Here is a 144,179-nt window from a genome sequence, read left to right as displayed (position 1 = left end):
TGGATGTTCATCCATACATGCTGACCATTCGTAAACCAAAGGTGGAGATCACAACCACAGATCCTCTTCCCTCAGAGCACAACTTGGATACTGTATACCTTGAAGGCACACACACTATTGTTCATGTTTCTAGTGGAATTACAGGTAAGTTTCTTCAGGTCACTTTGTTCAGATAATAATAGAACATAATGTAGCTACAACCTCAGGATGTGAAGTAAGACTTAAACCGGGTGTTCGAAGCCCATGTGCAGTTGGACAGCACCCTCCATCGATGGAGGGCCTTGGTTCAAAGAACTGAAGTGAACGGTCCTCCTCCCGTGGGGTCAAATCCAATTCAGTGTCAGATACAGATAGCCTGCATGTAGTCTACCTAAGAGTCACCTGCGATGGCCTCTGAGCCTTGCCATGCACAACCTAGAAATGCTTAAAATACAATAATTCATTTGCTAAATTGTGTATAAAGGATACATACCTGGTCAATATGTTTTCTTTTCATTTGAAAGCAGAGTTGATTTATGCAAAATATTAAATTGCATTTGATTTCCAGAGAACAAGGTTTGCTCTCCAGCATCCACCACCACTGCCTTTTCAACGGTGACCCTGCCTATCAGCACATACGTAAATGGTGGTAGCCCCAACCCACCATCCAGTGAGGATCCCCTCAGTCCCAAACCCTCTCCGCCTCCAAGAGAGCCCGTCACACAGGTGGAGAATCTTGAGTCTCAGCCACCAACACTGACCAGAGCCCCAACACACCAGCTGCTGAGTATTCATCATACTCTCTTTGAGGAAGAAGAAGATGAGGAAAACCGTAGAGACAGGCTGGCAGGACCACCTGGGGAACTTATTGCTGCAGGGGAATGTTAAAGGAAGAGAGAAATTCTGATGGATTTCCTCCCTGATTCTGTTCTAGTCGACACAGTTCTCAGCACACATGACCGCTTGGTCAATCATGTCTGTCTACTTTCATGAGGTCACACACTTCTATGCTGGCTCCTTAGAGTGTAATAGAACTGTACAGCTGAATTGACATTGAGACACGTTTGTGTATGTGGTGATGTTGAGCAGAGTATTACTGTAGGAAATGATGTCGCGTTCATATCTCAGGATGACTGTGTACAATTCATCACTCACCAATGAAACCAGCAGTGATCAAATTCAACAGGGTGCTACAGAGCAGGGATGAAACAGTTGGAATGATCGGATGAATGAATATAAAGGGTGAGTGATCTTTCTTAAAATAATTATAGGGTCTGCAAAGAGGACTGCATTTGTCTTGAAAAGAAACAGTCAAATTAATATATATCGCTTTGTCCCTTTATTACAATAGCCAAGTAGACAGGTAGTTCATGCAATACAGTCTTCAATCTGCAGAAGTAAATATGCAAAAGATCACAATATATTTGTGGCAATAATGAATGCGCTTACCACATCATTTGCCACAGTAGATTATAGGTACATCATATGGTACATGCATAGACACTGTATATGACAATGTGTTTGTGAAGTGTGAAGCTGTAAAGTACATGATGGCTTTGTCATTGACATTTCTTCACAAATAAGGATTGCGTTTGGGCACCTGTTGCAAGTATATTATATTTGCACGCCATCAATGATAGTTCGTATTGTAATGAGGAACAGCAAACTGCACAACAAGGGATAATCAGAGGAACCTTTGCAAATTTATTGATGCAAGCTGAGTGTGTAGGTGTAGTTAAACAGGAATTACTTAAAGATTAACGTAGTTCGGTCACTGGGACAATTGTTTGCTTACTTCTAGCAGGAATGATATGAAGTGGGGGTGGGTCAGTGTTTCATTTCATACTTCACTGTGTTTCTTCAATGGATACTTTTTCACTAACAATCATCAGATCACCAAGACCAAGAAGTAGAGAATAATTGAAGTTTCACTTGTAATTTGTAGTAGTATAGCAAAGTACCAGTAAGCCTACATTATTGCACTTTACACCAAGTACGAGAAAAAAAACAAACATATATTGTACACGTTTATCATAAGATCAAGAGTACATCGAGAAGACATAAAGCCAGCTTTTAACTCATTCATACTTTTGTGAAAATAAGTAATCAATTTTATCAATCTCATGATAGGAACTGAAAAGCACTTTAATTAATAAGACTTGTTGCACGAATGTACCAAGTTCAAAAGTCACTGCTGCCATGTGTGCAATTTAGCCTACATAAAGACTGTGGTACGGAATCGATAACATGGCGGGTGTTAATGATAGTGGTAATGTGGATAAGTAATAACTTTGGTGACTGTCAAATGCTAGAAAGAAAACCAATTAAAGTAAAATGACTGACTAATAACGTCGCATGGTGGTGATCCTTAAAAAGACTACGTTTCCCATAATGCATTGCACCCGATAACATAGGCAGACACTGCTACGATAGTGTGGACAAGATCCTTGATTTGTTCAGTAAGTGCATTTTGTTTGTCTAATGTGTCTTGCAGTAATAGTTATTGTATCGGAAATGACTTATGTTTTGGTAACTACTTGTCTGTTTTCTTTGAATAACTTAACACTTCAGACTTTAGCATACCATCTGGTGTTAGCCTGTCAGTTTCATCATTCTGCTACTGAAACAAAAAAAATGCTGAGTGTTTAGCTAGCGTACAACTGTTCGTTTTGCTACCACCGGGTTTTGAGCTGATAATATTGTTGGCGTGTGTGTCATTATTCCAGTAAATCGCAGGTTCCCCTTTTCGTAAGATTTTCAAAATGAGTCAAATCATTCCATCGTTGACTGTTAGCTGTGTGCACACGTCAACATTGCTGTCGTTCAACAGTTAAGCGACGTCAACAGGCAGGCTTATCTGATACTGATATCTTCATTAAGTTTTACATTTTGTTATAGATATAATTTAGCTGTCTTGTCACTGACAGCTTTGAGAGCTTCAAGTATGGACGAAGACAACAATCCTGAGGTTTGTGTTTTTTGTTAGGTGTTTCTTGCCAAGCTAACACTATTTACACTTTATGTGTTAACTGTAAAACTGATGCTAATAATGTGCTTACACCAATGAGTTTTTATTAAAACAAGAAAAAAAGACAATTAAAAAAAAAAAAGTTGTCAAACTGGAAAGACTTGTCACTACTCGAGTTCTATCTACTAGGTTTAAACTCTCTTGACTTAATTGTCACAGGACGAGTCTGTTGGACTTTCGGAGGATCCTTCAGAAGAGGGACCACCAATTCTCCCTCCAGGACTTTGTAAGATTTGACTTTTTAACCTCTCTAAGTTGTCATCAGTGATTGCTGGTTTGTATTTTTTGTTTTGTGACCAGAGACTGACCATGCTATTGTCTCTAGTACAAAATCACCATGTTGGCAATCTACCAGAATCTACACCAATGCTAAAATTTTGACAAGCTTGCACACATGTATATAGTGTTTGATAAGTACAGAAGTACTTAATTACTAATACAAAGGTAAAAGCCATTTATATGCTAATGACACTCTATGCTCAGTGGCCAATTCCAGTTTCAAGGTGAGGTACTGTCTCATAATGTGAACAACATGACATTGAGGACTGTTTTAATCCCAATTCTATCCGTACCAAGAAATGTAAAGGTTGATTGCTGGACATATGTCTTGTCACACCCTTAAAAACTCCTGGGTTAAAAACAACAACAACAACGCAATTTTGGTTAAAATTTGGACTGACCCAGGAAGTTGGGTTAAAAAAAAACATTTTTGCATTGTTTTGCAAAACAAAATAATAATAATATCATTGTTGCTGTGTTTTTTTAAAAAAAACAATGTTTGTATAAAACAACGCGGGAAGTTGCGCGGCTCTTTGACCTTCCTGGGTCGATCCAATTTTTAACCAAGATTAGGTTTTTTTTTACCCAGAGGTTTTAGATGCACTTGCATCTGCTGAGCTTGAACAAAGTAAGTAGGTTACACTTTTGTATATAGTTTCTATTAGCAAATGTTAGGTGGAGGACATTGAAGGTGTTAACTGTGGAGGTACCTCTAATTCCACTTTTTTTTTTTAGGTTACTTCAGCATCCCCGTGATCTGACTCAAAACAGTATTTATTCTTCAACCAAATCAACCTGTAACAACTCTGAAAATACATTTATGGCTAGGATGTTTCCCCTTTCGTACCTGCTTTTGTGGCTTCAATTCTTTCAGTGTAGCATGTGGCCCATGTGGGAGAGTGGAATGTCTTGTTGACTGGAAATAAATTCACTGAAAATATGACAATACATAAAAACCTACTTTCTACCATTAATAACTGTCAGTGATCTTTGTTTTCCAGCCGACAGTGAAGCAATGGAACTGCTTTGGCAATATCGAGCCCGGCGTCGCCAGTCATCACCTGAGCTACCAGAGACAGTAACCCGTCTTGCTTCCCCTGATGGCAGCCTTCTGTACTTGGTGGGAACTGCCCACTTCAGTGACAGCAGCAAAAGAGACGTGACTTCGGTGAGCCTGTTTTACTTTGAGACTTTGCGAGCCATCAATTTCTTTGTTTCGTCCTGTGTTAATTTCCTCTGTTAGTGTACATTTCAATTCTTTTCTCTTGGTTTGTCTGTATTGATTCTTCCACTGCCGCAGACAATCCGTGCTGTGCAACCAGATGTGGTTGTGGTAGAGTTGTGCCAGTACAGAGTGTCCATGCTGAAGATGGATGAGAATACATTGCTGAGGGAAGCCAAAGAGATAAACCTTGATAAAGTCCAGCAGGCCATCAAACAGGTGAGACTTCATGGTAAAGCAGCTTTTGTGAAATGCGCTGTCAAATGAAGGAGACATATCAATTGAATTTGTTTCTGTGTTTGTCAGAATGGCGTGATGTCTGGCCTGATGCAGATTCTCCTGCTCAAAGTTTCCGCTCACATCACTGAGCAGCTCGGCATGGCTCCCGGTGGCGAGTTCAGGGAAGCCTTCAAAGAGGTGTCATTTTTTTTCCACACACACTAAACTTTATTGATTTTGATCTCCCTCCTGATGCATCTCGTCCTTTTTTATTTTATTTTTTTACACAGGCTGGACATGTGCCATTTTGTAAGTTTCATCTTGGAGACAGGCCCATACCTGTGACGTTCAAAAGGGCCATTGCTGCTCTGAGCCTGTGGCAGAAGGCCCGTCTCGCTTGGGGTCTTTGCTTTCTGTCAGACCCAATCAGGTGCCTTACACACTATTTCCTTTTTTTTTTTAATGTAGAAATAATAGAGTTGAAATATTCATTATTTGTTGGTTTTGGTGTTGTTTTGAGTATTTATGTATTTCTTCATCTTGAAATAATTATTTTAGCAGACAATTCAAGGTAGATTTTTCCAAGAGTAATTGAGTTCAGTTTTGCATAGTGATACGTTATTATGTTATTATACCGGGTAACCCTTGTTGAGCTGTTATAGTAGATGTTGGTAAATCCAGTCTAAATGTGTGTGTGAATTTAATGAAACAGGTTTTTGAAAGCTTGTATAGATTATATCAAGCCATATTTGTTCCCCTACAGTTCCCCTTTTCTTTTCGTCACTGAACCCCAAAATTGTACATGATCAAGAATACTACCATTAGTATGTCACACTGAGCTTGTCATGCTGTGCTTTGTGTCACATTTCAGCAAAGAGGATGTAGAGAAATGCAAACAGAAGGACCTGCTTGAACAGACCATGTCAGAGATGATAGGAGAGTTTCCTGCACTTCACCAGACCATAGTGGCTGAGAGAGACATCTACCTCACGCACACACTGCGCCAGGCTACACGCTGTGTGGAGGCTCCTCCTAATGCCCAGAGTAGGTGTTGCATTGCGGAATTAGCATGCATGTTTGGTGGTCTCTACACAGGGGCGTGCAAAGACCGTTGGAGGATGATTGTTGCGTGCAAAACATTTTCTTTCATAGTTGGCCAGGGTGGTAAGCAAATTGAGAGCTCTTTTCCTTGAAACTACTATAAAATGTTATCTTCTCTCGGTTCTTTTACCTTCAATGCTCGCTATGCTAATATATTACCAGGAGACAGCTCAGTTACGTTGCCTGAGCACTCCTTGCCCCTTTGCATGTCCTTGTTGCCACGAAACAAAACTACAGCATTTAGAAGAGCTGGGATTTCCATTTTTGTCTGTGGTACTTTATTGCATTATTAACTTATTATTCAATTATATCATTTCATGTCATTTGAGTTCAAGAACATGTTCTCTTGTACACTCTTGCAGAAGTGCCTGCTGTTGTGGTGGGAGTTGTCGGAATGGGTCACGTGCCTGGCATTGAAAGAAACTGGGATAAGCATCTCAACATCAGTGAAATTATGAGGTATGTTTATTTTTTCATTAACTAATAGTGGGTAATGATGTCCCGTATTTTCTCTTTTTACATTTCTGCATTTTTTATATAGATAATACCAATAATATACCAATTCGATGGCACCAGGTGGACAGGCAAAAATTCTTGAGCTTTTGTTTTTACGTGACGCATGGCAGAAAATAAAAAGGAAAATAATCAGCTCTTCCTGCCAATAGAATTATAATGTGAATGACCTTATTTGTCTTCCACTTCTGCAGTGTTGCACCCCCATCTCAGTTCGGCTGGGTTTTGCACTCTGTAGTCAAAGGTGTCATGATGGCTATGCTGGGGTATGTCTGCTACCGCGCTGGAAGAAGTTTACATCGAGCCCTGATGTCTTCATCTGCTGTCCGATCTGTTGTGCACAATCTACGACCATCTCCTGCTTGACCTCACAGGTCAGCTGAAAGCCATCACTGACTAATGCAACACGTGATTCATGAAAACAGTGCATCTTTTACCAATGGCCTTAAAAGGAGGTGCGGCTAAAAGGAAGTGTTGCTCAGCCAACAAGGACCTCAGGGGGACACCACATTTCACTCACTGTGGAGCCCCAACGGACGTTGTATGGCCTTACGCCAAAGAAATCTACACAATTGTTTTGACATTTTGTGGAAAGGCTTTATTATCTAAGGTATGAAAATACTAATACTGTGTTTGGAATGCTTCGAGGCTTATTCCTTTCGAGAGTTAACATTTTATCCATAAGGAATCATCTTAAGACAAACGCACTGGCAATACTTCCATACGATTTACTCCTTTTCTTTCTACATTATTTTTCTGTTGGCAATCAGACAGCTAAGCCTCGATTTTTACGTGCTTCGATTCTATGCAACTTTGTGTCTAAAGCTGTTTGGTCATCGATCCCAATTTTTTTTTTATCCCATTTTAAATGGACCGTATTGTAGAAATTGCTGTGCAAAAAGAGGCAGTTTCTACTTTTGACGACGCAACTGCGTGTCGTTTATTCCTTTTCTCCTTCCTTGTTCCTCGGTGCAAAACTCCCGTTAGCTCTCTTAAAGGGATTACAGCAATAACATAAAGGTTGTACATTAGCACAATGAAACAAACCCACCGGCATCCAATAGATTTTCATAAAAAGACTTCTTATCATTTTAATAATAATGTAGTAATTTTCACCCAAAACAATGATGTTTTTCCCCAAATGCAAACACTTGTATCTTAGTATTTCCCTACGGCAATTTCTTGATATACTCTTATGCATGGCTTTGAATTTTTTTCCCTTTCCAAGACTTTCTAAATAACATGCTTTTGAGGTTCACGTGCTTCCCAAATTCTGGAACCCTAAAGTCTGCGTAGAATCAAGGCTTAGCTGTAAATACTACCAAAAAATGCAATGGCTACCAGTTCAGGGTGTAACCCGCCTACTGAATTGATGGATGAATGGGAATAACAGCTGAGGCTAATGCCAAAAAAATAATAATTTAATGACCATACTTGTTTTTTTTTGTTTTGTTTCTTTTACAGTGGATTGTGATTAAATTCTTACCAACTCTAATATTTACTTGGGATGTATTTGTAGACTTTAGTTGGCGTAACAAAGGTTTTCCATGTTCACAGTCCTGCCTCTGCTAAAAAGTGCCTCTCAATGCATCAGGAAGTGTATATGCATTTTAACATACTGTATTACCCTCAAATGATCAGTGCAAATTTCTAAAATTCTATGGGCATATTTTGTAAATAGTTATTTTAAACCTAGACTTTCAATATATGATGAATTGATTTCAATCAAATTAATACCATGGCACCTAGATTCAGTGAAGGCTTATGTTTCTCAGGGTGAGTAATGTATTAATAATAATATTCATCAATGTCATCTTTACTACAAACCTGCAGGACTTTCATTTGCCCAGATTCTAGCATCATTAGATTGGTCCTCAATCTCTGGTTAAGGATAATCAATGACTGATTTTTTTGTGTGCAGTAGGTAATCTGTGAATCAATTTCATCCTTATTAACCTACAGGACTTTAATTTGCCCAGATTCTAGCATCAGTCAATTGGACCTCAATCTCTGGTTAAGGTTTATTGATGACTGATTTTTCTGTGTGCAGGAAGTCATCTTTAAATCCTAAATTCATGTCACCAGCTCTTTGTACTGACTGCTTATCCCCTTCCATTTGTAATTGTCTTTAAATGTGTAAAACTTTCAGGACTGTACAATCGCTTCTCAGTAGACTGCAAACTCTGGCTGCCATATCTGTTTGGGCTGCCATTGGATAATTTGAACTTGATATCGAATAAACTAAAGGTCTTAAGATAATTTCATTGTCTCACAGATGCAAACCTGCATGTCCCCTATTTAGTTTGCCCACCGCTTGAATTATGGCCCAGTTGAAAAAAACAACCCCAAAGCGTAAAGCTACCAACATCATGCACTTGTGTAGACGTATGTTTTGGAATCATAGCCAAAATAATAATAATAATCAAATCGACGACACTGCAACGTTATGTTGATGTACATGAAGCAGTAAAATGTCAGATCTTTGTTTGACATGTCCATTCATTAAAAACACGTCAAAATTCCTCTCATCGGCTATAGTTAACCGTCATCCCCCAAAGATTGACGTTTCTCTCGCTTTTGTTCAGTTAAAAGCAAATAAAAAAATCATCAATAATAATTTTTCTCTAACAGAAAACGTCTTTTAATCCACACGATCATAACGTTAACTACTTCTGATAAAAGTACCGTAAAACATTTTGTTCCATCATTTTTACTTTGTCTTGTCGGAAGAATAACAATGTAACACCATCTGAATACAAACATCCGCTGTAACTTCCGTATTATGAAAGCAGGATGAAGTAACGTTTCGATTAACTGCGCCAGCCAAGAAGCAAGCGAATGAGCGTGACCTTAGTTTGATGGCTCTTGTGGCACATCGACTGAGATCAGGTACATTCCGTCTTTTTAACCCAGGTGTGTCCTTGTTTCGATTCCTAACCTCGGTCGGGATGGACGAAATGGGTCTGGCCATGAGTCGTTCACCACTGGAGCGACTCCCCTTTGACAATGTCGCCCTGAAGAAACTTCCACTGGACCCCTCAGAGGAGCCGGGGGTGCGACAGGTGAAGGGAGCGTGCTTCTCTAGGGTCATGCCTCAGCCACTAAGCAAGCCCCGGTTGGTGGCGGTGTCTCACGAAGCTTTGGCTCTCCTGGGGCTAAACGGGGACGAGATCATGGATGACCCACTTGCGCCAGAATATCTGAGCGGCTCTAAAGTAATGCCTGGATCTGAGCCTGCTGCTCATTGCTACTGTGGCCACCAGTTCGGCAATTTCGCTGGTCAGCTGGGTGACGGGGCAGCCTGCTACCTGGGGGAGGTAAGCGTGCCACCCAATCGAGACCCTGACCTGTTACACGAAAATCCAAGTGGCCGATGGGAGATTCAGGTGAAAGGTGCTGGACTTACCCCCTATTCCAGGTAAGTGTTTGTTGTTTTTACATTTGTACCATATATTTTAAGAATTGATTTGCAACCCTGTTTATTCAGTAAGATTTATACTACGAGGTACCCAAATATGTGCATGAGAGTTGCAGAAAGCATGGCTTATATCTATCTAACAGGAGAACCAAAAACAATAACAAAAGAAAACTCATAAATTGAAGGTTGAGCCGGACTAATCAAATTTATGTAATGGCTTGTTACCAGGATTCCTTGAAATATAAAAAACATTTAAAATAGTATTTTTCTTTTAAATAAATCGATGCCTAATTGCCCTCCAATGCTGGAATGACTCGGACCCACATATTACAACATAATCTGTGAAATATGTTTTTTCCTAGAAAGATGCACAGCAAACGACAAACACTAATAAATATTCAAGTACAATTACTCAATTACTTAAGCCTAAAATGTCAATATAAATGTGAGCCTCTTAATCCATGTTGACAGTTTATTCAGACGTATCTAACCTCACTGTTCATTGGAGTCTTGTGTTGACAATAATATGTAAGTGACACATTTGGCAACAAACAGCTCCTTGATAGAGTGTTGCTCTCTCTCAATAGGCAAGCCGATGGCCGTAAGGTGTTGCGTTCTAGCATTCGAGAGTTCCTCTGTAGCGAGGCCATGTACTTCCTGCATGTGCCCACCACAAGAGCAGGCTCTGTTGTCACATCAGACAGCAAAGTCGTAAGGGATATCTACTACAGCGGACACCCTAAACATGAGAGATGCTCAGTGGTTCTCAGGATTGCACCAACCTTTTTAAGGTGACTGATTTATGCTCTTGAATTTATCATGTTTCTGAGTTTCCTGGATGTGATTGTTGCCCTTGTCCGCTATCTGAACAGGTTTGGTTCTTTTGAGATATTTAAGAAGGCAGATGAGTTCTCAGGTCGCCAGGGCCCCAGCTATGGATACGATGAGCTCCGAGGACAGATGTTGGACTATGTCATTGAGATGTTCTACCCAGAGATCCAGCAGCAGTACTCAGATCGAGTGGCGAGGAACGTGGCTTTCTTTAGAGAGGTTTAATCACTTTCTCCCCACCTTCTACTAGTGACTTTGATGTATGAGCAACCTTAGCAAGGTTGAGACATGTGGTAATTTCGATCTCCTTAAGATGTACACTACCATTCAAAAGTTTGGGGTCACTTATTTTCAAATACAATCATTATTTTTCCAATGTGGCTAACATTAAACAATCAGGATTGCACTCTATACATTGTTAATGTGGTAAATGACTATTCTCGCTGCAAACGTCTGGTTTTTAATGCAATATTGACATGGGCGTATAAAGGCCCATTTCCAGCAACTATCCCTCCAGTGTTTCTAATGGTCCATTGCTTTTGATAATTGTGTTAGAAGGCTAATGGATGAATAGAAAACCCTTGTGCAATCATGTTAGTTTTCATGAAAAACACAAAATTGTCTGGGTGACCCCAAACTCTTGAAAGGTAGTGTAATAAATGACACAGTGACAGCATATGCTTAGTCACTGAGTTCTCTCCTCTTTAGCCGAGGAAAGCAAGACTCTTTGGTAATTTAACAATAACCAGCAGATGGTGCCAAAGTCATACTTAAACTTTAGCACAAAACCAGCAAAAGGATTACTAGGTACAATTTCTGGAGCTATATTTCTGAATATGCAAATTGATAAAATGGAAAACTACAAATGTAGTGGTTTACTCTACTTGCTTTTAAAGCATGTACATAGGTTGACATTTGAGTTTATTAAATTGTTGAATTTTTTAAAACTAATTGTAATATAAATTTTTTATTTATATGAATTAAAATATATTTTTCAATAGTCTATATTAAAAATATTTTTTTATCAATCCTGCTTCAAAGTTGAGAACTTGGCAAGCTTTATGTAGCCTCGGATGCTCTGCATGAATCTGTGGTTAGTCAAATTATATTGCAAATTAGCTGTAAAAAGTGAAAGTCAAATCAAATTGCGTATATTTCCACAGAGGAATGTTTGAATATTGTATCAAATATGCTTTTCAAAATCACATGGCCTGTCTTCGATAAAGATGCGAACAGTTTTTGTTAATGTCAGAAAAAGAGCATTTCTTCCCATGTCACCTTTCATGACTTCTTGTTTGAAGGTGATGCATCGAACAGCTCGACTGGTGGCTCAGTGGCAATGTGTAGGATTTTGTCATGGTGTCCTGAACACAGACAACATGAGCATACTGGGACTCACACTGGACTATGGTCCCTATGGCTTCATGGATAGGTGAGATTGATATGGAATATAGGAGCTTTGCATTTTCTCCTTCTTTATGTTCATGCTTCTTCATGTTTAAATCACCCCAGGTTTGATCCAGACTTCATTTGCAACGCTTCCGACAACTCTGGACGCTACTCTTACCAGGCTCAGCCAGCTATTTGCCGCTGGAACCTTGTCAAGTTTGCTGAGGCTCTCGATCCAGAGCTTCCACCTGACCGGGCAAAGGCTGTTATGGAGGAATATTTGGATTTGTATAACAGATACTACCTCGATAATATGAGGAAGAAGCTGGGTTTGTTGAATAAAGAGGAACCCGAGGACGAGATCCTCATCACAGAACTGCTGCAAACAATGCACAATACAGGTAAGACCTTAGTGGTTAATTGTGCAGCTCTTAGTTGGCTGTTTTTTTTTTTTTTTTTTTTTTTCTGAACTTAGATTTTCTCATTTTAACTTGTGGGCTGTTATTGTGCAGGGGCTGACTTCACCAATACGTTCCGCAGTCTAAGTCGGATTTCCTGTCCCTCCGAGGGAGAAAGTGACACAGAAGCAGAGCATGTTAAAGAATCCGTAAAACTGTTGGTGGAGCAGTGTGCCTCTTTGCAGGAGCTCAAAGATGCCAATAAACCCACCATGGACCCACGGTGAGATACTGCAGCCTGAACATTAACTGGATGATGTTGTGTCTGTCTTTTTTAAGACACACTTTAACTACAAACTCCTCCTCCCGTCAAGTTGGGACCTTGTGTAATATGTCCTTTTTTTTTTTCTTTCTCTCTTTTCTCAAAATATTCATTTGTTTTGAAATTTAATGCCTGTACTCTGTTGCGGAAAAAGCTGGTACAGGGCCACGTTTACCACATTTTGCAGGCCTCAAATTCAAAATAAGAGAATAGGAAAAAAAGCCTCAATTTGAAAATTAAATATTTTGTTCACTGAAGCGAATTTTGGTCGGAAAGGATTTGAATATCATTCGATTTCAATTACGTTTTATACAACATTGCAACTTAATTGTAATTTGGATTGTATTTTCAAAGAAATGTTTTACCGTTATCAGTAATGTAATACATTTCAATTTGTTATCAGATTTCCTGGAGTGATTGTGTTTACGCAGCGTAGAGCATGTGAACATGCTCCATAGATGCTGTAAAAGTGATACACACACGCACACCCATTCTCTATGATAGCCAATCTCAAGCTGGTCGGGCACACATTTACGCATGTTCATTAATTCGCAACACACTACAGAGGTCAAACCAAGGAAGTGAATGAGAGGCAGTTGAAATGAAACGAGCCCCATTTATCCAGGATCTTTTGGAAAATCATCCCAGAAGAGTACAAGCGCCTCCAAGTCATGTTCCAATTCTGTGTTCATTCTACGTACCAAGCACTGGCTATTTGTATGTTCTGCCTGCCTTCACCAGGGAGTTGACGATGCTACTTTCCATGGCACAGAGCAACCCAGCGCTGTTCCAGATGATTTCAGACAGAATGACAATAGCGAGGCAACTCAACCGACTCAGCAAATTAAAGGAACTGATGGAGACCAACGAAGAAGAAGTCAAAACCAAACAGACTGAGGAGTGGACCTGCTGGATCACACGCTATAGGTGGGATGCCAGTGGAGAAGTGGACACTGATCGGACTCGTAAAAAAGCAACAGTTGCTTGTAAAACGAACTTGAGGTGGTTAAACCGCAAGGCCCGGATGAGAGATATTTATGTCAGAGTGTCACTGATAAAGTGGGGAGGGAGTGACAGTTAAAACAGGAAATGGCCTGTTGGGTGTTCCGTTACTGTTCTTAGACGTCTCTTTCGGTATCACCACGACAGGAAGCGTCTGGCTCAGGAACTGGAGGGCAACAGTGACGTGCAGGTTGTGCAAGAGGAGAGGATAAGGGTGATGGATAGCACCAACCCACGTGTGGTGCTCCGGAACTACATTGCCCAGAATGCAATAGAGGCTGCTGAGAGTGGAGACTTCTCAGAGGTATGATCAACTGATGCTTGTGATCATGATGATGATTATTATTAATGAAGATATGAGGAGTTACTGGAACTGTGACCTGTGGTCTGACGAGACCAAGATTATAAATGAATTTTAATTCAGGTGGTGCCAGGCTTGTGTTGCAGCCAGGTGAGGAATACAAACGCAAGTTACACTGTTTTTCAGGTTCGGAGAGTCCTCAAAGTTCTGGAGAAGCCTTTCTCCTCTCAGCCGGGTCTGGAGGTTCCTGCTTGGGTGGGCCAAGGCGGTGCCACCCAACAGGGGGAGAGAGACGATGGCGAAGAGCAACAGGAAGTTGTAGCATCTTCCTCGACAGTCCGAAATCCTGTACCTTATGACAGCAAACCTCCAGCTTGGTCTCAGGCAATCTGTGTCACATGATCTTCATAATAACTTCCCTGAGCTTCATCAACCGGCCTGCCAAGATATGAGGGAAGCGGTAGTGTTTGAGTTCCTTTTTTTCCCCCCCCCCTCCACATTTTAATATTTGCACAACTCTATCACTGTGTGGTGGGCCGGTATCAGGGAAGTGCGTCTGAGATTCATTATTCCAGAGAGAACATCAGCAGTACAAGACGGCCAGGGAACAAGTTGAGATTGGTGCCACAAATGTATTACTACTACTGTGACAATTCAAATACAATTATGATGTGCTTTTGCACACATTAAAAAAGTTACAGTGGAGCCTTGGTTTTCGACCACAATCCGTTTCAGAAGGATGTTCGAGAACCGGGACGTTCGAAAACCGAGGCTCTACTGTATATTGATTTTTTTTTTTGTAATCCTCTACATTATAAAACAAAAACCCATCTTGTTCCCTGTCTGTTTGGTGCCTGGTGGCTGTTAATGACGACTCAGACGGAAAGTCTTACAAGGACCTGTCTGAGGCTGATAAACTGTGGAAGTAATGCTTAAAAATATACCAAATAGAATGCATTAAGTCTCATAATATGCTTACCACTTAATTGCTTTGGATTATTTTTCTGAGATTGTCCAAAGTTGTACAACTGCGATAGACGTAAAAGAGGAACTCAAGTGGCACATTATCTTGTGTGCTTAGATATGCATGGAATCCTAATAAAGTTCTTCACTAATCTCAAATGCCTTTAGTTCCAGGAAGCACAAATCATACAAAGACAGCAACGCTAAAAATGAATCCCCCTTTCACCCACATAAACAACTATTTGGCGTATGGCCACGTCGGCGCAATTTACGCAAGATATTTTTCCCCGCATGTTGTGGTGAAGACATGTCCTAGCAAGTCCTAAAATTTCCGCAATTGCTTGCGCAAAGCTTTAATGACAGCCAACCTGAGAATTATCTCATTTCTGGAGACCCGGGGCTACTTTTCGCGCAGTGTGATTTGGATGTACCAATTGAACGCGCCCCTTTCTCTGCTCTTAGTTACACACATTCCAGGTGTCTCACCTTTTATGGCAGACGTTCAAACTAGATCGGGAGTGGCTTTGCGCGACCTGAGGGCGCACCCTGAACAGCTCCTGACGCACGCGCACACAAACACAGGCGCAATGGTCGACGCACATGAGCTCGAACAATGGACGAATAGGTCCCGAAGAGACTGAACTACAAAAGAGAAAAAGAATCCATTTTTAATTTCCTTCAATTTCTCACACCAAGAATGTCTCGACGAGTCAGACCGGGCTACTATCGGCAGGAAATTAACAAAACCTCATGGGAGGTACCGGATCGGTACCGTGATCTGAAGCAGGTGGGGACAGGAGCATACGGGACGGTATGGTGAGTGAAATTGGACAAATCCATGTAAAAAGGCATTTAATTTTTTATTTTATTTTTGCGTGTGTGTGGATAGGTGATACCGTGGAGGAACAGATGTTAAACAGCCGAGCAACCTTATTGTGTCTTGTTTAACAAAGGAGAGCGTCATTTGGACGCGATGTTTTTTTTAATTTATTTCCGCTTTCTACTTGAATGATGAAGAAAACCATGGCGGTAAATTTGCATAGTGATTATTTAAAAAAAAAAAGTGATCTCCAAATTTAAAGGCTGCGGAAGCAATGCGTGTCTTGATGAGTGCATTAATTCTACTGTAATGATAGACAAACTCGGTGGGCGGGGCCTGCTTCAGCTGCTGCCTCATAAACAACCAATAACACTTGAATAACACAACCAAATGTTGTTAGTGTTATTGTTTGATACCAGCCCAAAATGATTTGTTAGTTTGTTCCGTACTTACATTTGCGGTTTCTTGAGAGTCACTATATCAGCAACACGTCAACAAATTACATTTTGAATGGCATGTTTGGTCAGTAACCAAATACTGTACAACTTTACTGAGATATACAATATTTCTTATATTTTTAGAAATTACTAATTTACTCATTTTTACTAACATGATTTTATATTTGAGTCTCAAGTGCATCTCATGTTGTGGCCTGTCAAGAATGTCTTCAAACCAGGCAGTGGACTGAGAGGAATGCAATGATGAATGACAGATTGTTACTTGCTTGAATAAGATTTTTCTATTAAAAATAAAAGCTAATATTGTGTAACTATTTTCCTCTCTTTCAGCTCAGCTGTGGATGTCAGAACCAGAGCCAAAGTGGCCATCAAGAAGCTGTATCGACCTTTTCAGTCCGACCTGTTTGCCAAACGAGCCTACCGGGAGTTGAGACTCCTCAAACACATGAAACATGAAAATGTAAGATCAACTATTTCTTGTTCATACTAGTACAAATATTTGAATTAGGCTGTATGGTCTGTTTGCTGCAGGTGATCGGTCTCTTGGATGTATTTACTGCGGATCTCTCTTTGGACAGATTTAATGATTTGTAAGTGCCAATTGTATACAGAACATTCCTTTTTAACCACATTACGTCTCACACTTGCATTAATTCTTGACCTGCTAGTTATCTAGTGATGCCATACATGGGGACGGACCTGGGTAAAGTGATGAAGCTGCAGAGGCTGTCTGAAGAAAAAATCCAATATTTGGTGTATCAGATCCTCAAAGGGCTCAAGGTGGAGAACTCTCATTAGACCTATTGTTATATGCCATTTACAATCTGTGGATCCCATTGTTCTGTTAATTAAATCTCACATTCGCTCTTTTATTGCAGTACATTCATTCCGCTGGTATCATCCACAGGGTACGTTTGCTTTCATTCTTCAGATTTTCACTATGTGTGTGATCTACTCAACATAACAAGGTGTCTTTTGTGAGCTCACCTCTCTCTTGTTTTTTTATACTTCTTTGTACATCGCTCATGGGAACTTTTCAGGACCTTAAACCAGGAAATCTTGCCATTAACCAAGACTGTGAGCTCAAGGTACACACACACGCACACACACACACGCGCGCACATCCCCCCTGATAACCCCAAAAACATGTAACGTAATAATAATTAAAAAAAAGTAATGATGTGTTCCAATATTACATTTTGTTTCCATAACCCTTTTACATTTAACTGGAAAAACTATAATATTACCAATAAAGACACTCAGTCTTAACTATGTTTGTATAAATTAATAAGAGTATTTACACATTGCTGTTGCTCCCTCTTCAAAGGCAATGAGCCATATTTGGTTGAATAAGTTACCAAGTTAATCCTTGATGCATGTACTGCATGTAAATATGTTTTTAGTAACCATCATCATCTATAAATTGTGAAAAAGATGGCAGTGTTGCACTGGTAAAGGGACTTAACTGAGGAGTGTTTCAGTGTTCTTGATGGCATCATTGTGAATTCACCTGTCCTGTCATGTCAGATCTTGGACTTTGGTTTAGCACGTCAGGCTGACAGTGAGATGACAGGCTATGTGGTGACTCGCTGGTACCGAGCCCCAGAAGTCATCTTGAGCTGGATGCACTACAGCCAGACTGGTAATAGATAATCTCTTGTAAAGTGCTCTCAGGTTAATGAAATGTTTTAGCTGTATGTACTCTAAATATACATGTGTGTGTGAGTTCTACTGTTGCACTCAGCTTCTCGATGCAAAGCTGCTACTACCAATTGTGATTTATCAGGAAATGTGCCAGGCTCGAATGTGTCCAGTAGCTGGTGACGTGGATCACTGAAAATTATTTAGCAAGTGAACCCAATCAGGCAGCTACTCTTTGTGTTTATACGTTGAGGTTAATTTAACACAACGGCAATTTTTTTTTCTATTTCACTGCACTTTGGAAAAGTGTGCACACTTTGTCTGTTCTGAGACCCAATTCAGTGAGATTCATAACCTAAGCTTGAGTAGGATCCTGACACATTCATATTGTTGATTTTGCTGTCAATATTATGAGTGACTGCAAATGCCAATAACAATATTAAGAATAAAGACAAAATAGTATTCTATTGGTAATGGCTGAATTTTTCAAATTATTTTATGTGTTTGCATCTCAATGTTTGTTAAAATAATTACCTTTACTGATATAATGATGACATATTTAATAAATTTTGTCAACACATTTTAAAAGTAGAAATGATTTCTGCAGGGCTAAATTTTCAGGTTTTTGTTGTTTGTATGTTTAGTATAGAATTGAGTATTACTGTGCTGTAAAATCTTTTAACACATGCACGGATGGCCTTAAAAGGCTTTATTTAACTCAGGAACAATGTTAAAGTCTGCTTTGTGACCCTGCAATATGCGAGCTGCATTTGTCTGATTTAATCCCATGTACCGTCACTTATAGCCCACGAGATGGCGCTCGCTCAACATGCCAATTTGTTGATCCATTTGAAGCAAAGCGTTCAAGTTTGTATTAATGGCCTGTCTTGTGCTTCTTCCACAGTGGATATTTGGTCAGTAGGCTGCATCATGGCAGAGATGCTTATAGGGAAACCTCTTTTTAAAGGGAATGACCGTATCCTTTAAAATGTTCCTCTTCTTTTGTCCACAAGATGTTCCAGTTTTGTCTTTTTGTAGTACGCATTTTTAATTGTTCCCTTAACCCTAGGTTTATCAGACCTTGATCAGCTGACTGAGATCATGAAGATCACAGGAACACCATCTCAGGAATTTATAGCAAAACTACAATCAGATGATGTGAGTTTAAATAAGATAACAGCAGACAAATACAAACTTGACGAATGATAAAAATCAACTTGTATTTTCTATAACACATTACAAGTAACCCAACCATGATTCATTCATGAAATCACATGGTGTCTACTTCTGTTGACAATCGAACTGAATATTCAGATTTTCCCATCTGAATGTCGATTTGGACTTTTCTTTCAATTGAAATCTAAGCGTTTTATTTTCAGGCCAAATGCTACATCAAAGGTCTTCAAAAAGTCGAAAAGAAAGACCTTCAAAAGGTTTTCTCCAAAGCCAATCCTCAAGGTATTACATGTTTACTTTTGAATCAGATTCTGTATTTTCCTCACCTTTCACTTGTTTATTTTTTCGTCCACTAAATTGATTTCCTGTCCCACCTCATTTCTTCAGCTGTGTCTGTGCTGGAGCGCATGTTATTGCTGGATCCAGAAAGCAGGGTAACCGCGGCGGACGCTCTCTTGCTGCCATATTTCAGCGAGTTTCGGGAACCAGAGGAGGAGACGGAAGCTCAGCCGTATGACCACTCACTGGACAACACAGACCTAGTCCTGGAACAGTGGAAACGTAAGGCAAAAGGGGAAATCAAACATGAATCAGTACCATTACACATTTTTATTCTGCTTGTACTGTTTTTTTCTTCCTGTTTTTCTGTAGGTCACACCTTCACAGAGATCTTAACCTTTAAGCCTGTTGTGCCAGTGTCCAAGGAAACCTCTCTATAAGACATAAAGTACCCACATTTCATTCTTTTCCCCCCTGAACAATTAAGTAATCGTTTCATAATTTTATCAGGGGTATTGCTGCTCTCCTTTTGACTTTACAGTGATCGTTTGCCTTATTCAGTTTCAAGTCGGTCCAGCATCTTAAAGTTGTGCTGCTCCTCTTGTGCCTCAATTTCACGCCTTTGTACGTAATTAACCCAAAACAATCAAATCACTGCATGTTGTGCTTTTGTTTTGAACTCAAATGCCAAGAAATAGACTTTTGGTAGAGGTACGCATGAGACTAAATCAGCACAAAGTACTTCAGCCTGCATAGTTTTGTGTCTCTGCAAAAAATTGAATTTAGTCATGATGATAGATTAGTTAAACTTGGATCACAGTCAAGAATTTGGTTGGGAGTCTCTTTTTCTTTGTGATAAGATGTATTAGGTGTTTAATGTAACCTATGCATTAGCTTGCATTCCTTATTGATGACGTGGTTTCTTGCTGTTATAATGGATTATATGTTTGTGAAAAATTTATTCAGACACATTTTTCATGTATGTGACCTGGTTCATTCTGACATCTTTAATAATGACAGCCAGTATCATCCCACTTTTCATTAATTCACCCAAATGTTGTTTACACATATTAGCAAATGCATTTGTGAAACTAGTCATGCAATTTAATTTTAGTGCCGTTCAGAGGATCATAGGCATGATATCAGCCAAATTTGCATTTTTTTTTTTTTCTTCACAAACACAGACTCTTATAGTTTAGCAATAGGAGAACAAACATACTGAAACACTGTTCGTAGCTGGCAATGCCACAGAAAGACAAAAATGCAAAACTAAGCAAAGCGTGCCAGTGTACATGAATGGCTGGGCGGTTTTGTTAATAAAAGCCATGCAACAGTTGTTTTACATCCCTTCTGTTGTTTATTAGCATGAACATGGATATTTTCTATTGCATTTTGTGATGAACCCTATTAATTAATAGAGAGCGCACAAACAACAACGACTAGATTTCCCAACTGAATAAAATTCCTCGATCCCAATCAAAACAAGCCAGTAGACAGATGGAAACATTGAACAACAAACAAGGAAGGGCCTGAGAGCGCTGTGAGAGTTGTTGAGCAAATGCCCACTGAGGAAATGACTGCATAACACTTGATGGAAGCTGTAAGCACTTTGAGAAAAGTGGAAATCTAACTTATTGCAGTCTCAGTGCTTCATCTAGTCTTTATATGCAAACACTGACCTCCTGAACACAAGAGGTAATATTGCCCATTATGCCTTAATAGTATAGTGACCACCAAATGCATTATTTTGAATATTTAATTGCTAATTTTACACTTGTTACAGTTATGAATGTTAATTTTATTTTTAAAACATTGTCTCAACAGTTAATACGTTTTTGAGAGGAAATAGTATGGACTACTTCATATCCAAATTGCCCAATTTTCATTTAGTTTGCTTGTGCACTCTGCATACATTTTGCACACTAAATCTGACTCTATTTTCTATTAAATACCCCAAAAGCAGTTGCAATTTAAGCCTTTTTTTTAGTCGTAATCATTCATCTATTCTGAACTTGATGTACCTTTGCCAAGAAAAGTTCCCATGAGCACATTTAAGCATCAGCTGACTAAATGAGTTAAAAATGTGCTATCACTGCACTGCTCGTTGATTTGTACTTACTAACTTTAAAAGTGACAACTTTGTTTTCATATTTAACGTGACTGATGACCTGAATAACAATGATTTCTACATTCTTTCCAAATGCTGCTCTGTTGTTTTGGGTTCTGCCTTTTGCTTCACTTGCATTCTCCTCTGGTTGGTGTTGAATTTAACACGCTTCTCTTTGCGTGACCTTCGGGTCCATGATTCTCAAGGGGGTGCTTCCTTCCTGGGACTGAGTTCCTTCAAGCCAGTCTTTTTGTTGCTTGTTGTGTCTTCCCAATCACACACACAGTTGACAGTTCACTCAGAAGTCAGGGAGTTCTGCTGTTCCCGCTGCAGACAGAAAAACATTCCGTGCAAGTCCTCCCTTCCAACACACAGCACCAGCAGCAAGCAGCACATGGACAAGCTCCCTCTTTCTGTCATGACCCTGCGGTTTATTTTCAGAACGTGTCAAGTCGCATTTTTTCCTCTCGGAGTTCACATGCGTATCCACATGCGGGGATATGTATGGCATTCACATTTGGATGCAGAGCTCACATGGACCGTCCATACGCGGACCTCAGCAGGGAGTAGATGTGGAATTGCAGCAATGCTCAAACAACTGATATGACCCAGGTCAGCGTAAAGATGAATCTGACTGCACGTTATGTTTCTGGGGGAGGCAGGCATGACCCTGCTAAGAGGATCAACAACATCTTTGCTGTTAGGCTTCATCCTTGGTGTTAATCAGAGGCTGAGCTTCAACACAGCTTCTTGTCTCAGTGGGAAGAGTGACTGGCAGAATAAGTGCATTGTTTTTACGCTTTGCTCATTCGTTTGAATTAGAATAAATCAAAATGACAGCGCATCAACAATGTCACTTTTCAGTCAGCAAATCATTCGGGTTGTAATGTCCTGGCTGCCTATCACATAAACAGAATCAAGGACTCCTACTCCTGTAAAGCTACATTCGATATACATGAATAACTCTCTGTCCTTGTTTATGTCAAGGCTTTACACTGATTTATGTTTTGACACCACAGAGTGTTTGTGTACAGTATGTTGGTTCCAGATGTCACTTTGCATGTGACTTCTTCTGGCTGCTCTGTATGGAAAGTGTTGAGCTAGCTGTACATAAGTGGGCATGTGAAATGGGCATTGTTGTGTGAATGCTCTGAGCATTTACACTGATGCTTTGGTGAGTTGACAATTATTGTATAAATATAAATGTTGAGGATGCCTCTTTTAACCACCTCACGGCAACACTAGTGCTCAACAGGTTTCAAGAGATACTTTTCTTAATTAGTCCTTTTAAGCAGTAACAAGAGGTGTTTAAATTGTTTAGAATACTGGAGGGTTGAAAGCAAGAAATGGACAGCAATGCACAGAGCCCAAAAGGAGAGCAGGCAAACTGGTGACATGATCTCATTCATTGCCATCCAACCATATTTGACGATGTCTTGAAACGATGCAGTGAGAAACGTTCATACAGCTGATTACGATGTGCTTTTCCCAAGACAACATTGTCCATCTGTGATGTGTTGACATGCAGAGCTTTTTATCTTTGAAGAACGACCCTCTGACACTCAGGAATGATGAAGGCCATCTGCTCCACTAATTACTGTATGGTAGTTTATATTTATCAGGTCTCAGAGTGTCCATGCGAAGCAATACATGCACCATCACGATGATAAAAACTCCCGTTTGAAGTAATATTCTGATTTTGTACTCAATTGTCAGTTTTGTTTTTGCTTTTCATCTGGATTCTTCATATGCCATTGGTATTTTCATTTCCATGGACTGTAATGATCAGATTTTTGACTTAGAATTCACAATCCTTCCACATAATGTTTACTATATGACCTATATTTGGTAACTATGCCAAACAAGAGCCACTGGGAATTTGCAGAGCCAGTCAGAAAATATTAATGATGACAATGGGGAAATGTAGAATATATCCGATGAATAAATGGAGGCCTATCTTCGCTACAGCCCTGAACTGGTTGCCAGTAAATCAGTTTCAAACTGAGATCTCTCGACTTTGAGTCAAACATGAGCGCACAAGGACCCGATTTCCAGAGTAAAACAGAGCTCCATCAGAATGTTGTGTTGAACATTGTGTGTAGATGAAATAGAAATTAGAAAGGCACAAATGTCAGTCAAGTGTTTGGTAAACAGGGATGAGCTTCTGCTCGGTTGGTCTGAATATGCTGGAAGGGTGTGACTGCACTTACGACGATAAAGTTAGTGACACTATTTGACATTTTCCAGAGTAGCCTATAGAAATGATAGTTTGAAATCAATACTGACTGAGACACGGGTAGGTGACATTGGCTGGAACAAACCATTATTGATGCAATGCTGAGTGGGGTGCTGTATTTTGGTTGGTCAAAAATGTCAAGCAAATAATATACACCTATATAATTTTATAGTATGGCTGAATATGATAGAGGGTGAAAATAAATCCATACCTTTTTTTTCCCCTTTTTTTGAGAATTGCTAAGAATAAATTTACGGGTGTTTGAGCACCCTCAAAATGGGCTAGAAACAAATACCCATGCTTTGCCAACTTTAATATTTGAAATGTTTTTGTTTGAAAATAATTTTACTGTTGAGGTCACAGCTTCTTGGATTTGGGCCTTCAATTGGGAGGATGAACCAGACGAGACAATTAAGGGCTCCTGTTGAATCATGGGTTGAACCTTGCTGCGAGGGGAAAAGTCACCGTATATCAGGAGGTGTTTCTCTTCTTGCATGGAAGCCAGACACTTTTAGGCAAGGCCAATGTTGCCGGGAACAGTTAATACCCTTATAAATGCCATCCAGAGGGAGGTGCAAACCTTTTTATTGTGCAACAGCAGGCGAGACAAGAAAACAAAACAGGCCCTGGCTTCACCTTGCAAAACATCAGGCTACAATATACCAGCCTATGTTGCCCACATTGCAAAAACAATCTACAGTACGAGCAAATGCCAGATCGCACTATACTTCCCTTTCTGTATTTCACGTGCCAATGAAGTAGCAGAGTGCTTTTCTTTGAATCGGGTAAAATGTGAATTATTTTTCGAAATAACACTCCTTGACGTCGGCGTCTGCGAAGTTGGTTATATAAGCCCCTGAAAATCTTCGTATTCCCACCAGCCCGGAGTGGTTGAGTCTTACTGCCAGAGTGAGACGAAACAGAAGCCATCCTTGCTGCATTATGGAAGCGCTTGCAAATTTGCACATGTATCAGTGGTATGGCAAAGAACAGAACATGCTGTTTTTCCAGGGGGGTGGCGATGATGGTGGTGATGAGGAATGTCAGCATCTGTGTTAGGGATTTTTTTTCTCTCCATTTAATGGCTCTTTTTTCCTGAGATGCCAGTATGTGAAGCACATTTATAACGTGTCCTACCACGTGGCCAGCAAAAAAAAGTATTTTACGGTCTAATACAGTGGAGCCTCGGTTTTCGACCACAATCCGTTCCAGAAGGCTGTTCGAGAAGTGAATCGTTTGAATTCCGAATCATGTTTTCCCATTACAAAATATGGAAAAAAAATCGAATCCGTTCCAAGCAAAACAACCCCCCCCCCAAAAAAACAAACAAACAAAAAACGCCTTTTTAAGCAATTTTCATTTGCGCATTTTTGTCCGATCGCGCAACTGCAGCGCACAACTGAAAGCGCGACCGTAGCACGTCACCGACCGCGCAACTGCACCGCGCTGGTCATATTATTGTGACAGAACGGTCGCTGAAATTTAGAAAATATAAAAAAAATAAAAATAAACTGCGATTTGTTGACAACCAGTTCAGGGTGTCCCCCGCCTACTGCCTGATGATGGCTGGGATAGGCTCCGGGATGCCCGCGACCCCCGTGGGGACAAAGCGTTACAGAAAATGGATGGATGGATTTTTAAAGTCCTGATGTACTTTCCAACATTTAAGTGGACCTCAGTGCGCAGGGAACTTAATTTTGTCCGATTGCGCAACTACAGCGCACCGCCGAACGCGCAACCGTAGCGCGCCACCGACCGCGCAACTGCGCCGCGCTGGTCGCTTTATTGTGACAGAGCGGTCGCTAAAATTTAGAAAATATTTTTTTAAGTCTTGCTGTACTTTCCAAAATTTAAGTGGAGCTCAGTTCGCAGGGAGCTTAATTTGATCGCGAACCGCAGCGCGCCGGGCGCTCACTGTCGCATTGCTTTAGGAGCGTCTTTGTGTTTTAGGATGTGGACAAGAAGTTTACCTGGAAAAGTACTGAGTCAGTGAGTGCACTTTTTTCTTTTCTAATGTTTTATAATACTGTAGTTAGCATTTTTTTATTATTATCAGCGATTGGACTGTGTCCAACCTGGTTCTACTTGAAGTGTGGAAACCCGCTGACTTAGATTTTTGTTCATGAAGTGCAAGATCATACAAGCCAGACATATGGTATATATAAATCTTATCCTCACGTGTTGACAATCAAAAGGATAAAAATTGCTGTTTTCTTTGTGGTTGTGTTAATCTCTGTTCTAATGTTACAGCTGAATTAGTCACGTGTTTCTTCACTTGTTTGGTCCTGCTCTGATTACACATAGCTGGGGATTGGATTCCCCTATAAATACCCTTTACCAAAGTCATGTTTTTCTCTAGTATGGGGGTCTGCAAGGCCCTTGCAGCAAGGGATATAATTACATGTAACAACTGTGATTACCTAATTTTCTTTTGTTGGCAAAACTTCAGTGAGACATCTAAAGAGGAAAAATAAGTTCTAATAGAGCAAAATGTCTGGCAAGAAATACTGTTGGAAATATGGCAAAGGTGATATTTTGTTCACCATGGAGAAGTGCACAAAGAGTAGATTAAATAGATGGAGGCAACGTGGTGACACTGGTCAGCACGTCCGCCTCACAATTCAGAGGGTGCGGGTTCGATTCCACCTTTGACCCTCCCAGTGTGGAGTTTGCATGTTCTCCCCGTGCCTGCGTGTTTTCTCCGGACACTCTGGTTCCCCCAACATCCCAAAAACATGACAGGGATAGGCTCCAGCACCCCTATGGGGACAAGCGGTACGGATGGATGGATGCGACGGACGGACAGATAGATAGATAGCGCAAGAATACCAATGGCCAAGTTTTGTAACCATCATTTCCTTTTTGTTTTTCCGATGTGAGCCAATATGATTTCAAGAGATGATCATCGTGCTCCACATGAAAACAATCAGATCCGAGCGTGTTTGAGGACATATTCGCTCGCGCACTCAACGGAGGAAATCCTGCTTTGCATCGCAGCGAGCAGTCCAATAGACACGCCGCTTGACTTTTGTTTGCATGGGGTGAAGGGTACAGAGGTTTCTCCTCCTTGTTCCCTCTTCAAATCCGTGAAGATGCAAAAAAAAAAAAAAAAAAAAAAAAAAGCCTCGACCCGCCCCCTTTTCATTCCCATGGATCGTGTTACTAGAGGCTCCTCGACATCTGCTGCACCGGCTAACAACAGTGCGCGCTCCCGCGTCTCGAACCCGCGCCTCCGGCACCTTCTGCCCTCTTCACAGGACCACTGAGGTCTATTTTGTGTGTGTGCGAGAGATCATGTGGCGCCCCTGTGCATGTGCCCTACACGTTTCCCGGCTTTAGCTCTCCTTGCTGACGGAAGACGCGCCTCCATCCAGTAGTCTGGTGCGCCTGACCGAACCCGAGGCCGGTGCCCTCCAACGGATCTGCTGGCTGCAGGTTTTGCCGGTTTGCGTCCTCTGTTTGCCCCGCTGGTGGACAACTAAAGACGGATGCGCGCAGCAGAGGTGTCTGATGTTTGAAAAGGCTGTCGATAGTGTTTTTTTATTTTAATTTCTGAGAGCATGGAGTCTGCGGAGAAGGAGTGTGGGGCGTTGGGTGGTTTGTTCCAGGCTATCATCAACGACATGAAGGTAAAATACACATTTAAATAGTCTGCAATCTTTTTGGTGCACAGTTGGTGATCAGAAATAATTTTACTGCCTTTGTGTCTTTACTCGCCCCCCTCCTCCACTTTCTGTACTGCAAACAGCCCTGCAGGACAAAGTGGGAGATGAAACATTTTTCCTTTATGGTTATTTGCATAATATTCCTTGTATGATAGTTTAAAAAAATCTGCATGTACTTTTGAACAGTACGATAGGCTCCACGTGATTTTATGTTTTTAAATTATTATTATTATTATAATTATTATTATGGGATTTCATTGTATATTACAGGAAAGTAACATTAGATTTTTTTAACTGAAAATTTTGATCATAATGAATATATTTTACCCATACTAAAGGTCTCATACTCTGTAGTTGAGTAAACAAACTTGCCTGGCTATTTTATGAAGTATAGCCATTCCTCCATATTTCCTCCACCACGAGTGGAAATTTAATGAGTTTACAATAGGATTCAACAACAGTAATAGCAAATATATGTAATAACCCATTATTACAATTAAAATAATGTTGTGCCCTAATAACAATGTTCTTGTGGCTGACTCTAGTCCTTCCCAGTTTGTACATTTTTACCATATTAAAATCTCAGATTAAAATTAAATTGGAGGAACGCTTTTAATGTAACAACCCTCCCCAAAAAAGCAGCTTGGAATATTATATAATATGCTTTCTAGTGTATTTGATTTGAGGATTTGATGTGGCTTTTTTTTTTTTTTTTTTGGAATACCCAAACGCTAAAGTGAAATAGCTGGGAAAGAAGCAAATGTTTTTATCCCATTATGCACGACCCAGATTCAAGCATGTGTTTGTTGTGTAGTGGGGGAGGAGGGTTCAAGTGAAGGAAGTTGAACCCGGGTGGTCCTTGGTTGTTCACGACAACAGATGGAAAGTGCGAACACGTTCATTAGGCCTGAGAGACGGCCGTCCAAAAAGTGTTTCTGTAGCTTGTCTTACTTTATGTTTACAAGAGCTTTGCAAGTACGTCAAGCATCTTATTGATCGCTCGCTGGCAGGGGGGCCGTACTGCTGTACTGGCTGACTATTTATGGACCCTCTGTCAAAGTCCAGCCAAATTAGCTCTCAGCAACTGGTAGACTCTGGTTTAGTTTCAGCCATTTCCTTTTGTGTTGAGCACATGGAGAGACAGGCAAAGTAAAAAAAAAAAAGTATTGAAAAGCAGTTGAATGAAGCTGAAGCCCTGAGTCAGCACTGTCCGCGTCCTCTGTCCTAGACAGAGATCTGACCTCATTCCTGCCGCCTGGCTGGTCAACACAAGCCTGCCAGACCAGCTTTGCCCCCGGGGGCTGCACAGACCCACAGTTTCCTGTGGTGATCTCAATTGTGTACATAAGACTGATTAATGTTACTGTCTACAGTGGTGTGTGCTCTTACAGGAAAAGCATACACAAAATATAAGTTACTGGGCAAATTGTTTTGATTTTAGCTGCATTTGCTCATTATGTAACTTCAGCAATAAGAGAAATGGAAGTGGAAGCAGATAGTGTGAGTAAAGAAAGAAAAATGATTGATCAACAAAGATTTGAAGCACCAGAAAAAGTGATTTTATGTGAGGGAATTTACTCTTACACGAAAACATTTTGTCAAAGCAAATCTGTTCTTATTTTGCTTCATTCTGAAATAATATGAATCGGAATATTCTGTCACCATCATAAAAATAAATATTTAATGATACAGTTGAGGCAATCTTTTAAGTAATGCTTTGCGAAGCTCTTCAAGTGTTTGTTGGAGGCGGGTTGACCGCTATATTTTGAAGCGTCTAAAGAATAAATTGTGTACGTTTTTTTTTCCCTTTTTCAATCTCTGATTTTTATTCTTATTGTCAACATATTGTGGCTTTTTGCCATCTTGTAGCGAGCAGCCAGGACAGGCTGCTTTTCTCTACATCTTATGTCACAACTTCCGTTCATCCATCCATTTTCTATATTGCTTGACATCATTAAAAATGCAGACAAGCTGAGATACATTTTGGAATAGTTACCAGATAAATTCACGGCATTTTTACCAACCTTGAAGGATGACATCTGTATCCTGATCAGGCGTTGGCTATGGATGAAAAAGCCCCTGGTCGTTTGCATGGATCCCCTTTTGCCCACATCTTTCAGCTGTCTTGGCATCACACCCTGCACCAGGGAGCCACACGCCCTACAAGCTAATTAGTCATCTATTAGAGAATCAAGTTCAGCGTGCATGATGGAAAAAAAGAACAATTGAACTTGTTAGCCACGAAATCATTTTGCACAACAAAAGGTGTTATTTGATCTCAAACCTCGACCTAAAAAAACTAGAGTGATTCAAATCAAAAAGCACTTCTCGATTATATGCTGACAGTACGTTCAGCGGAAACAACATTAGGCATATTGGAGTGTTCCAGTCCAACACAAGTGTTATGTAAACAAATCTGACTTCATATTTAGATGGGCTGGTGAATTTCCGTAAAGTTTCTTGTAAACCTCCATTGGAATTGAAGATGACAAATTTGGGAAAAATCCCCAAATCCTCTTTTTCATTTTTGCGCACTGGAGCCTATCAGAGTTAAAAAAAAAAAAAGGTCGTTTTATGTTTTTCTCCACAAACCAGGAGCCTGTTAACTCTTAAAACAGATGGGCAAACAAACACAAATGTGGCCCGAAACAAATGTGCTCGCTTGTAACAGTTCAGCTTTGGCGGACGTCTTGAGCAACACTTATGGCTTTCTTGTGATCTTTAAAAACAGAATATTTAATGTTTTGGCTCCCATTAGATGTTGTAGTCTGTCAGTAAAAAGTGAATCTTTGGGTCTTGGCTTCCCCCTTCCCTCAGGGGGATCCGGCCTTGAATGTGTTTCATGTTTGGCTTCTGTTCTTCTAGCTCAAGGCAATGACTGATTAACTTGGGCTAAATCCACTGCAGATTTCTTTAAAGACTTGCATGGGAGCACATAATGATAGAAGCACTCATGTGAATCTGACTTACAGTATAGACCATCCATTTAAAGACCAGCTCACAGCAATTTAAAAAAAAAAAAAAACACAACAGGATATTGAAGTTCCTACACTGACCCGTTTCCTGCCTCAGGATAGGAAGTCATTGCAGTTTACACTGTCACGGCCATATTTGAATCTAGACTTCAACCCCCGTGAAACTGAGCAGCCATAATTAAGTGGAAACAGATTAAATGATGTTTAAGAATATCACAGTATGTTTGACTCATTTCATTTTCTTGTTCTGTCTCTTATTAGAGCTCGTACCCAGTGTGGGAAGACTTTAGTGCCAAGGCTACAAAACTCCATTCTCAACTCAGGTGAGGAGCACTTTTATAAGAGGCTTGACCTTACTGAATTCTTATTGTGATTTGCTATATGATCATATAATATCAACGTATTTTAGGACAACAATTCTGGCAGCTGTGGCCTTTTTAGATGCTTTTCAGAAAGTGGCGGACATGGCTACCAACTCAAGAGGTAAGGCTTTTTTTGTTAATCAACTCGTTGATGTGTAATCGTGTAAACTGTGAATATATAAGTAACATAACAGGATTTATTGATTATTGAAAATCACATCCAAAAGTAAATGTTTATTGATTCAGTGATTATTAAATGGTTGTCCATCCCTAGTGGTCACTTTGCATGGAGACCACGTGAAACACAGGCCACAAAGGCAAATGTCATTTGGAATTGTATCAGTGCTTTCAAGCTTTCATGGCCATTTTGATTCTTTTCTCAATGCTAAACCCGTGCTTTGCTACCATACTGCTGACTGGGATAAACAGTGCCAGGCTGAGCTTTGAAGTCGAAAAAATGTTCTCTCAGGAAAGTGATCAGAGGTCGGCAAGCCTCTGAGCGTGGGATTGCATGATCCTGAAAGCTCTTGTTTCAGAGGTAACAAAATCTGCAATAACTTTTGGCACCAGGGGCAAATAGCATTCACTGTAAATCGCTGTGACCTTTGTTAGAAATAACTTAAATCGATATACCCAGAAACAGATAGTCAGACATAACAAAACTTTAATACAAGCAAACAACCAGCAGTCGTATCTTGTTATTAGTTGCAGGCTAGCACTGTTTATTCAAGTGTTCCCAATCCCAATCAGAAATCGGGTCCATTTATGTGCCTGACATGTACTGTGGTTTTATTGGCCCAGGGGGCAATTATGAATAAATCCTATGAACTGGGCACAGGTCCATGCAAATGAGATGTCACCAGGAAGAATTTACAAAGTTATGTTAAGTCTGTTGGATACTTATTATTATTTCTTACTGCACGTGAAGTTGTTTAATGAATGACAAACTGTAATATGATTTAGAGTACTGTACATTCTGCCCCACTAATGTTTTTTATGTATAAAAACAGCACTGATGAGCACTGTGATCACAGTTGCCTTAACGTGACCCCCGAGGCTATATCTACAATGCTCTTAAGATGTTTAAAGTTCAGGGGTAGGGATGCTCAGAGAAGTGAAAATCCAAGCTTATTGTTTTTTGGGTTTTTTTGGTCCTAATGAGGTCTTCTGAGCTGCTTTGTCAGCTAGCAGTAGCGGCAGCAGCAGCAGGCAGACTAGCCACAGACACAGCTGATTAACACAGATTTCTTTAGGGTTGATCGTCGAGAGCAATATGTAGGTCAAAACCTCTCGAATGAGTACAAGTGTGTGTGTGCACACACGCATTAATGAATCCGCAATAACATCCATTCGCACACACTTATATATATAAGACAAACAGCTGGTAGATGGATGCCTGATCTTTGCAAGTCCGTGTCGAGTACTTACACATTGTCATGTCTTCTTTTTTATGTCTCCACTAACAGCTGAATTTATTGTAGAGACACATTAAATGTGTTTTTTCAAGTTTCTCATCATTTGGTATTCGCCAGAAAACTGACAATAAAATATTGTGGGACCATCCATCAGAACTGATGGATTGCCCACCTCTGTAAATTTCCTTAAGTGATCCCCAGCAATGTATCAAAAGCTCTTTGGGGTAAGAAAATGGAAAGTCAGAGTAAACATGTTGCACTAAATCAGGAATACTTCAAAATGATAGATGGAGCAGAGCGTTATAATAGATGGTTTAATAGACATATAGAGACCGTTAATTGTGCCAGTCAAACACCCACATTATATTATAAACACCTACTAGGCCCCAGTGACACCACACATGTTGGATTATAGACCACTACCATCCAAAATTAGTCTATTCTGGGAATTACCACACCCTAACATGCCTTCTGCAGTGGTGCATAACTCTCACATAGAATGTGGTTCTAGTCTGCTGGATCTTCTGCTTTTATGAATTATTATTATCCAGTAATTGTGTTTTTTGTCAGCCTCAGTTTAAGTTACACCCAAATGATTGTCTTCTGACTTCTACAGAGCTGTGATCGTCATATCTAGAACCTTATCAGTTTTCAGTACCAGTTGATGCAACTGGCTGAGTGTGGGTGGTAGCTGAGGAAAGGGAATGTGCAGTATCTAAACATTTAGTTTTCAGATACCAGAAACAGATTGTAGTCTCCCTGAGTCAATGTACATTACGTAGTATGAATCAGTAACTTTTCATAAACTTTAACTTCAATATAATGTTGTCTGATACAATATTTTTATTCAACTACATTGAGCTGTATGCAAGAAAATGTAAACTTAGCAACCTCAATGATAAACTCAAGAGGAAAATATTCTTTTTTTTTACTGCTGTCTGTATATTTTGATGTTTTGAAGCTATGTGTTTCTCCCTATTGGATATTAGAACTGCATCGGGTATACAGGCTTCACTATACACAACAGTCCAAAGAGGGAGAATAGTGTATCAAGAATGATTTTATGATTTCCCCCTATTAACTTGTGCAGCTTTTCCTCTGAGTAATCACCTTATTTAGAGCGCTTCATAGTCTTTGGCTTATACTGTGTGTGTTCGTGTGTGTGTGTGTGTGTGTGTGTGTGCACGCACGTGTGTTGATGTGTCAAACTGCCACGCTCTGTGTCCCATGTTCACCGCTTCCTCTTGCCTGCGGAGTCCATTTATGGTTTATGGTCATGGTCGTGTGTGTTTCATGAAGACTCGGACTCAGGAGGAAGTCAGATGACAGACTTTTTGGAGCCGTCACGTCGATTGATCTGTGTCTTAAGACCCATCCGGAGAACCATCACAGCTGGGTTCAGTAAAAGTACATCAACCACAGAGCTGAAAATTGTTTTTAGAGAGTTTTGCCAATTTTAAAGATAAAATTGGTTCATGTTTCAATAACCATCTTTCCATGGTTAGTCTGAGATCCACTCTAGGGGATGTTGTATTTTTAGGTCAGTCACCGTATTGGTTTCTGTGGTCACCATTTTTATCCTTCCATATTAAACGGATGTGTGGTGCAAGACTTCCGCAGTGTTCAGCTGTCTGTGTTTGGTGTTTTGCTGTCGCTATGTTTGAAAACATATGTTTTTGTGGACTTTACCTCCATTTAGGACATGGCTCAATTAGAGAAAGGTCAAAAGGCATCTTGTGGTAGACTAATGTCCCATCAGGGTATTGCATATACAGTTCATCTTTTCAGCAAGTGGGGTGAGTCTTGTTAGGGTGGGGGTTGTGCCTGCAGTGGGATTTCTACAGCTCTTCGTATCCAGGCTCGCCATAGGCGTTTCCCTAATCCTCTTAGTCCAACTCTATAACACACAGACTCAGACTGGCCTCCTGAGCGGCCACCCCCAGATTTAACAAAATTCACCCACACTGGGATCTTGAGGCATTTTATGTTCTGCCTTTATTTTGACATCTGTGTGCCAGACAGTGATGGTGGACTTCTAACAGATACAAAATGCCTCTTTGGTTCAATGCAACTCAGTGCTTTTACTCCCTATTCATGCACATCGAGTGGAGGCATGCTAGTAGATCAGTGTGTCAGTGAAGTAATAATCTGCTTGTACGCTGTTCCTCTCTGGGCTGGCAGATGGGACGGATATCCCTACCCGCCATCTGGACAAGCAGGCATGGACGAGTTACGACCCCTGCCTGGAGCGGAGCGAGATCAGCGGATTACTGTTTTCCACACTGTCCTAAACACTGTAGCTATTTTTAATGGGCATGTGAAATAAATGAGTATGTGCATGTGACCAAGATTGACATCCATCAAGCTTGGCATGTCATATTTGAAGCCTAGGATGAGGATGGATTGTTGTCATGTAAGCACCACAGCTGGATATCTGTAGCCACATCCTATGCCTCTTTGACTTAGTGAATAATTTGGGGGGATTTTGGATGACCCCTCGCTTAAATGGACAACCGAATTTCGTCCGACATCCGAAGCAAAAAAATCTCGATTTTCTTTTTGTTCGAATACCGATTTGTTGGAGAACCGGGACGTTCGAAAACCGAGGCTCCACTGTATATCTAATTGAAACAATGGAGGAAAGCTTCCCAGCATGGATGTTATTTTCTTTTGTCATATTTTTACATAGAACTGTGCAGTTAGATTATGGACATTTGTGGACCCAATCACAACATACAGAAAGCAAAGAGTAAGGTTGGAAGAGTTCTGCAACAAATAGGCAAAAGGGCAGAATAATAGTTGAAGAGAAAACAAATCTTGAGGCTCAGCATAGCTTTCATTCTGAAGCTAGATACTCAACTAAAGACAAACATGAGACTTGAAGGGAACACCATGTTCAGAAAGATTTGCACATGAACTCTGGATGGAAAGTGACACAAGGATGAGAGTTTTGGAATGGACTGAACACTGAATGAGGAAAGAAAACATTATTATGCATAGTACTGATTATGTCAGAAATATCTCAGATTTAGGGGAGTTTTTTTGTTGTTTTGTGACAACATTCTTTTCTTTAGTGGACTGTTGTTTAAATTCCTTTTTCTCTGCTAGAGAGAAAGAGGGTCTCCTATCTACTGTGATCTCAGAAACACATTTACTATTGTAGGTCTGCCTCTGGATGAAAGATAAATGAAATGATATGAAATAATGAGTAATTTGTGGAGAACCCCGCAGTTTTAATCTGTCATCAGTAGATTTTAGATCATCGTAACACAGTATTACTTGATGAACGCTAATCTGCTGATAATAAAACACAATGTTACATGTAAAATACAGTCATTATGAGCATCTTGTGCAAAGACACACATTTATTTATAAAGTACACTTTGGGAGAAGATACACATTTATTTATAAAGTACTTTAAAATAGCAGATTTAGAACAACAAACTGTGTAAAAACAAAACAATTACATTAAATAAGGAACAAAATCTAATCAACAAGTAAAATAAAATACACAGGGACAGACATATAAAAACATTTAATGCCAGGTTGAAAAACAAAGGATAAAACTGTTTTAAAATTTCATTCATAAAAATATAAATTGAAGGCTCCTCCGTAATGTGAAGTGACAGTTCGTAATGTGAAAGGCTGATTTTCAAAGACTTTTCTAATCGTCAGTGTAATTAAATCTGGTCCCCAAAGTATTGGGCATAATGAAAACCATTATCGATAACAATGAGTTCCCTTCTGTCACTGGTATTTTTTCCATTCCATCCACGTTGGATGGAATGGGGGCATCAAAACATTGGGGGCATCAAAACATTGAGCTGTATTCAGCATAGAGCCCATTAGATGATGGGTAAAAATACTTACCCTTTTTTTTCAGAGAAAGTTGCATTTGCGAAGGTGGCTCCAGGCCACCAGTGGAGGTGTGGTACTGCTGTATGAAAAGCAGCAGCTATCAGTATTGTTTTTAACATTGTTTGCATTTGAGCAGCTCAACGGAGAATGTGAAGCGTAACACAGTTGGTGAAGCTGTCAAGAATAACAGAAAAGTTATTAAACTGCTTCAAATATTTAGGTCCGTCTTCTAATACAATTATTTAATTTCCTCATTGCAATTCTAGCCTTAGTAAAAAAACAACTGAGCCACACCTTTTGATGAAATAATTATTAGTCTCTACCTTTAGTTTTCTGTGATCCTCGGTTACCAAGAAAAACAGAAAAAATGGAAGATGGAAGGATGAACCCATTTTTGCTCAACTTTATTCAGGCTTGGGCCATATATCACTCACTTGTGCTGTTCTTTTAGAGTTGTTCCAACATATTTGTGGTGTTTATATTCATGTTCAACCATGACTAGTATAATGACAGTATAACTCTTACAAAATAGTCAATGAATCTAAATGATCTGCAGTAGGTTGGTAGTTTCAGGCATTTCCATTTGACCCAATACTTTTGTCCATATATGTAGTGTACATTTGGGTTTATTCTGTGACATAAAAAGGTCATTCAGTGTATGTTTAAACATCTGGGGATGGAGTGTGGACAATCCTGTGTGGATACGCGGCTCCTTAGATTTATTGCAGAGTATAGTACCCCCCCATTTTCAACCTCAATGAAAAACACATTTACACAAGGGGCTGACTTTATTTTTAGAAACGTTTATGTCCTTTCACAGGAGGTTCCACCTACAAAATATTGCCCCCCCCCCCCCCCTTCTCTTGTTCCCCCTTCTCCACATAATACTCTCCAGAACATGGTTACACCGCATAACAGCACAAGTGAAGTCTGTCTGCTTCTCAGAGCGCCTCAGGTCATGACTTGGGAGGTGGAAATTGCTCTGCGTGCTCTCTGGCCCAGACAACAATAGGATGAGTGTGTTTGACTCCTCATCTGTGCACTAAAACAATCGCTGTGGAGGTGGTTTCCTCTGCCTTCCAATAATGTTGCCGCTAGTAAGAGAAGACAGATGCAAGGAAGTGACGCACGGGCTGGAGACAGTAAAAATAGCATAAATGCTCTCATTCGTTTACGAAAACGATTTTGGGATTAATAGGATTTAATCAAAAGGAAAACCTTTGAGTGGGTTTAGCGCAGTAAAATGTTGCTTTTTACTTGGACGGAATTTTTTTAAAATAAGATGTTAATATCTTCCCAACTGTTGTACAAGTTTGAAACTGAGGGCATCCCATCTTGGTAATATCAGGATGTGAAAATGATTAACTGTAGTGCAAACTGAGTCGGAACTTCATGACAAATGTATAGCGCCAATGAAAGTTATAACAAGTACGTGCGAATGCATCTCGTGCCTGTCCTTTTGTAACATTCTGAACTGTCTCTAAATTTTTCAAATAATATCCAAATACTCATTTAATTCCTGCTGGACATATGATTGGTAGTTATGGTTTACTGTTTATCTGCCTTTGCTCTTTGAACACATCTCGTTGAATCACATCCTTTTTCCAGAAGATGTCTTTTAGAAACGGTTGACCCTTAATTTGTCCATCTAGTCATTCATCCATTCTCTCCTCACTCCAACAAAATCATTAAAATTGACGAGCCATTTCAAATTTAGAGTCAAAGAAATGATGTGTTTTTGTGATCTACGAGGAAATAACAGCCGATATTATTTACTTAAACAGGTTGTACCATTAGCTACACCTGCACATTTAATGAGATCCAATCTTTGTTTTAGTTATTATCAATGTATTTCACAGTCGGGTTTGAACAAAAAGATATTTTTGGAGGCAGAATATATTTTCGAGCCTCGCATTGGACTTCACAAAATGGCAGGTGAAGCACATTCATAGGATTTTATGTATCAAGTCTTGTCTGTGCCCTCTTTCATCCTCCCCTTTGCTCTTCTCACATCCCAGCGGCTCCTTTCATCCCAACAGAGGCCCCTGTGTGTCAGCCAATTGGCGTTTGGTAGCACATTAATAGGGTGAGATAGGCTAAATGCAGCAGGCTTGACTGTGACTTCCAGCCACAAGTCAGCCTCCCAGCCAAGGTGCCAATGTGAGGAATTGCTTTTTCTCACGGATGATGAAAATTCCTTAGCTCAGCAGGAGTTGAATAAGTGCAAATAAGACAGTGAGATTGTTGTGGAAGTAGTGTGTTCTGTGCCTTTCCACTTTCGACCTTTCAAGCACTTTGTGTTGATACAATACAAGTGACCAAGTGACCAACTCAGACTATAATACAGACTTTAAATTCTTGGTTGCAATTCCTGGTCTGCTCGCTCCAATCCCTAGTCCCAATGAAACCTGAGAGAAAGATAGTTCACCAAAGCTCCCATATTGAAGACATCAGGAATAAGGCGCTGTAGCTCCTGGCTCCTTGGCAGGGGAGCCCATGATATAGCAAGCCTATTAAAAGACGCCCCTTTCCCAGTGGAATTAGGGAAGATAATTCGAACCAGAACTCAATGAATGTTTAGACCACACTTTGCTGGACCACAGTACTGCAGCTTTGCACTTTTCCCACCATGTGCTTCACCCTACTCTCAGTTGTATCCATAGGAATAGGAAAGCTGATGGAAATTTGAATTTTGAACCACCACCATGAACAAGCTGCTGGGCCACTATCGAATGTTTGCTGTGCTAAGATAAATGACGGACTTGCGCAACATCTTCCCTCTACTCCAGCTTGGACTTGCATGTGAATTCAAATGTGAGCGTTTGCTACAGGGTTGGCCCTACTTCCTCTTGAGCCGCAAGTGGGAAGATCGATTAAATACACCTACATTTCTAGGTTTCAACAGACTTTGATGTGTGTGGGTGATGGACGGCAAACGGACCCCTTCAACATGCCTGACTTAAATGAATCTAATATGTGCCTAAAAACATGCCTTTCACAAAAAAACAAGCCTTTCTATAACGCGCTTTTGATGCGATTTCGGGGTTGATGCGATTCCCAAATTCTGCACCCCAAAGTCTGCATAAAATTGAGATTTAGGTGTAATAACTTTCCCTGCTCCTCTGTACAAGACGTAACAGTATGTTTTATTGCAGAGAACATCTAGTTAAAGATAGCTGAGTGGCTTTTTGCTTTGAAATTCTTTTAAGATTCTCAAGTGCAGTTGTCTCCTTGCATGTGTGTGTGTTTGTCACATGCGAGGGAGCTGTGGGAGTGATTCATACTGTCCCACTCCATCCGGTGGAGGATAGAGGCCAGAAGGGCTCTTGGATAGGCCAGGAAGCCTCTGGACGTCCCCAGGATGTAGCTGTCAGTTGATCCTCCTTCGGGAGGGAAAGGAAGAGAGGAGATGAGTTGAGTTGAGAAGAATATGGGGAAAAAAAGGGAAAAAAAACGGGAATGAACGCACAGGTGGGGGTGCGACATGAAGGTGGGGGTCGGGTGCTCACTGCTTGGCAGTGACTTTGCAAAGGTTAGTTGAAGAGATAAGAATCCACATTAACTTTGCTCTGTCGTGTGATGAGCTATTTCACAGCTGTGCATGCCTTGTAATGTTTGACCTGAATCCATGTGCCTTGTGTCTGCTTTCTTTCACATTAAATTCCGTATTACGAAGAGGTCAACAATTCGGAAATTTTGCAAAAGCAATACCACGTCATAACACATATGCACACAATATAATTGGGTCATATACAATACATCAGCTTTCACCAAAACTCCCAAAATAATTTGCTTCCTTTTTTACCATACTTGAACCCAGACTCATTAAGATTTAGTAAAGTGGTATGAACATCATACTATGTATCCTTTAAAAAATATGTATCCACTATATAAATCTATAGTATTTTATATATACATACTATATACTTTGGATTCGCTTTAAAAAATGATCAAACAGTTTATTTTTTATTTTTTATAACTCAGTGAGGGCAATGTAAGTTCCATATGTTAACACAAACACATCATTTTGGTATTTAATACTTGATACAGCTGTATGACATTTCAACTCATGTAACACAGTATTTCAGGCAATGACCAAGAATCACTGAAGTGCAGTCGACAGCATCTTTGAATTCAGGATAGAAAATGGACATTAATCTAGAGCACAATGTGCCTCCTTTGAGTTTACAGCCTGATTTTGCAGGGAGTTTTCGAGTCAGTTTCTGTCACTCCACCCTGCATGAATGGTGTTTAGGAAACAGAGAGAACAGGAAAGGCAGAGCAACCAAGGAAGAATAGAGGGATATCCCCTTACGTTCCCTCCTTTTTCCTCCGGGATAGAAGGGCTTGAGAACTTTGGGATGGATAGGGGGTTGGTTAATTGCCCCACCTGTCCATACAGAGCCATGAACATCTGTATGGGGGGACCTGTGCGCACACACACATTCAAGAACAAACATGCCTTGTGCGTGTGGTGAGAGACCCAAAGATTAGCAATGTGTGGCCCAGATTACAAGAGGATCAATGCTGGCACATACTGCACAGACCTGTGAAGCATCAGTGAGACACTGGCCCGTCTGAGCTTTAGGGCTTAAGACTCCATTTAATTACACTTCTGTAAAGAGGAAAAGTACAGTAAGAAATTCTCACAAGCTGTCATTTGCACTGTGGTGCGGATCACATCTGTAGTCTTAGTATGTCAGGGGACAATGTATATTTAATCAGGAAGGCGATCTCGCTTTTCTTTGTGGACAGGGTCATATTTGCTTTCACCACATTAACGTGACATTTATGGTCTCTGGTTTTACAATCGCTACCTTGTGGCCGCAGGAGAAAGGCATTTTGTGAAGGGGAAAACAGCCCTGACTTGCATTATATCACATCTTTTGAAAATGCATTCCCCATGTGTCATACTGTATATAATTTGTCGAAAGATGAAGATCAATCAGCTGTTTGTTACTGCCATTATTTTATGAGTAACAACTCTCAGTAAGAACCCGCAGGATGAATAAATTATCTCGTGGGATGATGGTCCTCCTCCAATTTCCACCCATCTATTTTCTGGACTGCTTGTTTATATGAAAATAAACAGTGTACCTGTTGTGAAATCATTGGGCACATTTCAAAGATAAAATCATTCTTGATTTTCAAATTCAAATAAAAGCCAAAGAAAAAGTCTTACGTTTTAGAGGGCTGAAGTTTTGGGAGACTTATAATGCATATTTGCATTTTTTTTAACAGTGTGTTTTTTTCCATTTCTTTTGAAGGTGCCACCAGGGATATTGGCTCTGCTTTGACCAGGATGTGCATGCGACACCGCAGCATTGAGGCCAAATTACGCCACTTTACTAAGTACGTCCTGATTATTGGTTGTCTTCCTTCTTCTTGAGGGGGATTGGATTAGATAGATTCCATCCCATCTCTTTTGGCCTTCATCTCTCCCTGAATGTTTTCCAGAAGACAGATAAAGCAATTTACAACACGTCCTTCAATTTTTGAGTGTCATCTTATCATTATAGTTCTCTAATGGAAGGCTTGGTCACGCCACTTCAGGACAGAATAGAAGAATGGAAGAAGACTGCCAATCAGCTGGACAAGGACCATGCCAAAGGTGATTAACATGACAGGGTTAGGGTGACGTAAAATAAGAACTACTGCATATTAGACATTCATGGATTATCGTTATGTATGACTCTCCTGCTCAACAGAATACAAGCGGTCTCGCCAAGAAATCAAACGAAAGTCATTAGATACCATCAAACTTCAGAAAAAGGCAAGAAAAGGTGAGAATCCCTTGAGCTGAGTTTGACTGCCGGCTCGCGTGATTGAATCGAGATGAACTAGCACCATCTTGGGTTCGATGCAAGTGTTACAACAGAAAGCAAGCCGATGGAGAAAAAGTGCCATGTTTTCAAGCTTTGCTCTACTTTTCCTCTTCCTATGAGTAAACTAGTTCTTCTTTTAATAATGGTTGGAGAATAACTCATTTACTTTCTGCAACATTGGTACAACTTTTTCTAAGACAATGTATCCTGATTTGCTGCTAACATTCCTTGTTTTTCTCTCCCCCTCTGCTCCACCCCCAATCCAACCTTCTTTGATTATTTTTTTCTGGATTTATCCCCCCCCCCTCGACTTTAGAACTTCTTGGTATGTCTGCTGCTATTAATTTATAACCAGTGCATGTGGTAGTTGTTCAAAGCATTGCAACAATTATAACATTGCCAGTCAGAGAAAATGTGTATGCACAAAATTCAAAGACACTTGTAAATAAAAAATGGATACCATCTAATCCAAAAAATAAAAGTCAGGGCACTATTTGACAATATTACTTTGACTTTGACTGAGGGCCAGTGAGAGACTGTGGGTGAGCCGAATTTGGCCCCCGGGCCACACGTTGCCTAGGAGCGATCGAATAAAACCTGTACTACATAAATCTGTCTAACAATAAACAGAGAGGTTCACAAATAATACAGGCACTTGACGTCAAATATATTGACACTGCCATCAATAAATCTTAGGTAAGACAAATTATATTAGTGTGATGTCAACAACAATTTGATAATCACTCACAAGCTCTATAATTTATTTTTGAGGGAATCTTTGTGTTCGGATGCATGAAACTGGCTGTCAGCTGTAAATCCAACTGTTGGCATCTCACTCGTCTACATCACATCCTTCTTTCATTCTTCATTGCCTCTGTTCATCTATCATAGTGTCATAGTAAGATGTACTGTGAAGTGTGCCCTTAATTAACAATTTTCTAATGGAATCCATTCTAGGGTTTTGGAGTCATCAGTCATCAGTCACCAGTAGCTCTGCATCAAGTCATTATCTCTGACATGCTTCATCGTCCTCCCATTGCCATTTACATGAACCCATCAAATATATAAACAGTTTCTCATTATGTTTTCTAATCATTTCTCATTTTTGCCTCTCCCCTTCTTTGCTGCACTGTTGACACGCTTATCTCCCCTCTCCATAATTTCCCATCTTGTTCTGTTCCTCCTTTTCTCTTGCCTCTTTTGCTCACCCTCCCCATGCTTCCTCCCTTCATCTGTCTCTGTGCACATGGCTTAACCCATCTCAGGGCGAGGAAACCTGCGCCCACAGCTGGACAGCGCCATGCAGGATGTCAGCGACCTCTACTTGCTGATGGAAGAGACGGAGAAGCAGGCTGTGCGCAGAGCACTTTTGGAAGAGAGAGGGCGCTATTGTGCGTTCATTAACTTGCTGCAGCCTGTTGTGGTGAGGAACCAGAAGCAATACTTAGTTTTTCTGCACACAGAAAAAAAAGAACATGAATTCATAAATTGCTTGCTATCTTGAAATTTGCTTTGGGAGGGTGTAATGTAAGCTCTATTTTTCTGTTGCAGAATGTTGAGATTGCCATGTTGGGTGAGACGACACACTTACAAGCCATCGTTGATGACCTTACACTGCTAACTGAAGACCCACACAAACTTCCTGCAGCCAGTGAGCAGGTATCAGAAATTGAATCATATAATCATTCACACTTAGCTTGTCATCTGACATTGTAGGAGTGATGTTGAATTCTGTGAGACCAACTGTGCAGTGCTTTTCCGCTGACAGTAATTTTTCAAAATTACCTGTAAGGCAAACATTAACTAATTGAAAAGCTGCTGATAAATGGCTGGTAGATCACAACACACACTCAATGGCCACAATATTTTTCAAGATTTTATGATCAGTGCTACCTTATTCACAGTACATATCTAATCAAGAGTCAGCCAATACTACATAATTGCATCATTCTTCTAGTTTTTTTTTTTTTCCAAATAGATTTCTTTACCCTCCACTTGTCAGAACCATATTGCTGTGCGTGTTGCCACAGGTGATCCGGGACCTCAAAGGTTCTGACTTTACCTGGTCCTATCAAACACCTCCCTCCTCCCCCAGCAGTGTCAGCTCTAGGAAGAGCAGCATGTGCAGGTAAAATCTAAGCACACAACCATACTTACGCATCCATCAACTCTAGAGCTCCTGAGCAAATAGCAAATTCTCCCCACCAGAACATGGTGACATTCTTACACGTAATTCTCATCTTGTCACATCTTGCTACTCATACTACTTTGTCCCTGTAGTTAAAAAAAAAAAAGTAACCACAAAATGATTCAACAAAGCCATGTTGGCCTTACCTTGACCGTGGTGCACCATAAACCATTTTTTGCACCATGATTCAAACTCAAATAGGATAACAGTTTATCAGATTGTTCTCAGTACTTGAATGAGAAAAACAGGAACGGAAAACAATTTCCACAGAGTTTAGGGTTATGTGAACATTGGTTTTCGGTTCCGAGATTAATAATGATCACGAGTTCCAAAGCGTGAGCACTACAGAGGTTCACTAATCACATGTTGAACGTGTGTTGAAAGAAATTTCCAACGTTATTTTTCAAAGCATATTATTTTCACGCTTTTCTTATGTCAAACATTCCGTCAACAGTCTCCTCCAGATGCCCTCAGTAGGGGCCCATCGACTCAGCAGCGTCTCCTCTCACGACTCAGGATTTGTCTCCCAGGATGCCAACACCCACTCTAAGCCTCCTTCTCCCATGCCCTCTGACATCACCAGCCAGGTAGCAGTAATTCCATCATTTCTCACTTGCGGTCTTGACAGTCTGTGATGAGTGCATCGGGTTTGCATTTTGACAAAAAGTTCAATGAGCTCTTAGACGCAATGCTTGGTTGTGAATGTGATAACGTCATTTGTGTCGCAGTGGTCCCCTTAAGTTATTCGTTCTCTCAGTGGCGGCAACAGATTGCAGCAAATCACTATAGGAAGAGATGCAAGTGTCTTTTCTGAATAAATGATTTTACAGCGACTATATTTGCTCTAGATGCTCTCAGAGAAGCAAATGCGTCCCTTCCCCTGAAACTCATCAGCAGTCCTCTCCAACTTGTCCTTTTTTGCTCTCATCTCCAACAACTTTGTTTCTCGCACTCAATTTTCATCTCTCCCCCACTGTTCCTGTTCCACGTTCCTTCCCAGAAATCAACAAGCTCGGCCTCTTCTGAGGCTTCAGAAACCTGCCAGTCTGTCAGCGAGTGCAACTCCCCCACTGCGGTTAGTAGTGCATGCGAGTCGCCAATCAGCCTTAATAAAACACCTTAATAACCCAGCCACAAATAATACATACAGTGCAGTCACTGTTAGCTTGATCTTAAAGAGGTCCACAGGAGGGCTCAGTGCAATTGGACCATTTGAGCACTCTGACTCAGACTTGTGTGTTATTCTGCAGTTTGGCTCATGCTCATCCTTCGGCACCTTCCGCCCTGCTTTCTCTCACACTGGCACCATCAGGCCTCTGTCTGTCATACTTCCTGCGTCCCCCACATCTAACCACTCCCCCGGATCCAACACCCATTCACCCACATCAAAGATTCCTAGCTGGAAGGTTTGTTTTCATTTGCACTTTTACTTTTGGGTTCTTTCACTTCCGACTTGGTTGCTTCTTTGCTACTTGTGTTGCACATGTTTAGGTTATCCTCGCAGTCATCTTTCTGTTGTGCCATTAGGTTCAGTTTTCTCATCTTTGTCATTATAAAGATGTGGTAAACTGAGGTGGCTTGCTCATTTAACAACAACTGGCTCAGTGCTCACTGTTGTCTGGCCATATCTACCTCGGCATCTAACTGCTTCATGAGCCAAATCAGAAGCTTTAATCAATCAATATCTGTGGCATGGTATGTGCTTGCTTATTGTCTTATTGTTGCATATGCTGCTCCAGGAATGGGCCAAAGCAAACCAGTGTGAGCCGTCATTGGCCAGCACTTTGCAGCGAAGGAGAGAGTCTCTTGATAAAATAAGAGACACGGAAGCTCCGCCCAGTCCAAAGGGGTATTCTGGGATTCAAGGAGAGGATGCACACCGAGCAAGAATTGGCCCAGCAATGATAACAGCTAAGGTAAGAAATCTTGTAGAATACACACCCACACACACATTGAGTGGAGGCCATGATCAATAATAGTTCACTCTAAAATCAATAGGGGGAGAACAAAAAAATAATGATCATCATAAATGTGGACATAGTTTAATCTTGATCTACAAAGTGGAATATGTTCAGATTAGTCTGCATTCATAGAAATTTAAAGTAATAAAACCCTACATGGCCACAGGAGATTGCAACTTGACTAGACAATTTTTTATGTTAAATGTACATTATTAGTTAATGGATTTGTGTCAATGTTTAGTCAAGTACTGTTAAATCGTGCTCTTCGTAATCCATTTCAAAGTAGCAATATTTCCTAATCCATAAAATCTAAAAATGATATTAAATGAAAAATGTAGTTTGATGTAAACGGAGGTTTTGCAATTTATCTTTTGTGTGTGATACATTGCTGCTAGATGCCAAAAGCATGTCAATAAAAGCAGGACCCCATGATGGCTAAATGTAAAGCTGTACATTTGTAAATTTTGGGGATTTGCATGTGCAGCACGGGGAGCCTTTGTCACCAGCAGCAACTACTCTGGCAATGGTACTGACCAGAGGCCTAAGCATGGAACAGCAGAAAAGCAGCAGAGACTCACTACAATATTCCAGTGGCTACAGCACACAGACCAACACCCCCTCGTGCTCTGAGGACACCATCCCCTCACAAGGTAAAACTTCACTCACAGTCACTCATGTCACACACGACTCACCAAAAGTGAGATTGAGATATTAGAGATTTGGCTTTTGAGTGAAATTCCCTCCAAACCCTAAAATCGCAAACGTTTTGTGACTCATGAGTTACCATCTTCCCTAGGTTCCGATTATGAGTGCTACTCTCTTAATGGGGATGCTGACACTGAGGCACAAACAGAGTTTGACAAGTCTTCCACCATCCCACGCCACAGTAACATCGCCCAAAGCTACCGCCGCATGATTCAAACCAAAAGGCCCGCCAGCACAGCGGGCCTTCCCGCAGGAAAGAGCCTGCAGGGTGCTACCAACGGTGCCGGGGTTGGCTCTGGAACGGCGACTATTCGGCGGACGCCATCCTCCAAGACTGGGGTGAGACGCACACCTTCCACGTCTGGCCCCATTCCAATACGACCTCCCATTGTGCCAGTGAAAACCCCCACTGTGCCTGACTCGACGCGGTCCGCCATCCCTTCCCAGCATGGCGCAAGGAGTGAGGAGATGCTCTACTCAGATGATCCATATGCTAGTGAATACATGAGGTTTTCTCCTCAGCAAAGGAGCCTCTCTGATAAAGTGTGGGCTTGTGAAAATGCAGACAGGACTTGTTACACCCAACAGGCCCAAGGCATGGCTGCACATAATGCTGAGGAGGACTCAATGCTGGCCGCCAACCGCCATAGTCTGGTGGAGAAGATAGGAGAGCTGGTGGCCAGCGCCCATGCTCTAGGCGAGGGTCAGTTCCCCTTTCCCAGCTCGTCATTAGCAGATTCAAATCAGTGTGAACTCCAGGAACCATCATCCTCTGAGGCCCAAGGAGGCGTGGACATGTTGGTTACTATACGTTGGGGTGTTAAGCTGCGCAAGACAGTCACTGATGATAGGTCAGCCCCAAGGATCTTGCGGTAGCTAAGGAAAGAGTTATTCAGAAGAAATACAACAGCATTCATGTAATACACAAACTAAGGCAAAAAATACGAAGGGTGGAATATGCAAGTGAGGATCATTTGCAATGACTGAGTCTTCATCATCAATCATTTCATGTCATGTGCGTGTTACGTACATATAAAAAATAGTTGCTATATTTTTGTTTGATTTGTTATTTCACTCTGCTCCCCTCCTTTCCCTCTTCCCCTTTTTTCCCCTCATGCTTCGTTTATCACAAATCTTTACCGAAGCATGAAAGCTCTGTGTCTCTGTTTCCTCTTGCTTTTATGATTAATCTAAAATTCTTTTCTTCTGCAACAATGCACCCGTCATTGGAAAGTGATGGTTGAAGGGCTCTGTGAGCCTCTCCGTGTGTCGTGTTTCCCATTTTTAACTGTACAAGCACCAATATTACTGTTATGTTTCAAAATCTGAGCAGCAGCTGTGTGATTCATGTATGGTAGGAGCAATATGACAGTGTTTTTATCGCTGTACTGTACTGTCAATATATTCTGCTATTAAACAAGCCTTTTGCTGTTAACTGCGTGATTGTCTTTCATGCAAAATGCAAAATCCATAGAGAGCTTCTAAAACATGTGTCTATGTTGTCATGGTTCCTGTCCGTGTCTCCGTGTACTCGCCCCTCCCCTCCTGTGTTTGCCCACGGTCATTGTAATCACAGTCACCTGCCTCTTGTTACCTGTCGCGTATTTAAGTCCTGTCTGCCTCTCACTCCCGGTCGGATTGTTCTCGTCTCACGGCTGGTTCTGTTAGTCCTGTTTCTGTAAGCCAGCCCTGTCGGTCAGTCAGTCCCGTGGTTGTTTTGTTAGGCCGTCCTATTTGTCTCCCTGTTTGCCTGTTTTGTTCTTCCACATTCTCCTGTTGGTTTGTTCCCCTTCATCCTCCCTTCCAACACCCTTTTCCTCAATAAACCCTGGTCCCAGCTGCATTTGGTCGCCCTGGCTCCATTCCATACGTGACAACATCAATCACATTCAGGTATCGCTGCTATACATTCAATTTTTCCAAATGTACAATTTTGCGCTATGGCAATTACATTTGATTAATTCCATTTCTTTTTGGGATTGAGGTAAAAGGCATCGCAAGTCTATTAATACACTGGCTATATGAAAAGTTCTTCCGATACAATGATAATATTTGTGTGACACTAGAAAGCTACAAAAAACATTTGTAACACTTTGAAGGTGCCAACAGAAGTAGCTCTGTTTTTGATAGAGGTCTTAAATTGTCAAACATGGAGTGTCTTGTGAAGCCAAATTCAATCACATACAGGCAATGCAGTGTTCACAAAATACAGATGAGGGCGCTGGAGAACCTTGACTATCTGGTCAAAAAGCAAGCGATAGAGGATTATGTTCTTCATCTTCTTTTTGACAAGGCCGCTTCACTGCTCCAGGGAAGATGTTTGGCAGGTGTGAAAGACAGTTAATGCAAGGAAGAACAGAGGATGAGATGTACGTACACTTTCCTGGAACGGCACTCGCTCTGTTGTCAATACAAACCTGCTGGAGTGTGACAGCATGCAGAAATAATCAGATGGAGCCTACACCAAAGAACCACAACACAAAATTGTTCACGCAAACTGTCAAGAGGGAATAGTTTAAAGAAAACAGGCTAACCTATATAAGGAAGAAACAACAGATTTGGAACCGCAAAGCAATAACACTCATGAATGGAGTTACATACGTAGTTGTTGAATGAGCAGAAATCCTTCAAATTATGAAACATCTTGTTACAGACACTTTCATTTGTAGAATTTCAGCGTTTCAAATAATTGCAGTGGCCCTCCCTGCCCTAACACGCAGGGGATCTATTTTAATTCCAGCAACACCAATTCATCCCTGACGATTCCCTGTGAAGAAATGGAAAGCTAAATGAGACACAGACAGTTGGAACCATGGCTTAACCACAGCTAATGAGGGGTGGGAATGTGTTTGGGCTCATGTGTGAATGATATAGGCGATGCTGCGGGGCACTACACCAAGAGAAACCGTCTCTCTTGACTTAAGTGAATTTATAATCTGTCTGTTGAATGTTATTATTTTGTCCTTATTCCTTTCATTCCACTTTCACTCTTTTTTTTTTTTTTTAGAATGTTATTGCAAACGAAATACAGTACTGATATTATTTACGTGCAATTTGAAATAAGCATTAATACAGTATATGCAAAATAATGAAGTGGTCTGGCTTGGATGCGGCTTTTTTGCATCATCTGATACTTTGACAACATTTTACAGCACTGGACGATTGTTTGTGCAAGTAAATTGTGAACCTGGTTGCTCACAGTACTCCATAATTCATAACGCTGCTGTTTTCGACTCGAGCACAGTTTAAATACTACGGTGGGTGGTAGAAGCCTTCGGGGGATCACAGATCAAATCTAATTAGCCGTACCTAATACATTGGAGAGATGTCTTTATATTTATCTAGCTCCTTAACTGCTTTTTGCCTGAGGATCTGATGAAAGATGTCCTAAGGGACTCGTGCAGGCAAGAACACTACAATGAACACTTTAGTGTTGTTGCTCAGATCAGCGTTTTGATGGCGCCCGAAATGACTACTTGCAGGGGAATGTGGGATTGACTTTTCCAAATATCCACTGTTACCTGGCTACAGATATACTTGAATATATTTTTATATCCTTTAATGTTTCCTTTCATTTGCCAATAAGCATTTTTGACACTCTCTCATTGATTTTTGTCGAGGGATTTTCTTTTCAGTGTATTCAGTTGCTGCATGGATCTACAAATGGAGCTCCGGATATCACATGACTTTCCTTGTTGTCCATGGTAATACGTTTTCGTTACAGGGGTGCTGTTAAAGACTATTTACTTTGCGTGGCAGTGCTGTGCACATAAAGTGCAATTGCTATGGGATCATCCAAAATATGGAGCAAAGTACTGACCACAGGGTAATCATAATTATTAGCCCCCCCCCCCCTTAAGGCTGGCGCAAATTTTATTCTAGGCCTACTACTTAAACAAGGATTTTATTTTTTATGATGATGCCATCCCCTGATTAAAATGGTGTCCGCAAAGTCTTTATACATTTTTTAGGTACATATATCCTACTGAAGTCTCAAAACACAGCAGTTACATAATTGGACCCTCAACCCATATGTCTAAAAACAGGGCAACGTCGTTATCACTACAAGTTGGCCTTGAAACTTTTGTCTACATTTGAGCGAAGGGAATGGATTTGGTCAATTATTCATTAAGATCACATGAAGCTTTTTTTATGTTTATGGGCTGCTCTCACTAGTATATTCGCCTTATGCCCTCTGGCTCTTCGTTATCTGATAGAAAAGACGGATGAAGAGATCTTTTCATGTTTTCCGCCTTGAAAGGAAAAAAGAAATCTAAATGCTTTGTGCTTCTTGTGTGCATGTTGGTCTTTCAACTCTGATGGCTCTCAAGCAAACCAATCCCAACTCTCTGGTCAGGCTTTTTTTGCGATTGAATTAGACTTTTGCAACTGCTGAGATAACAAAAATAGACACGATCTGATTCTCATTTATTAAATAGTTGAAAGAAAAGTTAGAAAGCAGCTGATTTCACAGATGCTTTAGTAGTTCACTACTGTTGAGGCCAGCTTGTGGTCATTTCCCTTCGATTGGGCCTTTGTCATATTTGACCTGGTAGTTATTGCAGTAATTTTCATCCACAGGCAAGCACTTGAAAAAAAATCACCAATGAAAGTAGGATGTCTAGCTGTGTTGTGACATTGGCCACAGCTTGTGTCATGTAAAACGATCGCAGTGATGAAGCTATATGAGTTTTGTGCTCCAGCTGCCGCCTGTGATGCGAAAATATCTAGGGGCTCACTTCTGCTTATTGCCTTGAAAATAACAATTTGCTGCTGATAGTGGATTCTACTAAAATTGCGGTGATGGATTGCAATTCTACATTGATGCAGAGTTTTCACCCAACACTGTGATAAATATTCAAAGCGAGTACAGATCAAGTCAAACTTTGCGTGGAATCGACGTGCATTCGTATGCTGTACAACGTTCCACTGTTAAAGCAAAGAAATATTGATCTGCGTATGTCAAGGAAGAAGACGGGACATGTCGAATTCACAGATGTGCCAACTCAGCCTGCACTCATCTGACAATTTAGTCCATGTAATTACACTTACTATGAATATAGTATATGACTCACACGCATATACATATGACTGTACACATTACCATGTGAGATTTAAATCTATGTCACTCTTTTTACCAAGACATTTTGCTTCTGGCTATATGAGTTGGGGGAAGGCACTGCAACCTCGCACATCTTCCTAAATTGTAAAAAATGAATCATCTACAGTAATTATTTCTATTTTTTAGCCCTTTTCAGTTTCTGTATTGATGTTGCAGCGGCTGAAAAATGTTGGTTATGTAAACTTTACATAATCAACATTTTTCATTTCTTGAATTCACAGTGTTCATGGAAGCAGAAGGTATTTTCTTGTCAAGAGACATTTTCAGTGGGGCAATTTCAAATGCATGAATACATTCAAGTTCAACCTTAGTATTTCTGAATGGGTTTGATGTTTCTTTAGCGATGCTAAATTAGATTTTTTTTTGGAAAACGATGAGATCTTTTGTAATCGGATATTGAGAACTTCAAATTCAAAACTCAGGAATGTATTATGAAATTAAACAATGAATAATATTAATGGTATTATAAATATTCACTCCACAATATTCAATATTAATATGCTTGTAATCCTGCAGACCATTTCTTCCCGGCGACGTGAGTTGCAACAACATAAATCATCACCAGTCCTGTTCAACTGCGGGTAGCATCATTTTGAATGATTTTCTGTTCAGTCACTCATTAATTTGCCTGGTACTTTTTTGTTCAACCTTGGATATGGTCCAGTTTAACACAGTTCCAGTCAGAGTGGAAGTGTATCGATCACCCAGGCACTTAATTCTGTTGTACCACAATTAAATGTCTATTTTAGCTCAGCAATTAGCATTTCTTGTCTGTCTTCAGTTAATTACTCCTCGTAATCCCTTTGTGAGAACGATAATTGTCAGAAGTGTAGCTTATTCACTGCCATAGAGGTAATGATCACTGACTCAGGAGCGAGTCTGCATTGTGTTTACCCACACTAGTAGCCAGCTAAAACTCAATGATAGCTAGGTGATGCGGAGTAACCTGAGAGCTTGCCTCGACCGCCTATTCCAGAAAAATGCGACGCTGGATTCTGCACTTGAACCCTACTCGAATTGGGAGGTCCAAGTTGCAAAGTCTGAGAAAAAAAACATGTACCCTCACTCCATGGAGTAACTTCAATCTAACATCACTCAGTAATGGTGACCCATATCTTCGGAGACACAGACTGTGAAAGGCAAAATATAATTTATTTTTACTATTTAGGTAAGTCGCTGATGGTGTAGGCCGTACACAGGCCTGACTTGTGTGCAGGCAGCGTAAGATCAATTCCCACTCAGTGGCAGTGTGCAGGTGGGTGTGACTGGTTGTTCGTCTCTATATGTGCCCTGCGACTGGCCGGCGACCGGTTCAGGATGTTGTGTGCCTTTTGCCCAATGTCAGCTGGAATCGGCTCCAACACGCCACGTAACCCTAAACAGGATAAGCAGTGTTAAAAATGGATGGATGAACTATTTAGGTGTTTGACAACTTCATGTCAGACAATGTGATTCATACTGACTGCATGAAGATATGGGGCTAGTTCCTTGCCTGAAGCTATTCAGTGGATTGTACGAAATGCTTTATATTAAATGACAAGAGTGGACAGGGATAGTGTGGCGGGAGTGCCTAAATCTTTGAACACAAATAAGATGGACAGTCCAGAAACATCCCTCCCTGTGTGGACTTTGCATGTTCTCCCCGTGCCCGTGTGGGTTATCTTCGGGCACTCTGGTTTTCTCCCACGTCCCAAAAATATGCTTGGTAGGCTGATTGAGCACTCCAAATTGCCCCTTGGTGTGAGTGCGAGTGCACATGGTTGTTCGTTTCTGTGTGCCCTGGCAACCAGTTCAGGGTGTCCCCCGCCTACTGCCTTTAAATTACCGCTCTCTCCTTAGACCAAATACCTTTTTCAGCCTCCTTGACTTTTATCAATAATTTCAAATAAGTACTATATATTCAGAAGATTTAATAGACTACTCTAGAGCAAGGCGTAGCGAACCAAATTTAGGGCACTGTTAGAAGTCCGGACAGCACTTTGCTGAACATATGTGTTTGCTCGACTTGCTCATCTGTGACAGTCTGAGTGATTTTCTCCTCTGTCGAGAACATTTTAATCTCAGGGCGGATTTGTGACACGAGTGCATGGCGAGGCATTTATTTATTTATTTATTTATTTATTTATTTAGGAGAACGGGTCTGTCTGTTGACCATCTCGCAGGGTGGGGCACACAGAGGAGTAACCCCTCCCTCACCCAACACCCCCCCCCCCCCCACCGCACGGCGCTGTCCGGCGCTGTGGGTTCTGAAAGCTGTATGAGAGCACAGCCAGCAGCCTGCAGCGCTGTGGACCGTTTGCATAGCGCCGTGCTGCGTGGGGCCAACACACGAATCCCTCAGCATGCAAAAGCTATAAGTTGAGGGAGTCTCCTGGAAGGATGATATCTAAATCTAAGGGGAAATCTTTTTTCTTTTTAAAATTTTTTTTTTTGTCCACCCCCTGAAGCTTTTGGAGACAGCTTTCAAATAACTTGCCGGCAACATGATTTGGGCTGTTTTTATGCTCCTGTGTTGCCTTTTGACGCCAGCAGCTGGACACAAAACACCGGAGCGACTGCCTTTATTCCACGGTCATATTTTTGAGAACTCACCCACGGCTTCTAAAGTGAACGGACTGAGCATTCCGGTGAGGCGCATCAACGCGCAAAAATGGTGCCCAATGCCGGGAATGCACCTCAAATTGTACGGCAACGGGAGCCAGGATTTCCGCGCTTTTTCCCACCACAAGCGGGGAAACATATTGTTCAAAACTTCCAGGATACTGGATCGGGAGGTGCGCTCAGAATACCTGCTGAGAGTCGCGTTGTGCTGCCACACCGGCGCGTCAGACTCTCTGCTTGTGGATCTAGCGTGGGTAAAAGTGAACGTTTTGGACACAAATGACCACGAACCGATTTTTTATCAACCAGAAGCCGTGCACATAACTTTAGATGACACCACGGCTATTCGGAGTGTTGTTTACAGGCTGAAAGCTGTTGATGCAGACAGCGGAAAGAACGCAGAGTTGTCGTACACTTCACTGCCCAAAAATGGCACTTTCTATGTCATCCCTAAGACCGGCGAAGTTTTACTGCTCGATTCCATTCTGGGGCTCAAATCCGCGGTTGAGGTCTCTGTTTTTGCCACGGATCACGGATGGCCGCCACTCAGCAGCAAATGCGTGGCTATTACGTTTTCCCCGCGCAGGTGGCTGCAGAACGCTGGTCGAGAGAGGGCCAAGCGCGCACCGAGGGCGTCACTTTACCCTGCAGCCTTAGTCTCCCTCAACGTGTCTGAAGATGCCAGTATTGGCTCAGTCATAACGAGCCTGAGTCCCAACAGGTTCCAGTCAGCCAGCTTTGATCTCATCTACCCGGATTCACAGAGCTCCCCCGTGTCTGTGGGTCGCGACAGTGGAGATATCAGCATCACCAGAAGGCTGGATAGGGAGTCACAACCTTTAGTGGAACTCACAGTTAAGATTCAGGACAAACAAGGTATGCAAAGATTGCACTATTACAAATCCCCAATCAAGGTTCATCATGCACATTTGTGTCTGGGAGAATGGTTTGCGTTGTGGTGCTTTTCTGCATTCACGAAATGCGCCACATTGCATGGCCACTATGCTTATCTTAATTGGTCCCTTGAAATACTTGGCATGCTCATCACATCCACAGCAAACTGTCAGTGCAGCAAGGTTTCATTCTACAGGTGTGCCTTCCACTATAAACTCATTGGCCCAGCCATTCACAGACAGGCTTCTTCTATATGAGAGCCAATACAAGAGAAGTATATCAAAATATGTTTCTGCTCTTCAAAGATAGTAATGCTCATTTCTGTCAAAGAGGCATTCATGTCATATTTTGTAGGAATGTAGTGTGTGTATATATATATCTATATATCTATATCTATAAAACATTCCTAGGAAATGAAAATGTCCTATAACTGCTATGCTAGTTTTATAATGGACTACTAATGTGCAGCTTTGGGGCTACCCAGTGCCCCGGGAAACCATTTGGTAACTGGTGGTGTAGCAGTGCATGAAGTCCCAACCATTATTAATACCTTCACATTACTGAAATTAAATTGACTCACTGTAATTGTTTTCAGGACGACTGTACTGTAGTTATGAGGGTGTAAATCTGTGTGCTCTCATACAGAATACCCGCAACACACAAGAAGACACAGAGTAATGCTCATTTATTTCTTCATTAAGATGTCAAATTAGTTCTTCGTTTGAATCCCTGAACAGAAATTCAAATGTCGATTTTAGTCTTATTCTCTGACTTTCAAAGATGTGAGTTATTTTAAAATATACAGCAGGTATAACAAGGTGAAATAAATAATATTCCTTGTTCTCTTTAAAAATGGATGAGTAATAACTCATTGAAATGAAAGAATCTCCCTTGAAACACTTTTCGAAGCTGGATGGTCTCTTCTGCAGTTAAACTAATTCATGAATTTGTTTCATCATGATCTACATCCTTTATTGATCTACACTGAGAAATATTTCTAATGTGCCCTGCAAGTGACTAGAGACCAGTTCAGGGTGTCAACGCTTCTTGAGCAAAATCTGCTGGAATAGGCTCCAGTTGATGACATTAATAAGGAACAAAAAGTGGATGGCTAGATGGAAGGAAGTATCGTTACTCGTAATTGCAAATAGTTGAAATGGGAGGAGCTAACATTTAAGGGTAGGCTAAGGGTAAATTTAGAAAAAAATACCATCAACCAACCATATTTTTAACATTTGGAACCAATGCATGTTCAAATTGTAGTAATTTTGTGTATGGCGGTCTCAAAGTTGAGCATTATTACATTTTCATAGACAGAACACAGCCTTTTTTCCTTGCAGCTTTTGTGATGGATCGCATTATTTTATGCAGATGCAAGTAACTTTGTGACCAATCAATGTGCTGAAGCGAAAAAACGGTGTTTTCCGCAGGATAAATTTGCTCACTTCAAAGGAAATAAAGGTTTTTCATTAGGTGGTTGTTTACTGACTACGGTAAATGGCTTCAGAATATACATTATAATTATCCATCTAAAAAAATAAAAAAAATTATAAAATAATCGATTGAGTGAAATAATCATTTGTTGGTACGTGATGGCAAAACCCTTTTGTTTAAGAAAAAAGGGATGAAAAGTTGCTTGTAGATGTTCACCAAGTTGCCACATAGCACAGAAGCATTCCAAAAATTCTCCAATTCCTTTGAGATTCTCTGCTGCCATTTGGAGACCAATTCCTTTCACAGGTTTTCTATTGAGTTTTGATGTGGAGGTTGACAAGGCCGCTCCTTGAGCTCAATATTCTTCTTCTTGGCCACCCCATTGGTGTCCTAGCAGTATATTTTGGCTCATTGTCAAGCTGGAGGCCTCATTCATGACCCAAGAAATTAGATTTTCATGCAATATCTTACTTAGGCTTGGCTCTATTCAATGGCCCCTCCATGAGATAAGTCGCTCTGTACACTCTGCAAAAATAGACCCGAAACATAATGTTTCCACCTCCATGTTTGACTGTGGGGATGGTGTTATGTGGGTCATACTCAGATTTTGGCCTCTGCCAAGTCAAACACAGCATGTCTGATTGATGCCAAATAGCTCAACTTTGGTTTTATCTGAACAGTGCTTTCTCCCAAGCATTCTTGGAGTCATTTGAAAATGAACTTGAGGCAGACCTGAACTTTGTAACCACTGCAAGATTTCACTCCATTATGGATCAGTGTGTTACCAACTGCTCTCTTAAAGCGGAAGTCAACCCAAGATGTCAAAACTTCCTGTTTAATTCTAAATTGGCATATTTACTTAACAGTGGGTTGCCATTTTTTGGTGTGCTTCATACACACGAGTTGAGATTAAAAGTATGTGTAAATTGGTTTGTTGTGCACATCTGCTATTTAGGCACATGCTAAACAGTGGTAGGAAGAGTTTTGGCTTGGTTGGAAGAAGTCAAAAACTATATATTATACTATACAATTTTCTTTTTTTGTTGTTTATGGCATAAACAATGAACACCCATAACAATTGGTCTCTGTAAATTTCTTTATAAGTGAGCAGAATGTGAATGAGCATGGGAACAAATCATTACTTCCCCCCACTGTACGTATGTACAATGGATCCGTTACTAAGATACCATGCCAGCTTTTAGATTGCCGTGACATTTTGTGGAATTTTGGAGGAAAAGCAGCATGGTTTCCTCTCACTCAATGCGAAAGAAGTTGATGGTGTGCGATTAAACTCCCAAGGCAACTTAAACCACCATTTTAGTGTGAATAAGAAAATTTGTACTCTAAGGTTTGTCTTGATGGTATCTCACTGCAATCCCCTTCCCAGATATTTCAATGAAGTCACACATACATTTGTTGCTTGAATTTATTTATACTTTGGTAGACTGGCTGAATTATGTGCTCGCTTGACGTAGTTGGTGACTGTGAAGTAGTTTTGGGAGCTAATCCTTGCAGAGTGGCAAACCACAGTGGCCCTCCCTACGCTCATCTACTGGCATTACCCCTTCTAATCCTCCTCTCGTTCACGCTCTAGACTGAGGGATTTGTAATCGCACTGTCAGAGTCTGACAACCCCTCAAATTAGTGGCGGAAAGGTGGGGCCCGAGTGTGTTGTTCAGGCAGCTGTTCTTTTGCATGTTGCAGCAGGTGATGTTCAGGAGAATGGAGGAAAAAGATGAAAAAACGAATGCCTTGTAATTGTGCTACTCATTGCAAGAAACATTGTACCTAGTGTTCATTTGAATTACCTGCTGCTGTTTCATTGTGCAGTGTGTGCCGGATTATAATTGCATACTTGAATGAGTCCCTATTTTGCAGATTTCTGACGATTTTTTTTGGGTGGGAGAAAAACGAGGTGGATTTCTGACGATATCTTGTCACAGATGCATAGGTGAAATAAACCGATTTATCCTGAGAGACACTAAAATACCTTCCTCCATTTGATCTCTTCCACCTAGGTAACTCTCCCTCCCTGATCAAAGGCCCGGCATGTCCTCAGTCTGCTCCAGCTATCCACGTAGAATCCTGATGGTTGTCTGGGGGGAAGGTTGCCAAATCCTTGCACATAGATGTCTGATTGAAGCCGTCTTTCTTACCTGATTTGTATTTTGCTCTCCTGTTGTTATTGGTGGAATTTATTCATCAGCAATTCCAAAAATCACTGCAGGAAAGTCCACAGGAAAACTTTGCATCGGCTAATTGTTGAACATCCTATCAAATGGTTTAGTTAAAAAATGTCAGTGGGATTTAAAAGGTCTCATGGCATCATTAAGTTGCATCGTTTACCGAACAACACCCTACTGCATAATCTTTTGTAAGCGTAGCATTTTGGCAGGTCGAAAGTTAACTCAGTTGAATGAATTTTTAAATTTTTGGATACTTCTTGAGCAGCTGTGTCTTCCTGAGAGTTCGTCTCAGAGCTTACACAGTGAAGACACACATAAAATCGTCGGAATCAACAAATCCAATCAGCACCTTTCAGGAGAACACACGACTGACGTGTCTAATCTAAGCATAGTATAATTATGTGGAGCCAGATGCTTTACATCTATCAACCTGACTCTGCATGATTTCTGAATCTAATTTCATCTGGTCAACTGACCGAAGAAATCTGTTCTCACATGTCCCCATGTGTTGCATCGTCTGCTGAACTCGTGCTTGTTCAAAATGGTCGCTGCGCCTCCAAGCTACATGCTGAATGCCAAAGAGTGCGCTTTGCAATCAGTTTGAAGAATATTCAAGTCGGGTAACACGTGCTGCGTGCTGACCTTACAAATAGTCCAATATGTAAGGACACAGGGCTAAGAAAGGAGGGAATTACTTTGGTTGTTTCCTTTTTCCATTCAGTCGACTTATTCCCATATAGCAAATGTGTCATTTTAATGCACGCGACTATGTTGATGACATTTCAGAGTCAGAACATTTTCTTCCTTGACATTAGCATTTTTATTAGGCTACCCACAGTCTCACTCTTACCGCATTAGTGTTATTTCAATAATGCTTTCAAAAATGCATTGTTCTGCACGCATGGCCGCTGTTTGAGGGTGACTAAAATGTTGATAATCCAAATGATTGCTCATAATATGAAATGAAAATTTCTATTTCTTGGGCTCTATTATTTTAGATGCCACATGAGTGCTGGCGTATGCTGATTGATGAATGTGAACAGGACACAGACAGACAGCCTCTAAGCCTTACGGACATATGTGTGGATGTCATCATATTTCATTCATAAATATGATGACAACAGGCCACAAGCACAGCAACAATGCTGGGTCACACATGGATTGCAGCATCATTTTCTGCGCAGCGTTGTCTCCATGTGAGATGGATGTGCAGCACACTTAAAAGGAATGGGAGCAGCTAATTAGATTGTCAGCAAATAGAGTTGGCTGTGTTGACGCCAACAACAGCACCAACCGCACTCTTTTTATTTAAACGCGACTGTGAAATTAACAAAACAAGTTCTAATGCTTCAAAAGAGACTTACACTACGCTCACCATCTTGTATTTCCATCAATTACATAAAGAGAAGCCCCTTGTGTGTTTTTAAGTTTGCTGTGCGTACTGTGTTCTGGCACAGTACTGATAAAGTAAGGCAGTGAGCATACTCAGTGACATACTGTGCAGTACATTCTTCGTTCTGCTCCAAGACTCTACAGGAGCATGATTAATCAACACACTTGGTAGTCTGTTGACTTATTCAACAAAGTAATATAATGGGATATTTTGGCAGTTACTCGAACAAAGTTGAGCTCCAAGCACATATTTCTACCAGATCTTTTTTACTATATGTCAGCCATCCTGCATATACTAAAATCCTGTTTTCCCAGAATAAGAAAATAATACATTTTGCCACTGCTACTGAATGGTCATGTATCACTGCCATTTTCCCATTAACTCTATCCATTAACATACTGCAGTTTTATGTCATTATCGATCACCTTTAGTGAGTACAAATGATTAAACCAGTCTGTACATTTGAAGGCAATATATTTGAACAATAAACAGATATTACCTTTAGTTATCACAAGAGCTGGATTCATTATGTTACATTTTAAACACGCATATACATTTATCTAATTCTATTTGGTCATTTGTCGATTACATTTGTCTACTGCATGACTACACAGAGGATTTAAAAAAACTCCAAAACAAATAAATACCTATATGGGCATAAGCCTTATTGGCATTGGTTTAATCAGTAATTACAAATGAAAAGGCACTTAACTGTATGTAGTTCATTAAGTGGAGTTGCATAATCTGATGAGATCAAATACAAATGCTTTGAATGTCAGCAATTCACATCACACACAGAGAAAGTTGTTTTGTTTATTTTCCCTTGTTAATAGTACTATGCTGATATTTTTTTTTCTCCATGAAGACATCCCATGTTAACTTGGTGGCTGTGTAATATGATCTACATTGCAACATCACTACAAATCCGGGGGGGGTATGATATTTTTCTGCCACAGGCTATGCATGGTGAGAAATACAGGTACAAGCAATGAAAGTAGGCCTTGACTCATGAGTCGCAGCAACCAGGTTTAGTGCTGTTTAGAGGCGAGGGACTCCCGCACAGTTCTTTCACTGAAGGATTGCATGGACCCACAGAGAGCAACACTTCAGATTTGCTCTGGTGGGGAATGTTTTCTTTGAGCGTTCCATCGGAAAATCCTGTTCTTTCCACCTGGAAAGGAATATGTTATGATGTGTGATGCTTTACAAACCACATTGAGCCAATGGTGTAGGAAATCTGTGAAGGAAAAAAAAGAGAAAGGACCTTCAAATTCTCTCTATTTGTATTTTGGCAGTATAAACACCTGGACAGCTAGTCAGGGCTAGGCTCAAAGTTAATAACAGGACAAATATGCAAAGCAAGAATATAGCACATAGGACATTTCCCTATCTGCACTCTGTGTGGTGCCTTCGTTATTTCTGCCCAATGGGAGTCGCGTCGATGTGTTTCAAGAACATAATTCACTTGCAAGAAAGTATAGCGTAAATACTAACTGCACCAAATGAAAAAAAAATAAAGTCCGCTTTTGGTCTGGACCGTACAAGTGAACCGAGGGACGTCTCTATCCCTAATGTATCCTGTCCTGTTTGCTTTTTGCTGTGTTCTTTCCTCAAAATGTGTGTTACTGCTTTTCCTCCACACAAAATAACCTGACAGTCTGTTGATTTTGATTTTTGTTGTTGTTCTGTTCGAATGCATTTTCAATAAATCCTACAAGAGAAACAACCATAGAGGGAGTATTTCAAACTCTGTTGCACAGAAAAAGTGTCCCAGTATATAAAACAAAAGCATTCCCAGGCAGCATTCCACATGACCAAGCAACTGAACAGAACAGAAAAAAAATCTGGTAAAATAGACAATTTCTATACTCATTGAAAAAAAAAAATGGAAATGCTTTTTATTTGAGCCTTAACCTGTCTGATAATTGGCATGACAGTGAACACATGGATTTCAAGGGAAGAACATAGTTGACCGTATTCAAATGATACGAGTACAATGGCAACTTTACAGTGTTTTTTTTTCTCCAAATCAATGCAACAGCAAATCCTATAGATTGCAAAAGAAATCATTCTTCAATTTCTCGTGAATACGCTCACTAATCATGTCTGCATTTGTTTTCTATTTTTTTCTGTCTAACACTTTGCAATGGTGGCTAAAAGAACTGCTGCAAATAATTCATTGACAATAAAATATTTGTATGTTTGATAGATTTGCGTCATATTGCACTTAGACCCATGTGGGTTATGATTTGAATTAAGTGGACCTCGCATATACGCTTTCTAGCAAAGCAGCAGCATTTACATAATTCAATGATGCAGACACTCAAGGGTTTATTATTTTGCTCGTACAACCGCACATTGATGGATGGACTGGTCAAGCTGAAATGAAATTTTCAACAAAAACAAACAGCCTTGAATAAAAACAGTGGAGCCCTTAAAGTAGAAATCTACACGAGCCATACGATTTAGAATTTGATGACATTTACTCAAAAATATGACATAATATGCAGACTTCAGATTACTATGCGACATCATTCACATTTTACCTTAACGATACATAGGCTGCCAATAAAACAGCCATCAAAGCTGCTGACATACAAATGATCATTTCCAGCAAACACCTTCCTGTTTTATCTCCTTTTTGTCTGTCAAGAAGATTCAAAGTTTGATCGTATAGAGAGTTAATTTGTTTTTACCCTGAGAAATGCTACGCTGTAACAGATAATGTTTGCATGAGTTTGAACCTTGAGCAAACTTGGAATTGGAAACTGCAAAAAGCAGCCACTATCAGTTTATATATTCACTTGCATCAACCAGCTAACATCAACAATGTTTGCTTGAAAAGAACCCATGAGAGAATATATGTAAAATGATTACAAGGCAGTGCAATTGGGGGCATCAAAAGGTCAACATTAACTGCTGACTGCATGGTCACAGAGCATGACTTGGAGGGAAAAAAATTGGTTGAGCAAGGCAAAGGTGGACTGACCTGGGGGAATGAGAAATGTATGGAAGGTTGAAAAGAGAAAAAGATGGAGGGCGAATGTGAATTCTGCAGAAGACGATAAGAAAAGAGCAGCTCGATTAGTCGCGGGGGCAGGTGGATGGGACTGATGCGAGATCAGCTTGGTGAAACATAATCTTAAATTGCTCAGAGGGCAGAAAAGACAAACTGCTGCGGTATTGCATGTACAGAATAGATGAGTCCAGGATAATACCGTATGTACTGTAGTATAGCAGGCTAAAGGGCATGTGTTCATTCTACTGTGTAGAATTTGTCTCAATCATCATTGGAAGAACACTGACATGGCTTTTGAAAAATTGTGAAAGAAAAAAAATGCATCCAAAAAGAACTTTTCCTTAATTGTGTGAAGACTCTTTTAGCCCTTCCACAATAACAGATACCTGCATACAAAATTAGCTTGACTAGGTCTGTATTGGTATATTTGGCATACCAAAGTGGTGAATCTGTAAAAGTAAAATCAGATAGGAATGAGAAAATATTTGTGCATGCAGATGCCAAAGGGGGGTCAATGAGCTAATGCTGCTGATGTTGAATGAGCGAGTATGTCTGCCTCTCTGTTTGCATGAGCAATGCACATCTCATTAGTGCAGGGACCTCAGCATTAGCCCCAAATAATCAATTACTGCTCTCCATGTATGCGTTGAGATACTGGTTGAGAGGTGAGCAGGCAAACTACATGGCAGTTGAGGAAACCCATGGCTACATGCAAGATTCCACTATTGATGCCCATTATCACACACATTGTCAAGCTCAGGCAAAGCGAGGAGGCAGGTGGGGCTCTCCAACAAACATCTCGCTGGCCTAACAGCATTTAATGCATTTTTGCAAACTGATTTGGACCTGTATGACAAATGAGCACAACACGCTCATTTTGTACAAGATTCTTCCTACCTGACAAGATATCATTGTATTAACTTGACCCAATTATGAGCTTAACGGGAGATAAGAATGCAAGTTGAACGGATTTCTTAATTGTGTCCAAATTTCCTGATAACTTGCATCCTGACTAGCTTTCATTAGAAAAGATACGCCACGAACAAAGCAATTAAGGTAATTTCACCGATAGACTGTCCCCTCGACGCGCTTCATTTTCTCTTTCCATATCCAACTTTTCTTTTGCTCTACCTTCGCTCGCTGGACGGCCTTTCGTTGGCATTTCCCAGTGGAGCCGCATTGATTTTTTGCGGTATCGATTAAACCGGGAGCTGTTTTGCTTCCACTCACAAAACAACATTTTAAACAACAATTTGTATGTCACAGAATGGGCTGTGACAGACTGTTGCTGTCAGTTTACAAAGTCTGAGAGAGAGAGGTGTGGACGAGTCCAAGAGCTGAGAGGACCATCCTTAAGCACTGCAATGAATCAACCACTCTGCCCACCTCTCAGCCGGAATTCACTGATGGCAAATTGAAGTCGGTGTGTTTGGAGCTGTTTTGTTTGCGCTTATTTATCTATTTGGTGTTGCATTTTGCAACCTCTCGTACCCTAAGGTCCAATTAACTGAGCTTGAGAATGGTTGGCGCTCTGCTGTCAGGAGGCCAGAGGCCGGCTGTTAAACACAGAGACTGAGGCATTCTGAAAGGTTTTCCTTTTGAACTTTGACCGAGGATGTTCTGAATGCGCCAACATTTGACATGCTATAAATGTAGTAAATACAGAAATGGCAGGACGAGAAGCGCTCTAATTGCATGATTCTAAATTGCCCCACTGCAAGGGAGTTTTTGTTGAGCAGATACACTTTGGAGAGAGAAGATAAAGACTCTTACCAAAGTCCACTGGCTGATAATCACACACCAACTGAAGAAAGCAAAATGATTTTGTTTGAAGATGTCGTCCATCTCTCAGCTCAGCAATTTAATCCATTTTGGGTTAGAGAGAGTCTGCTGCTCCCTCACAGCCAGATGACTGCTGATTAGACGAGCACATGTACTTGAAGGAGACATAATGTAGACCCACTCAGAACTGATGAACAACTTCTACGAGACAGCATGTTCCTCATCATTCGGATACTCGTAAAAGGCGGTTTGATCACGCGTGAGAGAGCTGCCCATTTGATTAGCAGGGAAACAGACAATGCCATGTGTGAAAATGGATGCTGGACAAAATTTGCTTCCGCTCGCTTTGTAATGTAACTTTTGTGCCCATCTCTGTTTCTGATCATTCCGAAATGTCTATGGCTTTGCTTTAGAACTTCAAGTCAGCCACTAATTTGTGTAAGATCTTACCCAGCGAACATCAATGGTTTTCTGCTGCTCTGCCGCCACAGAGTAGAGCTTTAATTGCGTGATCCCATCCCACCATATGGTCCGTACAGCAATGATGTGCTGAGAAGGACGGAACTGGAATGCCACCGCGTCGTTAGCCGTGCCAGCCTTGCCGTAGAAACACATAGACACGCGCCGCTGCCCCACATTAACGATCAAGACCAGGAGCTGAGGACACAGCCTGCTGCCATCCTTTTAAGCTCCTTTACTCGAAATGAAACAAAGGAAGAAGAAAATAGCAAGCCTTTAAAGTTTTCATATAATTCAATGTGAGCTATTGGAATCAGACCAGTTCTTTTTCATTTGCACATTATTGACTCATAATTACTTCTGCCCTTTTGGCTGCAACACTGTAAATTATTTCAGTAATTCCATGGATGAATGTGCAAATCTCGGTTTTGATCTTCTTGCCAATCATGCGCTGAATAGAAACTCGATCCCAAAAAGCGCCTCCTGTCGTTGAATGTCGCCTTATAAATCTGACTTTCAATTGTTAAAAGAATGTGAGCTCATGTCCAGTCGACGCCTGTCCATGATCTTGATTTGATGCTGTTGATTATCTTGCTCTCATTTACATCCGTTCAATATTGTCTTGCATTGCCATAGTTATGATGACCAATAATAACAGAATCAATCACCCAGCAGTTTTAATAGCACAGTACATTTGTGTACGCATAGGGTCATTAAGATTGAGCTTGTTTAATCTTGCCGGCCGCTAATGACAGGAGATGATGGTCCTCACAGCACAGGCTGCTCACCGGATTAGTTTTGAAAATGAGGACTTTATCCTCATCCACGCCTCCTCCTCTGCCATTTCCCATAAGCCACACATCAGTCACATACTGATATAAATGCACGCAATGTACGGTAAGTAGGATGCGCCATGTTTTTTGTACTGTACAGCCAAGCACAGACAATGGATAAATCGTGTTCCTGTGTGTTTTGTCACTGTGCATTCATGCAAGTATGCAGTATTTAGGCTGGAGCAACACTGTCAGAGTTTGCACTCCCGCTGCTGCTCAACTCTGATGTTCAGCGCACTACTCTACATTTGCACAACAGCACTTGTAGTGTTGAGGTGCTCCCAGAATGGCATATTCTCGGCTGCACTGAACAAATAAAGAACAGAAGTTCTGGTTACAGTGATTGATCCATTCTGTCTCGTCGCACATTGTTTCCTATTAAACTTGTGTGGCTTCTTTAGCTTCTTCTTAGCCTTGGTCTGGCTGTGTGAGTGTGTTTGAATGTGCACAGGTGTGTGTGTGTTTATCTTTGCGTGCCTGTTTATGTTTCTATGAAAAGATATCAAAAGGCCTTTGAGGACAACCCCCATCAATCATCGGCTCAGAGGGAAATGACGAGAGAGCTCGAGGATTGAAAGAAAGATGGAGGCTGCCACAGGAAACGGCATGTGGAGGCAAGGAAGAGGAATGGTGGCTGAATGGTTAGAGGAGCCCCTGATTGAGCTGCGTAGTGAAGTTTATATCCTTTAGAGATAAGGCCAGCGTGCACTGCTTTGTGGCTTTCTCCCCCCGTAGTGTGAACTGAGCGTGATAATACGAAAGCGTGAATGGGGCAAATTGAATTAATGCTGCGGCACACCATAAAAGCCCTAACTATAATGCATTCTAAAATCCTATAATGAGCAGGGAGCTAAAATAATTTCACACTCCAGTGAAGAAGATGGCTCTCTAAAAGATTTTGGGCTTGGTTGACACTGCCAATGCTTTTGTCATTCCGTGGGGTGTTCTGTGGAACCTGATCTGATATCCTGGGGTACCACAGCATTAGGCAAAGTCAGCATATCGACCATTCTAATTCCTTTGGCAAATACAACAGCTCTTCAGATTGAATGGTGTAGACCTGCTGCATGATGTTCTTCCACAGTCAGTTTTACAGAGAAAAACTGTTGCAGAAGGGCACATTTGCTGAAAAATACCCTTTCATTACTTTCCATTTGGAGCCTATTCAGTAATGACATCCTGTTTGAGCATTGCCTTGAGCAGTGGTGTGCAGAAGGTGGGTTCAATTGTGAACCCTACTGGTACTGAGAGTGTATCGCACATGCATAGGGGCCATTACAATTTAGATTTTATAACTGTTTTGGTTGTAGAGTTATTTCTTTATTCCTTTTCATTTTTTGTAATCTAAATAAACCTATAAATACATCTATGATCTGTCTTCATTAAGATCATGGGTTTTCAAAAGGCATCTTGAAGCTGTACGTACAATGATTCTGCAAGCAACAGCCCCTGCGGAGGCTGGCGTTTTCTCAGCGTTGTTTCCCATCCAGATGTATTCTTTCCCATCCCTTCATGTGATCGCCCACCTCACCATCAGAGTCACACTGCCACAAAAGTGAAATTACCTCTCCATCATCAAACCAGAGAAAGAAAGAAAGATAGCTTCTCAGGCACACACTAACACTGTGAGATGGCTGCTGATGGAGACAAATGACCAAATGAAAGGCTGTTTGAGCAGTGCACCTTTCTGGCTGGAATGAAAGAGAGCATCATGGCTTCAACTGCTATTTCATCTGCCATTTCTTCTCCTTTCTCTTCTTGGTAAACATCAAACTTAATCCTGCATCGTTCTCGCCATCCTTCCTTGCACTTCATCCCTTGGGGAAGTAGGAGTTATTTATTTGTAGCTTCACTGAATCTCTCCGAGCTATGTTTCCCTCTCCAACCCAGGGCAAGTGAGAGCCGAGGAGGGCAATGGAGCCACTCATCCATTTGCTTTCCCCAACAACGCATCTGGCTACTTTTATGTAGGGCAGAGAATTCAAATAGAGCCAATTTGAGGAAATAACTTGAAGTAAAGGTTCATAGGCTATTTATTGGGATATACAGTAATTCTTAAGTAGCCTAGTCGTACCAATTTACATCTGCATGTAGTCAATACCTGGCTCAATCAAATCAAATTATTTCAATCAAATTCTAAATCCTTTTGGGATTATTTTTTTGTAAAACAACACAGAACTGAACATACAGTACTGTATGTGTATGAATGCCGAAATATAGTTGTGCTCATAAGTTTCCATACCCTGGCAGAATTTTATTTATTTTTTTACTATTTGATAATATAACTAATGTCACAGACCATCTTATTATTTTCTCTGTTACGATGTTTTGTTTAACAATTGCAATTTTACAAAATTCCTTATAGTTTAATTTGAATCCTATCAAAAACAAAAGTACGCCTTGATGCATTTCAAAAGAAGAGCAAGTAAATAAGTGAAAATTACATGTTCAAAAAAATATCGTGCCTTAAGGTGCAGTCTGCAATTTTCAAGCAAGATTGCAAGATTCGAATGCCCGGCCATCTCATCCCTGACCAAGGCTACACCCGTCAGGCATGTGCGTGAGATATGTACAATGTACACGCCAATGTTAATTAAGGCTACTACGTTGGTAGCATGGCTTATTCATGTGGGAAGAGAGGTGATCAACTTAACCAAAGACCTGTTGAGAATGCCAAAAAGTTTAGAAATACAATATAATAATTAAAAATAGAGGTGTGGTGAAAGTGGGCCAGTGTGGGTTTTTTCAACTGCAAATCCTATTTTCAAGAAAACGATACTAAAGGATAAAGGCCTTTATGTTTTGTCTCATAATGGCGTTTCGCATTTGCACTTGCTGTCCCAATGGAATGTATAACCAGAAATGATTCTGGCCATTAGATTTTCATTCTGGGAGCACTCTTTTTTTTGTCAATTTCCCCAGAACAGTAATCTCTCTCTCTCTCCCATGCTTCATCTCTCTTCATCTCTTCACTGTAAAGTCAGTGTTGTTGTTCATCACCTGAAATGCAGATTTGATTGGCTGAGGAATATCACGTGGGATGGCTTAGCGCCCATGTATTTGATCACAGCGTTTTGTCATCGGGTAAATCCCTTCCGTATGGCCTACAGTGGCTGCGGTGCTCAAAACAGAAGTGGCCAATTTGTAAGTAACCCTTCCGTTTTGGCAGAGGATCTGGGTCCATATCAGAGGAGATTGCTCTGACTACAAGGGAAGCTCAGCTTCCCCTAAAATGTCAAAAAACAAGTGATCAAATATATACTGTTGTGTCTACATGTGATTGACAAATATGCGCTTAACACGCTCAACCTTTGTTCAGAATCAGCTTCTTATCACTGGTAATGACGCGGTTTTCCTCTCACTCATTCCTGCAGCTTGACAGTGCTTTAAACAGTGTAGAAGTTGGCCGTCCACCGAGTTCAATAAGGAAGCAAAGAGTGCAACGAAACGAGACAAGTCATTGGTTAAATACTGGGCATTGTCCCCTCCCATCGGACACCCATTGGACGCCCATCGGACGCCCAGCGTCTCTGGGGGTCTATGGGCAGTGGGCTGGCCTCGCTCGGCCCCGACGCTCAGATTCTGCGTAATGATTGGATGATCTGTTTGAGGCCGAATCCCTTTTTGATTTACTGTAAAATAAGCAAATCAGCGATCTTCTGATGTAAACGTCCGTGAAAGCATTTTCTAGAAAAGGAATGGAGGGTAGAATTTAAATATAAATAAATTGACACATTTTATGATATAGGCAGAAATTGAGCTTCCCCTCCTTGAAAGATGAGCATCTGCCACTTGTCCCTATGGGATCGTTTTTGCGTCTGGACGAGACCACGGTCTTTCAGGTCATGACCTCTGAAGTAGGTGCTTTTTTTCCCCTCAGTGTTATGAGTAACTGTACTTGATCATTAGAAGTCTTATCCCATCCATCCATCCATCCATCCATCCATCCATCCATCCATCCATCCATCCATCCATCCATCCATCCATCCATCCATCCATCCATCCATCCATCCATCCATCCATCCATCCATCCATCCATCCGTTCGATTGCATGTTCATCCTTTGCTTGCATGGGTGAGATAGAGTGGGTTGGGTGGATGGATGGATGGGAGGGTGGATAGATAGATAGATAGATAGATAGATAGATAGATAGATAGATAGATAGATAGATAGATAGATAGATAGATAGATAGATAATGCAGAGGTCGAGTGACATATGCACGGTTGCTGAATTTGACATTCATGATTGCACACACAAGGCACACTTGCGTGAACATACTACATATTGCCTGATAAAACTCAGAATAATCCTCTGACTAATTAGAGACTTGTAAGATGTGCTACTGACAAATACTCAAAAGACCCCGTGTGTGTGTGTGTGTGTGTATGTGTGTATAGGACAGTGCATGATTCTGCATTGGCACGTGCATGTCAAGCAGTGCAGTTTGTGGTGCGTGAGCGTACTGTACGAATGCTCGAGTGCTAATTATCTCTGCATCAAGTGTCTGTTTATTTAACTGGGACATTGTTTGACCACAAATTTGACTATAGAGAGCATGCTTCACTATCAGATCTAATTATGTATATCACAAAGTTGTAAAGATACAACATTTGAATATTGATGCAGTGCTTCTATGAATTTAAACATACATTTGAGCCATTTGTGCAAGACAGATATACTTAATAAAATCCTGCATATATCTGCAGGTTATTTTCACTAACAAGCGCTAAAGAAAGCAGAAATATGTAAAAACAAAAAATATCGATTCATATGCACATTTTACTATGCTGTTATCTACCAAAGTAAAGAAAGTAACCAATAAAAATGCAAATATAGTATATCTTGTAGCTATATTACTGCTATTCCTAAAATAGGGTACACTTAAACTCTTAATATTACACACATACCAGAAGGAGCACAGTGTGCGGTTGGAACAGATGAACAACACTTAATTTGAAAGATGATTTGAGATCCAAGTCAAGTCAACAATCTAACAGCATTACCAACGTGACCTTTGAGTGAAGGGAATGAAATATGACTGACAAAAATGAACCCACAGATGTTTTTTGGTGCAGCAGTCGCTCACGGAGCACATATCTCAGCGCGCCAAAAGAATTTAGTCAGAGTCAGCTTTCACATACAAAGTGATCAAAAATACGTTGCACACATTCCCAGGTGAGGACAAAACACAAAAATAAGATAGTCAACAGTAAAGTGCACAGGCATAATAGGTAGTAGTAAAATGTTTACTATTTGACAGTGATGAACATAACTACTTCCATGTATCTCAGATTTAAAATAGTTGTGATGATTACACAGCCAGCTGGATTAAGAATGTTTTTTTTGACCCTTAAAGAGACACGTTATGGGGAGAAAGGTCTTGGTTCAGTTAACTGGGCCCATGCTTTCTGTCTACGTGCCCATGAGGTAGAAAAATGATGGCCTGTTTTAATGGGAAGTGGTCATAAAAAGCATCACACTAAGCAGTAAAACTGAATTTATATAGCCCCTTTTCCACCTGTTGCGTCTGTCACCGATGTAGCTTACACTTTCCTAGAGATCGAGCTGCTCTTTTGCCTCCCATTGTGCTGCCTCCATGACACAAATTTCTATTGTAGATGGCTTGCTTCACCTGCAGCTTTAGCATCTGGATTCATTCACACTCATGTGGGTGGGTGATCAGTGTGTTATGCCACCTGTCATATATAGATCAGTGCATGTGACCTATTCCAGCCATCCCCCAGGATCAAAATACAGGCTAACTTGCAATGACAGAAGCATTTTTAGTTTCATTTTTGTATTCAGAAACTCTACAAACTTTGATGCTTTCTTTCCCTTCTTACCATTTGCATTTCATACAGCTCGTGCATGAACATGAAACGGTACTGACAGTAGGTTTCATTCAATATTTGCAAAATTAGTTGTGCCTTTTACGTATTTGTTTGCAAGGTTTCTTTCCTTGGCTTGCACTTTCAGGTTAGTAGTATACAACTGCACCCTGTTTAATTTTGATCATTGTTATTTTGCTTCTGTAATGTGCTGTTGGATTAAGAGAGTGAGCCAAAATATGTCTAACTCTGAGGTAATGTGAAAATAAATTGAAAAAATATAAGGCACATTTTTAATGACCAGCATAACCACATAAAAAATGGAGGTAGTGAAATTACACTGAAAGTAGCAGAGGGTTCATGGGGCTAATTAACATTTCCTAGCTCGGCATATCATTATATAAACCAATTAAGATCATCATAACTTTACTGGGGGTGATCTGTGTGAAGGTGTGTGGGAAGTTGACAGTACTCTCCTCAGGTGCTTCACATGTGCTGAGCTCAGAAGTCTGGAGCCTTTTAATGCCTCCCATTTCCATGTCTAGCAGGCAACACAGATTGGATTTGCATATCAAATACATTGTATTACATTTAAAAAACAACAACAAACCTTTAACACCCAGAACATGATGTAAAAAAAAAAATGTAAAAAATGTGTTGGACATTGTCTCGTACTACTAAACCGTGGATTTGCCATTTTAGCTTTTATTGAGAGTCATCTTAATTTGTGATCTTAATCATATCACCGTGATTTCTCCTTTGGCATTTACGGCCACTCCTTTCGTAGAAGCATGTGCCAGTGAAATATGTTTCATCAGGTTGGATCAACTCTGTCGTTGGGAAGCTTTTTTGTCCATATATTAAAGTGCATTTGACAAATTATTTTATACCTCTTTTGTTTGTCATTTTATCATGTGTATATGCTAAGAATAGATCTTTATGTTTTGTGCGCAATTTAAAGACACAAACTTTTTTCAGTCTACAGTGGCCACTAAAATTTTATAGACACCCACTCACCCCAGTTTAACATCTCATTGCTTTAATTAAAGTAATCAAGAAAAAACATGTTCCTCCTCAACAATATATCCTTTGCTTTTCACATTTCTGGCCATATTTGTCATCTTTACCGATTTCCACAATTAGAGCATTCTGGTTATTTCATGGGTGGCTTGGTGGGAGCACTGGTTAGCACGTCCACCTCACAGTTAGGAGGGTGCCGGTTGGATTCCACCTCCGACCCTCCCTGTGTTAAGATACTTTTACTTGAATCACCATGAAGTTAGGATTATGCAGACATCGAAATGTTTTCATAAAGAATTTATTTTGTCATGCAAAAGTAACCTTTGTAGAGGTTTTCACTGTTCACTGGTATGCATTTTCAAATAATTAAATGGAGATTTTATATTTATAAAACAGTGTTTGAGCGTCTGTTCATGTCCAAATACTTCCTGTTACGTGTGACTATAAAAAATAAAATCTAAAATATATATAATAAAAGAGGCAAATATAAAAACAGGGGGAAAAATGTTCATCCTATTTGTTCATGCTCTGTTGCCCATCCTAATAGAAATAGTACCACATATTATTGTGCATGAATAATATGTGATTCTATTGTTATAGGCAAGGTGGCACACTGGTTAGCACGTGCGGAAAAGTGGTATGGATAATGGATGGATGGATATATATTGGATATAATTGACATCTTAAATCCTGCTTGTTCATTTGTTTCTATGTTTGTCTTTGTATTCGTCAGACAAATTACACAAAACGACAGTGGGTATATTAATGCCAGTGTTACATTGTGAAATATGAACTCTACATAAATATGAATAAGCCTGTATAATACTCACTTTTGCATAGAGACGGCATTGATACTCCTGTCCCAGTGGCCACGGCAGCCCCGTTGTTAGACAATGCAGGACGAGATGGGCAAATGTGACAGGCTGTGACTGCCATGGAGGTTCAACAAGATTTTTATGCTGTAAAAATCTTTGCAACGGCGGTCACGGTGCAGTTGAAGAACTGAGTCTGCTGTCGTAAAATGGTGTGAATACTCCTACTAAATCTGACTAGGGCGTATCAAAACTTGGTTGGATAGGATACGTATGTATTCCCTGGTATCAAGCTCTGACATTTTGCCATGAGGTTTTATTGCTTTCAGTCACAACTCATTCCAACGTGTGACGATCAACGGGCCTGCTCTTCACCATTCTGACAAGGTGTGTGGGGTTTAGAAGAGTCCATCACATGCATAGAAAAGTGCCCACATTTGCCAACAGCTCCTCTAACGCTAAGTCATGTATTTAATTAACCTACAATGCCTGCCGGTGCATACCTGTTTATAATGCATAATGAATGGGTGTGCGCATGTGTGCGTCTGTGTGTGTTAGAGTTTGAAAAAGAGAGAACCCTCACTTGCATTTGGGAATGCAATGCACTGTGCCTTGTGCAAGTGGTATATTACGGCCCTTTCACAAGTTTTGATACAAGAGATGGGTCAGTAAATACATTCTTGACAGAAGTACTATTATCAAACCTCTTCGCAATGGCAACATATGCCTAATCCCCCTCCTCTTTGTGCTGACTCCGATTTTGAAACCAGGCCTGGCTGGGTAGTTTCATTTGACTCTGCCTGGGGCCACAAACATGCTCCAAAGCTACTTCGCCTAAGAAATGTAAAGACCTCATTAGAATGTGACTTGGTGGAAAAATACCCTCATCCGTTGTAAACGGAAACTGTAATGTGCCTTTAATGAACCTGCGGGATTAAGCAGTTCCCTTTCCCCCCAGCCCGTTACAAATACTGTGATAGACTGTGTGAAAACTTGGCAAGACATGAATACAGCAAAAATAAATGGCCCAAATCCCACCCAAACTGGGCTACTGTTGCTACAGAGACTATAATGTAAACATAGTCATAGCAGGCAAACAACAAAATGAATAAAATTGTGGATGACAAACTGTTCTCAATTGCTGTACCTGGTTAAACTAAGAAAATGAATTATAACAGACTTTGTGTATAATGTCCAAATAGTCACTTACTTGGCTCATCATTAGATAAAATACACAATCAAATGTGACAGTGACACTGCATATTTCATGCACTCATCTTGCATCACTCAGTTTGGGACTCGAGATGTATAATAGTACTAATTTGATCGTATGGATGATTCTAATGTTGTGTAGAAGTACAGAATATTATCATACTGCAAGTGTATTTACACTCAATTTAACAGAATATTATCATACTGCATGTGTATTGACACTCAAGTATTTTCTTTAAGACAGTCCAAATTGACCTGATTTTTTTCATTTTTTCCCCTTTACCCATTCTGTACCAGTAGACTGTAGCATTAGTTACAAAATAGTCATTTGGCTCCCATTTGAATTAATTTCAAACGTGTAATGAACATATATGTTCACCCCCTTATTATCTTGAGTTTCAGCCATTGGTGCTGCAGTTGAGTGTGTGTAACAGGAGGGCTGCTAAATTAATGTATTCCACATGCTGTTCCATCTCCAGCTGTCATCTGCATATTTCAAGCATTGAGCTTGGCTGAGTTGTTCATGTACGTGTGTGTGTGTGTGTGTGTAAAAACCTATTGATACAACGTATTCGCCCCCGCTGAAGTGATATGAACTTTCCATTCACCTGCATACAGTATAAGATGGCAAACCTGAATTTCTGTCTCACTTGGGCTATTGCTATTTTTGCTTGCAGATGCACATAATCTAATTCCAAGCAAATATTTGTTCATTTAAATGATTCCCAACTAGGTAAAGGAGAACCCAGGGATCTATAACAATACACTAATATTAGTTATTATGAATAGGGTAAAATCCATGTTAACGTTATCCATGCGCTGTTTTTTTCTGTGCTAAGCTTTTTTTTTTCCTTCCAAATCAACTGTAGACGCCGTCTGCATTCAATTTTCCCAATACGTCACATTCACTGCGTCATATAACAGTGCCTCTGTATTTGCCTTTGTGGATCTTCCGCAGGTTCTCCGTCTGTGATCTTTTGCTTTACTGTTTACTCTCATCACTCATCCCACACACAGTGCGTGTCCTTTTACCGTGGGCAGCGTACACTCCGTGTGCACACAGGCGGTCTATTCAAGCACATAGGCACTTGAGACAACTTTTCTCTTTATTCCACAAGCCACTTAGCAACTTTATATAGCAACTACCCAAGGAGAGGATTAACAGTAGGAAACATAAACAGAACGGCTTGCACCAAGATAAGAACGCACATAGGCAATACACACACATACACACGTGCACAACCCATCATACTCGTGAGCCCGGGCCAAACACACTTTGCACCTTTGTCATCCATCTTTTTATGATATATCATTATTCTAGAAAATGCTCTTATACTTGGGGCTTTGCTGTGTACAGGGAGGGTGTTTTTATCAGCCTGAGCCCTAAGAGTAAAAAGTACACTCAGCATTAGAAAAATCCAGCAAAGCCTGTGAGCCTTTACCGTTTTCTGTTATTTGATTCCATCTTTTGTCTCCTGTCTTGGGTCGTGCACTTGGTGGGCACTTACACACAGCTGCTGCACCAGCAGACTAGATCAGGAAAGATTTCATACCGACAGAATCATACGTTCTCGCTTGCTCTTTGCATACTCGTGTGTTTCATTATCATTCCAGAACTGATAGGCTTTAATTATCTGCCTTGGCTCTGATTAGTGTCTGTAACAGGCTCATTAGATGAAGTCTTGTAAAATCAGTGCTACTATGTTATGGAAAGACAGCAGTAAGCCATGAGGAAGGAAATGTATCTTCCTGAAAATATTTGATAGGTGACTAAATGTTAAGAGCAAGAGCTACGATTTCTTTGTTGATAAATGGCCCCGCTTTCAAATCGGTATGCTGTACCATTATTTATCAAGTGGATTGTACCGTTTTACGAAGCGGGATGATCACGCTTAAATTGCATAAACCACAGCTGTCGACATTTAGGCGATACCATCTGAACATTGATTAGTTTCTCAGCACCCACGATACAGTGGCAATTTATCTGAAAGGAACGATCGTCAGGATCCAACAGAGAACTTTTCTCACTACAGAGCAACTTTAAAGCCTAGGCAGGCAGATAGATTAATTCTTTTCCCCTTGCTTCTTCCTCTGTGTTATTATCCCTCTAACAATCCTTTTAGGAGCTGTCACACGCTCTGCAGCTATTATGTTTCTCTTGTGAACTTTGTGGCGTGTAACCTACTGTATTCACATCAAAGTGTATATTCACTGTAAACCAGTTTTGGAAGAATGAACAGGATTTTTTCTCATCTCAGCTTCTGTATGTTGCTGTGCACATGAGCCAGTGACAGGCAACCAGGTTCATTCATATAAGGTTGAATTTGTTGTTGTTTTTGCTTATCAGTATGTTGAAGTAAAAATGTAATATAACTTAAGTGGAAAAATCCACCCATTGTTTATCCATTTCAATTTTGCCATTTGCTGTCAACTGAAAATGACATCACGGTTGCACTGCATCAGGGCTCGGTTAACGACCATTCCCACCGGCTCACCTCTTTTCAGAGTTTGGTGATGTGAGCTTCACAAGCTAAGCGCTGAGGTGTGTTGATGTGTTGACAGCAAGTGGCAAAGTGGCCACTCCTCAGATGAATGGAAATGGTTGCAATTTGCTGGTTAATTCATATTCCTCAAGCGCAATATTCAAATTATTGTGTTTAGATTAGCAGATTTTTTCACTTGACTTCCTCTTTAAGCCCCCGGGAGGATACGCATACTTATGCACACTGGAAAATATGCCCCTAAATGAACTGGTGATCATACTGACCTCATGTATCTATCCACACACCCGACATTTGGTCTTATTCCAGGGACAGCACACCTGTTAGGTCATTCTTCCGGCAGTGAAAGGACATAATCTACTGCTACTTTTGTCTTGGATTAAAAAGTACACATATAGCCACCAGTCACACTCAGGTGACTGTTTACATAATGGGATTAGAGAGCTACAGTTACATTTAGGCCTTTTGTGACTCACCTTTGTGTGTAATTCTAAGATAGTATGATAGTTTGTAATTATGTCCGTATTTTAGAAAGACAGTGACATTTTTATTCTGTAATATACAATATAATATATAATGTCATGTGTCAGGGTGTGATGTCACAATTCCCTATTTGCTAATCTTTGTACTTGTGTGTTTGTGTTTGTGTGTGTGTGTACTTGTGTGTTCCTCTATGGTTTCAATCGTCATGCCTATTGAACTAGCTAGCACATATGTGACATATCGATATGCCACATTGACACGAGGCCACAGCTAATATTTTTAGAAGTAGTGCTTATTTTACAATAATTGCTGCACTTTTGCCCCATTAAATCTTATAATGGCTCCAACAAAAGAGCCTTAAGTGCCTGACTTAGTATGTTCAAAAAGTACAAAGCTTTATTTTTGATCAAATAATCAACATCAAGTGGTTAAATGCAACGCCACATGGGGGCCAAGAGCACTGAACACTTAAATGCGTATGGTACATCCTGTTTTTATTGCTTTCCTTGGCCGCACGCTTGGGTGTAAGATACGTAAGACAAGTGGATTTCTACTTCATCTGTTCAAATTCCTTCATGAGGAGTGTGCCACAGTGCATAGACACTTGCAAATGTAATTTTGTCGTGATGAATTAGATTCATCAATTTTGTTTTACTAAAATTGTCACTAAAACTGGAAAGCTAACGAGTAACATAAGACCATTCTTATCTATTTTATCTCTTTGTTGTTTTTTTTAATGTGTGCCAATTCTCTTTCTTGAAATACTGTATCAACATGTACGGATTTTTGTTACAAAAGATATTCTTGTAATGATGTTACTATTCTTATTTAGTGGTAATTGTTGCAAAATTATGAAGAAATGATTTTCTATTTTAATGGATCTCACACCAGTTTGGTAGAGGTTGTCATGGTCATCTAAAACCTATTGGGTCCAGAAAAAGGATGCAAATGAAAGTTTACCTCCTTTTATCTATTATTATCGTGAACATAGTCCCTAAAATATTTCACAGTTGTCATATTGGTGATTGAGTAAAAATGAACACATCTGCCCAAATTGACGCTCCAACATTCTAGAACAAACATTGTTTTTGAAGCCATATCACTACATTTCCATGGAGATAGCTGGATAATCCTGAAAATTATTCCTGGCTATGCATCAATGTTACTGCTGCTGTTTATTTTTGCTGACATACCTGGCAGACTAGTTGGTAATTGGATTGAGGGAATCTTCTTAGTCACTAGTGGGGAAGTGAGCTGGGAGCTAAATGGCTGCAGCTATGAGGTATCTTGACTGAGCCCTGCGGGAAGATAAAGGTAACTTTTTAGAGATTTGCTAGGGGAGACTGCGGCTGAGGCGTTGTCCCGGTGAACCTCGGGAGAATTTACCCCCACGCTTTTGTAACTTTATTGTAGATACGTATTTCTTCACACACTCACTGAAATAATACCAATGTTGGCAATTTGGTCATTGGAGACAGCATCCTATTGTTTCACATTCAATTTTATATCAAAAACATCGCTTGGTCTGCATACTAGATGGCATGTTGGTGACTGGCTCACAATTTTGCCTGACAGTTCGGAAGTTCAGAGTTCAAACCTGATCCCTGGCCTTCCTGTTTGGTGTTTGCTTCCTCCCACATTCCCAAAATATATATATATTGAGTTAAATTAAGACTTCCAATTGTATGAATGTGAGTGTCAGTATTTAGTTTTTCTATATTTGTCCCATATACTATATTTGGCTGGCGAGGATATACCTGGCATGGTGTCCCCAGCTTCTTGCCAAAAGTGAGCAGCTTTATGCCCAAGCACAGCCGCCACCCTAATTAGGGCAAGTGATGTTGAGAATTGATGGATGGGTCAATGTTGTGCATACTTCAACCTAACTCACCTCCATCTGTCCAACTTAACCATCAGTACTGCCTTGGTCCACAATTTGATCACATTATTTCTTGACCACTGCAAGTCCCATCCTTTTGGATTTAATAGTTTGTCTTTTACTTACCTTCTCCAATACAGTACTTTACAGTACTAGTAATACAAACGTTTTCTTAAGTTGGAATGTAGTTATTATCCATTAAATTTTAAATGGAACATATTACACACAAAAAAAAGAAGATAAAAATATTCTGGATTGATTTATACTTGTTTCTTCAAAACATTTTTTTAAGGTGGGATGTAGTTATTATAAATGGAATTTATTACAGACAAAAAAGAAGATAAAAATATTCTTGATTAAATTTTACTTCTTTCTTATCAGAAAAAATCCTTTTTGAGTTTAAAGTTGTACTTGGACTGGACACATTATGTAAAATTGACTTTTTAATTGATCGCATACTAATAGTTTGGTCTTGAGAAGACCCCATTCATCATGAGTGACAATATGCAACCAAACAAAGATGAATAATATTGCCCTGACAGTTTCTGAGCTGGCAGACCTCGCCAGAGTCTGGTCGGTGAATAATCTCAAACTCTGGTTATATGTAAATTCAGTTTGAAAGTCATCGTTCCTCTTGTTCCATCCATCCATCCATCCATCCATCCATCCATCCATCCATCCATCCATCCATCCATCCATCCATCCATCCATCCATCCATCCATCCATCCATCCATCCATCCATCCATCCATCTTCTGAACCTCTTCTCAACATGAGGGTCATGACTATGATACTATGATCTTCTCAAACTGAAAGAGGTATATTGGTGAAAACCTGGAAAAACATCCCAAAATAAGAATTTAACCCGATCGACAAATGTGTTCTGCATATCATTTGTCCTCATTAGCATTGTAGGTTAGCTGGAGCTAATTGATCATGAGCCCCTCACTAATGCTTCATTCACTTAAGTTTACTTAATAAATAACGATTCTGTACGTTTTGCTCACTTAAAAATGTGTTTTTCCTTTACAAATCATGCGTTGGCTATCTGATCCAGATGTACTGGATAGTTCTGGAGTAAATCCTGAAATGTCTCTTTCTTCTTGCTCATTTCAAACCAAATGCTTTCAGTCTAAAAATGAAGAAACTGGCCTCGTTGTTCCAATATTTCAGAAAATGGATGTATGTCATGATCAGATATGCACCCTGACAGACTGGCTGCATGTCTGTGCTCCAAATTCAGCTGGCTGCTTTTCTACCCTGTATATACAGACACACACTTACATGACAGCTGTCACTTTCAGCAGCCATAGTGCCATCACTATCTACCCTTTCCCCCAGGCCCTGACTGGTACCTGAACAAGGTAAAGCTGATGATTACTGATGTCAACGACAACGTCCCTGAGTGGAACATGAAGCCTTACCCATACCAGGCTGGAGTGTCCCCTGATGCCGCTGCAGGGACCTTTGTCTATCAGCTTCAGGGCCTCGACGGGGATGAAGGGAGAAGCGGAGAGGTGGAATATTTTTTGGCTGATGGTAAGATTTTTTGTTCCTCACACTCACTTATTTAAATTAACATGTGGAAAAAAAGTAGGCTGAGTTGTGTGCATGACGCACAATGGAATCATGTGGATAAATCCATGTAGTCAGGCCGTGGCACAGTCACTCAGCGAGCCAGCCACAGGCATTCACACATTCATTCATGCATCCTTGCACTGTGAATGCATTTATTAGTTTTTTTTTATTTTTTGTCTCCGTCATAACATCTATCTTGTTTTCGGTTTCGCTTTCATAGGCACGCACTTTGGGAGCCAGAGGGCTTCACACTTTTTTTATTCACTTATTGTACACTCCTGCATATCTTCTACTTTTCTCTGGTATTGTACACAGACAATCCAGACGATGCCCAACGTGCGTGGTTAAAGGGATAGACGTTTGACCGCATGTCAGGGACCAATATGTGCTAATCTTCCCATTTGGATTTTACAAAATGCTCCTGACTTCCATGCTTCAAATTGGGAAGTTTGGGAACAGGTTCTCCCCTCCCTTGTGACTGTGACTCTGTGTGCAAACTTAGGCAGAAGGGAATCTGTTACACAGTAGATCCGGATTTTTGTCTATTTTCACTCACTGCAAGAGTAATTGGACAGGTGACTCCATTCTATTGTGCACAAAAACTGTCCATTTAGCAATTTGCAATGATTTATTGCCACTTTTGTTACAGTTAAAAGAACAATGCTGTTATTGTTTTTCTCGAATATACAGTGGTAATTGTAACCGATTACCATTGTTAAGATTTCACAAGAGTTTATAACCAGTTTTCTTATTGGGCTTTGGTTGCCCCATCTGTGTTTATTTTAGCCTGTGCTGTTGAATAATTCTCTTTGATTTTGTTTTTATTCTTTTTGGGATTCAACAGCCCCTCACATTTGTGCTGATTTTGTCTTACTCCACCAACAATGAGAAACCAGCACTGATTATGATGTTTGACATACAAATTTGTAAATGCGGCACTAATGACTCAATCAGTAAATGAAGTCATGGACTCCGAGACCTCCAAGCATAGACACGCAAACACACGCATACACTTAGAAATATAGCAAGCAAAACATGGATTAAACGTGATCAGCGTATTAGGGAATCTCAGTGAAATAAATGAAAATTATGTCTTTCTGGATTGTGTGTGGATTATTTAGTCATCAGGTTGCACGGGTGGGATTACATTTTTTAAACGACAAATCATGACTCATGCTGTGGAATTTCTACATTCAAAGAATGGTAGACTTGGATGACGCTATCATGATAATAAAAAAAAATACAAAACTGGTTGTCCTTAGTTAATACCACTTAAGGGCGGACTCCTTTTTCTTGATTTTCTGGAAATGTTCTGATAACACACAGAGGTATAGAGAGATATTGAATATATATATGAATTCAGCTCATCTTATTGATTGTGCAGCAGGTAATTGTCTATAATCATGTCTGTGCATTTCATTTCCTGAAAGGTGGTGATGGCTGCTTTTCTGTGGACAAGATGACAGGCCAGGTAGTAACCACAAACCAAATGCTTCAGAGGGACAGAGAGTACTTGTTAAGTGTAGTGGCCATCGACGGCTTGGGCGGACGCAGTGTACCCGCAATGCTCTCTGTGGTAGCCGGAGCCAGACCGCCGCAGTTTACCAATACGAGCTACTTGATCTCCATACCAGAGAACACGCCTGAAGGACAACCGTGAGTAGCGCATGTGTAAACAAGAATGAATTATGTCTGATGCACGCAAGCAACGTTACTCTGTGAACTGTTATTACTCACACTCATACTTCTCTGCCAAATAATGTTGAAAAAAAAAAGAAAAACAACATGATGCTATGGTATTTCATTTTGTCAATTTTTTTTTAAAAGAAATACATTTAGACATATCCATTAAACATAGGTCTCTCTATTAAAGGGAGAGTGTGTAGAAGGTCAAGATTTTTGAAAATAACAAATAACTTCAATGATGCATAAAAAATGTCATGTCATCTTTTTTAAAATATCTAGGTCTAGTAATTGCTAATTATATGATACATGGGTTGCACTTTATCTGACAAAAACCTCACTGTTTTGCTGCCATCTTTTGTCTATGGACACTCAAAGGAGACATAATTAGTGAACGTAGTTTCTCAAAGCACAATGACACATTGTAGATTTCAAAATCAATCTGCATGATCCAATGCTGCATCGTTCAGCCCAGTCTGTGTTTGTCCAAAAGTCATCTGCATGCACGAAATACTACAACCAGTTTAAGATTTCAATTTTAAGGCCCAAAAACTTCAACGGCAGCCTGCACCTGCTTGTCGTGCTTAATTATTGCCCCTGCGCCATACACATTTATACTGACTCATTAATGTGTGCCATTTGGGGACAGCAAAACTGTTCATAGACATCAACAGTGATATTGGCATAATAAAATTGTGACTTTTGACAAATACTGAGTGCCCCAGGATTCTCAACACTTTGCCAGTTGGCCATGAGTTGGATTCATTTCAGCACACAGTCTGACGTAAGACAAAAATATTGGGATTTTAACGTGCAAGTACGCTTCTGAGCAAATTTTGATGACCTTTTTGTGATTCTCTAATCATGTTGTATTTCTTCCGCAGTTTCTTAGCTGTGCTTGCCATTTCCTTCCAAAAGCAGCCAATCAGCTACAGCTTGCTGATCAATCCTAGCAGCCTTTTCAGCATTCAGCAGGAGTCGGGTGAAATCAGTTTGACCCGGACGCTAGATTACGAGAGTGACCAGCGACGGTACCTTCTGATGGTGCGAGCCAATGAGGATCAGGGCGGCCTGAGTACGGCCACAGAGGTTAGTTTCATCAGAAAGTTATCCAGGCTGCTAAACATGAGTCACAAAAAATGAACCCAGTGCTTAGCTACTCTGTAACATTATCACAACATGTCACTTAAAGATTTTCTCTTCGTCAACTGAATTTCACTGAAATGAAAAAGCTGTTTTAATAGTTGGTCCCTGCAAAAGTTGCAGACCAACTAGTTTTCTCCCAAACACTAGATCGTTCAAATTGGCTGACAAGGCTGCTATGATCCGAACTCAGCATTATCCCGCTGACACCACAAAGAGGAATCAGCTTTTATTTCTCCTTGCATGACTGACTGATGTTGAAAGGCGAGCAAATCTTCAGGAGGCCTAAATAATAATTATTTTCTTCATGCTTTGTTTCACAATTTTGTTTGAGGGTGACAATAGGTCTCTTGCTGAAAGTATCATCTGAAGATGAACTGCATGAAATATAGAACACACGTGGCACGAGAGCCAGAATCTAAAATTGCAATTCTCAAAGAGAACATTTCTAGATAAACTATTCATGAATTTAGTATGATTTAAATTATTAATCCAGAGTTTGTATCCCAACTATTATATGCCAGGCAATTACTCTCCTCTGCGGATTGAGAAGGAAAATCTTGCTCTGCTCAGCAGCATGTTGTGGAATGGAAGACGGAGACTAGGAAATCCTTTCCCGGCTATTTTAGGCCTATTTCTCAGCTGTCACTTTACACTTTACACACAGCGGTGACATAGAGCTTGTACTCTTGGAAGGCGGTTGAGGGTCTTTTGTCTTCAACATGCAGTAATGCTCGCACATGCTCAGAAAATTTCTATCTTAGACTTTAAAGGAGTCATGGAGTAGTAGCTAGAGGAACTGACATGAGAATGCAATTTTCTGTGGCATTTATCAGGTACAGGTATTGATAACGGACGAGAACGACTGTGTCCCAGAGTTCCTTCAGTCCATATACAGTGTGGATGGAGTACAAGAGACTGTAACTACAGCAACGTCTCTGCTGCAGGGTAAGACTCTGAACCCAATATTTGAAGTTCACCTGCTCCTCTCACATGGTGTAGCAAAAACTATCAGAAAAAAATTCTTACATTCAAATTCATCTATGAAATTGGTCAGAAACCTTGAGTTTCACCCGTAACGCTTCTTTGGGCTCTCAAATTTTACCAGGACTTTGTTTTCATTATTACTTTGGGGTCTGAAATGAACTGACAAGAATGTAATGCATTCCTTACCTGTATATGCAGTATGTCATGGCATGACACTTTATCTATTTTGCATAGAATTGCCTCGTAATTATATAGTATGACGTTGAGGGCATTTGTGTTTCGCTCTGGGAATATCATAGATAAATGCTGATTATGATGGGGCTTGAATCAAATTCATTGTTTGCTGTTTGAACAAAAATTCTGTTGTGATTACACTTAGCATCAAGAGCTTTTGTCAGTTATATTTTGAAACAGCACGGAGTCAGTGTCTCTTTAACACGAACGCCGATTTGCACATTCACCCAAAAAACAAATTTAATTCCAACATCCCTGCATTTTAGATTTAAATATTTCAGACAGTTAGTTATTTTGTATTTATTCAAATGTCCAAGTGATGGCGGGCTGTCTGTTCCCTGTGGGCCATCCATAGGTGATTCCTCGCCGCTTAAGAGTTGTGCTTTGAAACTCATTCTGTGTGGGCACATTTGAAGAAATGTAATCTGAAAAGAACGGAACATACAGCCTGCAGTGGTGTACACTGCAAAGCGAGCAGTGACATGAAATGGCAACAATTTCAAACCCAAGCACTGATGCACACAAAAAAAAAACTGTGTGCAAAAGCAGCATTGGAGAATGAGCAAAAATAGACATTTAGGCCTCAGAGAGCTTGAAAGACTGATTAAAGTGGTACAGCAGATCTTTTGCACAATGCATGATTTAAAAATGGATAGCTCTTGACGAAAGCCTAATCGTTTGGATGAAGGGGGCACATTATGTGCTTCTACTGATAGAAAAAAAAGTAGCACTGTTTAAAGATGCAGTAAATTGTAAAATGTAGCGGGGGCTCTGCGGCTAATTACGTGACAAGATTTTGACATGAAAAAGACATTCCATCCTCCTACATGTACGGATGGAACAATGAGGCTCTCTTCTCAAATTTATTTACTGAGATTGATGGGAATGAGATATAAAGAATCAGTGGTTGAAGCAATGGACACTAGAACAAAAAGGAAACTGAAAGACCCAAGCTCTTGAATATCGAATGTTCAAGACATGTCATTTAAGTGCACATAACTTGCCAGTCTCAAGTTCAATGCATTTTCGTGGAAGCAGAAAAGAGCATTCCCATGGTGCTTGTGCAATTCCTATCACAGTGGAGATAAACACATGTAAAACAAGGAGTAAAACGGAGCTGTTGACAGCTTATGCATGAAAATGTTATTTGAAGTGCAATTCACCCCAAAAAATTACCTGTCATTTTTTTTTTTTTATCTGGCTTTAGTCTACCATCAAATGTGTTTTAATTTAATTTGATTGTAATTTCCACACAACAAAATATTCAAACCAATGTCATTGCAATGCTTCGAGCTCTGACATTGCCATTATGTGCTTAAACGTAGTAGCTGTCAGGTAGATGATCTAGTATATGTTTCAAGAATCTACAAAGCCATAACAATTTACACAAATGCCAACATATGCATTAGCTTCTATCATCAGCATGGTTGAAGAAGTACTAATTGATTTTTTTTGCCTCTGCTAACAGTGATGGCCACTGACTGTGACTCAGGGTTAAATGCTGAGCTAACCTATTATACCCTGAGCCCCGACTTCAGCATTTCGCCCCACGGTACCATATTTCCTGCGGCTCGGCTGGACTACGAGAGGCCGAACCATCTCTATGAATTTGTGGTGATGGCAGTGGATGGGGGTGATGGGCCCCACTCTGGAACCGCCACTGTCCGTGTCAGGATGTTTAATGTTAATGATGAAGCCCCAGAATTCTCCCAGCTTGTGTGAGTATGTTTGACCTATGCTTGATGTGATTCCTCTATGTTTGTTTAAGAGAAATATGGATTTGGAACATCCACCGTTTGCCTTCCAAATAAGGTTGCCACCCATCCCGTAAAATATGGAATCATTACATTTCATGTTGCGTATTGCATGAAACCAAATTTTATTTTCATTCATGTTTAATATTACAAATATCTGTCACATGGAGACGGAAGGCACTGGGAACAGTCAGATTTATTATGACCACGATCTGTTCCCTCTACTTTTGCCACTTCGTCAACAAATTATTTTCATGTGTATCACTTGAATAAACCAAATGCCGTGGTGTGAGTCCCTTATTTTTTATCTATGATAGGGGGCAACCTTACTTTTAAATTATCCATTTTCTATACGGCTTTGTGACCTGGAACCTATCCAAGCTGACTCAATATTGCTTTTATAAGAAAAGTTACAGTTCTTTGTTGTTGACACATTTACTGAAAATGCTCTACAAACAATACTCAAAGGCCCTCTGGTGATGCTGCAGTAACATCTTTCAGTGAAACACTTTACACGGCAGGTAAACTTTGGTCTTGAATAGAAAGGTAGTTGCGTCAGCGATACAGCTTGTTATATCACTCACCAAACTTGCTTGCCTGCCTGCTTGCCTTCAGTAACAAATATACTTGCTTGATGTTGCAAGACCTGTCATGTATACGGTAATATTGTACACAAGAAGGTGCACTCAATAGAAGTTTTAACAATACGTTGCATGTTTTGATGATGATGTTCACGTGAGTAGACAGATATACCCACTCGTTCCTGCTCTACAATCATTTTGTATTCAAATGATCTTAACAACAATCTTTTTGAGGTTACGAAATACACGCAATTAATTAGCAAGTGCTTCAGGTGAAGTTGTTTGGCGGAGGTGCTGATGAGCCGTAATGGAAGAATAGCCACATAAATCACAAACACAGACATGTAAGGACATCCTCCTGCTTTGCTTATAACATTAAAAAAACAGACTTCCTAAAATTGTCAAACACTCTCTGGAGTGTGTTCTCAGCTCACGTTTAAATAAGTTGCAAGTGAGTGGAAGAGCACTAAATATAAATATTCTGGCTTGTTAACGAACTGTAAGACAGTGCTCTGTTGGAGCCTGACAATTGGGTGAGATGTTGGGAGATTCTGCAGCAAGACAAATCAAGAGAGTTTATATGTTTAATCCCCAGTGCTGTGGTGAGGTTGCCTCAGAGCTGAGTGACAAATTACAGGTCAGCGATGAAGCTACGTACCCCGTTGCGGCTTGGCGGAGATGAATCACCCATCAGTGTTCTTCTGTAAACCATCAATCACCTCTGACTTGTCACTGCAGACACCAACATCCCACTGCCATCACCCTGCAACCACACATAGTCACGCTGGAAACAACGCCAAATCTCACAAAGGAAGGACTTGTGCTGACAAGTCAAGTTAAACTCAGCAAGGGAAAAAAAAAAACCCACGCCTCACTCCTTCTTTATTCTCATTCTCTTGCCTTCCTCTTTCCTCATGTACCTCTCGACCCTCGCATATTAGGTTGCTTGTCACATCAGTGCCAGCTTTGTTTTTTGTCCTCTGCTCCATGTTCCAATTCTCCTCATTGGTATGTCCTTAGAGAGGCAGAGTTCATCCCCACCTGAGAGTAGTGTGTTCCAGAGAACTATATCGCTCTCCCATGTCTTGCTGGGCATCTCACTGCCCGGCACTTTAGAGCAAGCAAATCACTGTTGACATTTTAAAAGGTACTGGATCGAATAGCCCACGGTAGGCTTGGTATGTGAAAGCACCGTCTGTGCAATAACTCCAGCGTGCCACCAGACGTTATCATTTGTCCCTGCTCTGGCCAGCTGATAAGACAGGTTAAATCACAGTGACACAAAAAATCCGCAGCTATAAGTCTCATCCGCCTGCTCATTCTTTGCCCTTGTTAAACTTCTCTGCAGATATAGAACGTTTGTTTCGGAGGACGCGGGCCCCAACACCCTCGTTGCCACGGTGCTTGCCAAAGACCCTGACGGTGATGGGATCAGCTACTCCATAACGGATGGGAATGAGGAGGGAAACTTTGTCATTGACAGCCAGAAAGGTGACACTTCTTTGTTTTACAGGCACTCTTCACATTTGCCCTAACTCCAATTGACAGTCAAATCCGTCAAATCACACTTTCAATTTTCCTTCATAAATTCCTGTGACATGAGTGCCCTTTATTCTCAATGTCTCAAGATATGGGTTGGTATTTCAAAAGGTAATCTTGATGCAAGTGCTGCTCTTTCTGTAATAATTCTCATAAATATTAAACATGACATTGTTTTGGAAACTTCTGTAGTGGATTTTTCTTAAAGAAAATTTCTGCGGCAATTCCAGGATTTCCTACATAGACGGCAGAATTTTTTTTTTTACCCTTTGATCCGAAACCAGTAACAATCGCTGTGACATTTGTCACCCAGCCCTTTCAATTCAATTTCACAACAACGCTATCATAGTTCCGCAAGCGCCTCTGCCTTTGTTTTATATTTATCTCCTCTACTTTTCTGGATTGTCAAAGCAAGAAAATGGAGAAGCTGATATCGTTTGTGTCTTGAAATTTCCACCACATGGCTTTCTGCACACCGTAGTGTGTAAGCAAAGAAGGCATCCTCATTAAATAGCTCATGTCATTGGTAAACAAGCGTGACATTTAGGTTGTGAGAATAAATACATACTAGGTCCACAGCGCTCTTACATTAATGTATGCTGCATTGCTGGCAACGTCACTCGTTGCCATTAGGAGCACAGCCTGTACGGGCAGTTGGAACCTCAAATAAATTGGACAAGAGCTCACATCTGTGAGTATCAGCATGCTGTGTGTCTTCAGTCACGTACATGGAAAGAAATGAATCCACTCGTAAGACGAGAATAAAACCCTTTGTTGTCTCACTTGAATGCCTTTTTCGCACATCACAGGCTGCTTTTTCATCCAAAACTGCTGATGATCATGTCTATTACTTTTAAGGAAAAATATTTTAACTCACAGGCTAACTTTTTATCCTACCCTTTTATCTTGAAAGCTAAATGAAAGTAGACAGAAAGGGCCAAGGAGAACAGCAAAAAGGCATCTGCGTAGCCTGGTTGATCACTCAATACTTTTGTTGTTGTTGAGTAAATTTACCAACGGAGCAGGAAATCTTGTGAGGTGATATACGTATATTTTAGAGATGACACCACTGCTGTCATGCAGCCTTCATTTTCATTATCATTTGTAGTTTAATGGGTTTGTGGTCTTTGCAGGGTTGATTCGACTCCGCTCCACAGCTTTGCCCAAGCTTCAAGGCCTCGAGTACATCCTGAATGTAACAGCTACAGATGACAATGCATCGGGCGGGCTGCACCCACTCTCATCCACCGCACGTGTTATAGTTGGAGTTGACGATGTTAACAACAACAAACCTATATTTCAAGAGGTGAGGGATCTCTCTCTCTCCCTCTCAGTCTCGCTCTCTCTGGCCAGGTTTTGTATCTGTTAGAATATGTGAAAATACCACTGCAAAATGGCACTGAACTAGCCTCAGATACATTTACCTATAATCTATTTTCAGTCAATAGAAGATGTTGTTTGCTGTCATACCTGAATGAAGCTTACGCAATCAATGACACATCCTACGCTTACTTGAATTATTCAGTCTCCTTGCACATTCGCCTCATTTTACTCTAGTCAGTCCAGCTCTCCTATTGTTTTCGCTTATCCACCTTCTCTCTTTCCCTGGCCACCATCTCCCTCCACTCTTCTCCCATGAGTTCTGATTAGCCTGCGCACCAAGTCTATCTTGCGGCTTTCTATTGGGAATTCAATTAATTGATGAAAAAATATGTTATCACTTTGCAATACAATAGCTATTTAATTAACTTCCTAATGAATTGGAATTTACAGAAACACGTTGTCAGAAGACCAACCCTTACATGTACTGTAGTAGTGCCTGATGGTCTTGGTAACTCGTGTGTGTGAGATGTGTTCAAAGCAGTGGGGGAAAAAAAAGCACTTTACATCACCTACAGATGTTTACCCTTACCGGGGTACTAAGACTATTGCTATTGTACAAGACTGTCTTCCTGTAATACTTAGTTTCTCTGTACTATATTTATAATTTTCCTTATATTGTGCCTTGAGATAGACGTTAAATTATTTAGGTCATTTCCATCTCAAATCATTTCTCCCTATTGAAAATGATGGAAATGACATTCATCCATCCTGACAACGTAGCTGCGTGAGTGCCATAGACCTGCTTGTGGCCAATAGAAACTACTGGTTGCTGCTGGTGGGTAGTCATCTGACTTCCTTTATTGAAGGTTGCATTCCAAAGACTTCAGCTTTTTCATTTGCTCAAGAAGCTGACAATCAGTCAGTTTCTTGGAAGCCATACTTAATGCTAATTCAGATTTCCTAGAAAGAATCATAAAATATGTGATTTGTTGAGCAAATGATAATTACGCTGTTGGAGAAAAAGCCCAAGTGCTGACCAACGCAGTCATGTAGCAATGGTTTCCACGAAGAAAAATTTTATATAAAAATTATATTATTTTTATATAAAAATTATTATTATTATTATATAAAATTTTATATATATATATATATATATATATGTATATATATATATATATATATATAAATATACATATATATATATACATATATATGTATATACATATATATATATACATACATACATACACACACACATACACATACACATACACATACACATACACACACACACACACACACACACACACACACACACACACACACACACACACACACACACACACACACACACATAGAAACAACAGTAAATATGGGATGGGTATAAGACTACTGCACACTCCCAAAGACATGAGGAGGACATGCATCGCTAGCATTTTGTGGTCATTATGACAATGCGTTTTGCTCTTAAAAAAAAAAATCTTATATTGCAATTTTGGAGCTCATACTGGCAGTTGTGCAATTCTTTTAACCAAATGCTGACCCTAACCATCTGTGCCAATGCATTTGGACCTGAAGCTTTCTGTTCATTTTATTATTTTTTCTTTCATCTCCCATACATAAGATGTACGTGCTTGCTCCTCCTCTGCTCATCTCTCTCCCTCTTTTTCATGGTCATTTGGTTGAAAGAGATGCAATCATTTATAACTGATTACAAACTCGAAAGGCTCCACAGCACAGCTTTTTATCTGGGCCGTATGTTCATTAGGATTGAGTCCTGGCAAAGACAAAGCTGCTCATTGCTGGCTCTTCAAAAGGATCAACTCAAGTGTTTTCACTTCTATAGATGGGGTCTACTGGGTATTGGGGGTTAGGGTTGGAAACAGTATTATGTTTCATGTGAAGGACTTGCCAATGAAAGTGCAGCGACCCAAGACATAATTAGTTTATCTTGTTTGATCTTCGGTCTGGCAGCATTTTACCCCATTTGTGAGAGTTCTTTTGTTTCTGAGTCACTAATTTGTCACTCCTGCCCACTGTACCTATTTCAGTGCCAGCAATATCGTGAGCAGGCTTCAGTGCTGGAGAACCAGCCAACAGGCACTTTTGTGTTACAAGTGCATGCTGTGGACGCAGATGAGGGGGCAAATGGAAAAGTCAAATATGGCTTAATGCACAGAGACAGCGCCATGCCTGCCTTCAGAATTCATCCAGACTCAGGTAGAGCACAACACACATTCTTGGCTTGAAAACATCAATTTAACATATAGTGCAGATTATACAGGACTGTAATAGTTTTAATGGACTTCAGCTTCACTGGAGAGCACATCATAGAATATCACATCCTTTTAACCCAGACTTTCTACTTTTAGGAGAGTGTCTAAATCACATGCAAAAATTGCCAACACAAACCATTCCTGATTCGGATGTGGTCAGGTCAGGTGAAAGAAAGAAAGAAAGAAAGAAAGAAAGAAACTGGAAATTCCTGTCGAGAATACTGAAAAGACCAAACATGTCTAGTAAAGTGAAGACTACAATTGATTAATACAACACTGTCTGGCACATTATTTCTCGAGTATCAAGTTTACTTGGTATCTTTACGAGGAGAAAACATTTTCTCAATGATTTAGATGTCATGGTTGCTGCTTCATTGTATTTCTCTTGATGGTATCGACATTGACTACATTTGGACAATAGTGTTTGGGCTGAGAAAAGAAATACTTTACCCATTCCAAATAGGCCAATTATTTTGGTCTTGCATTGAGTTTGACACTTTAATTAAGACTAACAGAAAAATATGACAAACACATGAGAGAATCACGTTTATTTTATGTATAATGATTCATTGGAGGTGCAGTGAAGTCCGAACACGTAATGTCACAATTTTCTTTCAGGCTCATCATCTTGTAGCTAAAATACTGAACTTTCTACAGTTGAAAACAAATCGTCAAAAGATACTTTATTTCCTACTTTTTTCCTGATCGATATACGTACACATGGAAGATGGATAAAAACATGTATTGATTGAGATTGGTGGAATGTATTGTGGAATATGAGTGTAGCAATGTGTGTGTTTGACAGCTGATTATTGTTTTGTTTTGTTCACTCAGGAGCGATTGTGACGGCCCAGAGGTTTGACAGGGAGCGCCAGAGAGAGTATTCCGTTACAGTGACGGCCACTGATTGGGCCGAGGAACCGCTCATTGGAATCTGTCAGCTCACTGTCCAAATACTGGATGAGAATGACAATAGCCCCAAATTTGAGAACATGCGCTATGAGTGTAAGTCGTTAATGACTATGATTATGATGCTTCCTAATGATTTAGAAATTCAATTGAAACACAAAACCCTAAGTGTGCCTTGTTTCCCATTGACTGCCCTTTGGAAATAAAAGTCAAGTCAAAGTCAAGTCATACTGATAAGCTAATGATTGAATGTATTTTTTCATTGCAAGGCAAAAATAGTAGCGACTAAAATACATTAGTGTAAATGTGGGGATTGAAGATTTTAGAGTATACATTCTAATAATTGCACTGATGAACGTCAGCAATATCACAGCTGGTAATCCTTTTCAATGTTTGATAGTTTGTTGCTCCTATGCTTTCAACTTATTTCCATACAAACCTTCCCACCTCACCAAGTTCTTGTATCATCTCATGTACGTCCACTGTAGACTTCTTGAGAGAGGATACTCTGGTTGGTACCAGTTTCCTTCGCGTGGCAGCTCATGATGATGACTTTGGCACGAATGCAGCGGTGACTTACTCCATGTCTGTGGAGCAACCAGAGTACCTAAAGGTCAATGCTGTCACTGGATGGGTGTATGTTAACCAGCCAATATCACAGGTCAGTCTTATCAGTCTGCATACGCACACTGAACCCACAGCTGGCTATGTCAACAGCTCCAACACACTGGACAAAAATTGGAAGTAAAATTGATGAGTGAGAGCAATATAATATAAGATTACTCCTGTTATCCATGTAGCCACCCATTTTTTTTCTCTACACAAATAATTGCTTACTGCAACAAATACAACCGCAATTAATCAGTCGTATAATTTTAAATAGAACACATTTACTTACTGAGCTAATCATCCCCATTGTCCAAAACCTTGATTACTAAGCTAATAGCTTTCTTTGAAACAATTTATTTTTCATTTATAGTCCATTAGATGTCATAATTTGATTTATTCATGTGATGCGCTATGTGTGGCCAGTGCACCTCAGTCACTCAGGAAAAATAAATCTCTCATTCACACCACTATGGCAGGATACTGCAGCATAATGTTTTTCTCCTTTTGAACATATTCAGGATGGTTGCATCTTATTTTCTGGCTTGATAGGTGCCAAAAGGTACATTCTCCAGCAAATAGTTTGAATTATAATCTACAAAAGATGATGAGTGGGTGACTCAGCAACGGTTGACTGTATTTCTTTTTTTAAAGGTTAATTATATTAGTGATGAACCGTTATGTGTCTAATTATCCAAGAGTTGAAGCAAGGGCAGCCAGCCTCACATCCACCTTAGGCTTGCAGCATCCTTGCTATTGATTGTGTCAGAAAATCAGATTTTGTATTTTTCAAAGGTGCATTGCACATTTTCTCATTTCCCCTCCCCCAGCTATGTGTTTAAATCTCGTATTTATTCAAATATGCAGCTGTTCTTTGGCCAGAAATTTGTGAAGCCACTCAGAGCTGTATATTATTCAACATACTTTTTAGTGCATGGGTGTCAAAAGTCTCTGATGATTTATTTTACTGCCTTTATGTTAAATTGAAAAAGCTGTTGCACATTGAATAGCTTCATATCCTAGCCAACATTTCCATCTGGGCCCCAAGTGGGTTTTAACATGGACTATGGGCATAGGTTTCTTCGGGTTTTCCTGCTGGGTTCCACCAGAGGCACACCTGTGTTAGCCTACAGGTGGGTTCCAAATGGGCAATAGTATGTCTGACCCACCTAGGTCCACTATGTGTATTTTACCATATGGGCTTGAACTGGAGATCTGAATGGTCCTTGTGAAAGTTCCCACTGGACATATTATATGCAACCCCTGAGGCCCCATTTGTGTTGGCCAGTTTATGGCTCCCAAGTGATTTTGGTGGCTTATGGTAAGACAACGCCAATGCCAGGTAACAGAAGACTTGATCCAATTTGGAAAATAGTTTTATTAAACAAGGGTGCATGAAAACAAATGTGAGAAATAACAAAAGGTGAGGATGTAAAGAAGGTTAGATAGACTGACAAAACGATGACTCAAGGCGCTATCACAAGACAAACAATTCAAGAGTCACATGTACTTAGAAGAAGAAGAAAAAACAAAATCTATAAGCGCATGGAACATACAAAAGTCACCGCTTAGTACACGAGGGAACTGAGCTGGAAAATGACAAGACAAAACAAAACAAGTACGTATTACAATAGAATACATATTCACATCACTCCATGGTTCCAATGGGAATTTATCGACATTGAACAACAGCGCTTATTCATATGCCAGCGACAGTAAAGAAATGCGCTTTCACATACTGTTGAGAGGAATAAAGGAAAAAGATAGTACATGTTACATTTGGCAGAAGATTCTATTAATGTGAAATGCTTTTAATCTCTTTCATGCAAATTTAATTTAATACTTGGTCAGGCGTGAACAATAAGAAATGAGCCATTCACATGCTTTTAAAGCAACAACTGCTGTGTCCACAATGGACGTCATGGATAACAATGTTTTTCCTTTTTTTTTTTCCCCACTGAATAATTGTTTGGGCTCAAAGATACAATTTGTCTTTCCACTGAAAGAGAAAACAGAATTTTGATGTGACACTTCATATCGAAGTATGTACAATGGTTATTAACACACAAACGCCAGTTTAATTCTTAAGCGTGACGTTGATGTTACACATGATATATAAAAGACAAAGAAAGAGGTGTTTGGCTAATTTGATGTGATTGAAATTAGCCATTTGCAAGTAGTTCAATTATAGAAAAGAATAATGACAGCAATAAAGGAGCTTTTGTGCTACCTGAGTTACAGCTTCATCAACTTTTGCACAGCTCGCATTACTGCTTCTGCAGTTGTTGCTGTGCCTGATTAAGTGTATTCAAATCACTTCATTGTAAGTCTTCCTAAATTCTGGTCAAGATAGAGTTGTAAATTAAACTCGGACATTCATTGATTTGTATTTTAAAAATGTAACAACTGGGAGTATCACTTATTTTATTATATTGCAAATATATTATTTACTCGTCAGTATTAATCTGTCAGCTCTCTAAGTCTCAAGGACCCCCCTTACTGATATTGACCTTTGTCTTGTGCCACTGTTGAAATCAGAGGAGCTATATCACACGGGAAATCAGCGCAACTGATGGAGGCAACAAGAGCACATCTGTGGAGCTGGCTGTCACCATCACCAACGTAAAGAATCAACCTCCACAGTGGGAAGAGGAGAGCTACAATGTCACCATCCCCGAAAACACGGCCAGAGACACACCTATAGTGGTAATAGTGCTATTTTGTGTACCTAGTTACCCTAATGCCTTCCTGAGAAGGGCACAATTTCATCCATCCATTCTATTCACTTCATCAATCTGTAAATAGTTAATTGAGAACAGTGCAAATACCTGCACATCAATGCTGCATTGTTGTTGTCGTTTAGTGTCAGTATAGAGCATTCAGAATAAATACAGAAATAACAGCACTCACTTCTCCATTTCCAATGTCTTACATCATCCTCCATGAAACATGAAGTAGCCTGCTAATTTTAAAAAAAAGTGATGGACAAACAAGGAATTTCACTTTTCTCTCCTACACTCTAACCTTGGTGGGGGTCATGCTTATGCTTTTCTAGTCTGAGTAAAAGCCATGAAACATGAAGTCGCCTGCTAATTTAAAAAAAAGTGATGGACTAACAAGGAATTTCCCTTTTTAACAACGTCAACAAAAACTTGGGTCCCCCAAGTCATTGCAACTTAGACTCCAGTCAACTCAAGTTGCTGTTTTGATGACTTGAGACTTAACTTGAAGTTGGGACTTCACAACTCTGCACTTGACTTGAGACATAAAGACTAGAAGGCCTTGATTTTTGATGATTTCATATGCTAGGTGTGAACATATAATACAGTATTAATTTGCTGATAATGCAACATATCAGTATGCAAGCATTTGGTTGGAGTAGCAGCGTCATGATTGAAAGATTATCCTGTCAGTCAAACACCTGACTTTGAAGACAAACGACAAAGCGTGATTTAAACTGACAAAATGTGAAAATGCAAAATGTGTTCATCAAAGATAACTGGCAGTCTGATTACACGATTGAACATTTTTTCTTTTGAAGACCCATTCTGCCCTATTAAAATCTGAAGATTCTCAAGCCTGTTCTGTGAGTGAGTCAGTAGTACCGACAGAAATGCTTGCTTGATATGGCCCAAAGTTTTGGGTTGCTGACTTTTAGGCTTTGACTTTTAAGCCACATGCCTATTTTTGGTCAAGATTATGATTCATATAATATGGCTAGAAATTGTGAATTAAAACATCTGCGTAAACAAAGAAGAAATCCGGTTAAAAAAAATCATTCAGAAACTGAAAAGGGAGTAGAATGAAAAGAGACAACTTTTTCATATTTTACTTTTTTTTGTAAATGCAGCAATTTGTAAAACGGTAAAGCTATCACTGAGATATTCTGCAAACAGATGGATATTATTGGTAGGTTATTTGGGGGTTTAGGAAAAAACACTGAAGGTGTGAGGGTGCAAAATAAGTTCTAATTTACACTCTGTTATTTCTGTAGATGTTTTTTTTGAAGTTATGTTGTGAAATATTGTTGAATGTGAGCGCATTATCTTCAGAGGCCTACATACAGTCCATTCAGGTAAGATAAAGTAGATTGCCAATTACTATATCAGTATGTGACTTCATTGGTCTTCTCATTCTACGATTACTAGAAACTCCAGGTAAGTGCTGCATTAACAAGGTGACTCGACTAGGTTCGTGATTTGACTTGAAATAACCTTAAATTGACTTGCCCAAGACAAAATAACTAGAAGGTTAAGACTTAAATCTTATGTGACTCGAAGTGTTGTTTGATTCAATTACACTGTTCCTGGGGGGTAAGCATAATTCCACTTTAATTCTAGACTTTCTTGAATTCTATTGGGATCAAAACAAACTCTTGTTTTGATTAAGTCAGTCAATAATTGAACAATTTTCATTGCTCTTTGAGGACCCATAATCTAATTTTGTGATACACAGTCTATCACAACATCATTGCACAGTGAAGAGTTGATTACTTCTCTGAAATAGTGCCGTTTCGCTTGCCTCCAGCTGTTCAACTAACAAGTTTGTTTGCTCCTCACTATAGTTTACACTGATAAGCTTTCTCAAAAATGTTGAAAACAACTAATGCATTTTAATGCACGAATGCCTACAGCCCAAAGTCAGCTGTGGTAGGCTCCATGAGATCAGCCACAACCCTGCAAGCATGATGGATGGGTGGATGGATGGATGGATGGATGGATGGATGGATGGGTGGGTGGGTGGATGGATGGATGGATGGATGGATGGATGGATGGATGGATGGATGGATGGATGGATGGAACCCTGACCCAAACCCCAAATTCTCAAAATTTTTGCAAGCATTCACCGCTCATTAAGATATTATATAAAAAGTGTAACTAAGGACATTAGAGCGAGAGAGCGAGAGTGAGAAAAATATTTTTAAACCAATTAGGTGAAATTGGATCATTTTCCACGGCACTCCTGACGATCACTCACGGCACACTAGTGTGCCGCGGCACAGTGATTGACAAACACTGGTGTAGGCTATAGTGATTTTTACCATGGTTTTTCATCAAGCTCCTGTTGTGTTAACATCAAGGCTGACTCTTGGTCTCCATTCAGACAATCAAGGCAACTTCTCAGCTTGGTGACCCAAGGGTGACCTACAATCTGGAAGATGGAATGGTCCCAGAAACTAACATGCCAGTTCGTTTCTACCTCTCCCCCAATCGGGAAGATGGCTCTGCCTCCATCCTGGTGTCTGAGCCTCTTGATTATGAGACTACTCCCTTTTTCTCTCTGCGGGTGCGAGCACAGAACGTGGCTGCAGTGCCGCTTGCAGCTTTCACAACAGTTTATGTGAACATCACAGGTATAACATAATTTCACAAATGTGTTTTTGCTGAGTAGGTTTTCACCTACAAACTGTTGACTGTATAGCATACTGCATACAAGCAGAGACATTCACCGGGGACGAAAAGAGTGATACATACTTTTGAGATCAAAATGAGTGGCTGATATATGTAGATGAATGGGATGAAACTAGCTTTCTCCGTAAACAGTCAAATTTGTTGCGGAGAGTTAACAGACGTGACTTGCCATTATCTCGTCTCGTTTCTGAATCCCCACAATTGGTGACCCCGAGGTGAACAAGAAGGCCAAATTTTTCGTGATTCGTGTTGTAAACAGATTGCTTGCTGCTCTGAAGAAATGGCAGCCCTTTTTGTACTGCAATGGTAACTGCTGTCGATCGGAAGCTTCCAAACAGGCCAGGGAAAAAATTGATATTCTCAAGAGCCTTCTATGTCGCTGAAGGCTTACAGTGCATTTTGCTTCTTTCACTTCCCCTCTTGTATAATTTTATGATGCAGAGAAGAACAATTTAAATCGAGCCAATCAGAATGACATTCTCTGGCAGTTGCCCTGTTCTAATCTCAGAGTCAATGGAATTCGTACCTACGAAAAACTGTCAGTAATGACTTAACAACGTAACAAAACCGTGGCATGATAACTGTTGTACTGCTGATTACTTTTTTCGTTAAAAAATATAGCTGTCACATTTATAACAGCACTGGCCTTCAGCTTGTGCTTTTTCATTTGTATCCAGCTCCACATAAAACACCTTCCAACAATGAAGACTTGTTTTACAGCATTCCTATTTGACCCTACCTAAAAACAATAGAATGGGGAAAAAAAACATATACAGGGTGTCCCAAAAAGTTCAAAGTTTAGTCTGGCTGCCATCATTTGGATCGATGGGTTTAATCTGCAAAGACAAAACAAACTTTTGAGTTATCAGTTGCTAAAAGGTGTTTACATCTTTTTGGGACATCCAAAAGAAGAGGACTGTCAGTATTTCAAACAAATACATCATTAAATGCACCCTTATAGTCCACAGACTCACATCTGCTGTCTTTCTGGAGAGGACATTGTGTGTGTAAATTTTAACAAATCCCACCCAAAAAAATTGAATTTGATTTTATTTCTGTCCTGCTACAATTTCCCCACTTGTGTCAATTTGTATAAAATAAAATGTAAGATAACATTTAACTTCATAAATGTTGCAAAGACAAACGTTTTCTATTAGAATCGAAGACCTGCATTGAAACAGGCACATGAAGAATACCACTCCCACAATATCTAAAAGGCATGATTGCAGAATTTTTTGGAACTGAATTACTTTCTGAAAATGAACTGTAATTGTCTCTTCTCTTCCAAGATGTGAATGACAACGTGCCATTTTTTACATCGTCCATCTACGAAGCATCAGTTACAGAGGGAGCCCAGATAGGAACCTCAGTTCTCCAGGTGTCAGCTCATGACAAAGATCTGGGTCACAATGGGGAGGTTTGTACTTCTTTACTTCACTCGCTGCTCATGTTATGTGGGTAAACAAAAGTAGATTGAAGGTTTATCTTTTTTTTTTTTTTTTTTTTTTAAACATTTTTAGGGGGTTGTTTTAAATAAATAAATTAATACATAATAAAATGATAGGGTAAATAAATGATTAATTATTATTGATATTATTATTATGATTTATTATTAAATAAATTATCAGTCTGTTCTAAAAATAGTTCACTTGTGAAAATGACGCCAGTACATTAAAACCATTTTAGGCACTGCTTCACTTATGTCCAATTTATGTTGATTTAAATTCTGTAACATCCCTAATATCTCTCCAGAAATTAATGTATTGTCAACCTTTGTAACTATAATTGTCAGTGACAATATTAGCCAACCACAAAGACGATCAGTATGACAAAATGTTTCCCTTCATAGAATCAATCCTTTTAGCAATTTATTTATCAAAATCAACCTACAGGCCAGGGAAACAATAGATACTCTCAAGAGCCACATTCCACATTCAGAATCACATACAGAATCACCACATTCCCTCTCATCCACAGATCACCTACTCTCTGCTTAGTGACAGCAGTGGTGACCACCTTTTGTTCCAAATCGAACCCAAACTTGGGATCATATACACAGAGTCCATTTTTGACCGTGAGGCCCGCAGCTCCTATTTGTTGGAGATCCAATCATTGGATGGACAAGAATCTGCTCGGCCTGGCAAAAACAACCAACCAAACTCAGGTAGGTAATGTACAATAAGTTGTGTTCAGAGAAAACTTGTTAATAGGGTGTTAACATAACAAATCTCAAATGTCTCACATCAAACAACCCCTTGAGGCATTATGTATCCGTTCTTTTTGACATGACAAACACTTTAAATTCCAAGGCCCTTAAGAAGACTGTTACCTCCGAATCAACCACTGCAAGTTCCAAACGTTTTTTTGCCTAAAAATGAAAATCCAATATTGAGTTTTTTTCTTATGTTTTCTTTTTCACCCATTCACAAGGGTGAATCTTAATTGGATGTATTTTTCCACCATGACTATGCTGCTTCATGCTTTTTCCTCAGCAAACAGCAGAAACATTTCTCCACTCTGTTGTAATTTCCACCACAAAACTTTCCAACTAATATAGCGTGTGCTTGTTTACAGTACTGTCTGAGTAGCGTTTTGAGGATTATCAATCCTCTTTCTGTATCTTGAGTGGCATGAAAATTTCGTATTTCAAAGTGATTCTTTGCAAATGTTTGTGAAGATGGTATTATGCGTCAAGTCTGATGTTTTGAAACAGCAAAGCCTTCTCTTTAGGGTTGCCTGGCCTGCTTAGCATTTGCAATCAGCCTTTGCTGTGTCGTATGTGACGTATCTCCCACATCTAGAAGGGCTCATCTCCTCTGCAAACATTACCTGTCTCTCTTCATCACCCCTGGGATACACAAGTAGAGGGCAGGGGGCCTGTAAAAAAAACGTGAAAACGTCACTATTGTCACTTAATCCTGCGCATTTAAATTAATATATCACCCATGTGTCTGGGTGAGGAGATAATGTACTCTATTTGAAACAAAAAAGTCGACAGTGTACTGAGGATGGAATGAGTGAGGTACAGATAAGGCAATAACATTTGTAAACTTATAAACATTTAACTAACAGACTTTATAAATATCTGGAGTCTGCTAAAAAGTCTTGACATCAGTTATTTGTTAGCCAACAATACTAAAACCAATATGTTCATATAATTTTCACCAGAGCTTTTATAATACCGCTGCGCCAGATCTTCATGCCAACAAATCACATTCTGTCAAGTCAGATGGAATTTCCTCTGTTTGACAATGATTCTTGCAGTTTAACGAGGGAAGAACACACATGATAAACAGATGTATCTCTCCTAATGGAACCTAAATTTGTCCTGTGATTTTTCTTATTTCTCTCTTGCCATGCTATCCTTGCGGTACAGATGCGGCATATGTACGTGTTTTCATCAGTGACGTCAACGACAACAAGCCAGCCTTTGTTCAGAGACTTTATGAAGTGGCCGTGGAAGAGGACGCAGATGTTGGTCTGGCTGTTGTCACTATCAGTGCTAACGATGACGATGAAGGTATGCCTGATGAAGAAACTGGGTGAGGAGGAACAAAGAAGATTTAATGAGACTCAAATGAAACCCAAAGACATCAGGAAAAAAATGTACCGTTTTATTCGCCTTATTATTTTCTAGAATGGCAACCTTTTTTTTTGACTAATGTACTCTCTGTTAAATATTTGTAGTGTATTGATGTACCTACAGGGGTACACAAACCCCCATTTGAGAACCACTGTTTTCAATGGCACTCCCCCAAAATACAACAATTATATTTAGAGTCTGTTGTGTGGAGTCCCTTTAGTGATAGTTAAAAGAGTGTGACATAAAATGGCCCCATGATCAGTACTATCTAATCTCGACTCAAATGAAATCACTTAGCTGACACTGATTTAATGCAGTGGATTTAGAAGCACTCATGGTTTGGTAATGCATTGATGCACATATGTTCCAAAAAAGAGTGACAAGCTCCCACTCAGTGGGTGGGTGGGATTTAAGCAATAAAGCAGTTTCTCATCTTCCATATAGTAGTAGACTGTGATCCTGTAATCAGACACATTTAGGTCTCTTAATCTAGTATTTATGATGAGTGGGGGTGCATCTTAGACTGAATTGCATCACTAATGATGGATAGTTGTGGTCAGCAACCGCCAATATTAACACTGTTGCACTCTATGCTCAGTCTATCTTGTTTAAAAAAAAAAAAAAAAAAAATCCATCCCCAGGGTTGACGGCTGTAAGCCTGTGAGGCCTCAGTGGGAGACTGGGCACACTTTGTCAGTTTGGGTTGTGTTAATAGTACAGATTAGAGTATTTACATGGGATTGGAGCTACTTTAACCCAACAGTGTGATTGAAAGCAAATGCTGTACATTCCAGGAGATTATTTGATCTCATCCAATGTCAAGCCATTTGATTGAATTGTTTCAGAGGTCACTACGTGCATTCATCTCACTCCAATGTTTGGGTTTGACTTTTCTTTTGTCTAGTCTTCTCTTTCAAATTAATGTGGTAGTAAGCCTGGGAACATGAGGTACAAAGTTTCAATGTTATAAGGTATTCAGAACAAGAAAGGGATATATGAAAAACTGGCCTACTAATGTTTGGATCTTGGAGGAGATGAGGTGTAATGCATTTTTGTTCCAGACAAAAAATAAACGTCAGTCTTGCGGAAATTATCCAAAAGCTTTATTGGCAACTGGGAAAGAAAGTACTCTGAATGCTATTCCATCTTAACCTATCTTTCCTCTTCAAAATGCGACCTCAATTTGGTTTTCTTGCAGAGAGTTAAATTTGTTTATCATCAGAATAAGAACAGCCAATTCATATTTTCATGCATTTTTTTGTCATTCCTGTAACAGGTGCCAATGCCAAGTTGCGCTACCAAATAACGTCTGGCAACAAAGGTGGTGTTTTTGACATAGAGCCAGAGGTGGGGACAATATTCATTGCACAGCCACTGGACTATGAACAGCAGAAGAGGTACAAACTGCTGGTTCTTGCCTCAGATGGAAAGTGGGAAGATTACGCAGCTGTGGTGGTAACAGTGGTTGATAAGAACGATGAGGCACCGGTGTTCTCCATGAATGAATATTATGGATCAGTCACAGAGGAACTTGATGGGTCCCCAGTCTTTGTGCTGCAGGTAAAATACTTGGATTACAAGTTCTGAGGTTTTAGATTGATGTCCATAGGTGTGTGTATAGTGTATATGAATAGTTGTCTGTCTGTCTGTGCCGTGACTCCTCTTGTTTGGTACCAAATTTTTGCTGTAATATCGGGAATTGCTCACCTCCCTACACATTACAATCAGAATAGAAGAGATGGATTGCTACACAATACAGTATATTCTACCGACACAGCTGGAATAATCTTCGATCAGTACTTTGTTACTTATGTCTGTCGGTATATGTTTATCTGAATTATGTAAACTATAAATTCAAAAAGTGTCTGCTAGAGTTATGCATCTTCATTCATTATCAAATAGATCCAAAAATGTTGGGAATAAGTATGCATTCTTAAAAAATAATCGAGATTTTTTAAAGTGATTTTGGCTCCTTTGCAGGCAGCGCTAAAAATATTTTTAATCCGCTCTCAGTAAAATTCAATGAAAATCCAATTTTTGTCTTTATCTCTGCAGGTAACAGCAACTGACCCAGACAAGGATGCAGATCAGGGGGCCATACGATATTCCATTCATGGCCAAGGGGCAGAGTCACACTTTATGATTAACGACATTACGGGCGAGATGTATGCCCAGCGCACTATGGACCGAGAAGAGCGTGCTGTCTGGCGTTTCGTTGTCATGGCAACAGACGAGGAGGGCGAGGGATTAACTGGTTTTACGGATGTTATTATCAATGTGTGGGACATCAATGACAATGCACCTATCTTCTCATGCTTGCCAGATAATTGCCTTAGTAGCATAGAGGAAAACTCTTCTCCTGGAACCTTTGTTGTGGAAATGACGGCAGTGGACCTTGATGATGCTGCTGTAGGCCAAAATGCAATCCTCACCTACCAAATCATAGAAAATGTGCAGAACACTAACAATGAAGACCTATTTACAATTGATTCCAGCACTGGCACAATATCAGTGGCATCTGACGGGCTGGATCGGGAGTTAGTGGACAGTCACCAGCTAGTTGTGGAGGCCTGTGATGGTGGGGGAATGACGAGTACAGCAACTGCCACCATTACCTTAACAGACATTAATGACCATGTACCAAAGTTTCAGGATGACAAGTGCAGTGCTCGTGTGCCTGAGAATGCTGATGTGGACGCTATTATTCTGGAGTTGGGTGCCACTGACCCTGATGCCGGCCGATACGGTCAACTGGCATTTTCGGTGATAGATGGAGACCTAGAGCAGCAGTTCTACATGATTACCCACAGACAGGATCAGATGGGTGTCCTGAGATTGAAGAGGAAGCTTGACTTTGAGAAGCCAGTGGAGCAAAGGTTTAACTTAACTGTCAAAGTAGAAGACTCCGACTTCTCTAGCTTCATCCAGTGCCTGGTTATAGTTGAGGATGAGAACGATAATGCCCCTGTGTTTGCCCAGAGCTCTCATCTTCTCTCTCCTTTGAATGAGGATGTAGCTGTAGGAACCACTATCATCCAAGTGGAGGCTACCGACTCTGACTCAGGTTCCAATGGAGAGATTTCATACACTATTCTTCCCCAATCTGACCCATATGGACATTTTACAGTGAGCCCATCTGGTTTCATCACAGTCGCCAGGCCACTAGACCGAGAGACCGTGGCCAACTATGATTTGGTTGTAATAGCGACCGACCAAGGTAGACCAGCGCTCACTGCCAGTGTAATGGTCTACTTGTCACTGATAGATGTAAATGACAATGGTCCAGAGCTAGAGACAGTCTACAGTCCTGTAGTCTGGGAAAACAATCCGGCACCTCAAGTGGTCAAGCTCAACACAAGCTCAACACTGCTTCAGGTTTTGGATAGAGATACCCCAGAGCACGGGCCTCCTTTCATCATCTCCCTTCCTTCAGTCTATTTGTCTGATTTTCACCTTCAAGATCACGGAAATGGCTCAGCCACACTTACAGCGCTGCGAAGATTCGACAGGGAAAGGCAACGCAAATTCCTCTTGCCAGTGGTTATGACTGACAGCGGCCATCCACCAATGACTGCCACAAGTACACTCACAATAACTATTGGTGACCAGAATGATAATGCCCATCAGGCAGGGGAGAAAGATATCTACGTGTATAGCCACAGGGGTGAGTTGCTCTTTCCCCTTTCCCTTTGTTTTGTTCCCTTTGCAAACTGATTGATGATCCCAAAAATGAGGGTACATCTGAAGGTGAAGCTTTTTACTGCCATAACTGCTCTGTGCAGTCTGGATTTGTAAGTGTGCAGTTTCAATTGCATTGCAATAGTTTGTTGTGTTTGTAACTCGAAACTCCTCTGAATATTCGATTTCAATGCAGAATCATCATTACGATATTTGACTTTCTTAGATTAAGAAGTAATAGTTTGGTGTAAATTGGTTAAGTTAGATTCTTAGTATTTTATTTGCACGCAAAACTGCTTGAATGTGTGGGTAATTGTAAAAGACAGCACTGTGACTCATCCAGGCTGCCATTGTTTACTCAGATACAGTCAGCTACTCTGGCACTGCAGGCTGATAATAACATAATCCATACTCAGATAGGCCGGCTTCCTGATGCTCCACACTCTCTGAAGTGGAGCGCTGGGAGCCTATTCTTCCTCGCAGTGGGCTCCACAGTTCTGATCATAATAAGTAGACAAGAATGCAAGATAAGGAGATAAGTGTGGGCATCATCAGAACTCATCCCAAAAGAATGGATGTGTGTTTGCCATAAACAGGAAGGACGGCGAATGTCACCCTGGGGAAGGTGTATGTGCTCGATCCTGATGACTGGGACAACAAAACCTACACTCTCGAGACGAGTGCAGCCAAGTAAGTGCTGCCACTAGAAATCATTGCATTCTTCAGGAAAACCTACATCCCATGTGTGAAGATTAACTGCCGCTAGTTGTTAGTGTCTTGTTGATTTCAGCCTGTTTTCTCTCAAGACAAGATTGAATGTTTTTCACTGGAATAAATTGTCTTGACACATAACTCGTAAATGCGTACGCTCATGCATCTTCACATTTATGTACACTTTAAAAGGTTACTAATCGTGAACATCAAGCGTGATTAGCATTAAAGAAAGTCATTTTCTACTAACTACAAGAAATTGGAGCTCACATACGGTCAATGATATTTAGAGACGTGACAAGCATATGCTCAGTGCGACTCCTCCAGGGATCTTAAGCAAATGCTTAATATTCAAAAACCAGAAGATCAGATAAGAAATACCAATTCCATATTTGTTCATTCATTCACCAATGTCTGACAGCTACCATGACAACTATCAAGCTCTTTTAGAAGCCTGTGGGGGTAAAGGATTAGCCTTTGTTTTCCCATTTCCTTAATGTTGTTTTTTTGTATTTTTCAAATGAATCTAGACACTCCTCCTCCTGGAGCAATTCCAAGGAAGGAAAAAAAAAACTACTTTTAAGGATAACCTCCATGAGGTGTTTTCCATCACTGCAAGAGCTAATATACAAAACTAAAGTAGTGTGGTGCACGGTAGAGCGGAGATTTAGTGGCGGCTGCCGAAGTTCTCTCCAAGCAGGACTTTGGAAGGGATTATACGTAGTCTATCATGTATTTACATATACTGTTCGTAACAACAAAGCAACATCCCATTTTCCTCTCAACCTGAATTTTCTTCTTTCAATCAGCAGATATTTCAGTTTGAACCAAAGCTCAGGAGTGTTGACTATTCGACAGAACACACCAGTAGGGAGTTACTGGATGAGGATTGAGGTGTCTGATGGTGTGTGGCCCGACGTGATATCCGGGGTTAGAGTTCATGTGAGAGAGCTGGAGGAAAAAGCAGTTCGGTCATCGGCCTCTCTACGTTTGACTGGTAATTTATGTCCTGGAGCAATGAATGAAATATTCTAATCTTGTTTCTTTTTATTGATTTTATGAAGGCTCATCCTAAGAGAGTCAGCAAAATGTAATTATTGTGGCACTTTTCACTTAGTTATTAGCAGATTTTCCTTCTAACATTAAACTAATACAATGTCATGCTTTTTAGCTTTAATAATTTGATTTCAAGATCAATCAAGCTTTGCAAGCCATCTATTCAATTCGCTGTAACAGTTTGTGTATTCATTTTTTTCTGTCAGTGCTTTCACAAATCAGAGTTATAAAGGTCAAATTGGCTGTGTCAGGTAAAGTCCTTGACATTTAAAAGCCAATCGGGGACCAGATTCAAAGGCTATTATGGAAGCCTCTGTGACAAGTCATTATCATTTTGGAAGATTAAAGATGATACATTCTCCATATATTATTGGAAGGTGGCCTCAAAGATAGACTAGACTTTGTTACCTAATTTAAATGCTCCTTAAATTGGTCTTGGTTTTTTATGGCCCACTCTTTGTTGATGTAGGGACTAACATTTCCTTCAAGAATCAACACATATCCACTTGATTTGCAGCCAACCTTGGCATATGGACATATTTAGGTGGATCAATAGTATGTGATGTTGGACTTCCACTTGTGCTAATGGAATACTCTGAGACTTTGATCTACTCTCTAGTTGTCATTGATGAGTCATTCATTCATATCCCACGAACATTTCCTCTCTTTGTTTCCCAAAGGCATAACCTCAAGGGATTTTATCGACTCTCATGTCGAGAGGAAGAGTCAGCTGGAGACACTCTGGGACTTCCTGTCTGAGACCCTGTCTGTCAGACCGGGCAGCATTAACATTTTCAGCATTGCCGATAGGATGGAGAAAACACTAGACATCCATTTCTATGTGCTGTCTGATACAGGGTTCATGCACTCAGAGAAGCTGCATGGGGTTCTTGCTTCACAAAAGAAGAAGGTATTTATCCTGATTTGTATCATAAATGAAAAAAAGTGCTTGAATACTACACAATACAATTGGGGCTTAGAGAGGAAGAGATAAAATGGCAATTTCTGCCCACATAAACCTTTGTCTTTTTATTCCCTCTTTGTTTTTCAATCCATTTCTTGTCAATTTTAAAATTTCTTTATCACATTGCATTTTCTACTATTTGGTACTGCATTTCATAATTAACCTGTCAGCCCTAAACATACCCCGCTGCTTTAGCAAACTATCCATCCATTTTCTGAACCGCTTAGTCCCCACGGGGGTCGCAGGCCTGCCGGAGCCTATCCCAGCCGTGCTTTAAGATTATTCAAACAATATATTGTATGTAGATTAGAGGATGTTTTCATGTGACGTGCTGCAAAAGTCATGTTAACCCCACCCCCATGTTCATTACAATAGGATTTCACATCACTGTCAACTCAGAAGATACTAAACCTCATATGTTCATTGACAATTTTGTTCGCCACTGATGTCTCCTTTATTTTTCCTTTTCATACCTACTTCCTCTGCAGCTGCAGTCACTGTTGAGTGCTAATGTAAGTCAAGTCCAGGTGGATGAGTGCGTGCACGCTGACTGTGAGGCATCAGGTGGCTGCACCACACAGCTGACCATCAGTGAGTCGCCTACCCTGGTAGACACTGATGAGTTCTCCTTAGTCTCAGTAAAGGTGACAACCTCAGCCCTCTGTGGTTGCATAGCCAGAGAAATGACTCATCAGAGCTGCTCCTCTTACTCCAGTAACCCCTGCCTAAATGGGGGAACCTGCATCGATGCCCAGAATGGATACAGGTGAGCCCAATACCAGTGTAACTGCTCTTCTCTTGTCTCCTACTTGGATCTACTAAACCCTGTATCTCACTGAGCAGCAAAGTTCACTTCTTCCATGTTACAGAAAGAATAAATTCACTGTAACCTTTGCATCATGTGCATTAAAATAACCCGTAAAACTCCACAGTATGATTGTAATTATCGAGAAAGGTTTAAAACGTGTGGTCTCTTTTGGACTCAATGGTTCCAGCATGCAGTACATTCCATGTTAACACTAATGCCCAGATTAAATAAATATAGGGCAGGGGGATTAATCCAACTTGGGGCCTCTCTGCTCACAACTTTAGAAAATCACATTTAATTCCATTTGCGTACCAGTTTGTCAGAGCCATATTCTTCAAAGCATGGATGCGCAAAACCCATTTGCTCTCTTATCTATTTTTTTTTTTTTAAACTCGGCTGTGCTGTAGTTTCTCTGCTGCATTGAGCCCTTGTTATGTGAGAAGAATATTACCCTATATGCGCTGAATATGCCCTGCTACGAATGCAGTAAAGCCTAAAAATTTTACTTTTACTACGGTTGTATGTGGACATAACAAAACAGCTCCAGACAGCAGTTGATTAGATAATGTCAGTCGGAGGTGAAAAAATACAATATCACTTCTGTTGAGTTACTCAGGTACCGGCTCTCATGAGTCTGAGCAGTAAAAGAGTGAGAGGTCCTGCTTGATGTGAACATATGTATGCATAACACTTCGCTCTGCATAAGCCACCTATTTCGGTGAGTTAGATCAGTATTCCTGACATGCATCGCCCTCTGCAGAATAAACATCAATGTGGCCCTAACAGCCTCAATACACACAGCTTTCCTCAGGCGTTGCATGGAAATAGATGAGTGTGACATTATCAGCAAAGCCACCTTGTCTCACATACTGCCAGAGAAGGAGACAAGAAGAGATCAACCAGTCAATCTCCTCCATCACGGTGACTAAATGAGGTGTTTGTCGTTGAGGCATGCCTCTTCTGAGATTGAGGTTTTATGATTGTATCCATCTTAACCAACATGGTCATTTAACAAGGAACCTAGACTTTGAGAACAGAAAAACTAAACACCATTACTGAAGAGCCTTGAGAGACGAGTGACACGACTTATGTTTTTTTTTTTGTTTTTTATACAAACCACTAACACAGGCAAGATCGAGATATGAACATATAATATGCAGATAGATACGTATATGTTGTATGAACGATGTCAGGCTTGACTATCAAGCTTTGTTGGTTTGGGGGGTTGGAATAAACAATTGGCATTTCCATTAATTTCAATGGATAAATATTTTTTAAGATTCAGGGAGAGTGTGGATATGGAACTAGTTAGATTTTGATCTCAAAACTAATGTTGGATAACCTGGTCAAGCTCAAATCCCTGTTTTGTTTCAACTCCAAATAGTTTCATGGTGTTGCAATCACGGCTCTCAACTTCTTTCACACTAAACTCAACCAACTACGTATGAGAACTCCTGATTTACATGAACTGTCTCCAGTTGCCGTGATGACCTGAATAAATGCATGTTGCACTCACAAGTTTTTAATGATTTAATGCAATCCCCAAAGCCCTTTGAGGCTAATGATCAATTGGTTGTAGTATGTTTTCTACCCCCTATTGGCAAAGTCCACAGTTGACTTTGTCTGTGTATAAACAATGTCTCACTCGGCAAAGAAAATTGGTGTGAAGATTTGAACACAGATACTTTCCTTTTGTGTTACCGCAATTGTTTTTCTGATTTGTCGTTCTTCATGGTGCTGCAGGTGCCGATGCCTCCCTCAGCATGACGGTCCGGACTGCCAGCAGACAAGACGTAGTTTCCTTGGCAACGGCTACGCCTGGTTTCCTCCCATAAAGCCATGCTTTGATAGCCATCTTTCCCTTGAGTTTATGACAGAAGAAGATGACGGACTGCTGCTGTATGCTGGCCCGTTGGCCACTCTTCTGCCTGGAGATGTTGAAGACTTCATGGCAATAGGTAAAGGCGGGTTTCGGTAATTACATGTGTGCCACGGAGCCTCTGGAACATAATTGCTTGAACTCTTGGATTTCAGTTGGAGTCTTTAATTACTGGATAGTATCGGAGCTCAGCATATATGAGGTGTTCCTTTAATTTAATTTTTTTGTCAAGGCACTGTTGACATTTTATACTTATTGACCTCAATAATATGACCCGACACCTGAATGAGATCCAATAAAAAATATGTACTAAAAGTTGTGCCTTTACAGAAATAAAGTTGACTTTAATTGAAAATATTAAAGTGGCATTAATTCAACAATATGAGAATTATTGTGGTTTAATGGTGTTCAACTTTATTGCATCATAAGAACTGACAGAATCAAATATCTAGTATGATGCACTGCAATTTTGCACAACTGGAAACGACGTGCAGTCGACATTTTTCTAACCTCATGTAAGTAGACAAATTTCATGATTTGGACCAAAGTAAAATTTTTTAAGTACTGTAGTTGGTCCAAGATAAAATTCTCAAGTTTGCTTTATTACTTAAATATTGCAAGTCCTTTTTGGTTTCATTTGAAAGTCTTGGATTTACACCAACAAACTCTGAAATTGCAGGCAGACATGCTAACCAGTCAGTCATTTTTGCCTCTGTTTCAGAATATAAAATGTTGACATGAATAACAATGCTATAAATCATGGAAGGGCAACTGAGGGCCATAATTTACTGTCTCTGAGTGGCCTCTTGATTAATCCCTGCCACCACCCCCCAAAAATTAAGTAGCATTTGTTGATAATATGCCACCGTTCCACACAATAATTTGGATATGTATGCAAACTAAATGTGTCTTAATCTATTGTCAGAGATGCGTTTTACGTTCCCTATAACAGTGATGCTCTTCACTAGCTTTGATTGGGTGTAATTAGCATGCAATTTCTATCAGATTGTGCAGTTTAAAATCATACCGCAACATTTATTTTCATTTACGCATACAACCTTTGACATTGTCAAACATTTGCTGAGCTTGTTGTGCTGTTACATCCCAAACCACATGTATTTCTTTTTATTCAAAATGTGTCATAATTTATTCAAGCTAACCCACTTTTATTTAGTCATTTCTGATTCCAAAAGCTCCTGCAAATTTTCCCCAGCACAGTGTACATTTGCATTATCTGCAATAAAAAACATCTATATTTTGACTTAAACCGCATTGGCTGTCTGACAATAACTGAATGAAATTGTCCAATCCTGTTATGAACTGTTTCCCAGTATTTTAGAGAACTAATTATAAATTGCAACTCCATTGTTTTCCTCATTCTGTCCATTTTTTTGGAATGTGCAAAATTGCTTCCTTGTGAGTTTCCTTTTGTTAAATGGTTTGGAAATGTTTTCTCAATGTTCACCGGTCATTAGTCACACCATCTGCTCCTCAATAGGTTTCAGGTTTGAAGTACCCATCCTACATCCACTGAAAACAATGCATTAAAAATGTAACTCTTAGGGCTCCATATATAGAAAAAAAATAGAATAGTGGTGGCAATTTCAAAAAGTGTGATTTTTTTTTTCCATCAAAGTAGTGCCACTTGTGATTTATCTTGCATGTTGTATTTGGATGAATTAAGTCTCAAGAGGATTCAACTCTTTCTCTAAGACTGCTTTAGTTTTCTCTCTGTGGTTCATGGCTGTCCACATCATTTTCTAAATTATATGCTCGTTTTTATATACAGTGTAGCGTTTCCCTCGTCCCATGAGACTTTTGCCTGCATGCATAATCAAGATATTTATCATGTATTCCTTCATAATGCTTTTCTTTTTGACCTTGCCTTCTTGTGGAATTATTATCTGGTTCTTATTTTAATAATTGTTTTTATTCATGCATATTAATGTTGATTTATATCCCCCCCACAGAGCTGATTGGTGGAGCTCCCAGTCTGAAAATAAACCACGGTTCTGGTACTCTTGTTCTCCAGTTAATAAACCGTGCCGGACTGGCTGACAGACGCTGGCATCGGCTTGATGTAAGGAGCAATGGCAAAGTAAGACAAATCATATTTATGATTTTTACACATGAAGATGACTGACTGGTCAAGTGCAAATTTTTGCTCTCTTTATTGCATGAACCAACTTCCCTCCAGACTGTTAAATATAAGGGTCATCTCACCAGGCCCCGCCTCTTAAAGACATGCCCAGATGCACACGAATTATTTCATGCATTTTACACTTGCAACTTTTTTCAAATATCTACTATGTTGTTAAAAGGTGTTTTGATAAATACATTCCTCTAACCTGTGTGTGGGGGATAAAACAAAACAAATTGGGGATTTCTACAATTGTGCCAGTAGCACGGCGTTCACTGTACATGTCCCCATTTTAAGGAAGTGATCTTTACTCTGGGTCGATGTTCCACTGCAATTGTCATGGAGACAGAAGGCGTGGACTCTTGGGCGATGACAGAGGACCGCTCCTCCTGTGAAATTCGAGGGATAACACCCAAGCGGGATAAGTAAGTTCCATCAAAAACGGCATAAAAGAGAGCACACAAAACAAATGATCTACTCTGTATTTTCAAGCGTATTATGGAAGTATAATTAACTTATATGTCAGCGGGTGAATAACCAAGACATTCCCAGACACCTTCCAGACATTCACATGTTTACGTTGTTGTTTGCTCATGGCCACAGAGAAAGAAAAGATCCAAATGACACAAACATACACTGCATTATAGCAATTAATTAATTCATGTCATGAAATACAATTCAAACTGTCCTTCACACACATACCCCCTATGTATCCATTTTCTGTCCAACTCATATGTGGGTCAAGTTTCCTTTATAATTGAAATAATCTAAAATGGTGTCAAAAGCAGCTTTTTCTTTTCTTCATCCACTTGCGTGATTCTGCTGCCACTCTTGTAGGTCACCCTATGTTCTAGCCTTTTCTGGAAACAGTTGCTGACTCCACCCATTTGCATCCTTTGGCAAGTCCACCATCATCTGTCGCTCTAAGTTTATTTTTTTGGATAACACGTGCTCATGTCTTTGTTATCATCCCTCTTTCTTTCACCAACATGTTCATTAGAATCTGGACCAATCCAGAGTCCGGGGTGCTCAGAACTGCTTCATCGAGTTCCCTAGAGAATTTCTCACGCTCATGTTGTTGACACGCTACCTGTGGGACATTTCTAATTACTTTAAACTTAATATCCTCAATTTCAAGTTTCTGACACACTTTTCACCTCCAGGACATTCTTAACTAAATGCTTTTCTTCAAGATAACACTGACTCCATTTTCCGTATCCATTTATACCATGGTAAAACAATTTGAACCCCAATTTGAACCCCAATCAACCTACGATACATTTCCACTGGTGCCCTGTAGGTTAATGGTGCTGATGTTGTAAACTTGAGCAGCAACCGGGCCCGTATAGAATTCTTTGGATGAATGCTCAAAATTGTTTGGCAGTTTCAAACCAGATACCCTTCCTCACATAACCTTCTGTGTTTACCTTGGCTTGAGTTGGCACTGGTTTGTGCTCTTGTACGGCTGCATAAAAATAAGCTGTAAAGACGATCACTGGAAATAATTCTTTGTTCACGTTTCAAAAACCTTTCCTGAAAAACAATGTCTAAAAACGAAATTGTTTTGTTCATTTATATGGAAACTGCCTGAGTACATAACTATATACTAAATAGATTCTTCCCTATAATCAGTGCATGTAACAAAGAATATACAGTCTGTTTTCATTTTCTTTCTCCAGTTCAATGAAATACTGTGGTTTGTGGTCTTGTTGTCAGCTATTTTTTCAAAATGAAACAGAACAGGAACAAAATGTGACCTTTGTTGTCAGGAAGCAGTAAAAGTGATGACAGGCTCAGGGAGTAAAGAATGAAACCATACATTTCCGTGTTGACAGCTTCTGTGGTTTTGCTGTTTGCAATGCCTTTTCAAATTACATTCTCTTCACACGTATATTGATACTTTTATTTATTTTCTTGTCCCAGGTATCTGGATGCAAGTCACGTTTTACAACTCGGAGGGGTCAACAAGAACATATCATATGAATACCCACAGCTGCAACACAAACATTATATTGGATGTATAAGAAACCTACGTTTGGACAGGAAGGTAATGCAGCAGTAGAAGCACTTTGTTCTAATTCACAAGAGAGGGCTGAATGAAAAGGTGGTTGGACTGCAAAGTATCCATACTCTGTTTTTCTTTGCTAACTTCAACCATTGTTAGAGGAAATAATGATAAGTATTTTCAAGGTTGTGCAGCAGAAGAGTCTGTTCTTCACAGTTTTGTCTTTGCAGTAAACAAGCAATGTAACGTTAGCGACGGAACGTTTTTCCAGGCAGGCAGACAGACAGACCGACAGACAGACCGACCGACCAACAGACAGACAGACCGACAGACAGACAGACAGACAGACAGACAGACAGACAGACAGACAGATAGATAGATAGACTCTGCGATTGTGCATGGAAAAAACAGACAGTTGTTGAACTATTTAGAACTACATCTGTATTTATTAATTTTGTATTCTAGACTAATTTTTTGCCCTGCTGCCACCTTCTGCTCAGCTTTATGACCTCGGTTCTCCAGCTGAATCAGTAAACAGCATCCCAGGCTGCTCTTTCATGGATGACCACTGCGCCAACACAGAGGAAAAACAACAACCGGCCTCCTGTGGCAAGACGGGGCGTTGCAATGACGAGTGGAGTCCTGTCGGATGCCAGTGTGAATCCGGCTTTACTGGGTCACAGTGTAACCAGTGTAAGCACTTTGAAGCACTTTGAATCACTGTGAATGACTGCTGAAGCTTTTGGGAAAAGCAAGCACTTTGAATCACTGTCAATGACTGCTGAAGCCTTTGGGAAAAGCAATGGTGTTAAAATGTTTAACCTCACAGCAAACAATCTTTTTAAAAAAAAAATAAAAAAAAAAAAACACTGTCCCCAAGTGACAAGATTGCCTTGCCCTTGCCCTGCAAAAAGTCTTTTCAGCAGAAGTGGGCCTCACTGTGAAATTCTCATGCACTTCCCAATGACAGCTAAAATAATTGAACATGCTTTGTGTGTTTCTGATGGACAAGCGGCTCCAGAGTTCTCCTTTGATGGACGCAGCCACGTTCAGTTTCAGCTATTATGGTCCCTGCCTGCAAGACAGATAAGAGTCCAGGCTGGGATTCGAACACGTGCCGCCTTCGGAGTCATCCTCAGTTTGCTCTCACAGGAACAGAGTGAATACCTCCGTTTAGAAGTGAGTCACAACTGCTTTGTGTTTCTCCATCATGACAGCTCTGATTGTTTTGTCTATCCCTTTAAAATGGTGATTGGGGCCCTAACAGTGATTGCTGTGAATGCTTGAGTGAGAAATAACAGGGTTCTTGACTGTTGGCAACTGAGAGGGCCGCTGATTGACATGCATTTTTTCACACAAATTATTGTAGTAGGTCTTCAAATGTCTGGTTTGACACGTTCACATACAATTTCTCTCCGGGCAATGTCTCCGAGAGAAACCATGGGCACTGTAATTGGCGGCCACAGTACACTTGAGTAAGGGTAATGTTTCAAGCAGTGCACTTGAAGGTTTTGACACTGCTCACTTCAAGTGATGAGCTCACATGGCCTGCCACTGTCTTTGCTAAACCACCTTTGGAGTGGGCTGCTAAACCTAACCCACTGCAAGGAGTGGACTACGAACACTACCCAAGAGTTTAAAAGGGAAAATAAGGTTGAAAAAATTGCTTTGGCAAGCTAGTAATGCAGCATATAAATGCAATCTATTTACACTTTCTTCCAGATGACACACTGCTGACAGGACATGAACATTATGAGTTGATTTTTTTATTTTTATTATTAATGGCTTTCATCTCATTTCGTGACATGTCAAGTGCAAACAGCACATGGAGGTAAATGGCTGTCAGATGGTGTTTGGACTGTCACTTTATATAAAATCACAGGCCAGCTGTATGCAAGGAACCCTTTTCACTGAGATGGAATTCTATAACTGCCCTGCCTTAAAAAACATTATGTCTCAGTGCTGTTTAATGTTCTGGCTTCACGCCTTGTCCTTCTTTTGGACTTTATGTGACAAAAGGGAAACATGTCTTACTCTTTCCCTTACTGACAGGAAGAGGTGAGATTCTATAAAAGCTTTTATGTCTATAGCAGTGCACCGAAACGTAGCAGCCATTTCATGGTTTGTAAATGCAAATGAGGCTTTTCAAAAGAATGAATGAGAAAAATGAGAATGAGGAACAATATATCATCTATCTATCTATGCACAATTGCAGAGTCTATCTATCTATCTATCTATCTATCTATCTATCTATCTATCTATCTATCTATCTATCTATCTATCTATCTATCTATCTATCTATCTATCTATCTATCTATCTATCTATCTATCTATCTATCTATCTCTCTCTCTCTCTCTCTCTCTCTCTCTCTCTCTCTCTCTCTCTCTCTCTCTCTCTCTCTCTCTCTCTCTCTCTCTCTCTCTCTCTCTCTCTCTCTCTCTCTCTCTCTCTCTCTCTCTATCTGTTTATCTGTTTATCTGTTTATCTATTTATTCTGTCTGTCTGTCTGTCCGTCCGTCCGTCATAATATTAATATATATATATTAATATTTTCTTGGAAAACACTACATTGTTTGAGTGACAATTTAGTGTTTTTCATGAAAACCAACATGATTGCACAAGGGTTTTCTAAATATCCATTAGCCTTCTAACACAGCAAACAGAATGAACCATTAGAACACCAGAGGGATGATTGCTGGAAATGGGCCTTTATCCACCTATGTAGATATTGCATTAAAAAGATGTTTGAGGCTAGAATAGTCATTTACCACATTAACAATGTATAAAGTATAATCCTGATTAGTTGAATGTTATCCTCGTTGAAAAATATATAAACTACATATTTATTAACTTATCATTTTAGTGTGTATTTTTTAACTTGATAACTTTTATATCTTATATGTATTAAACTATTTATAATTTAATTAATATAGACTTGTAAGTATCTGTGTTGGTAAGTGTGAGTATGCTTTTGTGTCTCTACTGGGGTATTTGAGAAGTCCTGCTGAGTGAGCAAGAGTTAATGCAGGCTGGGCTGAATGTAAATTATCTTGCCCCACTGTTTCCAATTAAGATTTAGACATGTAGGAGCTGCAGTTTGTGGAGCCCCTCATTGGTTGAGTCCATCGGGTTCACTCAGCCTTAACAGTTGAAGATAATTGTTGGCTTTTGTATACCTTCCCTTTGGGATGACTCCTGCTTCTGCCATGCAGCAACCAACTACAAAATTGCAGGAGTCTTTTTTGCCACTGAAAGTTTGTTGGAAGGGTCCATCTTTTGCTTTTTAATGACTTGGCCCGACCTGTGCTTCCCTCCATTATACATAAAAACTGCCCCGCATCTTAGAATAGGGTCATGGTCAGATTCTGTGTTTGTTAGTCCACACTGTGCAATCTGGCAGAAATCACTGGTGAATTTGTGACACCTGTTTTGACTCTCACAGAAAGACTGTAACTGATCATATTTTGTTGGAGCAGGCTTAAAGTGTCACAAATCCATCCCAGAATTGCGGTTCTGATAAATCTGTAATAAACCACGCCCCTAAAAAATGTGCACTTGCGTTTGAATATTCCAGGTTGTTCAGGGATTGCTGGCTGTTTTCTACAATCTTGGAGATGGAGACTACAACTTGACACTGCCGTTCCATCATCTGGATGATGGTGAATGGCACGAGCTGGAGTTGGATCGCTTCGGCCGAGAGTTCACCCTGCGCATAGATGGGGGCGGAGGGCGTCGAGAGATAATGGCCTCTCCTGGGCGGAGTCAGGAGATCATTATTGACCCCTCGGTTGTGATGCTTGGAAACTCTTTCCCCTCGCGACACAACAGAAGCTTCCTTGGTAAGTGGATACTAATAAGAAGAGGTCAAAGTTCAGGAAAGTGATTCTGTGAACTAATTGTTAGCTAAATAAGATTATTTATGGCTAATCAATCATTGATTTAGCATGTTAATTTGTAGCGATTAACTGGTAACAACACAGTATACCTGGAGGAGTTGACTATAAATTATATTGGAGGATTCATTGACTGTGGAATGCTGTTACCACTCCTGATGCCTCCTCACTATATAGCGCAGAGTGATCCTTCAGTATTGGGCCAATGACCAAAAGTGAATCAGTGGCATTGCTCTGCATTTAGATGATGTGTTTGGCCTCATTTACTCACACACTGAAATGAAATGCGCAGTACCGACAATATTGTCCAAAAAACACTGACAGCTTAGCCTAAGGGCTGTTAGTGTATTTGTGTACATGGGTGCATCAGAGCCTCTTGGTCTGCAGGTATGTCATTAACTCAACTTTAGTTTGTTTATATTCTTTATGGATTAGTGGTTACCGCCTCACAAAGGATTAGGCTTGTGGTACGTTGTCTTATTATTTATTTGTGACACTTTTTTCTACTCCTTTACAGGCTGCATGCGAGACCTGAGATTTAGTGGTCGACCCATTTCCCTTGACAGGGAGCAGCCTTCAGAGGGGCTTCAGGTGGTCTCATCTCAGGGTGTCTCCCTTGGCTGTTCTTCAGAAGCTTGCAAGAAACATTCCTGCTCACCTCCCTTGGTCTGCGTAGACCTCTGGAGGCAACATGAGTGCAGGTACAAAGAATAGCAAACACCTCTTGAAGTTAGCACATGCAGGCATGTTGTAGTTTATACTTGTATGGCGAATACACAACCATGTTTGCTAGCAGCGAGACACACACCGCAGCCCATAATATTGCTAAATAACAGCAATCGGGGAGTTCAGACCTCTGCCTTGGTCAAAGTGTGGTTTACTTCACTGTATTATTTATCTGACTTTTTGAGAGCAGAATTATTGAACAAGCAGTGATTTCCATGAAACACGGGGAGGAACCGGATCATGGACAAGAGTGACAGACTACATAGACGTCTGCTCTCTCTTGCACCAGTACTGCTATGGACAAAAAGAAAAGTGCTCCCAAAATTTTGGAACGATGCTAGTCTGCTTCCTGGCTACTGTTCAGGTACCCTTGAGCAAGGCACCAAACCTCACGAGTCAAAAGGGTTCAGCATATTTTACACTTTCACTCTTGATCTCTCTTCTTGCATGTGTGTTATCTGTGCAAATGATCCACTGCCAGGGTATGAGTTGAATATCCCCGTGATAGGACATGTTGATTATAATACATGAATTTAAAGACGACCTCCTGGTACTTCTGCTTGGAGATACATTGACACTTTTGTACTTTTGATGCAGCTGTTCAGATTATTCAAAAATAATAAAAACACATATGAACGTATTTCCAAGAGATACAGACAGTGAAGACGTTCTGACACACAAGAGTTTATTATGTTGTCTACCTTAAAGAGAAGCACTAAGCAGCAGTTGTCAGTGTATTGACAGCACGTTTAAAGTCAGCAAAATGCAGCAAGTGACTTTACACGGTGTCCGGATGTCCGAATTCTGTGATTACGGCGCAGCCTCGGGGCACAAGGCATTGAAAGCAAGCAGAGTGTAGACGAGAGGTGAAAAATATTCAGAGGTTTTGTATGAATATAATGAGGGACTACTGCTGAGAAGCCAATCTTTGTCTCTCTGTTCCTTTCCAACTTTTTCAGACAGTGAACAATTGACCTGCTTTCAAGAGCTAAGCTTTGAATGTGAATGAAACTCCAAAAGCATTTAGCGACTTTTTTTTCTGACCCTTGCAAAAATAAATTCACCTCTAATTTCATTTTAACAAAAGTAATTAGTCAAATTACCAGTCAAATTGTAGACCAACTTGCTGCTTATTCTTTCTGAGACCTTCTCTGCCTTCCGGTTTGTTTACCTTGTCGGTTTTCCCCGAGAAACTTTCTGTCTGTGGGTTTTAGGTCATTATCATCGGTCTGTATTCACAAGGGCCATCCTATCAGTTTTGCAACATTTAGCAGAAGCTGATATGAGTAGCCCAATACACTTCAGTATTCAGCATGTGCTTTTTTTAAGATGTTTTCCATTAGGTTGTAATCTCTTCTTTGTGTTCTTGAGTGTTACCAGTAGTTTGCACCTTGTAGTAAACATTCAGTATTTACATTCATGAAGGCGTCTCTCGATTACTGACTTTGACAATGATATATCTACCTCCTCAAGAGTGTTCTTGAACTGACCCATTGTTTACTCACCAAGGAGAAAAATATGCAATCATGCACTTTATTTGCTGGTGAGCTAGCAGATTCATTTCTTCTTTTTGAATTGAAGAATTGTTTTTGTATGATTAGTTTGTTTTGATTTTCATGCTTAATGATGGCCTACTTCATCATCTTATCTTCTAGAAACATTACATCTTTAAGGTTTTACATTGGAGGTCCCATTGCATGGTTACCAGATGCAAATAAATTCAAATCATCATTATCATCATGTTTATCTGCAAAATTATGACACAACAACACGGCAGACATAAAGTAGGTCATTAAACTCGTCATCTGCCAGCTATCTTCAGTCTGGAATATAAAAGACCAGAGAATGCCTGAGGCCTCGCAAATTATTCTAGTAGCGCCCGTCATGATTTATAATATTGACTGATTGAAAGTATGACAATCTCAGAAACAATCCTAAGAAATAATGTTGAGGTTTTGCACCATATTACCTTCAAATCAGTGGCAGTTGGTAAATGGGAGACAAAAGGACACCACCCAACAAACAAGCTGAGTCACCTTGAAAAAGACAAACAGAAAATAAACAAACAGCTTTAAAACCGCTAGCAAGATGTATGCAAAACTGTACTGATTGAATTAGCTGGTCTGTATGATTGAACTTATACATTTCCTTTCTAAACAGGTGCCCTCCAGGTCACATCACTAAGGAGATCTCTTCGGGTAAAGCATGCATCTACACACTGTGCGCCAGCCGTCCGTGTCGCTACGGCACTTGCGTGGCTCATTCACCATCACGTTACACCTGCCAATGCAACAAAGGATACCGTGGACGGCACTGCGAGCTGACGCTCGCCATGTTCCACAATGAAGATGGCAATAGCCTGAGCCTGAGCTCCATGTTTGCCATCAGCATCTGTGTGATGGCCTTTCTAGGTAGCTATGTTGACTATGTGCTTTTCTACTTGTGGTGACTCTTCATCTCTTCATTTCATGTCTTATCATTTCATCTAGAAACACGTTTGTTTGCCTTCTTGTCTTAATCATCAATTTCTTTGTTAACTTAATGCTGCTATTCAAAATATGTCTTGTTTTAATTTGCCATCCCTATGTGCATGTGTGTGTCTGTATGTGGTGCATAAAAACCGTTTGTTGTATTGAGATGCATCTATTATAAATAATGCAAAAGGCTAAGCAAATATCTGAATTGCAACAGAACAAGCAAGAGTGCATGTCTTCATTTGTGAATGACAGGAAAATGCTAAAAGTATACAGAGAATATCCTTCTTTCTGTTTTTCTTTCTCCTCTCTGCCATGTGCCCTGTCAGTTTCAATGTTACACTCTGGATTCAAAAGTCATTTTCACTCTCAGCCTTACATTTCATCTGTCCATATCATTTTCTAGCCAAGCGTTGCCTCATTCACTTTCCCTGGAATGTTTTTTTTCTTACTTCTGTCCTGTCCCATGTATGGGTTACAGGTTTACAGCAAGGCTCAAAATAAGTAGTTTCTCTTAATTAAAGCATATGGAATAGCAGATCTGAGAATCGCAGATTTTTAGGCTTTTCAGAACTGGGGCGTTTTATATAATAATAATAATTAACAATAATAATAACAACAATAACACTACATATAGTGATATTTTATTTTGACCTTTGCCATAAGAAAAATTATCCACCAGCTCACAATATTTATTAATTCTGTAGTATAAAGAAAATGATTTTGCTCAATTTGTGAAATCTGATCTACAACTGAAAGAAATTGTGTTGAATTGACTCAATTTTATTTCAATAAGTGGTTGATGTAATAAAAGCATCTGGATACAAATACTCTTTATGGTACAGTACCCTATACCAGTCTACTTTTAAAAGTTATCAAATTGCCCGTTGGTTTGATTGTGAGTGTGAGTGGTTGTCTATATGTGCCCTGCTGGCGACCGGTTCAGGGTGTACAGCTCGAGGAATACTGGGCAAGGCTCCAACTCTCGTGAGGAGAAGCGGTTCAGATGATGAAGGAATGAATTACAACAAATTGTAGCCTACAGGTACTGTGTAAAAGTCACTGCTTAATCACTTGGTTGATCAGTAAACGCACAATAATTGAAAGTTTCTGCCATTAGTTTAGAAAATGTCTGCAAGAAATTTGATCAATCCTGATGTGGCCGGAAAGAAAATGCATACTAGGTGACAGAAGCTTACTCCACCAAACTCAAGGTTCATGTTAGCATTGTAGTTCTTGTAGTTTGAGGATTGAAGTTCATATACGTACAAGGTAAAAAAATTGAATCATACAAAAACTAAAAGGTAGACCATATTTTTTTACTTAAGTGTAGACAGAAAACGGCAATGATTGATTTTCTTTTTTTTCTGTAATACTTAACACTGTACTCTATGTTGGCACCATAATGTGATGTTTACATTGCGAGCACCATAAATGTGGAGAGGCGGGGGAGCTTCACTTTACAATTTACAATGCAGTCCGGATGAAACTGTATAACTATTTGCGTAGATATAACATTGAAATAGATAACGTAAGTATTTTCCCCCTTTATTATCTCACTTGAAAATGAAAGCATATTTTTAATAAAATGTTTAATTCTAATAACACCATTAGTTGTATATTATTATTTTTCTTGTGTTTAATATTGCAAGTGTAGTGTCAGATAAATTCTCCTCTATGAAGGGGCCAACAATGATACACAGCCCACCAGTGAAAACAATCCAATAAAAGTGATGCTGGATGGCCTCGTAACTTGTGTGAGATCTTGGAAGGTTTACATTATATAACCAACCACATCCACTGCTGTTGCCTTTTTAAATATGTATGCGCTGATGCCCCAGTAGCACACAGGGCACTTAAAAGACAAACTAACACTTTTGGTCATGGTTAAGTTAATTCCGGGGGTCTTTTGGGATATCTCTGGTCCTCATAAATGTAGAAAGGCAAACGTGTGTGTGTGTGTGTGTGTGTGTGTGTGTGTGTGTGTGTGTGTGTGTGTGTGTGTGTGTGTGTGTGTGTGTGTGTGCGCCTTGAATGCTGTTGCTCTCACTAGTCTCTATAGGGCCACCATGTTGTTTATGAGTCTTAGTATCAGAAACAGGCTTATAAAACGCTTGGCCAGCTCGGTACACGGCCCCTGCCTCCATAACGGACTGTTCTCCAGGGCATGTGGCTTGTGTTGGGACTCTTATTGCCGTACTTGAAAGTGTGGAATGTATAAAGCAGTCCCCAACATATGATAATCGATTCAAATCATGCTCTACCTGCACACGTTCGCTCCCAAAAAGTGCTGTCCATTTAAACGAGGCTGACACACTGGCAGAGAAGCTGGCAACGCTGACCGGTGCATAATACAAGACAATGAAATAAGGAATGAGCAGTCTTTTGTGACTTATTACATTTCCACACCTTTTAATAAAGCAAGGTGAATAAATATAGTCCCCTAATTGAAGCCATTTTATGTCACGGAACGAATGATCGTCCGGTTGTACAGTATGTACCGATTTAATGACCTACCTTGTCACCACAGGAAGCGCAGCCGTATATAAGAGCTCACATCCCGTGCACACTCTACTCACTTGGTGCTAAATTAAAGGGGGGATTCCTGCTCTGCCTCAGTGAGCATTAAAAGTTAAAATGATCATCCATTATTAAACTTTACATAAGGCATCACAGATGGACTGGAGTGTGAATTCGGCATGCGCTATTGACTGAGTCGGGCTCATGTCTGGATAGCCAAGCCTCATTAGTCCGTCGTCAAATCTGCCCATTTGTGAGCGAAGAGTGGGGCAAATTAACTTCCCATATGGGCCATGGAAGTGTCTGCTTTATCCCCTGAAACTAAATGATGTTTTCCCAACTCCTGCTCATCTCTCACCTGTCTCGTTTCCTTCCGTTTTCTCATCAATTTTCTTCCGTCCCCCTGTATGTCCTCTAATGTTTCGAGGCGCTCTACTCCTAATTAACCTGATACTGCAGTTCTCGCCAGCAGGGGTCAAATGTTTTGATCAAGACGTTGTAGTTGTTTTCACCCACTCATCCATAATGCACAAAGCGGCACAGGCTGTGTTCATGCTTAGAAGGCAACGAGGCAGCATCATTACTGATGGATGGCTTTGGTGTTTGTGTCCACCCTGAATGATTATTGATCACACCGCACAACTTCTGTACATCTCACCCCGGAGGGGGGGAATGCAGGCAGCTCATGGCAAATATTGTTCATACTTTACAAGCACAGCTGCATTGCGCATGAAATATACAATATTCTTTTATGATCAGCTCCTTCCAGCAAACCAGGAGCTCAGCTGAAGTCTCAGTGGCACTCATCAGGATTGTGAGATTTGGGGGGATGTTATCTGTTTCCCCTCAGACAACTAGTGCCCAATCCAGCACAGAGGAGTGAACGTGAAGTCGCGCTAAATACTGTAGATTTTAATTAGGAAAGGCGTTTCTGCGTGTCGTTTTGATTATGTATAACCTCATGGCCACAACACGCTGCTGCTGCATTCTTCTCATTTTGAAGCGATGACTGTACTGTAGATTGGAACGCCAGACTAAAGTGATTACCCGACGTTTCTCTGACGACTTCCAATTAATCCGACACCTCGAACTCTGGAAATGGTTCTTATATTGTGTGGGAGATGAAAGAAAAAACAAGAGCAGGTAGAGGCCAGAGAGGTGCTAAAAAACAAGAGTACTGTCTTACTTAAAGACTAATGACTTGGTGAGAAAACCGCCAGCGTAACTACAGAGAGAAAAAAAATGGGAAAAAAGCAAGTGTCAGTGGTAACTAATAAAATATATAGTGAGGAAAGGGAAACTGGTTGCGATTAATTGACTTTAAAGGTCACTCCACCATGCTGTATAATTCAGCACACAATTGCTTTGATTGATAAGTATGCTTCAGGACCTTTCCGCTTTGGGCTCTGGCAGGATTCCACGGTGTGCTCTCAGCCGAGCCAGCGAGGCTTTGACGTAGAGCAGGGATGGGTAGAGAATTGGTCAAGAAGCCCCCGGGGGCCTGCTGTCTTTGATAAGACAGGGAACATATCGGTAAAGGGTGCGAGTGCTTGTCTATGACCTATTAGTGTATCCTACCTGTACAATCGGAATCACTTATAGGTCTTTTTTGACTCATTGTAGCTTGAAAAGTGTCAGACGTGGCCATGTCCTGTCTGCTTCTTGAAAACGGTCATATAGTGTGAGAAATACACACTCTTCATTCAGTTCACCACTTTATTCAGCACTTTCCACTCATCTTGTGCATTTCATTTACACCTTGACTTAAGTATACTTCTTGGATGTCTCTGGTGGGTGAGGAGTGCAACCCAAAATTAACCTGCTTTGTGGCACTCCTCAGTGCTGATGCTGGGCCTCTTTCTGTACTCCTGCTGGAGGAGACACAAGGGCCTGAAAGATGGCGTGTACCACGTGTCGGCGCACCATGGCGAGTGGGAGGACATCCGAGAGAATGTGCTCAATTACGACGAGGAAGGAGGAGGGGAACAGGACCAGGTAGCAAACGTTTTAACGACCCATTATTGTTTGAAGTGCATGTATTACAACAGGTTTTCGACATAGGCATACTCAGCGGTGAGCAGACAATCAATCAATCAAACTTTATTTGAAGAGCACCTTTGGTGTGAATACACGCAAATGAATCCTGGTGCGGATTAAAGAACCGGACCGAGACCCACTTTTTAAAGTGGTCTCGGTTCTCTTCCAAACAAACTCTGGTGGAGTTCGTTTCAGGTGTGAATACAAATACAGTAGATCCGAACCAACACAAATATGAAGAGTAGGAATGGAGCATGTAGGACTTGCATGTTTTCCTCCATTTCCGGGTCCTTGCTCTGTGTGGCCGCCATGGTCATTGCTGTCCAATGGGAACACAGATCTTCACAAGCGTGGATGTCTTTACAAAATTCACTTGCAAAATGTACAGTCTGAATAGGAACCACACCAAACAAAAATAATTAAGTCCGCTTTTGGCCCGGACAAGGGGACTAAAGGACTTTTCTAGTTTGAATACACCCTAACAAAACTCAAAGTGCTTTTCAATTGGTAAAATCCCCACCACCATTATCTCACCACGCACAAGGACCCAAACACTCACATGCAAGCAAATAAAAAGGTTATGAGAGGAGTAGATCAGAGGTTGGACACAGAGCTCATGAGGAATGCAACACCTTTTCATGCTTCCTAAATAAGTCAGCAGGCGTATTGTCCACCAACACATTAATTATGTCTCTTGCATTGTGAATAAAGATGATGGTGTTCTCATTTGGAAACAAACAAAGAGGTGCCTCAGTTTTCCCAACAGGAAAACAAAGTTTTATGCGTGACTTTAGTTTAAATTTTGCATCGCTAAGTCTGTTGCTGAGCAGAATAGCAGCAAGTAGCCAACATAAAGGGAAAGTCAACCCAGCAATTTTCTTTACAAAAATATGGTTTATGTGCCCCCACTAGTCTAAACGTGGCCTTCTGATTAATATTGTGTTTGTGGAATATGAGTTAAGCGGCAAAATTCACCCATTTCTATTCATCTCAGGGGGTGACCATTATGCCACATGCTGTCGACTGAAAATGCCATCACAGTTGCCAGGTCTCAGGTCACAACCAATCATGGCTCAGCTTCAGAAAACTGGTGAGCTGTGATTGGTCGCGACTTGACACCGGGCAACCCGCCACGCTCACCCTCGAACACCCTAACCATACAGACACCAGGTACTTTCTACTCTAAAATTAAGGATTGCTCCATGTATGAGTATATATTATACGGTATATCTCTATAAACCTTTTTTTTTCAGTTGTCGATACATTTTGGCCCCATTACTATTCAAACATTGCATTGCCGTTAACACTGCAGGCTATTTCATTTATTTGGCCGAGTATGGTGTTCGCCACTTTTCATGACTTTTATTTCCATGGATTGCTTTTGCTTATGTCCATGATGTTAATGACAACAAGAAAATCTGGTCTTTTCTTCAACTGTGCATATGCTTTGTATTAAATCCATCCAAAAACTATGAATCCAGCATATCCAGGAGAGAAGTCACATTCTTTTGGATATGTTCATTCTGACTTGGCCACTAGCTGATGGCAAAATCTGAATACCTGGATTGTCAGCTCTGACTCAGACCTGTTGAATGGCAGCATGTCTGATTTCCATTCCAAGCTCCACTCCATTGGGAGCGGCCACGCTGCCTTTGATTTACAGAACGCCGCTGGGCAAAATTATGCTGCCGTCTTCAACAAGAGTGGAAATGAAACAGAGTTGAGGGCCTCACACAAATAGTGGAGCTTGACTTACAGCAGTGTCTTAAGTGGATAAAGAAAATAAATGTGATTTGCAGACCCATTCATATGCGCTAATACATATTAGAAATGGAATTATCTCACAAGCAGGGACTGGTCGGGTCTGTGGTCCCAGTAATGATTCCTGAAATAAAATCTGCTTATTCTATTCTGGTTTTATAGACACTGTTAATGTAAATTTAGCTGAAAGTGAATATAGTTATATGCTTGCAGGCAATGAATCACCAAGCAGCAGTAGGAGGTGGACACATACTGACTGATGTCTGTCTTACTTATTCAGTTTTCATTCCGCATTTTGACATCAGTGATGACATCTGGCAGACAGTTTGGCATATATTTTTTTTCCCCCTGTTTGTTTGTTTACTGTAATATGTCATAAACTGCATTCTGCTTTTGCCTACTATACAACATTCTTATTTGTGTACCTATTCTGACTGAATAATAACAACAATAATAATAATAATAATAGTAAATTTTACAATATGGTATCCACATTATTATTCCACAGGATGCTGCTATCAATTGCCACACAGTGATGCATGAGTAAATCCCTGTGAACCGTTTTACCGTTTGGTTTTGAAATATGTTTGGAACATTATTTTTGATGACTGGCATAAATATGGGGTTAATTAATATAGATATACTCAATTCATCTTTGTTGCCATTCAATTGCTTGATGCTGGATTTACATATGCTTGACCACCCTCCAGCCATACGTTACGTTCATCTGTGTGCAGCTATCTGACGGGTCTCGCTGCAAGAGAGATTCAATAGACATGCAAAAGAAAGAGGAGGAATTAAGTAACACTCAAGTCACTTAAGACAACACACTTGTGAAGTGTGAGTACTATACACAGTCAATAAAGGCCACAGGGAGTTTGAATAGAGATTTCAAACAGATAGGAAAAATCTTTTATAATGGCATGAAGAAGGTGACATAACTATATGGAAGCTTCCGATTTGTATTTGAGTGTTGATGGATCTTTTGTTTCTTTCAATTAGTGTTGAAAGCCTTACATTTTGATGGTTCGACCTCTGAAGTGTTGTTTTGGTTACGGGCTTTGAATGTTTGTAAAATAATCAAATTTATCTCCGAGCAGGATCTTTCAGTTTAAGATTGCACAATCCCCATTGTAGGGAAAAGCATACTATCAACTCCCTACGAGGCTGGCGTGTTAGTTAGCTGAAATTGAGCCATACAAAAGGCTGCTAATTCCACTATTTTAGTAGTGCCGGTAATAGCTGCTTCCACTCTTAGCAATCAGATAATTAATTAATAGTCTAATCAATGGTGCTGTTGTTGTCAGTGTTTCCCCCATCCAGCTGGATCTTCATCTCTGTGTCAAGAGCAGCTTTCTTTGCTTGCACATGAACGAGCAGAACTGTCATCTGCCACTATTAGTTTCCATTGTCTTTTCACTTCCTCAAAAGATTACATGGGGCTACTTTATTCAATTATTTTGCTGCTCTTCTTTCAGAACGCTTTCAACATGATGGAGCTGCAGCGTTCCCTCCATCCAAGCCCGGCACAGTCGCTCCGCTGCAGCTATCCGCAAGGTATCATCTCCCGGCCCGAGAATAAGCCCCCCCACGAGGACAGCGGGAAGGGGCTGTCAAATGGGAACGGCAGCGCCATCATAGCTCTGCGTCTGGCCGTACCCCCGTCAGAGACCGAGACCCTGTCGTCCCCTCTGACACTCCGTCGCTCCAAGAAGCCCCTCTCCTTCTCCAGCCAGGACTTGGCCCGCTACCTGTGTGAGGTAATCAGGGACACGGAGCACCCGGAGGAACTCGGCATCAGAACCACACCACGTCGTCCATCTGGGAAGCAACGCAGCCTGGGAGCGGTGCGCTCTCTCAGTGCATCTCAGGGTTCAGATATCAGGAATCAGGGACCCCACAGCAGCAGGATGGAGAAGTTCAGAACCTTCAGAGCTGTGGTCAGTGACCTTCGAGGAGACTCCAAGTCATCAGAGAGCCAGAGAGACAAAGTGAAGGAGAGTAGAGGGCAGCTGGATTGCGGAAAGAGTGGATGAATGAAGGGGCAATGAAAAGAAGGTGAAGACATTCTGAGGTCGCTGAAGCTGGGTGTTGCCGAAGGTCTGAGTCAAGTCTCCTTTCAATGTCCTGGATTGCTGAAACTTTGAGCCCGTGATGTTCTTGGATATCAAATGAATGATCTCATGTGATGTATTGTTTACCAGGCATTGCACTGTATAGTAAAGCCTCTACTGTAAGCACTTTTGGAAGCTCCTTGTGTCAAAAGTACACTCAACAAAAACAATCACGCAATCTTTGTGATTTTATTCAAGGCTTACATCTCTGTCGCTTGGTTGGTTCCTAAATTTCTCAAACCTATAATCAGATGCACTATGGTAATACATACAAAAGTAGTTGATTCGCATTGGGAGAAGACAGATGATGTAACCTCAAGAAGGTCATTATTGCATAAAATGTGCAATACTGTTTAAGGAAACTGCTTTATTCAAGTCAAAGCTTGACGTTTAAAAACGGCAGAGCGTCTGTCAGCTCAGTGACCAGAACAGCCGAGTGTCGAGCTGTGTTGCCCTGGATGATGCAAATGGTGGTCATAGCAGCCATTGACAGGTTGTCTGCCTCCTGAAAATGCTCTGTTTGAAGCTTTAGTTCAGGACAGAAGCAATTTACTGACACCATAGACCAGTCCAGGGTCCTAATCTTGACACATCTACCAGCTAAATGTAAGACTATTACAATGTCTTGAATCTGGGCACCATTCTGCATAGTGGTTAGCATGTCTGTCTCCTTGATGAAGGCTTTGAAAGATCTGGGTTTGAATCGCTTGTTGAGCATGTTCTCCGGGTATTCTGGCTTCCATTCATAATTGGAAAAACCTGCATGTTAGCTTGATTGAACACTCGAAATTGCTCATTGGTGTCAGTCAATATAACAATATAAATGGTTGTTTGTCTTTATGTGCCCTGTGATTGACTGATAACCAGTCCAGGGTGTTCAGCTGCCTTTTCCGTTCACCCTCGGTCAGCTGGGATAGGGAACTCACGCATAACCATAAAGAGGACAACCATTCTCAAAAATAGAAGGATGGATATCTTGAATCTGTCTGGGCGAGTCAAAACCAAAGTGTTGATGATTTTGTTGAGTGTATTTGTCTTCAAAGTTGTTTGCGTAAAAGTCTGCAAGTGAAGTGGCAAATTTACCATCATATACTTAGTTTCACGATTAGTGACTCATGAAGACATTTATTTTCTTCATTTGCTTTATCAATGTCCTTTTAAATAAACAAACAGCTTTGATAGTAGCTATTTGGAGTTTGATCCACACGGATTTACACAACTCAGGATTTCTTCTGATTTGAACAAGAAGTGCAAAATGCTTACCAGACAAAAAGAACAAGACACTGCATCTCATCATCTGCGGAGTATGAATAATCCGCTCTAGTTAATCTGTCTGCCTTCATTACTGGGAGTGACTGAGGACGGCATCAGCACAAATAATACAGTGTATTTGGTTTACCGGCAACAATACCTTTGCATTTAAATACAAAAAAAATTAAAGATTTCAGGATGAATTATTTAAAGCCAGTGTAACCTTGTGACCTAAATTCAGGCGATGCTTGGAAGTCCCAGTGGACCTACCGAACCTTTAATTTGCCAGCATTTGATTTGATCAGTCGTGACATTAAACCTCAGAGAGACAGAGTTTATGCATGCCTCTTTTTAGATATCCTCATGTGAACAGTGCTTCATACGGCCAGATCGAAAAAGCTAAGAGGATGGTTTGATGGCCTACTCCCTGAAAGATTTAAGTAGCTTTAAATTTAGACATTTTAGGATTAATGGATCTACTATGCATAAGTAATATCAGATTAGACATGATGGAACAGTACATCTGCTTCCTATTAATATTATTAAGACGAATGTTTGTTTTACTATTGCTATAGTATTTTTTAGTTTATGCTGTCCCCTGTTGACAAGAATCTGTAACCACACAAAACTGGGGCTACTAAAGACCTATAAGTGGAATACAGGATGCTTGATCTCTGATCACATAAAACAAAAATAATTATAAACTAATAAAATTAGCACATGATTTGTTTATTGAAATGAAAAAAACAATACATTTTTAATGCAGCTGTAAATGTTGACCTCCAGAATGCGGGAATGAATCGAGAGGGCTTTAGGGGGCACTGTAAGTCAACAGAAGGGAAAACCGCAAATAGTAAAAATAAGATAATTCAATGAGAAATTAAACTGTGCATAATAATAATAATAATAATAATAATAATAATTTATTTAATTTCATTTGTTCATTTGACAGGGACTGTACATCAATGAACATTTCTGTAGATGCACCAGAATGAGCCAAGGGGCTATTTTTCACATGAATTTCCTGAAGCAGGCTGTGTGGAGTGTCTTGCCCAGGGATACAACAACACTGAACCTCACCCTCCTGAACGACCCGCTTGACTGAGGAGACATGGCCGCCACACATAGTAAAATACTACTACTACTACTACTACTACTACTACTACTAATAATAATAATAATAATAATAATAATAATAATTATTATTATTATTATTATTATTATTATTATTATTATTATTGTTATTATTATTATTATTATTATTATTATTATTCAACACGAATTTTACCTTTGATTTTGATTGGTTTTATTAGGATTAGTATTATCAAAAGTCTCTCCATTAGATTCATTAAACAATTAATTCAAGTGTAGATAATCATAATAGGGGAAACATATCAATAGAAAAACTCACGGTTGAAGACTATACAGGGGAGAAATGAAATGATTTATAATGGGTTCAGATTTCATTTTTATGTTCCCTATAAAAAAATTATATAAATAGAGCTTGTGTGTTTGGAATCAGCTAAAACAAATTTTGGCATGAGTCCACTTTTGCAAAAGTGTTTTATTAAAAGTAAAACTAAAAAAAAGGGGGTGCGGAGGCAAACCCTTGACAAGTACCACATCAGACAATTTGGTTTATCATGGGTATTCCTGTGAATGGTTATACAATATTCATATAAGAAAGTGCCAAAGAAAGTACACAAAAAAACAAACACAATGACAAAAGACGGTCGTGAACCGTGAGGGAGTGATGAAAATTATATTGATGCTGTTCTGTCCCAGCAATAATCTGGTTGAACTTTGTTGTTTTTAGCTGCATCTTTACCTAATTTTAGGTCGAAACAGTTAAATGTTTGTTGCATGGGGTTAAGCCACAATACCTCAAAGGGGCAATAGCTTGACACTGGAAAGGTAATCCAAGATACTACTGCGATACCCTTGACCCTTGATATTTACACTTTGGGAACATGCATTAAATCTGGAATATCTACAAAGGCGTACCATGGAATGCAACAATAAAATGTGATATTTATCCACCAATAGGTTGGATGATACATGACAAGATGCATTTATGATCAAGTGCTTCGGGTGGGGGGTGGTGTGGGGAGGTTGTGATGGTGGCCGTGAGTGAGGAGGTGGAGCAGCATGTTTGATGTGACAGCTGGATATTGTAAGAATGAGGCCTGACACAGCTACACGGCCTTCTCAGCCTGGGCCAGACTTGTCAGTCAAGTCCCTCAATGATTCCAGCTCTGTTTACTCTAGTGTTATTAACGTATGAGTGCATGTGATGCTCTTTATGTGTGTGTGTGTGTGTGCTGCATGCTGCCATGTTTATCCTCGGGCGATAGATGTGGGAGAAGTGACAGCGTGGCGTGGCCCTCTGTCAGTCGCCCCGTGAAGTGGCATGCGTGTCAGCTCTCCTGACAGACACTCATACTGTTGGCCAGCGATGGCGACCGCAAATGTGGGACACGTCTTGTGACAAAGCAACACAGCCTACGCGACATCTCCAATTCGAGAAAGGACGTGAGCAGTCCACTTTGATGGGAGGGGGTCACTGCTCAAGGCGCGGCCTCTACGAGGAAGACTGAAAGCTGCGGTGATGTCAACACAGCTGGAGATGTAGCAACTACAGAACACCTCATTTGGTCTTTTGTTGTCACCCTCATGCTAGAGGAACCTGTGCTTGTCATAGAACTCATAGAGCTCACTTCTGAGTTTTATTGAACCAAGCATCCATTTGTGAGCATACTTGTCCTTTTACGGTCACAGGTGAGCATGGGCCTATCCCAGCTGTCAATGTAAAATAAATCTGTGTAGGTATGATGTAAAATTAGACTTGTATATTACATTGGAGACTAATTTCACCAAGTATTGTTTGTTGCCACTTTGGAGGTTTGCAGTCACCACAAAAATAAAAAAGGAAATATTCTCAAATTGTAATTATGAAAGCATTTTGCCAAGTTTGTTTTTCGGCCAAACTAAACTGTGCCATTCCACTTTGTCGCACCATCATGCGTCTGCGCCTTTCCACCCAAAGATGGCACTCTTCGCCACTGCTGATCTCTAACTCAGGCCACTGATCAGTGCTCACGTCAAGACCTTCAGCTTTGTTTCCACTTGGCCTGTGCTTCATTGCTCTGGCACTCCAGCAGCACCTCTCAGAAATGCGTAGGCTACACTCCATCATTGACTGTATTGAGAGCATTTAATGGCACAATCGAGATGGATTCTGCGAGCCGTTGATTTATCGATCAGTCCCCCCGGCTAAGCTGTGAATACTCAAACAGTTACCAATCACCTCCAGAAATCACCTTGCTACACAGCCTCTCTCTTTCTCCAAAGTTGTAAATGGTCCCCCCATGGCGCTGCGGGTGACTTTGGGACAAAAATGGATTGGATATTTGCAGGGATTACATGAACCACCGACACTGAAATCTGGGAGGTGTTTTTATGTTGATCGTGGCCATTTCAGGCTGTCAGCGACTTGATCCATCCATCACGAGGAAGAGGAGGGTGGAGCAGAATAGTGTTGGTGAGGAAGAGCGGGTAGAGCACAGAACGCCTGACAGATGGGCTTAGTGAGTGAATCATTGACAGCGGCCTGCAAACGGATGCTGGTTCCATCAATAGCCCAAAGCTCGTGTGATGAATTACTGCAGACAGACAATGCTGAGTGAGCAAATGTGTTTTTAACAAAGCCAGGTGAAAATATCACCGCTTTCACAGCAGCACACAATAAAACATAAGTCACATGCATGTGGGCTTTACTTTGATACAAGTGCGTATGGTCCTGCACAAGGCCTAACGTTGCAAAAAAATGAAGGAAAAAATACCAAAGATCTTCTATTTTTTTGTACTTTGTGCTCTCCTCAGCAATATTAATCATCACTGTTTTGAGCAGGATTTGCATATACCACTGGTCACATTAGTGAGAACACATGCACATTAAAATGACAATAAAGTGCCAAAGCAAGCACATCAAAAATGTCTCACACAAATCATGGACTAAGGAATCATTATTAATATGTGTATTGTAGTGCATGTATATTACATATATAAATGTCTGTCTGTCCCCCATTAGAAGTCCACCAGGTGCTGCTGGGAACAATGGTGGAGCAGTGCACGGATCAATGCCAAGCTAGTAACGGTCTCTCATTCCTTCAGCAGCAGTCATGATAAATGACACGGTCCATATGTTTCTGCAGCAAAGTCTCTCGCCGCCAGCTTCCTTTGTCTCTGCTTCAAAAGGGGACTTGTGTGCTTTGAACACGCGCTTTGTGTAAACACAATTAAACCTCATTTTGTCCACAGAAAGATAACACGTTTGTGTTTGCAAATAAGATGAGGTACATCCCTTGTGCGCTAAAATGTTAGGATATTTGCAAATACAGTCATGTTTTGCTCGCCAGAACAGTTTTCTTCTGCAGTCCATGCCGATGTCAATACAGGTAGCAGAGCGGTGCCCCCTACCTCTCGGGTCCCGGGTGTCTTGTCAGCTGTCAGAAATGTCCGACAGCAGACAGAGATGGCATGACCGTCGGGCTAGTCAGTGTTGGATGGGTCAGCCTTCAGCACTGTGGACAGACAAGCATGTGGCAGTGATCTTCCTGTGACAGGCTGTCAGAGGTGCCGCAGAGCCACCTAGCAGCAATCTCCTGTCATCCCACCTGACTGCAGACAAGAGAGCGAGCTCACCATTCTCAACTTTCCCCCACTGACGCGCCTTACATCCGCTGTGGCTTCTTCTTCCACAAACGTATTAGGATTTTGCTACTTTTATTTTATGGCGGGCTGATTCGGTTCGGTTCACTTTCTATGAGAGGGGGATGCAAACAAGTTTGCCATTTAAAGAAAATGGGCACGCGGTGTACATGCGCGTGTTTTTAGCCTAAGCCACAGGGTGACCTCTACTCCCTGTGTTGTTGTGTCTGACAGGTGACATTTGGAGATGTTCGGGAGATGTATGTGCCATTTGTATCCGTGGCAGGGTTAGAGCATGTTCCATGACCTGCAAGATGGCAACCCACACAAAGATACTAATCTTGTCCGGAGATCGATAAAGTACAGAGAGGCTCCAATAATTGACCACTGTCAATCCATCTGTGCTGTGCTTGTGCAGCCATTAGATGTCTTTTCTTAGAGACGTGGAGGAAAGCCACACTCAATGTCTATCATTCAAAATTTAGCCTTTACATAGTTTATGCTCATATTTGATTTTGAACATCATACCATTATTCAAACAGTAATGTTACCATTTTGCATCACACTGAGAGTTGAGAGGAACTATATTCATTTGTAATTGATTTACTCTGACGCTTCAACCCCAATTATTTGTCGTTAAATTAATGCTGTACCATCAGAGCTGACAGATCAACTGTCCATCTATCACAAGTTTGACACAAAAATGATAGATCATGGTCTGGAATCACATTTTGTGGACAGATTCATTGTCAACTGTAACAGAGTGACTATTTCGGTATATTACTGGAAGGCAGTTGGAGGTAGTTACCTCGAATTCGAGGAGTTGTTCGATTTTTTTGAAAGATTAATTTTAGGTTCAGCAGCTTCACAAATGGGCTAGAACATCTATGACATCACCTAAAATAGCTTTATATCGCACCATCACATAGCAATTATGGAAACCATTCAAACACGACAAAATAATGCCACAGCATTCAATTGTGCCTTGTACATCATCTGAAGCAGTTCAATATTTGTCTGTCTAACATCATAACAAAAACAATATTTTTAACGATTTTTGGAGAATATAATGTTTTACATTTCATTTTTAACATGTGCAGACTGCCACAAATGTGTTTTGCTAGTCAAACTTGGCAGTAACAGCTCCGACCAATCAGAGGAGGGAAAATGCTTATTTTACTGTGGACCCACTAGATGGCCTTGTGAGACAAATTTGAAATTTGATTGGTTAAAGAAGCAGTCCGATTGCCTATATACTGTAGTTTGCATGACATCAACGAGCACCACTGATTCTGAAGGCTCTGGCAAAATTCAGTTGATATGGCAGCACATAGTAGAGGCTGAAATCTAACATCCATATACAAGAAGCAATACATCCAAATAAAGTGCAACAAAATGCAGATATTAGTGTGTTAGGGGAAAAATATTTCTTTAACAAACATAACTATGCAGGCGGTAGATGAGGGTCACTGCTTAGGTAAATAGCAACAGCTCCCCACTGCTTCTACTCTTCAATCGTGCTAATTGCATTGGTTTACATCGTTATGGAGGTGCGTGAAAGCATAATCAGAACCTAAATGCACAGGTGACTATGAGGTTCACAAGGTGAATCTATGAAATTATTTGGATTCCTTACACCACAAAATAGTTAGTAACCCTCTGCAGTTGGTCTCATCCGCAACAAGGCACGTGTAATATTTGCATCAAAGCTCTGTGTCTTGCATTTACTGTGCAATGTTTTTTGGTGTTTATAATTCTTATTATTATTATTGATTTTAATGACTTGGAATTCATCACTTTCTCAACCTCATTTTGTCCTAATTTAATGTGTTTTCATGATGTACCAAGTCTGACGTACTGCGGCAAATTCTCTGTTTGTTTTGCACACATTCTTGGCAATAAATAAAGTGTTACTTAACACCGCGTTGGTGGAGCAAGAATGTTTAGCTTCTTATTTCTTGTTCGTATAGTATTAGTGTATAACTCTGTCAGGACGGATGTGGCACCACTTAAGCCCACAAAACACACACACAAACGGACATAGTAAATGCAAACACTATTAGACATAACACACAACAACTCACCCACCCACACGGCAAGTACACGAGAGGCGTACACTACAAATGCATGTGATGTGCAGAGAGGAGGTGACATCAGAATATACAAAAAAGACTTTGCCGCAGGCCAGAGATTTTTAATGATGAATTCATTCGTTATAAAATAAGGTCATTATGCTTTTGTTGTCAGAAAATGTACACATTCATCATCAGTCCCGAGTCCATTGTAAGTACCTCTTTTGCGGTCGACCTTGAATGGGGTGTTTGTTGACAAAAAAAAATAACCTTCAAACAAAACACAAATAAAAAAGTGTGGAAACGTGGATGTTGGTACACATATTCCCAAGAAAACAAACGTTGCATATTCTTCTCTTGTTCCATTGTGCACATTAAATTGTAGGGGTGAACATAAAAAAAAAATAAAAATAACAAAAGAAAAGTGCGTGCGTGTATGTCTTTTTTATGCTTCAAATCAGGACCATGAACATGTAATGAAATATTTTCAGCTAATTGTATTTGTTTATGGGAAAATTAATGGCAGCCGTGCCAAATGGACGCGGACATGAGCACACACACACACACACACACACACACACACACACACACACACACACACACACACACACACACACACGATAGGATTCCTTAGGAATTCATTAGCTGTTTGCAGGTAATTAGAAGAAATAATTAAAATGATTACAGTGTATCATGTGCAAACACGCACATTAAAATCAAAAAGTCTCCCTTCCCTAACTTTACCACTTAGTGGAAAGTGCTGACAGCGGCCTATGAAATAAAGCAAAAAGTGAGCGCGGAGAGATTTGGATGTGTCTTGTCCTTGTTCGTGAGCTGCCCCTGCAGTCACAAATCCTTCATACTGAGCACGGACGCAATCTGATATGTGCAGAGGTGGCATATTGGTGCACCCAGGATACAATTGAGACAATGCAGGAGTGATAAATCAGAAAGCTAGACTCGCCTTTAATATAGAGAGGACTGCATCAGGCAGCGGTTACTTTTCCATTTAAAAAGCAGGCTTGCGTTATGCACACGCCAGAGTCATGAATGTAAAAAACGTTGCAGACTTTTGTTTAGCCATGCATGTTCTGCAAAAATCAAATGTTCATGTGTGCAGCAGGAGCTGTAACACGCAGGGTAAAACCTGCTGATTATCTGACTGTAATAAGCAAGCCGCCTCCTCTCCTGTGTAATTGGTCTGCAGTGGATCTGCAGCCAAAGCTCGTTAGTGTCACAGCAGAAATAATCACGCAGTAAAAACCCCTCCTGTGACTGATCACCATATATCATACAAGTACACACTCGCAGATGCATGAATGTTCTACTCACACACACACACATATATGCAAGCAGCGTCTTGATAGGTGGGGCTTTAGTGATCTAATGCAGATTTGTGCATTAATGTGGGATTCAAAAAGGAGTGTAATAGGTTGTCAAGTGAATTGGAGTTTCCTGGATTTATTTGGATACAATTTTATTGCTTTTTTTGCCTGAGACATCCAAAAATGTGTGCTTTGTTTCTGTTATCAATGGCTCTTTACAGGCTGCATGATGACTTCCCCGCAAATGTTTTATGACGTGTTTAAAACAGTCTGTTTCTCTCTCAACTAATTTTGATCATGGATCTATACATATAATGTAAATATTGCTTTTGGGTGTGCCCTGTAATGACCTGGCAGCAAGGCCAGGTTGTATCCTGCCTCTTGCCTAAATTCAGCTGTCCTAGATAAAATCCAACCAAATTTACAAGTATTGGAATTTTTTTTTCATGTTTTCTAGTTTTGTTTCTTTAGCTTCAAGTGGTTGTCCTGGCAATCGCAGCCACTCTATATATCAATGTAATGACTTGAAGTTCAGATGCAAAGTCAGTCATTCATAAGAAAAATATATATACGATAATGTCTGCTAAGGGAATTATCACCAGATTTCCCATTTGAATTGACAAGAAATATCTGCGATTTCATAAAATGGGTTTATCTCTGCTTTAACAGTGGAGAAAATAACCTTTTAATACCCAGAATGAAGTTGAGTAACATAAGGCTTAGAGCACAAGTGCTGCAAAGAAGAGAAATGCTGCGTTAATGGCACTGCAACTGAGCAGTATCACAGTTAAAACAGTGTTAGACCCTTCCATCCTTTATGAAAGGCACTGTGTGTCTAAGCGAGCACGTGTGTGTGTGTGTGTGTGTGTGTGTGTGTGTGTGTGTGTGCATGTGCGTGTGTGTGTTTTTGTGTTTGTGTTTACCCATGTGTGTGTTTGAGCGTACATGTGTAGGTGGTGACTGATGATCCTGATTCAAAAAGGGACCTACACACCAATTTGAAAAAAAAGAAAAAAGAAAAGGAATCAAGTGCAGACAAGCCAGTATACGCCACCTGCACCAGAAATCATTTCTATGTCCTCCTGGGCCATCATAACATCAGGAAAATGTAATCACCCTGTTTGATGTCAGAGGGGTAGAACATTCCCGGAGATTACTTGCAAAGAAACTTAATAGCTAAGAGCATTAAACGGCGGTTGTTGCTAGCACCGCTGCCAATAGTGAATAAATGATTTTGGCAGTGTATACAGACTCGAAAATCAATAACGGAGGGATTTCTGTGGTGTTGGGCTTCTCTATCCATGTAAACACAAGATGTGGTTTTCTTCACACCAGAGCGAGTGTACCACTCATTGCTGGGGGTCTTACCGTGTGTGTGTGTTTGTGCGTGTGTGTGTGTGTGTGTGTGTGTGTGTGTGTGTGTGTCTGGACCCTTACAAATGTCCCAATTTGGGTTAAAATAAAGGATCCAACTAATTGGGTCGGTCCCGTTTTTAATCCAGCAGTTTTAAGGGTATAGAAAGATACAATGCACAGAATAGGACTGCCAGTAGAACAATATTTGGATACATGTCAAAAATAGAAACAGAAGGCCATTTTTCTGGAGGCAGGTTACTTGCCATGGGAGTGGAACTTCTATGACAGCTGCACAAGAACCGAAATAAAATGATAAGCGGAAGTCTGTATGTTATGCCTAAATCCACACACTTTTTACCCCCAATCCCTGGTTGTCCTCGTATTCATAGCTCCACTTAGGTGGCAAATGGAGGGACGGAGAGAGGGGGGAGGACTTGGCGGTTGCGAGGGGGGCTACTCCTCAGCCATAGTGACCGGGTGAAAAGGCAGTGCAGATGTAATTTGTCCTCAATGGCTGTTTGGGAAGAGTAATTGTGGTGACACTGGCGGGTCGATAGTATGGATTTTTTGTTTGGAGTGCCCTGTGTGTGTGGTGCTAAGGGGAGGCCAGGAAATATAACACTGCTGCTCAAATACAATAAAAATGGATCGAGGGTGTGGTGGTTGTTTGCAGAGCTGGGAGCCATCGTTTGGCTGGGGATGTCATACTGGAGCTGCTGTGCTTATCAAATACACCCATGCCGTTCTGCCCTATTAACGGCAACGGTTGCAGGCTTCAAACAGGTCTTTCAAACAAGTTAAACACCAGGACAAAAAAAAAAGAAAACATCACGACCATTGTGTTTCACTTGAGGAACTTTACTATAAAAAAGACTTACGGTATGAAGTTGTGTTGGAAACGATGCTGGTTAGAAAACTAAAGTATTGATACGCTGAGCTGACAAAAGCTGTTTTTTAGCTTCACCCTGGACTTCCTATCCAACAATTATATCTACAT

General features: G+C 40.4%; 6 protein-coding genes across 8 annotated transcripts in view; all 6 read left to right on the top strand.

The window, feature by feature from the left end:
• panx2 (pannexin 2) overlaps positions 1-867 on the top strand; it is a 3,467-nt gene extending 2,600 nt beyond the window's left edge. Inside the window, exons 4-5 of the mRNA XM_085914912.1 lie at positions 1-144; positions 548-867. The exon at positions 1-144 is cut by the window's left edge and continues 42 nt beyond it. Of these exons, the coding sequence (XP_085771038.1) occupies positions 1-144; positions 548-867 (464 nt within the window). The remainder of the gene's footprint in view (positions 145-547) is intronic.
• A 1,469-nt stretch (positions 868-2,336) lies between these two features.
• Positions 2,337-8,865, top strand: trabd (TraB domain containing). Of its 2 annotated transcripts, none has more exons than XM_085913382.1 (10): positions 2,337-2,438; positions 2,878-2,947; positions 3,167-3,233; positions 4,288-4,454; positions 4,587-4,727; positions 4,815-4,925; positions 5,018-5,157; positions 5,599-5,771; positions 6,191-6,287; positions 6,536-8,865. In XM_085913382.1, the coding sequence occupies exons 2-10, from the start codon at positions 2,924-2,926 to the stop codon at positions 6,705-6,707; spliced, it is 1,092 nt and encodes a 363-aa protein (XP_085769508.1). In that variant the 5' UTR covers positions 2,337-2,438; positions 2,878-2,923; the 3' UTR covers positions 6,708-8,865. The 2 variants fall into 2 exon arrangements, with proteins under 2 accessions (XP_085769508.1, XP_085769509.1); XM_085913383.1 differs by having other exon boundaries at positions 2,362-2,438; positions 2,907-2,947.
• Positions 8,866-9,024: 159 nt separating this feature from the next.
• On the top strand, positions 9,025-15,124 carry selenoo1 (selenoprotein O1). The gene is made up of 9 exons (XM_085913381.1): positions 9,025-9,759; positions 10,347-10,550; positions 10,632-10,809; positions 11,892-12,022; positions 12,103-12,380; positions 12,492-12,660; positions 13,441-13,626; positions 13,849-14,005; positions 14,189-15,124. Exons 1-9 carry the CDS (start codon positions 9,200-9,202, stop codon positions 14,411-14,413), a joined length of 2,088 nt encoding a protein of 695 aa, XP_085769507.1. The 5' UTR covers positions 9,025-9,199; the 3' UTR covers positions 14,414-15,124.
• Positions 15,125-15,491: 367 nt separating this feature from the next.
• mapk12a (mitogen-activated protein kinase 12a) lies at positions 15,492-20,675 on the top strand. Its single transcript, XM_085913385.1, has 12 exons — positions 15,492-15,781; positions 16,574-16,703; positions 16,775-16,833; positions 16,912-17,023; positions 17,122-17,151; positions 17,284-17,331; positions 17,771-17,885; positions 18,789-18,860; positions 18,963-19,042; positions 19,264-19,342; positions 19,448-19,621; positions 19,712-20,675. Exons 1-12 carry the CDS (start codon positions 15,663-15,665, stop codon positions 19,777-19,779), a joined length of 1,086 nt encoding a protein of 361 aa, XP_085769511.1. The 5' UTR covers positions 15,492-15,662; the 3' UTR covers positions 19,780-20,675.
• A 6,178-nt stretch (positions 20,676-26,853) lies between these two features.
• On the top strand, positions 26,854-48,063 carry mtss1la (MTSS I-BAR domain containing 2a). Of its 2 annotated transcripts, XM_085914237.1 has the most exons (15): positions 26,854-27,311; positions 30,584-30,645; positions 30,732-30,805; positions 41,225-41,309; positions 41,477-41,568; positions 41,666-41,740; positions 43,048-43,205; positions 43,334-43,441; positions 43,813-43,910; positions 44,425-44,557; positions 44,971-45,045; positions 45,221-45,376; positions 45,710-45,886; positions 46,416-46,581; positions 46,728-48,063. In XM_085914237.1, the coding sequence occupies exons 1-15, from the start codon at positions 27,243-27,245 to the stop codon at positions 47,510-47,512; spliced, it is 2,313 nt and encodes a 770-aa protein (XP_085770363.1). In that variant the 5' UTR covers positions 26,854-27,242; the 3' UTR covers positions 47,513-48,063. The 2 variants fall into 2 exon arrangements, with proteins under 2 accessions (XP_085770363.1, XP_085770364.1); XM_085914238.1 differs by lacking the exon at positions 45,221-45,376 and having other exon boundaries at positions 46,728-48,062.
• A 207-nt stretch (positions 48,064-48,270) lies between these two features.
• Positions 48,271-133,585, top strand: LOC147055885 (neural-cadherin-like). Its single transcript, XM_085914236.1, has 33 exons — positions 48,271-48,529; positions 81,436-81,633; positions 83,103-83,328; positions 84,240-84,444; positions 85,335-85,446; positions 87,188-87,437; positions 89,403-89,545; positions 90,727-90,899; positions 92,968-93,136; positions 94,027-94,197; positions 94,590-94,762; positions 97,246-97,413; positions 99,811-100,060; positions 101,408-101,535; positions 102,096-102,282; positions 103,495-103,638; positions 104,978-105,261; positions 105,757-107,365; positions 107,976-108,069; positions 108,903-109,087; positions 109,827-110,056; positions 110,599-110,876; positions 112,662-112,876; positions 114,768-114,895; positions 115,235-115,362; positions 116,861-116,984; positions 117,443-117,635; positions 117,955-118,121; positions 120,518-120,782; positions 121,354-121,537; positions 123,723-123,973; positions 128,397-128,551; positions 131,833-133,585. The coding sequence occupies exons 2-33, from the start codon at positions 81,468-81,470 to the stop codon at positions 132,388-132,390; spliced, it is 7,713 nt and encodes a 2,570-aa protein (XP_085770362.1). The 5' UTR covers positions 48,271-48,529; positions 81,436-81,467; the 3' UTR covers positions 132,391-133,585.
• Positions 133,586-144,179: the final 10,594 nt, after the last annotated feature.

The sequence above is a fragment of the Syngnathus leptorhynchus genome, chromosome 6, assembly GCF_054491065.1.
Source record: "Syngnathus leptorhynchus isolate UIUO chromosome 6, UIUO_Slep, whole genome shotgun sequence".
Taxonomy (NCBI): Eukaryota; Metazoa; Chordata; class Actinopteri; order Syngnathiformes; family Syngnathidae; genus Syngnathus; species Syngnathus leptorhynchus.
Note: the sequence above shows the minus strand (reverse complement) of the source record. Positions and strands in the feature narration are given on the sequence as shown.

Coding starts and splice junctions, on each gene's coding strand:
- trabd (XM_085913382.1), top strand. CDS start 2,924: ATGGACGAAGACAACAATCCTGAG. Junction 4,728..4,814: donor TCCAGCAGGCCATCAAACAG/GTGAGACTTCAT, acceptor TGTGTTTGTCAG/AATGGCGTGATGTCTGGCCT. Junction 5,158..5,598: donor TTTCTGTCAGACCCAATCAG/GTGCCTTACACA, acceptor GTCACATTTCAG/CAAAGAGGATGTAGAGAAAT.
- mapk12a (XM_085913385.1), top strand. CDS start 15,663: ATGTCTCGACGAGTCAGACCGGGCTACTATCGGCAGGAAATTAACAAA. Junction 18,861..18,962: donor TCTTTTTAAAGGGAATGACC/GTATCCTTTAAA, acceptor TAGGTTTATCAG/ACCTTGATCAGCTGACTGAG. Junction 19,343..19,447: donor CTCCAAAGCCAATCCTCAAG/GTATTACATGTT, acceptor TCATTTCTTCAG/CTGTGTCTGTGCTGGAGCGC.
- mtss1la (XM_085914237.1), top strand. CDS start 27,243: ATGGAGTCTGCGGAGAAGGAGTGTGGGGCGTTGGGTGGTTTGTTCCAG. Junction 43,442..43,812: donor TTCCTGCAGCCAGTGAGCAG/GTATCAGAAATT, acceptor GTGTTGCCACAG/GTGATCCGGGACCTCAAAGG. Junction 45,887..46,415: donor CAGCAATGATAACAGCTAAG/GTAAGAAATCTT, acceptor TTGCATGTGCAG/CACGGGGAGCCTTTGTCACC.
- LOC147055885 (XM_085914236.1), top strand. CDS start 81,468: ATGATTACTGATGTCAACGACAACGTCCCTGAGTGGAACATGAAGCCT. Junction 115,363..116,860: donor ATAACACCCAAGCGGGATAA/GTAAGTTCCATC, acceptor TTCTTGTCCCAG/GTATCTGGATGCAAGTCACG. Junction 121,538..123,722: donor TGGAGGCAACATGAGTGCAG/GTACAAAGAATA, acceptor CTTTCTAAACAG/GTGCCCTCCAGGTCACATCA.